The sequence below is a fragment of the Phasianus colchicus genome, chromosome 1 (genome assembly GCF_987193195.1).
Source record: "Phasianus colchicus chromosome 1, bPhaCol1.hap1.1, whole genome shotgun sequence".
Taxonomy (NCBI): domain Eukaryota; kingdom Metazoa; phylum Chordata; class Aves; order Galliformes; family Phasianidae; genus Phasianus; species Phasianus colchicus.
The window spans coordinates 114,747,278-114,891,456 of record NC_143436.1 but is presented as its reverse complement, the minus strand read 5'-3'; the positions used below and the strand labels follow the sequence as shown (position 1 = coordinate 114,891,456).

The 144,179-nt window shown below is 39.7% G+C and overlaps 4 protein-coding genes and 1 long non-coding RNA gene across 8 annotated transcripts in view; 4 read left to right on the top strand and 1 right to left on the bottom strand.

Moving 5' to 3' along the window:
• Positions 1-5,786, top strand: part of XK (X-linked Kx blood group antigen, Kell and VPS13A binding protein) — a 25,631-nt gene extending 19,845 nt beyond the window's left edge. The window contains exon 6 of the transcript XR_016459708.1: positions 1,263-5,786. The gene's annotated coding sequence lies outside the window, so the exon portion shown is untranslated. The remainder of the gene's footprint in view (positions 1-1,262) is intronic.
• Positions 5,787-7,489: 1,703 nt separating this feature from the next.
• CYBB (cytochrome b-245 beta chain) lies at positions 7,490-34,065 on the top strand. Of its 2 annotated transcripts, none has more exons than XM_090123900.1 (13): positions 7,490-9,480; positions 12,591-12,686; positions 13,677-13,787; positions 17,242-17,326; positions 17,827-17,972; positions 18,803-18,993; positions 23,996-24,125; positions 24,716-24,808; positions 25,658-25,911; positions 26,189-26,351; positions 27,141-27,287; positions 28,433-28,557; positions 29,253-34,065. In XM_090123900.1, exons 3-13 carry the CDS (start codon positions 13,728-13,730, stop codon positions 29,377-29,379), a joined length of 1,521 nt encoding a protein of 506 aa, XP_089980026.1. In that variant the 5' UTR covers positions 7,490-9,480; positions 12,591-12,686; positions 13,677-13,727; the 3' UTR covers positions 29,380-34,065. The 2 variants fall into 2 exon arrangements, with proteins under 2 accessions (XP_089980026.1, XP_031450426.1); XM_031594566.2 differs by lacking the exon at positions 7,490-9,480 and adding an exon at positions 9,749-10,338.
• Positions 34,066-39,172: 5,107 nt separating this feature from the next.
• On the top strand, positions 39,173-45,151 carry LOC149919968 (uncharacterized). The gene is made up of 3 exons (XR_016459696.1): positions 39,173-39,383; positions 44,626-44,721; positions 44,918-45,151. It is a non-coding gene; the product is annotated as an uncharacterized LOC149919968 (long non-coding RNA).
• DYNLT3 (dynein light chain Tctex-type 3) lies at positions 41,448-48,350 on the bottom strand. The gene is made up of 5 exons (XM_031594567.2): positions 48,193-48,350; positions 47,645-47,686; positions 45,699-45,822; positions 44,281-44,358; positions 41,448-43,618 (listed from the first exon to the last, which is right to left on the bottom strand). Exons 1-5 carry the CDS (start codon positions 48,325-48,327, stop codon positions 43,542-43,544), a joined length of 456 nt encoding a protein of 151 aa, XP_031450427.2. The 5' UTR covers positions 48,328-48,350; the 3' UTR covers positions 41,448-43,541.
• Positions 48,351-63,015: 14,665 nt separating this feature from the next.
• On the top strand, positions 63,016-140,299 carry SYTL5 (synaptotagmin like 5). Of its 3 annotated transcripts, none has more exons than XM_090123884.1 (18): positions 63,016-63,230; positions 90,305-90,813; positions 98,127-98,342; positions 105,628-105,740; positions 106,830-106,956; positions 108,459-108,584; positions 112,090-112,246; positions 113,920-114,049; positions 115,993-116,099; positions 119,847-119,936; positions 123,355-123,420; positions 124,359-124,537; positions 125,365-125,467; positions 127,539-127,700; positions 130,476-130,584; positions 131,963-132,098; positions 133,918-134,126; positions 134,502-140,299. In XM_090123884.1, the coding sequence occupies exons 2-18, from the start codon at positions 90,695-90,697 to the stop codon at positions 134,642-134,644; spliced, it is 2,292 nt and encodes a 763-aa protein (XP_089980010.1). In that variant the 5' UTR covers positions 63,016-63,230; positions 90,305-90,694; the 3' UTR covers positions 134,645-140,299. The 3 variants fall into 3 exon arrangements, with proteins under 3 accessions (XP_089980010.1, XP_089980003.1, XP_031450428.2); XM_090123877.1 differs by having other exon boundaries at positions 63,016-63,237; XM_031594568.2 differs by lacking the exon at positions 123,355-123,420 and having other exon boundaries at positions 63,016-63,237.
• Positions 140,300-144,179: the final 3,880 nt, after the last annotated feature.

Sequence of the window (144,179 nt, the reverse complement as noted above, 5' to 3'; positions counted from 1 at the left end):
ACGATTTTTTCTAGGAATAACATCAGCGTTGAAATGTTTTGGCTCTGAAGGTGAGATATGGTTTATTGAGCTAGAAACAGCCTGTCTGAAACGTGTCCTGAGCTTTCTCATTCCTTGCTGTTAAAAGTTTCTATTTTGAAGGAGAAAACAACGTGATGGAGTAAATGTTACATATCTTAACTTCTGGAAATTCTTTCGATAGCTCTTCTTCTCATCTGATTAATGTTTCCATTTGCAGCCCATTCCATGCCCACTGCCCTGTGGTGCAGCCCCTCTCCCTCCCCCCCATCTGCCCTCCCCCGACACAGCTCCATGCCGTTCCCTCGGGCCCTGTCGCTGTCACACAGAGCAGAGCTCAGCGCTGCCCCTCCGCTCCCTGTGAGGAGCTGCAGCCGCCATCAGGCCTCCCCTCAGCTCCTCTGCTCTGCGCTGAGCACACCGAGGAGCCTCAGCTGTCCCTCATATATCTTGCCCTCCAGACTTTTCACATCTTTGTAGCCCTTCTTTGGATGCTTAGGTTTTATGTCCTTATTTTGTGGCACCCAAAATCACACACAGTGCTCGAGGTGAGGTTGCACCAGCACAGAGTAGAGTGAGTCAGCCTGAACATTGATTCAAGTTTGGCTTCTAATATGGAGGCTAAATATCAAAACAGCACCTTACAGTCAAGGTACACTACTTTCTGTTTTATGTATGTGTGGATTTCCTGCTCTTGTAAATCTGTGAAGTAGAACTGCTGTGTTCAACATGCATAACAGAAAGCAAGGTGCTTGCAATTGCTTTAGTTTTGCAGTTGATTATCCTCATGACATCAGCTAAATTCTCTAGAATACTTCTTGCTGTTTCTTTTCTTCCTGTCTGTTGCTTCGTGGTGATCACTTCAAATAGAAATGGAGAAACAACACAGTGAAACATCCAGCTGCACTTTTGGTATGGTTGATCTTTATAGCCGAAGTTACACAGCTGTGAAAACAACTGAATGCATGGAATGCATCAATTCTTCATTACTACATTGAAAGTGTTAATAGCAGTGGACAGTACAGAATTCAGAAGCGTACAGACATCATTTTAAAAAATAATACACATAGGAATTTTTCAAAAAGAAGTGTAGCATTAGCTTAGGTACTTTGGTACTTTGGTACAGGGAAGGTAAGGTAACGCAAAGCCCCAATGTAATTAGGTGTTTACTAAGTATATTTGCTTCATTGCCAATGCATTGTTGTGGGCTTTCTTGTTTTTAACTTTTCTTCTTATTTTTAAAGAAAAATAAATATATGGCAAGAAAAAAGAGGATGAAGAAAAGAAAATGACATTGCGAGTCTACAGAAGTATTTGAGGCAACTCAGAGAAACTCAGGTGAGAAAGAGCCTAGAGTTGTCCACCAGCATTCTCGAAGGTGCACAGCAGAAGCTCAAGTAAGGAGTCTGAGTACCACTAAACAGTGTACCTTGCCTCAGAACCTGAGGTCTCTCTAATCTAGACATAGCATTTTCAAGTTATTTGGTTTTAATTTATGTTTTACTATTCTGTTTCACTACCAGCAGTCTTTAATCACACAGTGTTGCAGTACACATATTGGTTTTGATTTTGCATCTCATCATGAAATAAACATTTCTGTGCTAATGGTCAGAACGGATATAATACTGCTGACATAATGCATGCAGTTTGCATGCACCATTTGGCAGAAAATTATTATTTCAGAACAATCTGTGAACCCAACTGAGAAAGAAATATCTCCAAGCTATCACTACTCCCATGAAATCCTGAACAATAGAAATGGGAGAATATCATTAAGCCATCAAATCTTGTATTAAGAGCTAATAAAGAAAAGAGTGAGTAATGTTGCAGAAAACATTCCGTGGTCTAACCTACTCATTTTAATGTCATTTTTAATAATGATTTTTATACAGGCTGGTTTAGCAATAGAGATCAGTATGTTAGTTTAAGGACCAATATATTAGTTTAGCAAAAGGAATCAATGAGTGCTAGTTCTGTCATCTAAAATCCAGGAAGAAAATTCTCTAACTCCAGTGTGGTGTTAGAAAGCAGCATTCTTTTATTCCTCACAATATGTACTAGGCAACTTGACAAATTAAGCAGAATTCTACATTTAAACAGTTAAGACAGTTAAGACATATGTATGCAATGCATTGGCATACATATTCATTCTTTTCCAAGAATTCATTAATTTATATTAATATATATTAATATATGTCCCTTGGGCATTCATAGTTGCGTCTAAGGTGATCCTACAACCACTTACTTTCTCCCCATTTTCCCATAATCAGCTTAATCACAGTGACTTTTGGCTGACCTCTGTCTGTTTTTTCCCAATTTAGAAAATGTCCGTTGCTTGTTAAGCCATAATGAGCAATTTTCTATCTTAGTGCACTCTAATTCAAAACAATATATGTGAAATCCAAGGAGAAAGTCCTTACACCTGGTGGATGCAAAGATAAAAGTAGTTATTGTGACTCCAGTGCTCCTGTGAAGCAGAATCCCTGAGAAAAACAAGTTCACACTCCAAGCAAAGTTAAAAATGGAGAGTTTTAGAACTAGCACTCATTGATTCCTTTTGGTAAACTAAGTGTTGGTCCTTAAACTAATACTCTGATCCCCATTACTAAACTAGCCTGTATCAACCCTGCCTTTTCTTTTGAGGATTATGATGTTTATATTGTAATCCTCACCACCTTTGATCCTTCGCATTTAGGTATACATCCCCTACATTTAATCATAGAACAAGCAAGGATACATATAACTACTATACACATTGTCCCTACAAATAACTTCTTTAACCTATCTAATCTGGGAAGCCAGGAAGTCATTTTGGGTAAAAGGTCTGTTAAGTTCTAGCTTACATCATCCTGGATTACTTAATGCAGTATTTTAGTTTGGTGCCATATTTTATGTATGTCTGTTTCTATTCTACCACTCTGATCCACATAAACACAGCAAATAGTATTTACTACTGCACAAACCCCTCTTTGTGCAGCCAATAACATATCTAAAGCCATTCTGTTTTGTAGTACTACCCTGGCTAGACTTTGAACTTCTTCCTTAAGGGCAATAATAGCATCCAGTGTTTCATTTTAACGAACTGAGATGTTTACTATAGCTTTTTCTAGTTCTGCAATTCCTAGAGAGGGAATTAATCACCTAATGAATGAGTGAAAACTACCAGGCCTTTCTACTAATGGATTGGGCATTTCCCTTTTAACCTTTGAGGTACTCCATGTTAATCGATCTGTTACTGCAACCTTTGGCATTACTATTCCCAGGGTACAGGTTCTGGTCCACTGTGATGGTAACAGTCTCCGCATAACCAGTACCATTCTTTGCCTTTAATAAACATCCAGTATTTATCCCTGTTTCTTTAAAAATACTCATTCATCATCTGTAATACCCACCTTCAGTGCAAATGTTTTCCACTGGAACAATCCCTACTTGACTAGTCCATTTGTCTGTCAAACAAATGGTATTATTCATAGGCTGGGTTATTACATTCTATGTCTGCAATTCTACATACCTATCTGCAAAGTATTCTATGAATCTGGTAACAAATAATGTATGCCAACTTTGTTTTGGAAGTGGTGTTCCCCACATTTGGTACAGGCTTGTCTCATATTTTGTCATTTCCATGCATATCCAACAAGAAGTAGAATTCCAGGCAACGGAACAGCCACCTTTTTAATCAACTTCATATACTTACTTTGATCCTATGTGTCTAATTGATAAGCATAAGTAATTACTGCTAAGATTACCATTATCAATTTAAACAAATGGAGTATATCCCTTAAGCACTGCTAAAAAGCTTAGTACACAATTAATACGAATAATGTAAGGCAAACAATCACTGTTGCACTAAAGATAATTATCTTTGACAACTGCAAGTTCATAATAGGATTTTCTGTTTCCCATCTGTAAGCTGTGTTCATTTCTGTGAAAGTTTCAGTTTCACTGGTGCAGTCTGTTCCACTTGCCACTGTGGGATGGGTGCTTTCTTTGCTCTTCGTCAGTAATATTTGGTATAGTCCTTTCCATTTCTCCTCTAGTGGTTTGAAGCTCCAAGTCCATTGATAGACCCACTCCCCAGGTTGAAATGGATGCATTCTGACTTCCAGAAGTGTTGGCGTTGCCTGAGCCATGAACCTGTGGATAGCAGATAGGATTTTCCCTAAAGAGATGACATTCTCATAGGTTTAGTTCACCCAGTTGATTTATATCACTATTACCCATCAATATATGAAATGGTCTTCCATACATAATTTCATAAGGACTTATTTTCTCTTTAGAACACCACTTCCTACCATGAAGTAAGGTGAGAGGTAAGGCCTCAGGCCATTTCAAGTCTGCTTCTTGACAGATTTTACTGAATTGCATTTTCAAGGTTTGATTCATCCTTTCCACCTTTCCACTGGACTGTGGTCTATATAGTGTATGTAAATCCCATTCCATTCCAATGTTTTTTGCTAAGTTTTGGACAATTTCAGCTACAAAATGCAAACCTTTATTTGACAATATACCTATTTGTACCCCAAATCTAGGTATAATTTCTTTTAGCAAGACTTTTACTGTTTCCCTTGCTTTGTTGGTGTGATAGGGATAAGCCTCTGATCATTCTGAAAAAGTATCAATCAATACCAATAAATACCTGTAGCCAGCTTGCTATGGGAGTTTGGAAAAGACTACCTGCCAATAGTTTCCTGGGCTGTCTCCCCTTCTCATAATTCCAGGGGGTGGTCTTTTTTATTTTTCAAGTATAATTCACATTTCCTCACCATTCTTTTTATAATTACTCCCATTCACATGCTTAAAATTTGAGTCTTTAAGTTATCTGTGATGGCTTCTGTTCCCCACTATGTGATTTGATGATTATTTTCTACTGTTTTCCTCATTACTAGTTGGGAAACCATTACATGGTTTTTGGAATTACCCACCGTCCTTCTATATTTTTCTTAGCTTTTATCTTAAGCTATCTTCAGTCTGGTATTTTGGAGGTTCATTGATCCGTTCTTGCTGTTTCTGGGATACTAATTGGAGGAAAACTCCTTTTTCTGCATTCTTGGCTGCTGTATCTGCATGGTTGTTACCCATACTGATATTATTGTTGTTTGATTGGTGGGCTTTGCAATGCATTCTAGCTACTTCTTGTGGTAATTGCCCCTCTTCTAACAATTCTATTATTGTTTCTCCATATTTCACAGGTGTTCCCTGGGAGTTTAGTAGCCCCTTTGTTTCCAGATAGCACCATGTGCAAGCACAACTCCAAATGCAAATTTTGAGTCCAAATACTGTCTCTTTTCCCTTTTGCTAAATCCAAAGCTCTTAGCAAGATTATGAATTCTGCTTTCTGTGCTTAGGTAGTATGTGCCAGAATTATGGCATTCTTAATGCTATCTTGCATGAAACTGCTACAATCCACAAACACTTCCATATCTGGATTCCGAGGGGACAGTCTTTCAAATCAGTTCTGCTAGAATATACTTGTTCAATAGTGTGAAGACAGTCGTGTTTGATTTCCCTTCCTTCTATTGTGGTGTTTAAAAACAGGACTGGATTCGGTATATTGGTTACTTTTAATTCCATATCCTCTTGCTCCACCAGGTAGTTCATGATCCAGTTTTGCTCCTGGCTTCAGCTGGTTACGGATTTGGATTCTACCATCCAAGAGTTCCTGTTGCCTAGATCCATGGTATCACTGCAGTTTCCACTCCTTCCGGTACTGTCTGGTCGGGAGGGGATGATTTCTATAACATCACTGTTACAGTGATGTATGGCTAGAGCAGTGTTATTCGGTTTTCAGAGGCAATTTAAGTATGACTTAGCATCATATAGTCTTCATGTTCAGCACAGGGATTAGCCATATTTTAGTACTCTATCTAATATATTATTTTATAGTGAAGCCTTATGCAAAAGCTTGTTCCTTGGTGCCACAGTTCATTGTGTCATGTTATCTTTCTTAGACTTGTGCATTTAACATGAAATCATCTCAGTGTTTCTCCTATTGCTGTTAATAAAAACTTAAAGTCGTCAGTACAAACAAGGCTGAGTCAGGAGCCATGTCAGTCAGATGTCATGCTGCAGGCAGGGATCTACTAACTGACCTGGGTTGCCCTGTCACCCCCATGCTAAGAAACAAGAGAGAAAAATCAGCAAAAAAAAAAAAAGAAAAAGAAAAAAACACCTTTCACAGCACTCATTTATATTTTACAATATGAACTGTAGCAGTGTAAAGTAGTATAGACCTGTGTAATTAGGATGTTGGAAGGGGTTACTGGAATACTGCTATGGCTGTGTGATGATGCTGATGCTGTTTCTTCCTCCCCTGTAGCACAGCCATTAGGGCACCCAGACAACCAATGGAAAAAGCTGTATCAGGACATGGTGCAGGTGCACCTTAGATGTGGGGTTACAGAACCTTCTGTGAAGCAATGTCTTTTGTGTGCATGTGCATGCTCCTATGCTGCCTCTGCTCAGGGAGTGCATTTGGCTGTCTCCTGGCTAGCGGGCCACCACTGTATGAGAGTTTCTGGTCCCAACTCACTTTTAACCTGGGGACACTTCCACGAAGCTCCCAAATAACTGCTATGTGTCTCAGCTCTGCTTCACACCCCTGCCCATCTCTCTCCTTCAGCACAGAAGTGGAGATAACTGACTCCCAGAGCTGAAGCTTTTTTGCCTGCTTTTCCCCTCTGAAAAGGGGAAGTGTCTACAGCAAAGAGGCTTTGTAGCAGAGGCAGGTGAAGTGACTTCGGATGCAAACATATTTATAGTTCCAGCACCCCAAATTTTCAGTATGGCTTATCCACGCAGTAAGCTAAGAAGACAGGCTCATTTTCAAAAACTGGGTTTCAAAGTCAAAGATGAGAGGGGTGACAGATGTCTACAAGAGGGAAATTCTGTCACAAGGCAGCCTCTCTCTTTACACCAGAAGACCTGTGATAAGACAAGTCTGCCAGATGTTCAGATCCATCAAGGAGCTCACAGCAGCAAAGGAAAGCAGAGCTGGGACCCTTAGGGAGACAGCAAGGAAGTGGCATTTTCAGTCATATGAGAAAAGAAGCTGCTCCTGGAGCTTGCAGGCCGTGGTGCACCAATATTTTTACCTGTTACACGCCACTGACTTTGGTTCTTGTTTCTAATCTCGTATCTACTAAAATATTTCCCACTGAAAGTATAGGTCCCCGAGTGGTAAATTAACATTTAATACAAAATGCTGGCAGTAGGCTCATTTTCTTACTCAGCTTTTACAGAATATATATATATATATATCGGCTTAATGAGTGAAAAGCTGCCCCAGCACAGACGTCATTACGAGCAGCCCTGATGTCTGTGACACCGCAGACTGGGGAGAAGCAGGAGGGTGGAATTCTGAAGGAGGGTGTTGGCAAGGGGCGGGAAGGGGCTGCTCCACCTCCGGCGGGGCCTGAGGGGCGCGGGCTGCCCGCCGGGTGGCGGTGCCGAGCCGTCGTTGCCCGCTGCCTGAAGGCTCCCGCGGGCCTCCACTTGCTCGGTGTGCCGGTGCTGGGCTGAACGCGCGATAAGAGCGCAGGAAAAAAGTGCCCAGCGGGTCATAAAGCCTGGCATTCTGTTAGATGGCTACAGGCTGGGCTATATCTCCTGCAGACCCGCGCAAAGCTGGGTTATTTTGGCCTCAGGTTTTATGCGTAGGGAGTTATGCTAGCCTCACTTTCTGCTTGCGTCAGCCTTTGCCTGGAAACTACTGCCAGCTTAACGTGATCATGGTTTTAAACTAAAATAAGGGAGATTTAGATTAGATATTAGGAAGGAATTTTTCACTATGTGGGAGGTGAGGAGCTGGCACAGCTGCTCAGAGAAGTTGTGGTGCCCCATTGCTGGAGGTGCTCAAGGCCAGGTTGGATGGGCCCCAGGCCCTGGCCTCAGCATGGGATAATTTATCTTGTAAACAAAATAGGAAAGGCAGGGGTTTCATACTAACTTATTCCCATGAGTGAAGGCAGGTCAGTACAGTGACAGCCTGAGACTGGATGTGAAAGCAGGTCTGGTGTGTACCATAGCAGAGAAAACTCCATAGATGATGCTTTTTGAGAACAGATATAAAGTTAAGGATGAGGCTTTGCCCTCCATGTAAGAAGTCTTAGGAGATTCTTGTCTGCTTTTTCCTCTTTGGTGTAGGATTGAGAGAAAGTCGAGAGACACAGGACGCAAAGGATTCAAAATAAGTATTTCGACCTACAAAATAAAAGAGGCTAGTCAGTGTGTCTCACTGGCTATGTGGGAGAGAGCTCAGCAGCCTTGTCCTAGCATATTGGCAGCAATGCAGGAACTGGGTCTCTTTCATTTTCTTTTCTTTACCTCTCTCTTTGGGAGTCTATGCATGCAGAATTTTACATGGCCCTTTTAGTAGGCAGGTGTGGAGCACTCAGTCCTATGTTATTTAAATTTGTACAGAAATATACAGAGTTCTATTTCACAGATCAACAGAGGAACTAGAACAACTGGCATAAAATTACTGTGAGGAAGTGAAGAATCCTGAGATCTGAGTACTTTTTCAGGGCTGTCACCCAGAGAAAGGGCCACTGTTCACTGAACCATTCACTACAAAGAAGAAAAACAGTGTGCAGTAATCAGCTAGCGTGACAGACGTTTTAGAAACAGAGTAAGAAAAAAGTGTTTCAGTTTTTCATACTTCAGTTTAACACACTCCTACATAATTGTTAATACACAGCTGCCAACATTGCCTTTTCTTGTATATGATGCTGTTGTTTTTTTTTTTTTAACTAGACCAAAGCATGAAACATATACATCTCTGGGATATTACACCAGTGATATTTCACATTTTCAGAATTAAATTGAGGGTGATGTGTGGGTGGTTTTGATACCAGCTCTAGCCACACCTGTTACATACAGAAACCATGCTAAATGTTGTTCTGTTAATTTTCAAATAAATGTCAAACCTTCCAAATACCAGTGTGCTACAGCATCCACCAGCTCTGGAATTATTCAAGACCTCTACGCCTTGAGCTCAGGTGGTGAGATAAGCTATGGGTATTTGATAAATGCTTGGCTGAGAGCAGCTAAAATATATTCTGCTTCATTGCCGCTATCTTGCTGTTAAGAGAGTGTCAAACTTTGACAGTTGTGACTGATCTAAGCCTTGCCCCTTTGGGGTTTATGGCCTTCCATAAGCTTTCTAAGGCAGTGAGTCCATGTTTCGGTGGCTCTTGTGTCTGAGGAACTGCTAGGCAAGTCAAGGCTGTTGAAACTCAGAGCATCCTGGCTTCGCACACTTGCTTGGAAGAAAAGACAGGAAGAGTACTGCTATTTCTGGGTGGAGGGAGCTGGCTAGTCTTCACATCTAGAATGGACATCCACGGATCAGAACAGACACTTTGCCTTCCCTGACCACTTTTCATTTTATGCTCTTTATTGTGGATTTGGGAACTGTGAGACCACAGAGGCAAAACATTCAGAAATCATTGAAGTCCTTCAAAGGTATTGCTTTTTAAAGAAAGAATACTTTTGGAATAAATGTCTGATGGGCTTGTAAGCTACAAAATATACACGGACAGTTTTCCGTATTCTTCTCTACAATCACAGAAGCAAAATCATTATCTTTTTTTCTTTCTTTCTTTCTTTGTTTTTTTTTTTTTTTTTTTTTTTTTTTTTCATAGTGACAGTATTCCCAGGGCTGGAACTGTGTGAAAGTACAAAAAAATGGAAAAAAAAACCCAGACAATCAAATGGCATGTGTCCTCCCTGTTAACCCAAGTGGAGAGGAAATGTTTCAGTTTCCATATGTGTCCCAAAAAAGAAGAGCTTTTGATTATATTTGGAGGCTTCTGTGAACCTTGAATGATCAAAAGATAAATCATTTTAGTGACTGTTTGTTGAAAGGGATCTGGTAATGGCATTTCTGACCTGAGATGATAAAAAAAAGACAAAGCCAGGGATGAGATAATTCTTCTGTGAATTGTGTATTACAATTTTGCATTGAAAGTTATACGGAGTAGCAATACATTTTTCAGTAGAAAGCCTCATCAGTTTGGTATTTATTTTATCCAAACTCTGGATCTTGAGGAAGAGATGGTTTATATCAATCATTTTTATATGTGTGAGTTATAAAAAGTTGGTAGAAACATGTTTGAAATTCAACTATGGGTATGATTCAATGGTTAATTTATTTCCTAAATGAATGAGAAAGGAAACAGGTTGCTGTAAGCTTCTGCTCTCACTTCCTTATGAGAGAAGACATAGACACTGTCCCAGAAAGAACGGGGCTGTTGTGCACTCTCATCTCGGGCAAACATGGGTAACTGGGTAGAGAATGAAGGACTGTCCATCTTTGTCGTTGTAAGTACCATTTTTTATTGTGATTTGTGTACAGTAAAAAGTTCTACAGAGCATTTTAATAAGCAGATCTCTTTGTGTCAGCGAATTATGTGTTTGATTATTCTGAAGCTAGGGCAGCAAGTGCAGTGACGCAGTTCAAGAACATGATTTTTAAGGAGCTCTCCCTGGTACATGCATTGCTGTAGGTTTCATGGTCGTGTGTTAGCTGTTTTCTTGGATAGAAATAAATTTAAGTACCTGCTATTTTTAGATGCAACGATGAATTAAGGAAAAGAAATAACACTGCAGCTCATTGTTAACTATTGAACTTCAAAATAGAAAGCAATCACAACAACAAGGTTTTCTTGCATTTTTGTAAACAGAAGTAGATGCAACTGAGAGCATGTTGGATATGTCTCGAGGATAGAAAACTAGCATTAGAGTCAGATTCCAGAATTTAGAGCAGAAAGTCATGAATTCTTCATTAGGGCAAACTAGCATTTGAATCCATTTTGAATATAGTTTGCATGGAGTGGCTGTCAAAATATGTTAAATTATTCCAAGGAAGATTTAAAAGTACTAAAAATCTCACTCTCGTTTCATCAAGATAAACAGTAAGACAAGGCAGTCCTTATGGGAGAAAACTCAGGCAGAAGTTAGTATTTCAAATTTCTCTTTTTTTCACATCACTGCAATGTCATGCTCAAGTATATACGTATGTTTATATTACAATATAATACATGTAATAGAAAAGTAACATCATTTAAGGGATTTCTGCAAAGTGGGGTTAGTATGTAAGTACTATTCACTAAAATCCTTAGCAAAGCATTCTTCACTATCCACTACAGCATTACTATACAGGGCTGTCCCACGCCTGATAGAAACAGACACGAGTTATGTTGGTTTGCTCCAACAAAGCAGACACCTAGCAGCCTTAATGCCAGCACACACTCCCTCCACTGGCTCTAACTAAAGAGTATGGGTGGCAGCTAAATTTGCCACCCAGCTCCAGTTGGCGGAGGATGTCACAGTGTTTTTCAAAGGGTCCATGTTCTGAATGGGTCAACACCAAGAACTGAAGAGTGAGAGTGTGTGAGAGTCCATCACAGATGGGCATTTTGTGAGGCTACTGTACATGGATGTGGCACACACTCGCTTTAAATGCGTGAGCATTTGATCTTGAGATTAATTTTATAATAAGGATTTGGGGATTCCTTATATACTCCCTTATACTGATGGAAATCCCTTCACTTTCCCAGACTAATTCCATACAGGTAAGATGTCTTCAAATGCCAAACTAATCCCAGGTTTTTACAGTGTCAATTTGGGCCAAAGGACCAGCAAAAATCTGGGTTAAGAGGGTTGAGCTACTGTCAAGTCAGAGTTTCTGGTATCCTTAACTTACAGCCATAGACTGAGTTTTCTCCCAGTTCTTGGAGTTTCTTTTCTCTGTTTTTACATCCTGGTTAATCTATTTGGAATAGAGGTGCATTGATACAGATTGTACCACATAACACAGTATGTGAAATCAGCCAACAGCTGATTTGATGGGCAAGTGGCCAAATTCATTATAATTTCTGCAGCCAGGTGGGCTACCTTCAATAGTTTTGAGAAGGGCTAATAACTCCTCTCTTCCTGAAGAAATCTGCACTGTAGGATACACACTGTGAGAGAGTACTGCAGTATAGCTAAGAAAAAGCCCGATTTTGGATAGTCTAAACTCTACCTAAGTGCCTGCACTGAATATTTCTTGCTGACTGATTTCAGACATTTAGAGCCTCCTACACAATAGAAAACGTTATGGTCTGGCCTCTGGTGTAATTAAGGCAATCTATATTTAGATCTCAAGCTTCTTAGTGCTGTTGCACAGCAATTAAGTGTTCCTCATACAAAGGTTAATACATCTGAGGAAGTGCCATTTTGAAGAGGCCTTAACTTTTAATGATGTTTGGAGATTTAATTAACCTCACAGACTTAACTAGATAAATGTAACATCACAGTCCTTATATAATCATGTCTAAATTCTTAGAACTATACAAAATTTTCAGCTGCCAATATCTATATTTGGGTTTATTGCCATTTCTATACACCTCAAAGCTAATTTCTACCAGAATATATATATATATTCTCCCTGCTGAACCCTTCATACTCAGCACAACTGTCTATACAAATAGAAACACAAAGATCTCATTGGCCATTTTCTGTGCTGTGCAAATTCACGTGAATGATCTTTAACAACAGAGTTCAAAGTTTCCTCTTCATTCTTCTTTCAGCTTGTGTGGCTGGGGTTAAACATCTTCCTCTTTTGGTGGTTCTATCTTGCATATGATCTCCCACAAAATTTCTTCTACACCAGAGTACTCCTTGGCGTAAGTACAAAACATACATTATCTTGGCACAGAGTGCACATGCAGCATTTTTCCTAGTTTTATTTGATTGAAACAGGATTAGTTTGCTGGAGCAACAGGTTCAAGAAGGAGTTAAAAATCAAACGGATAACTGAATGCACATAGTTATCCAGAGCTTCTGAATAGAAAGCTGGTAGCAAAATAGAGAGATCTCATTCTAAAGATGTTTCCAGGTAACAATTGTGCTCATGGTAATTAAAGTGAATATGCATGGTGGCTACTTTATTAAGGAGGAGATGAATAAAGTATTGCTTCTGGAACTATGATGCAATCATTTTCCCTTCCATTTGTTTTTCGAACAGTTTATATGGCTATCAAGGGAACATATTCCTAAAAGATGAGGCAATGAATTTCCCTGGATTCTTTTTACAGAGATGCACACACAAGGGACAGTTTGAAGCTAGAGTCCTAGGCACTAACCTTCTGAAACTGAGATGAGCTTTATGAGCATGACAAAGCTTCTTTGATATTGGTGCTAGCTGCAAGAAAGACTAACCTGCATTTGTGAAGAATTCTGGATCCAGTCCCATTGCTTTTCTGAACACTAAACCACTTCCCTCTTAAGCTGTCCTTCTGTCTACCCTAATTCAGCCAACTGAAATAGCAGCAGGGAAATTTTCTTCAAATGTTGGGAAGGAAAATGCTGCTAGCTTAAACTTGCATCTGCACTTGGCTACTAACTGCCAAATGTGACAGGGAGCTTTTCATACTGCTGTGTTATTTCAAAACTGTAAATAGAAGGTAGCTTATCTGGAAGAATTTTTTCTTTCTGCATTTGTGCCCCTAACTAGGCTGGAGCATGGCTGCTCTGACCTCCAAACATTATTAACTAACTCTAAATCTCATGCTCATGAATTGTTGTGTCATAATCACATATAAAATCTATGCTTATCTGTCTCCTAGATAATGTCTTAGGTAATTAATTTAATAATAGCACCTCTCCAATTTCAGCGTGCCTTGGCTCTGGCAAGAGCTCCTGCAGCATGTCTGAATTTCAACTGCATGCTGATTCTGCTGCCAGTATGTCGAAACTTGCTCTCCTTCCTTAGAGGATCTAGTGCGGTAAGATGAAAAAAGAATTTCAAAATTTATGACAAATAATAACCCAAGTAGCTTTGCAAGTACACCAAGAATCTTCGTCCAAGTTCCCCAAATATACCATAGTTTTGGGATGTTCTTCTTTGAAGAAGTAGATAAGCTCAGGGTTTTGCTCTGAGCAAGACTGAGGTCTATATGCCAGTGGTAAGCCTAGAGCTCTATTGAGATATTTAGCCTTGACTTAGCCTTCCTCTTTTTTTTTGTCTCCTGAACATCATGCTGTCTCAGATGCAGAGGCATATTTGCCTAGTCTATCAATGATACAATACCCATTTATAGTGGGATAAATTAGCCTGTATCTCCTTGCTTGCATATTCAGCTCTTACAGCAAATACATGCTTTCACAGACTTTTAGAAAGGGACTTTTTCAACAAGTTCATAAACTACATTCTTCCTTTTTTGCATTCCATGTCCATCTCAGGATGAGACAGTTCACCAGCCTTTTGACCATTTCTAGCTCCCAACTGCCCAGTACCAAGGAACTAAGAAAAGGACGATTGATTCTAGGTGATATCTGGAGTGGTTTCCTCCAAAGCATTGACTTTGTCACACTGCTGAAATGTAGATTGCTGTCTATTACAACAGAAACAATGCAGGGGAAAAAAAAAAAAAGAAAAAAAAAAAAACCAAAATAATTTTATCCAGGCATCTTAAAAAAAAGTCAGCTACGATGATTAGGCTTCCAAAAGAAACTGTAAGTTGCAAAGACCTTGTTAATACAAAATGGATGTACCTTGTCAGCTAAGGGGACCCTAGCACTTCTTGTATTTTTTTCTATTCATCCTGTTGCCTCATTTCTATCTGCATCACAGTCACTCCATTCCTATCAAAGACCAGTATGCTGCCACACCACACCTCAGTGGAATAATATTTTCCTCAAGCTCATAAACTTTCCTTCCAAATATATGATTACTCCTTTCTTTCTATCATCTTTAGCATATACGCAGTCAACAACACTAGTTCACAGAACATGGTTTTCATCTGTAAATCTATCAGAAATTCTTTCACGCAGACAAGACTGTTTATGAGGGTGGAAAAAGCAGAGCAAAAGAACAAGCAATCGTACAATACGTGCAGTTTCAAGAGTCCTTCATAGCAGAGGAGAGTGGGATATAAAGCCACCAGAAAACAATCAGACACAACCCAGGCTATATACTCATCTAATACATATACTCTGGCAGTCATTGTGGATGAACGTGTGCTGTCTCTGCTCCTAAATTATATTTCCAATGCCATCCAAAGTGCTCTGGCCTTTTTTAGGCATAGCACTAAGAAATATAAACTTGGAAATATCTAGACCAGACTTTCTATCTTGTTCTATACCCCTTCAGATTCTGGGAAGTGGTAAAAGCAGACACGCTGTCTCCATGTGGGTGAAAGAAAAAGAATAGTAAGTAAAAATGTAGGGCTAAAGTTGTTCTTCCTCTGCTTTGAGGAAGATCAAATAGTATATGCCACAATGACAGCTGGCTCCCCAAGCTGCAGAAGTTAATAATGAACATAAATTTAGTAAGATTTTGTGTTGTTAGATGAATACAGCTGGAAAACACTGATGAGATCTTGATCATACTAGGTCTTCATGAGATTTGAAATAGATCTCACAGGCGTCAAGCTGAAAGCAGGTTGGGAAGAGGTCTTCTGAGCTCAAAGCAATGAAAGAACTGAAGACATTTGCAGAGACATTACAGTAATGCTAAAATATGATTCCAAGGGCTGAGAATTTTATTCCAGCTGGGTCTTAATGCTGCTTGTCCCTAACTGCTCATCTCCTCTTCAGTTTACAAGTGAGAATCATGTGGAGAGCTGCATGGTTTTGGTGCCTGCCTGCAGCTCACTGTCTGGCTGTATGAGGAAGCTAAAGGCTTTGAGGGTGTGCGAGGACACGAGGAAGGGACATAAAATAGGACTGTTAGGCAGCTGGACTTTGTTTAACTTCAATTGCTTGTTGCAATAAGGCTATACCTCAGGAAGGAGGTAATTATCTTAAGCAAAACATGCCAAGTCCAATGTGCCAGGGATAGTGCTGGGACTGTGGCAGCCTTGGTGCAGCAGTACAGCTGCTTATGCTTGTTCTGCTTTTCAGTCTAATTAACTATGCTCTGGAAGCAAGACCTGTGAGGATCTCTTAAGAAAATCAGGATTTTTAAATGTCATGTAATATATTGAAAGGGTAGTGGCCTTTCCAACAGCAATGCCATTGAGGTTAGGGAGAGGGGAAATTGTTCAAACCAATTGCTCAATAGCAGTGTGCTGGAAACTCCCGCCCTTTACATCCTGCCACCCAGAAATCATGCACTACAAAGCTATTTATTTATCATTAATAGTTATGTTTTTGCATGCCCCTTTATTCTATATTCATTGCTGTTGTTAATGAGGTTCACCACTGAACCTAACTGCAGCATTTTGCTATTGCTTGGATGCTTAATTCTTCTGGTGTTCTATTATCCCTTCTGTTTCGCTCTGAATGTCTGGGATGAAGTGATCCACCCTGTTAACTGGGAAGATACTTTACCATACCATCTACAAAGTTAATGTTCAGCAAGCACTTGGATGATTATTTTGCTCTCTCAATTGGTTGTGTAAAACACCTATATGACTCTCATGCATACATGTTTTAGCTTGCTTAGTAACTTCTGTTTTTTGTCAGTCAGCAAAAGCAATATAAGGACACAACACAGAATAACTACACTTTCTTCTGTGTGGAGACAGCAAATGCTAGCTTTACAGAACATGAATTTATAGGAAAACTCCTGCTGACTATAATAGAGACTGTAATTTAGATGGGACATCTCAGGCACCTGTCATAATAGTTAATGAAAATATTCTGTTTTCCTAAGAGCCGTTCTTCAGCTTGTATTAGTAGAGACTTTTTTATTCTTGTTTCTCTTTGGGTAATTCCACTGACAAGTCGCAAGTGAGTGTCTGCCAAGTATGCCCAGAGTTCTGGGAAAGGAATCACTTAGAACCATAAGTGACTGGTGTGTTTGGAGTGAAAGCACCCAAACTTGGATGCTTGGAGTGTGAACCGCAGCAGGGTCCTGTTGCTATGTGGCAATACAAGACTCTGTCTAAAACAGTCAACCTCTCCAGGCATGGCAGAGTATGATTATTCCCTCCATTTACAGCATCTAATTTAAATTTAACACAGATAAGATATATATTTTTGTCATACTTTATGTTATTTTGCTTTCTCATTGTCATACACTTTGTTTTGATTAGACATATTAAAATACAACATGTTATTATCATATTTTGAGGTATGGAGTAATATATTTTTGTTTATATTTAGGAATTCTAATTCTTTACCAGCAGCATCACCAATTCTTGTGCTCAGGGCCTCCATTTTTTTCTCTGATTTAAATAAGTGTGTGTAGGAATCACAAGTAGTCTGCAAATATTTTTTTCCTCAAACTCAAAGTGCTGCTCTACTCGTGTAAGACGGCAACTGGACAGGAACCTCACCTTTCACAAAATGGTGGCATGGATGATCGCCCTTCATACTGGTTGGTACTCAAATGTTTCTTTGGTTATTGCTTTCCTGTTCATGTTACGTAAAATCCAAATGAGATCCAAGTTCTTAAGGATACAGGAAGAGAGGTGATTTTATTAACTTAAATGAGTCAGAGTGCATCAAGGCTTGAAACATTTTAAGTATTATTCTGAAACTGATAGCAAAAGACGAATAAGAAAGGATGCTTTTCTCTTTCACTGCTAGTAACATTCATGACAAGGATTAATAAAAGGTATTTGGCAATGGCTTGAGAACCAAATAGTCTGGCTAAAATTTCTCTTTAGGCTTATTTCTTAGCTGGCACATTTGAAACAAATAAAAGAAATTATGAAAGAATTAACACTCATTGGTGATCTGAAATTGTCATGGGAGTGGCAAAGGTTCTAAGCTGCTGTTGAGAAATGCTACAAAACTTACCCAAATGTTACCCCAAAACAGGAAGCATTTACTCTGTACTTATCCCTAATTATTTCTTTTTTTTCTCTTTCCTAGCAATTCACACCATTGCACACTTATTCAATGTAGAGTGGAGCGTGCATGCACGTGTTGAAGAGGAAGGAACATTGGCAGCTATGCTTTCTAGACTTGGTGATAGCCCAAATGAAAGCTATATCAACTTTTACAGAGAAACTGTTCCGGTAAGTGGCATCCAGCTGTGAAGAATCATTATTACATTCATCTAGATGATTACCTAAGAGTATCTCAGAAGGCTGCCTATTGCTGGAGTGCATAATTTGTCTTTGAACCATTCTGCAGGAAAGCCTTTTGTAATTCATTCTCCTGTAGTGATCAATAATAGTGTTGCTGATTTTTGGTAATACCTCAAGCTTTTTTACGTGAGGATTTCAAAGTAGCTTTAAAACATAGTGTAAAAAAAAAATGCCCCGTAAAAGAAATCTTTTAACTAAGGCAGACATTCCCACAGAAAGGTAGACAGAAATTGAGAAAAACATTTGAAATTGGGTTCCCTAAGCTCAGGATTTAAAAAAAAGAAAAGAAAAGAAAAAAGAAAAAAGAAAAAAGAAAAAGAAACCTCTCCATTTCTCAGAAGCCCAGAGAATCTGATTTTCTTGTAAGCTGGGAGATCCACAACTGCCCAGCACCACTAAAAATAAGAGCTTTAATTTAGCTCCCTAAATATGGATGTGGGACTTCAGCTTTAGCAAGAGAGCTATGCAGAAATGTTCATTTTTCCCACACACATATTGCTGAGCAGTAGCAGAATAAGAAATAGTCCTTGGTGTGCAGATAGGTATAAAACCCTTTGTTTCTATTCTTATTTTCTCTAGCAGGAGTAGATCTGCAGTGCAACAAAATTGGAGTGTGTTTTCAAAGCATTGTTGGCAAATTCACAGAGAATAACCTAAAGATTTGCAACTGGGTGCAGGATCTGGCAAGTGAGATAAGACTGATGCCTTAGCTTTGATGCAACCCCTTACTTTGACCAACATGTGCAATTATTTCACAGAATCCTGTGGGGGGCTTGTATGTGGCTTTCACGTACTTGGCTGGTCTCACCGGTGTTATCATCACGCTGGCCCTCATATTAATCATCACATCATCCACCAAAATCATCCGAAGGTCATATTTTGAAGTGTTTTGGTACACTCACCATCTATTTGTCATCTTCTTTATTGGCCTTGTCATCCATGGTGCTGGGTGAGTATTTGCACTTACCATACAATACATGATCACTACTCTGTTCTGGCTTCAAACTTTCTGCTCATAGAAGCATATAGAGACTTAAGTCACTAAGGAGCAGTTACTTCTGAAGGTAATGATGTGCCATTACAGGCTATGAGGCCAACGGGCCCTCAGATACATACAGCAATTATTCACACGCATGAGACTGTATGAGACTCAGGCATGCTTAAGCTCACTGATAATCAATTTCTTATGATATGTAAATTCAAAATATTTTTTTCAAAGTGCCTGTTTCTAATTCTTAATTGATCACTGAAACCTAAAAGGAATTGCATCACACACACGTGTTCTAATGCCTGACCACCCTTTCAGAGAAGTAATTTTTCCTAATATGAAACCTGAACCTCCCCTGATGCAACTTAAGGCAATTACCTTTATTCCTATCTCTGTTAGCTAGAAGAGGCTGCTCCCCACCTTGCCATAACCTCCTTTCAGATAGCTGTAGAGAGCAATAAGGTCTCCCCTAAGCCTCCTCTTCTCCAGACTGAACAATCCCAGTTCTTTTAGCCACTCTTCATAAGACTTATGTTCCAGATGCCTCACCATCTTTGTTGCCCTGCTCCGGACACACTCCAGGGCCTTGATGCCTTTCTTGTAGTGAAGGGCCCAAAACTGAAAACAGTACTCAAGTTGCAGCCTTACCAGAGCTGAGTACAGGGGGATGCTCACTTCCTGGCTCCTGCTGACTGTACTATTTCTGATACAAGCCAGGATGCATTTTGCCTTCTTGGCCACCTGGGCACACCAATGGCTCATGTTCAACTTAATGTTGACCAACACCCCCAGGTCCATTTCTTCCATGTAGTCTTCTAGCCAATCTGCCCCAAACCTGTAATGTTGTCTGAGGTTGTTGTTGTGGCCAAAATGCAGGACCTAGCCCTTGGTCTTGGTGAACTTCATCCATTGGCTTCAGCCCATCTGTCCAGCCTGTCCAGATCCCTCTGAAAGGCCTTCCTACCCTCAGGCAGATCAACAATTCCCTCCACCTTGTTGTCTTCTGCAAACTTAGTGAAGGTGTACCCAATTGCCTCATCAGTAAAGATACTGAAGAAGACAGGGCCCAATACTCACCACTCATGACTGGCCACGAGCTGGATTTGACTCCATTCACCACCACTCTCAGGACCCAGCCACCCAGCTAGTTTTTTACCCAGCAAAGAGTGTAACTGTCCAAGTCACAGGCTGACAGCTTCCCTAGGATGATTCTGTGGGAGACAGAATCCAAGTCTTCAACAGCCTTTCCCTCATCCACCAGAAGGTCATCCAGTCAAAGAAGGTGATCAAGTTGGTCAAGCAGGACCTGCTTTTTGTGGATCCATGCTGACTGGGCCTGATCCCCTGGTTGTCCCGCACTTACTGTGTGATCTCATTCAAGATGATCTGTTCCACCTCCTTTCCTGGCACTGAGGTCAGGCTGACAAGCCTGTAGTTCCCCAGATCCTCCTTATGATCTTTCTTGTAGATGAGAGTCACGTTGGCAAGCCTCTTGTCCTCTGGGACCTCTTTTGTTGACCAGGAGTGCTGATAGATGGTAGAAAGCATCTTGACAATAACCTCCACCAGGTCCCTCAGCACCCTCGAGTAGATTCCATCCAGCCCCATGGATTTGTGGCAGTCTAGGTTGAGTTAAAGGTCTCTAACTGTCTCCACCTGAATTGTGGGGAGTTTATTCTGCTCCCTATCCCAGATTTCCAAGTCTGGAGGTAAAGTACCCCAAGGATCGCTTGTCTGACTGTTAAAGACAGATGTAAAGAAGGCATTGAGAACATCAGCCTTTTCCTTACCCTCAGAGGTCATGTTTCAGTAAAAGATGGATATTCTCTTTAGTTCTCCTCTTTAGTTAATAATATTTGTAAAAAAAGTTCTTTATCCTCTTTTGCTACAGTGGCCATGTTCAGTGCAAGCTGGGCTTCTGTCTTTCTAATTTTTTTTCCTGCATATCCTAGCAAATTCTTTGTACTTTCCCAGAGTTGTTCATCCCTTCTTCCACAGGAGGTAAACTCTTTTTCCTCCTGGGGCCTCCGAGAAAGCTCCCTGGTCATCCACACTGGTCTTCTTTCCTGCTGACTCATCTGACAGCACAGGGGGACAGCCTGCTCCTGTGGCTCTAAGAATTCCTTATTGAGGTGCAACCGGCCTTCCTGGACACCTTTCCCCTTTAGGTCTGAATCCCAAGGGATCCTCCCTGCCAGTCTCCTGAACAATTCAAACCTTCCTGAAAGTCCAAGGTTTTTGCTGGCCCCCCTGCTGACATCACCAAGAATTGAGAATTCTACCTTTTAGTGGTGAATCTGTCCAAGATAGCTCCTGACCTCCACATCTGCCACCAGTCCTTCTCTGTGAACAGCAGGTCTAGCGGGGCTCCTTCCCTGGTAGGCTCTCTTACCAGCTGCATCACAAAGTTGTCTTTCACACACTCCAGAAACCTCCTATACTGCTTTATGCTGTATTATATTTCCAGCATATGTCAAGGAAGTTGAAGTCCCCCATGAGAAGAAGGGTTACTGATTGTGTTACTTCTGCCAGCTGCTCATGGGATGCTTCATCCATCTCTTCATCCCGGTTAGGCTGTCTGTAACATACCCCACCAGGAAGTCAGTTCTGTTGGCCTTCCAAAATGGAACTTCAGTTTCATTTTATAAAACTACAGAACTGATGCATGAAAAGAATGCTTAAGTATCCAAGGCACATTTCATAGTTCATAGATATATTGTGCTATCCATTTAAAATGAAATTCTAGGTGTTAAAATTAGTTGAGGATTCAGAGCATTAGAAAGTCTCTTAAAAATGCCCAATAATAATGACTATTCAACAACACTTCCTCTTAGGCCAGTAGCACCATAAAAAAAAAAAAAAGACAGAAATGAGACTACAGCAGGAAGAACAGAAATAGAAGGCAGATGAGAATCACCACCAGCATGTTTGTCCATTTTGACTTCTGAAACAAGAAGAATGTTAGAGCAAAAATTGAAGGAGAAGAACAAATGGCATTTGTTTCCTCTGAAAATATCATACAACTACTGACAAAACGTCTAAACTTTTCAGTAGTTACTACACAATGCTATTAGAAAGCAAACATTGCTTTTTCTAACAGTCAGTGAGTAGCATATATTTCATAAAAGTGAACTTTTTGTTCCTTCAATGATGACTATACCTTCACCATTTTAATATAGTACTGAAACGTTTAGGCAGCAGTGGGGATCCATGTAATTGTCAGACACTGCTTTGGGAGGAGATGAATACAGAAGTATGATCTGACACTATCAACGTGTTTGAAAGACACATAGATGTCATTTTATCTCAAGAGAGAGAAGGCTGTGTCAAATGTATATAAATACATACGAATATGTAGAAAACTGAAGAACACATAGTTAATGGAATGAAGAGGGCAGATTCTTGTCTGATGCAAGCTGTTATAGTACTTTTTAGATGTTATTTGTTACATATCACAGATAGAAATCCTGACCTTCCCATCAATAGTAAATGTAAAGAGGAAGGAGTACAGAGATTCAGATCACTCTGCTTTGCAAATTAAAGTAAAATTTTTAACAGAAAAAGAAGAAATTAGAAGGCTATATATAGAAGGCTGAAGGCTTAATTGCAATCTTGGAAGATCATCTGCAGTGTGTAGTAAGTGAAAATAAGTCTTTGCCTTTCCTTATGTGGGCTACTGGCTTGTCAGACTTCGAATGGAGTGTAGGGCAGGGTGGAAACCACTAGCCCTTAAGAAAAGGAGTGGCACAAAACAGGCAGAAAATGGGCTCCTCCCATTCCTGTAAATCACTCCAAGGTCAGCTCAGATAAAGCCCTTGTCACTGTTGGGGAAGTGAATTGCAGCTGATGTTGTTCCTGAAAATTGCAACTCATGATGCTCCTGGGACAGTGACATTTCTTCCCTTTATTTTTTAGGCAGGATGTTAGTCAAACCCTTAATGAGGAAGAGGTTCATTAGTAATATCTATAAGCAGTGAAATCTTTTAACTTTCAAGATTGCACACAGGCATTCTAATAATGATACATCTGTCACTTAAACCTAGGCATACATATGACTTAGATACCTAGTTTCTTTGAAATGTTAGAAACGCATTCAAGTTTAAGGAAATTGAGCTTGAAAAGCAGAAAGAGAAGTCATGGGAAGAAAATATCAACAGTTATATTGGCATAAAACCAAACAGTCTGATCAGAATCAGACCATTTCTATGGAAAGTCATTAACCTATTAATACCATCATATGGGGGGCTCTAATGTGACCCTGAGGTTGGTAGAACTTCACACATGTGCAGGAAATAGTGAACACAATCAAAATATACTTTTACTTCTCAAAACTGAATTCTTTTTCCAGCATCAGTTCTGCTGAACTGGAGCAATCAGGCTTCTCTATAGTAAAATAAATGAATGAAACAAAACAAGCAAAGCTCAAATTGGAATGTTGAGTCTAGATTATCATAACATCAGCTTGTTTAGCCAGCATAGCTCCTTTGAGCTAGAGGAACCTGTGTCCATTCACACCTACTAAAGGTCTACTCTACAGTTGTAAAGAGAGAGAAATTACCAAAGGAATAATGTTCTTCGGAAAAGGCTCTCCTCGATTTTTAAGAAAAATAACAGAAATCATTGCTGCAGTGATCAATAGGAAACTGATTATTGAGCCCACTCCATGTTTTGTTTTTCTTATTGAAGGAAAAAGTAGGATTGTTTTGAAAAGAATTGAGTTTTCCTATTGTAATTACACTCTGGAAGTGATAATAAATTTACCTCACAGTTCCTCACTTGATCTCATAGTTGGTATTTCTCCCTACAATGTTTTGGATAGATCAGAGCCATACAGAGGTATCAAAAGGTGCACTAGCACTGCAGGAGTCCATAACCACACAGAAAAAGAATACATAGAATAACAGTAAGCGACAGATATTCCTTAATTCCCATCTTACTCCCTTAGTGTTTTGCATTTTTTCAGGCGCATTGTGCGGGGACAGACAGCTTTGAGTCTGGCTGAACATATTCCAGAGGTATGCTCTAAGAACTTCACTGACTGGGGAAAGAAAGGAGCTTGCCCAGTCCCCCAGTTTGCAGGGAATCCTCCTATGGTAAGAAAAAATCCAGTACAAAAAAATTACTGTTTACTCTTTTTGTTAAATAGTATATAAACTTGCTGTACGAAGTAGTTTTGTTTACATTAAGCAAGATTTCCACATAATGGATTATAACCCAAAGTGGACTACACACAACCCACTTCCAGTGCCTCATAACAACAGCACAACTAACAGGCAAAACAGATGAGTAAATCTGAGGACTGTTTACCAAAGTGTATTTTGTAGTCATAGGGGTTCCAAAAAGTGCTATAATCTACATAATAGTTTCACATTATTAATAGCCTGATGATCATTAACAGAAAATTAATGTCCAGACTTAGGCAGAGACAAAATCATTCATAGGAAATTACCGTGCCACACCTATAGTAACAACTAAAAATGCAAATACAATTCTCATCAAAGAAAGAAATTCCCCTTCTGAACAGAACTCAGTTTGAAGGTGTCATGTATTTTAACTGTTTTTTACTCTGGTTCATAAATAACATGTAACTTGAATTTAATATCTGTTTATAGTGTTTCCAGAATTCAGTGTAATCTCAGTTGCCATCTTTGTAATTTAGCTTCCCATTTTATTCTGTTAACAGACATGGAAATGGGTAGTAGGTCCCATGTTTTTGTACCTCTGTGAGAGGTTGGTGCGGTTTTGGAGATCACAGCAGAAGGTTGTTATCACAAAGGTATGTGTTGCTGCTATGCTTAACTCTGGGCTAAACACTAGCAGTTTTTCTAGATGGTGCAGCAAAGCCAGCGGTTCCTACATGTCAACAGTGTTTTCACAACTAAAGACATCTCAAGAAAGTCATGGTTTCTAACAGGTAAAGAAAGTACTACTCTCTAACATCCAAGTGTAGTTGTTTCTAAGCCTGTCTCCAAAGGAGAGCAGGGAGGAAAAGTTAGCTAAGTACAATACTGAATTGTGGAGAAGAGAAATTAATTTTCTACATATCTGCTACATAGATTTTAGCAATGTAAATATTCCACATTCCCTGGCACAGAATCACAGAATTGTCAAGGTTGCAAGGGACCTCCAGAGATCACGTAGCCCACTTGCCCTGCCAAAGCAGGTTTCCTAAAGTAGGTTGTTCAGGAAAGCATTCAGGTGGTTTTTTGGTATTTCCAGACTCCACAGCCTGTCTGGGCAGTCATGTCACAGGGCACCACCAAAAAGAGCCTAGCCCCATCTTCTTGACACCCACCCTTTAGATATTTATAAGCACTGGTAAGATCCCCTCTCAGTCTCCTCTTCTCCAGCCTGAATAGTCCCCACTCTGATCTGTCCCTTTTGGAGTGACCACAATCATGGTGCAAAAAAGTACCTTAGCCAAAAATTTAGCATCTTCTGCAGTCTTTCACTTGGCTGTCAGGCATTGCTCCTCACTCCCTGTTCTGCTGGGAACATTTCACCTGCTTTTCCTGCTCTTGTAGGAGAGGGCAATGCTAGCAATGAAAAATGTAGATGTAACCAGTGAACAGGGAAGATACCCTTTTACTTCTGCCTTTATTTTCCCTTGTCCCTCTTACTGTAGGTGGTGATTCATCCCTTCAAGACAATTGAGCTCCAGATGATGAAGAAGGGTTTCAAGATGGAGGTCGGGCAATACATTTTTGTCAAATGTCCAGCAGTGTCTAAACTGGAATGGCATCCGTTCACATTAACCTCTGCCCCAGAAGAGGATTACTTCAGCATTCATGTCCGTATTGTTGGGGACTGGACAGAGGGCTTGTTCAATGCCTGTGGATGTGATAAGCAGGAATTCCAGGAAGCATGGAAGTTGCCCAAGTATGTACAGAGTCAAGCATTATAAAGTCAACCAAAATCTAGGGCAGTTGAAATTTTGTTGAACCCAATTGGTGGCATCTGTGATACAATCCTTAACAACTTCTGTCATGGATGTTGGTCTTAGACTGCTTTGTCTAAGTCAGTTCCCTCCTCTACCAATTCCACCTTTCCTTATTCTTTCTGGTGCAACAGGCAAATACCTTACCTTTCTGTTGTTGTTTTAAATGATGCTAATAAATATTCACTATCTATTTCTTGAATGTACTTTTGATTTCAGGATAGCTGTAGATGGCCCCTTTGGAACTGCCAGTGAGGACGTGTTCAGTTATGAAACTGTTATGCTGGTTGGAGCTGGGATAGGAGTAACGCCATTCGCATCGGTGCTCAAGTCTGTCTGGTACAAATACTGCCACGATGCAACCAACCTAAAACTTAAGAAGGTATGTGCCCTCTTTGTCACAGAGATTTCCCAGAACCCATTTAGTTGTTGGAGGACCAACGGTCAAAATCAAAACAATCAATCCCAGAAAAGTGATCATGGAAGCTGGAAGATCAAAACTGCAAAAATAAAAGAGAGAGACAGAAAGAAATACCCTAGGAGCAAAATCCAACACCCAAATCCTTGCTGTAGTTCTGGGGATTTCCACCTGTGTGGGAAGTGCCATTCAAGCCGTGCAAGAAACACAAGACATGCTGTTAATTCACAGGCACTAACTACAGCTCGTGCAAACATTGTATACCTTCCCTAAGAACAGAGAGAGTAACTCTGAGTCAGTGGAAGCACAATGCTAGCATCCTCCTCTTACCTCCCTGGAAAGTCCCTGTGCAGAGGTGTGGGGTCACACTGCAGTTACGTTTGTATTCAGTGGACAGAACTGGTTTTGCTACTTGCTTAAATTTACCTTCCCTGCTAGCAGATGAGAGATGGAGTCTACCAAAGTCATTATTTTATGTCCTAACAAACTTTCACAGGGATAAAACTGGTGAAAGCATCCCCAACTACAAATGTGACCCACCAGCAGAAGAGAGAAAAAAAGATATTTCCTTGTTCTGCTTCACAACCCTCCCACTATCCAAAATCCTGAATAGCTTCAGCACCAGCCTACCCATTTACTGAATTGGTCAGAGCAATATCTTCAAGAACTCTACAGTCCTTCTTTAGTCAGCTAATAGAAACTCAGAAACCTCAGTGCCTATGTCCCCTGACAGTTCTCTCTTCTCTCTTCCAGATCTATTTTTACTGGCTTTGCAGGGACACTCATGCCTTTGAATGGTTTGCTGACCTCTTGCAGTCTCTGGAGACTCAAATGCAGGAGAGGAATAATGCAGAGTTTCTCAGCTATAACATCTACCTTACTGGCTGGGATGAAACTCAGGTAATATCACTGTGGAAAATGTCACCACCTTGTGCTCCGAGGCTGATGTTAGAAAGTGTGTTATGTTTTGATAAATGTTCATATGGTCATTATTCCGGGCTTCCACATGGCTCTCAGGGGTTTTAAGTGCAGATAATTATTACTCACTAGAGCTTACATGAGATTGGCTGCTGATGTGCACTGACTTTCTCCTTTTTTTTCACTCTGGCTGTGCATGCTGGGAAGCAGTATTTCCTTACAGCATCAACCTCAGCTCAACCTGCAAGCGTATCTAAGATAGCCATTACTGCTTACAGAAAAGTTAATGCCATTTTGGGGAAACTAATGCAAAAAATTTGAGTGATGGCAGCTTATTTGTTTCAGAACATTCATGAGTTCTTCATCTGATCCCATGACTATAGGTTGGAGAAGAGTGATGAAGGAACAGCTCTTCCATGACTCAGTAGAGAATGTGATTCAGTAAGGAAAGGTGCTCACTCTGTTACTTTTAGTGGTGCTTTATTTCAGTTATATCTCGCCTTTGAAAAATTCACTGTGTGTCTAAGTGCTGTAGCTCAACTATAGGGATAGAGTAGCAGTAAGGTAGGAAGTTACCTCACACATACAGTGAAAAAAACATGAAGGAAAGAAGAAAAGTCATGCAGTTCTTGCTTTTGGAGAAAGTTCTAAGTTTTTTGGCTTTAGAACTCAGCAAGGGCTCAACTTTAGCCCTAAAACTGTCTTCTATTTCCTCCTGCATCTACTTAGATGATTCTAGGTGAAATTTACATAGAGACAGTAGACAAAACGTCCTCATATGGATCAGACCTTCCAGAGATCAAATTGGCAGAATTGCATTAAGGTCACAGGAGTTGTATTACTGTAAGGAAAGGGAAAGAGTTGTTTTAATTTGCAGCTTTATTTTGCAGTTCTTACAGGACTAAAACAGTTCATTGCAAAAGGAACATAATTGTTATGTGTTCAAAGTGTTCAGTTCTTGAGATAACCCAGACTGGGGGAAAGAGAGAGATGGACACTGCTGGTCAGAACTTTACTTGTGTTAATTTTCCTTTTCAAATACCATAAATTCTACAGGAATGTTCTTGGAATGCAAATAATTTGGTGCATATGTCATGACACTATGCTTTGTCTTTCATTTCTCACAGGCTACTCATTTTGTAATGCATCATGAAGAGGAGAAGGATGTGATTACAGGTCTTAAACAGAAAACATTGTATGGAAGACCTAACTGGGAAAATGAGTTCAAAACCATTGCGAGGCAGCATCCAGGGTAATCTTGTACCAATTGATAGTGTCCATGAATGTCCTCTATTTAACTGCCATAATAATAATTATAATGTTGATAATATTTTAATAACAGTCTCCAAGTATTTTCTGATCTGGTTTCAGCCAATTCAAAAAAAAGATCATCCGTATGTGGTGAGACACTTGATGCAGTGTCTAATTACTAGCAGATGTTTTAGGAAAAATATATCCCATCTTTCAAGTTGAAGTAGATAGGAATGTCACTCAACTTCTAAATACTTCTAAAATAACACCTTGTACCTCAAGAAAAACTAAACCAAAACAAAAAGCAACACCTGAGTACAGATGACCTTTAGCTGAGCATCTGAACTTAGCAGGAAAAAAAAACTGATTTGTTCCTTTTACAACTTTTTGCCATAAACTCTTTGAGGCTTTACTTCACTAATTCCAGTGAAGTCAATACAACTGTCTTCACTGACTTCTGCTGAGCTGAGATTTAACTTGCCACCTGGTTTAGAAGTGGCAGTAAATGTCTCGCAAGTTTGAAGGGCTGATAAGTTTTAAAGGACAAACTTTATAAAGTTTGCTTTATAAAGCTGTTCTGCTTTATTTTCTGTAGCCGAGAAAAAATATTTGCTGCTAGAGAACATAAGATTGATTTACATGAACATCCAGGTACTCTATGTCTAGTTCCTGACCATGTTTCCATTTTCTTAACAGTTCCAGAATAGGTGTTTTTCTCTGTGGACCTGAGGGCCTAGCTGACACGCTCAACAAGCAGAGCATCAGCAACTCAGAAGCTGACCCACGAGGAGTACACTTCATTTTTAACAAGGAAAACTTCTAACTCCCACACACGTGGCGGTCATTCAGTACAGTCTGAACACTGATCTCTTTCTGTTTGGAGTCTGGGAAGGACAGCCCAGCTTCTAATCTCAGCTACACTAACACATATCCTTTGCTTCTTTGGAGTTATTTTGACACTGTGGTAGAGTAAGAATGAAGTGTCACCTTAGGAAAGTTTGCACTGCCCCCTGCATGCTGGCAATTTAGCCGAAACCTCTTTTGTCTTCATGGGGGGATTTCCTCTCAAATAACTGCCTTTATCCTCCTGTTATTCATAATGACTGCTGAAGGTTCTAGACAGCCATATGCATTTGGAATGCAGTTCACATTGATAAAGCTTAATGCTATTAAACAAGAAAGCATTCCGGTGTAATGCTTGCTACTTAGAGACAACTTATGCTGGCTATAGAGAGTACTTCGAAATAGGAATTTAGGAAAGGGTGAAGGGGAAAGATTTCTTCCTAAAACAGGAAATCTGCTTTGAACACAAGCATCTCTGTTTCCAAAGACAGGCATAAACACTCTGTCCAGGAGCCAGTGTGAGTAGCTGAAAAACAACCAGTTCTCTTTAAGAAAGCAGAGTACTGAAATGACCTGGATGTCAGATCACCACTGACACCATGCCACAGCTGCAGTCAAATTTGCAGACAAGTTTGTGCAGCTATCTGGTTGTATGTGGCATATTTTACCACCCCACCTTGCAAGACCTGATGTGTTCTCCTTTTAAACCATTTGTAAACGTTATCCAAGCACTATGTGCTACCTCAGAAGGACAGATTACCATTTTGTTATATATTAATAGGAAACTGCCATATGACACATCTGAAAGGCAGGAAGTCACAGCTGGTAAACGCTAGGACAAATCAACCCTTGGGGAAATTTTCAGTTCTTTCCCTCAAAAGGACCATGTTTAAATCTACATAATTCAGTTTGCAACCCACTTATTAAATGAGAACAGAGCTTAAGTGGAATTAAAGAAACTTCTTTTTTGGAATAAAATGAATTGCTATTGAAATGATAAGGATCTCATCCTGCACAGGGAGCACTGAAATATTTGGCTTTGATTTTAATGGAAATATCATCAGAATTCTTACAACTCCAGATATCTTTCTTTTCGTAGACAGTTCTAATGACACTCCCAGACCTGCTGCATGCATATACCAGGGATTGTTTGTCCCTTCAAACTCAGAAGAAGGAATCCTGTGCTTATTATTAAACACTGCCTTCCTAAAACATACAAAAGAGCAAGCAGATGAAAGCTTCTCAGTTTCCTTCTAAGTTTTGTTTTATTAAATGCTGCAAAAATATAAGACATGCATTATCAGTCATCACTGAATATGAAGTTTATTTTAAATGTATGATACGTAGTGAAATGGCACTGAAATACAAGCATGAGGAAGAAACTAGTTTGAAACCTCCCTATTGTTCAGCAAAGCATGGAATAATGTTGGTACTGTTTTAAATCAATGCTGCTGTCTACCGGAGTGCTTAAAAGGAGTAAAGTCCTCCTTCCAAATGCTTGCCTGATCTATAAAAGTTCCCCACATCTGTGGTATTACTGATGAGCTACAAGAAACCAACCATTTCTTACATGGTGATGGCTGTGACAGCGCTACTGCTTCCCACACAGGACATACAGAGCTCTTCACTGATCCTGAGGAGAGAGGTAGGGGTGCAGCAGGCTACAGCTGAGACTACAGGACAGTCCAGTTTTATGGCCAGGTGACACTGCTTGGAATCTGACCACTGCTGTAGGCTGGGCTTCTTGTTGAAAATTTCCTCCTTCCGGGTGTCTGGGGTTTTCCTATCACAGGGGCAACAGCAGGGGTAGTTTTTGCAATCAATAGATTTCTTTTGTTGTCAAATTTCTGGCTCCAAAGAGCCTGCTCTGGAAACAGAAAATGCTTCTTGCTTTTGGGAAATGTGGTATTCAGAAGTTTGAGCAAAGTTACCTGGTGGATGACCTTGATGCAAGAAGCAGTAGCAAGATTTTCTGAAAGGCAGAGGCATCCCAAGGTTGTTCCTGTGGACAGTTGGGGGAGGCAGTGCAGGGGAGGAAGGATGGCAGCCAGAGGCAGAAGTCAGGACTTGACAGAACTCCCTCTCATTGATGAGGATCTATTGCCACTCCAAAACTCTTCCCACACTTGCTGGGAGCCAAAGTAAATGTGCCATTGGGATTGCTCAGGTAGAGCTCTGACACTGCCCATGCCTGTGGGGGGCTTTGAAAACCCTCAAAATCCTCCTCAATTCCAGTGGGGTCTGAACATTAAGTGTGGCTCCCTCAGTAAGGCTGTCCTATAGTATCCTCCAGTCTTATCTCTGCTTCTTCTGTAGGAATGACTGTAAAAGAAATGAGCACCTCTTATCCCTCCTGACACAACCAGCAGTGACAGTTGTGTAGGACTTGTGATTTGCAGTATTGAACTCAAGCTGCACCTAAGTTTATGAAGATCGAAGCCCAATCTGTCCTTTCATCCAGCTACGAAAATTCCCTACTCAAATGAAAAATGCTCTGCTGATGGCAAGAAGAGCCAGTTGGTGTTAGATTGGAAAAAATAAATGCTTTACCTAATGGAAAGAATTAGCAGTTCAATTCAAACAGATGAAGAGAGAAATTGATCTCACTTGTGACTCCCAGTCAGCGTTTTTTTTTACTTCCCTTCTTATGTAATATTTTGTCTGTCTTCCCAAATGCAGCCATCTGAAAAAAGAATTTGATTAATTAATCAATATCCTTAAATATAGTTAAGGAACCAGATCCTCTGGAGTGCTGGTCAGCTCCCATTTCCCATCTTTATTTTGGAAACTGGAAGGGGTTCTGGAGGAGGCACCTGGACATAGCTGGCTAACGTATGTGAAATCTCAGCATGCACCAAATTTCATCTTCTTCCTTCCTTCCTTCCCTGGTAAATAGTTGCAAAGCTGCCCACATGCAAAGGAAATCCAAGTTTTCATAAATTTTAACCTGTAATAAAGACACTGTTCTGCCTGTTTACCATCACACATCTCCCAGGGGAAACCAGGCTAGTTGTGAAATAGAGCTTCCTCTTTTCTGTCCTGTATGAGTTTCTCTGCTGGGTGGAGACTTTCTGCATTTCAGTCCTCAAGTGATGGGTTAAATCAAATTAGAAACGAAAAAGTTGCCTATCAAACACTTCTGCAGGTTCATTCTCTATCTTGGAATATTCTTAACAAATTCATTTTGACTGTTCTTATTTTTCTATCCTTCAGTGTGGGTTTGTGTTTGTTAATAGCAAATATTAAAATGTTAATGGTTCTAAGAGCTTGCAGCATCAAATGCTCACATCTGACTGAATACAACAGCAACAGTTCCACAGATGCAAGCCAGTGTAATTATTCGTCATGAAGCACACATTTGTTTTGGCATCTGATAGAGACCCTAGCAAGCCACTGGTCTCATTTACATTCACCACACACAAGCCAGATCAGACAAGCAGAAATTAATAGGCAGCAGAGCAGAAATGCATTGTAAGAATTGCAGAAAGCTTACAAATGCCTTCCAGCTGTGCACCAGATCTGCAATTCTGCTAAGTCCATTCCTCCCTTTCCACTGGTGCTCTTTTGCCTAGACACTGCATGGTTCTCTCTCTGCTTGCCCAGCTACTAGGGATTTCTCTCCATTCATTGCTGCTTCACTCACCCTCTTCATCTTGCTCCTCAACTCTGCAAATCTCTGGAGAATCTCCAGTTCCCACAATGCTTCTCATAGTTTTGCAAATGCTTGGGCCCACTGCAAGTGCAGGAAGAGGCACAGGGAGCTTTGCTCCGAGCTCTAAGCAGTGCAGCACATGTCTCACAGGACGTGATTCAGCTGCAGCCTCCCCTGTCACTACAAATGAACCAGGGCTGTAGGCAGCTCTGCTTTGTCCAGACAGACTGTTTTGTTTCCCTCCAGTAATATTTTGTCTCCACATTTAACTACTGTGTTTGGTTTTTTTAATAATCATTATTACTTCAAATTCTACATAGAAGATTTATGAGCTCCTATGTTTTTTAAAAACACGTGGAAGTCATCTGGTACCATTGTGGTTTAACCTGGCTGGAAGCTCAGCATCACACAGCTCACTCTCCCTCAGTGAAATAAGGGAGGGAATTGGAAATTAAGTAAAACCCATTGTTTGAGATAAAGATAGTTTAATGGGACAGAAAAAGAAGAGAAAATAATAATGATAATCAAAAAGAATACACAAATCAATGATACACAGTGCAACTGCTCACCACACACTGACTGATACCCAGCCAGTCCCTGAACAGCCCCCACATCAGCTCCCCCAGTTTTGTAGTTCAGCGTCTGGTACAGGACATCCCTTTGGGCAGCCTGGGTCAGCTGTCCTGGCTGCATTCCCTCCCGGGTCCTTCCATATCCCAGCTCCTTGCTGGCAGGGCAGCATCAGAAGCTGAAACGTCCCTGGCTCTGTGTAAGCATTGCTCAGCAACAACTTATACATCGCTGTGCTATCAACATTCTTTTCATCCCATGTTCAGAACACAGCACTGTACCAGCTGCGAGGAAGAAAGTTGTCCCAGCCAAAACCAGGTCAGGTGTTAAAATCAGAAAATCAGAAAATATCATTGGCCATGTATTTTATGGCCTTCAGAACAAGTAGATTTTGGAGACATCTTTAGTCAAGTAACTCTGAAATAAAAGTGTAGGTTCTTCTTACATTATTGTTGTATTTTTCATATGCCTGTGGGTTTCAGTTGACCATGAAAAAGTCCAGGATTTACACTGTTCACTCATTGTGTGATTGAGAGCAGTGAGAAAACTACAGTAGAATTTTCCTTAGTACCAGCTGGGTCCAGAAATGGCATAAGGAATAACGAGGACAGGGCAATTATCATCGTCTCTTTGCAGTTACCAGACCAAAATGTTGTTGCCAATGCCAGTGATAACAAAAGAGAACTTTGGCAGAGCAGAAGTCTGGTTTCATCTAACAGCCTTTCCACTTCTCTAAACTGAAGAGATTTCTACCTCACAGTCCCAAAGAGACAAAGCATAAGTAAATAGCCTCAGCCTAGGACTGGATAAGCTCCCATGAGCAGCTAGTGAAGACAGTTGCTGCTGTGGTTTTACCACCCTTTTGACCTTTTTCTATACTTCCCTTTCATCTGTGGTAACTGATGCTGGGTCAGATGAGGTTTAACAAAAGCAAGTGTAGAGTCTTGCATCTGGGGAGGAATAATCGCATGCACTGGTACAGGTTGGGGGCTGATCTGCTGGAGAGGAGCTCTACGGAGAGGGACCTGGGTGTCCTTGTGGACAACAAGTTGACCATGAGCCAGCAGTGTGCCCTTGTGGCCAAATGGGCCAATGGCATTCTGGGGTGCATTAAAAAGAGCGTGGCCAGCAGGTAGAGGGAGGTGATCCTCCCCCTCTACTCTGCCCTGGTAAGGCCTCATCTGGAGTACTGTGTCCAGTTCTGGGCTCCCCAGCACAAAAAAGACAGAGACCTCTTGGAAAGAATCCAGTGGAGGGCCACAAAGATGGTGAAGGGCCTGGAGCATCTCTCCTATGAGGAAAGGCTGAGTGAGCTGGGTCTGTTTAGCCTTGAGAAAGAAGACTGAGAGGGGACCTGATCCAGGTCTATAAATATCTGAGGTGTGGGGGGCAGAGTGGCGAGGCCAGACTGTTTTCAGCGGTATGTGGAGACAGGACAAGGGGAAATGGCCAGAAGCTGGAGCATAGGAAGTTCTGCACAAATGTGCGCAAGAACTTCTTTATGGTGAGGGTGACGGAGCACTGGAACAGGCTGCCCAGGGAGGTTGTGGAGTCTCCTTCTCTGGAGATATTCAAGACCCGCCTGGATGCCTACTTGTGCGACCTGGTATAAGGAACCTGCTTTGGCAGGGGGGTTGGATTCAATGATCTCTGGAGGTCCCTTCCAACCCCTATGGTTCTGTGATTCAGTGATTCTGAGATTCTGTGATTCAAGTCTGTTTTCAGGTGGCAAATTCACACAAGCTCTCTGAGATCTGAACTTTTCTCAAATAGCAGCAGGGATATAATCAGAAAAGATTGCCAAACAATAAGGAAACACCTTCTAGAGCAACCTCCCTCAGAAGACAGATAAAGAGCCCTGTAGGTGATCAGCTGCTTCCTCCTGCTCCAAAATAGTGAAAGTTCCTCCCAGCTGTGAAAAGTCCATGAAATACTCTCGCTGTACCAGTGCTGCAAATGGCTGAGTAAACATGTGGATCCTCTTCCATTACTGTTGTCTGTCTCACATGTGCACAAATCAATGCACTCAGCAGCAAAGACTCAATTCTACAAACCAAAATAAATAATAAAAAGGGTGTGTAAAAAACAGCAACACGGGCAGCAACAAAATACTATTTATAGAGTACTAACTAATGCTCACTTACCCAATACTGCTTTGCTTTCAGTTTACAGAAAACCCCTAAAGACCACAGTTTCTGCCACCGGTATTGCTGCAGCTGCGAGTCCTTTCACTGCTATTTCATACCCTGAGATAGGCAGCAAAACCCACATTGTAAATATAGCCAGGGAACCTTGCTTAAGGTTACTCACTGTCGTTAACAAATGTCCCAGTGCCTTTATTTGAATTAATCTGTCCGACGTTCAGCTGGTACCAAACTAGAAGCCATCGTAATGAATGAAGTTACCAGCTGGGGATATCAGTCACATCACTCACTGCCTGAGGCTTTCCAGCAGCCCTACAATATGTGGTGAACATTTCTCCAAGGAACAGCTCTGAACATCAGCTCTGCTCTACAATAACCACACTGATATGAGCATTGGTCAGAGTTTTTCATAAGAAGGCCAATATATTAGTGTATTGACAGGACTTAGCCAGAGCCCTTTTCTGATATGTCACAAGAAGACAATATCCTATTTGATCCCTGTATGTACTTATTCTGTAGGAATCTGTATGCTCTAATCTACTTCAGGGTGATATTGGTGATGGTTAATCAGTGTTACCAATGATGAACTGGAGATACATTCCCTGTAGCAAGTCTGGGGAGAGGATCTTAAGTTTGGAGGAGGCTGGGGCCAGCAGTAATCAAGGGAGACAATGACAGCGTGCATATGAATGTTCACTTGTGAAGCTGGATAGGGAAAACAGCAACACCAAGCTACTAGGCTGAAAAAAAAAAAAAAAAAGCTGCATTTCTCAGAGGGCAATACAGGCACCCTACTATTATGAAAACCCATCAGCTACACATATTTATTTAAGAAACAGAAACTAGCCCCAAACACAGGAAAATTATGAAAATCCTTCTGTTATTTTCAAGTCATTTGCAGATATCAAACTGAAACCCATTCAGGTTGTCACTTCCTCTTCAGAAGTAACAGATGTTATTAGCCAAAGCCCACCTAATTTGTTTCAAGGTGCTGAGCCTTCCCTTCTCCCTCTACCAATGTACAAAAACAGTGTCCATCACCACCTAAAGGGGACAGTTTCTGCACGTTGTAACCACAAAAGAAAGCAAATTCCATGGGCTCAAGCTAACTGCTTTACCTACCGATCGGGTATTTACTCTTGACAAGGAAAGTGTCAGTGCGTAAGACTGCACAGGACTGCCCTTTCTTATCTTGTAAATGCCACACAAGCTGTAAAGCAAACCTCTCACACTGTTTGTCTCTTTCTCCACCCAACTCCAGAATATTTTCATCTTAAAAAAAATATCAATACAATCTCTTGCAAATATAACTACCAGCCCTCCTTCACTTCCATCTCTTACCAAAAAAGGTATTTTATATTATTACTGATGCTTCCAGTTGTCATCTTAAACCTTCTCTGGTCTTATTTTTAACTGGGTGCAACTCTCAAAACACTGTCACTACAGTTTCTAAGTATGCAGATCCTCAGCCCTCTGGCGTTGTTCTTTTTGACCTATCAGTCAGCAACAACATGCCTATCTTTGTCCATATCTTAATTTCCCTTTACCTGGTACCAAGCACACCATATCATCAGGTTAGCTCAGGATCTGTGCTTTCCAGGCAGCTCAAACTCCCTGATACCCATGCCACCTGCCTGCCAGCTCACACGCAGATTGAGTTGCAAACCAGTTGACTTACCAAACCAAGACTTAAAGAGGGATTCACATCACCTCCCTCCATGATTACAGTTGTTCCCTTTTGTTCATACTAGAGAATCTGTTCCTCATACATCTCTTCTAAACACTACTGCAGGTCTTACTTCTAGTCCATTACTGACCTGTTCCTCCTTCCTTAGCCCTTTTTCCTCCATCAGCACAAATACACTCAGCTTACACTGATTTCATGGCTGTTCATAGCCTACCTCCTATCTGCCTTCCAAAGCAAGAGCCAGAAAATCTCTGCTCCACCCACCAGATCATTACATCATTCTCTCATTCCCATGTCTTAAATTGTCAGCAGGCATCCTCTGAAGGTCTGATCACTCTTAAGAGAAGTTCTCTGTAAAACACTACAAAGCTAGCTCATTAACTGCCCTAAATACCAGCTGTTTTCAGCAGTTTTCTGGAGACAGTCCAGCTGCATTTAGGACAGCTAGCCAAAACCAGCAGCCAGTTTCTCAGACAGCTGGACCAATAATTTCACATTTAACACTCTCCTGAGAGCCTGCTTGTCTCTCCTGACTTGGTCCAGAGGCTCTGGACTCTCTTGCCTTACCTGCTGTTGTGATGTGCAAGCCCTCTGTGCATTCCTGGCTCTATCCACATGTTCTCTGCCTTGATCTCGAGACAACTGCTCGACTCAAACATTGACTGTCTATTGGCTTTGCAGTCCAACTGAACAGCATTCAGATAGCGGCCATGCTTTTGTTTTACGTCTGAATAACATGCAGGGGAACACTATTCCCAATTCAGCTGCATATCAGCTGATTGGGAGTTTGCCTGTCATTTACATCTGCCCATGTATGTATGAGCAAAAATAAAACACCTGGAGACCTATATTCTTTCTCAAGTTTTAGTCTCAGTTGTCTCTCACTCTGCTTTCTCTGCTTTTCTCCATTTCAGGTTTGGCTTCTCAGTGAGAAAAAAACATGCACATTTTTACATTGCATAGTCCCCTGCCCAGCTTCAGCAAGTTACGAGCAAGAAGGAGGCTGGTTATATATAACACCAAGTCTATTTTTAATTCCCCAGCATCTGTACAGTATCGATAGATACTGTTGTGATATAATATATGAATGACAGTGATGTTTCTCCTCTCAAGAGGAAGTACATTAATTGTAGAATCACAGAATATCCCGAGTTGGAAGGGACCCAAAAAGATCACTGAGTCCAGTTCTAGGCTCCACACAGGACCACCCAAAATCAAACCCTATGTCTGAGAGCACTGTCCAGATACTCTCTGAACTGCAGCATTGGTGGCCGTGCCCATTACCCTGGCAGCCCGTTCCATGCCCACCACCCTGTGGTGCAGCCCCTTTCCCTCACCCCCATCTGCCCTCCCCTGACACAGCTCCATGCCGTTCCCTCGGGCCCTGTCGCTGTCACACAGAGCAGAGCTCAGCGCTGCCCCTCTGTTTCCCCAACACCAGAATTAGAAGTGTGCCATATATAAGCACGTGTACAGAAAACGTACTTCTGTGTGGCCTGAGAGAGCCTCAAAAAAATGGCTGAAGCCGGGATGTGCGATTTGCAGAGCTCACAGCGACTGCAGCACCAGCTCCTGAGCTCCCCACCAGAAAGCAGAAAGGGCACCGGGGTGATATCTGCAAGCCAGCAGTGAGGGACAGCGCCGCAGAAATGACATTTCGAGTAGAAGGACGTGGTGCCTGGGGACATGATTTAGCAGTGGGCTGTTAGAGTGAGGGTAGTATGGTTAGCCTGAGGTTGGACTTGTTGATCTTGAGTCTTTTCCAAACTGGTCAACCCTACGACTCCATGGCCTCCCAGTACCACAGCAGCGCAGTAGCGACGCCCCACCCGCCTCACCGCCTCCCGCCCCGCAGCGCCGCCCGCCGGCGGCTGGCAATGCCGACCCCTGGCTTCCAGTAGAGGCAAACCGCAACAAACCTTCACGTACAGGTAACGAATGTGTTTAAAAATTGTAGCGTCCCCACAAAACTCGCCTGTCTTTCTCTCAGATGTCCGTGCTATGGTATGGCCCAGTAGGCCTCTACCAGCTTGATTCCAGCTACCAGTGTGTTACTGCAACATTGATCACCCTTTTCCATTGCTTCTTGCTCAGACTGTGGAAGAGGAGTTACACAGAAGCTTGTATTTGTCCCTCTAGTGCCATTTTGTTCCCTTTTAAAAACTCTATATGAAACAAACATGCTGACACGGTATGGTTCCCATCTTTAAAGACAAAGGCTCTACAAACAGGCGAGCTAAAACCTCCAGTTACTCAGCGGTGACTTAGACTCATCAGAGCAGAAAAACATCCCTCAGTGGCATCAGACTGCAGCCTTCCCTCCGGTATGGGAGAAACAGAAACCCCGTCCTCCGCATGGCAAAGCACGCTGCTCCCTCTGCTGGCACAGGCCAATAGGGCAGAGCACCTTCACCGCAGCTACGTTTGTTGCTGCAGTCAAAGAGTATTGCATCCAAGCTCACTCACCTAGGGAAAACTGCCTTTGGCCTGGGAATGCCCTGTGAGACACAGGCAGAGCCTACTGGCTCGGGATATTCTGATTTGGGATTTGGTCTGCTCTGCACTTAGTGACAGCGTGATTAAAAAAATCCCCCTTGGAATTAAATGTAAGCAAACTGACTAGGTCAGCCTGTACAAAAGCCGGCAAGGTGCATCCCCATAATCGGTTAAGAACTGCTCATTACAGGATTTCCTGCACTCCTCTCTGAAGGATCTGCAGTCTGTATTAAAGCAAAGAATCACAGAATCATAGAATGGCCTGGGTTGAAAAGGACCACAGTGATCATCTAGTTTCAACCCCCCTGCTATGTGCAGGGTCGCCAATCACCAGACCAGGCTGCCCAGAGCCACATCCAGCCTGGCCTTGAATGCCTCCAGGGATGGGGCATCAACCTGTTCCAGTGTGTCACCACCCTCTGTGTGAAAAACTTCCTCCTAATATCTAACCTAAACCTCCCCCCCTGTCTCAGTTTAAAGCCATTCCCCCTTGTCCTATCACTACCCATCCTCGTAAGCATTCATACCCCCACCTGTTTATATGCTCCCTTCAAGTATTGGAAGTCCACAGAGAGGCCTCCCTTTTTTCTCTGTATAGCAGCTACAGAACTAATGCATACAGGCTAGTGATAACGTTCTGTCTTTTATGGCATTTAAATTGTCAGCCAAATGTAAAATAAACAGGCTAGCTACAAGCTGGGAATTCAATAGCTTCTACATAGTGCTTTAGATTGCATGAATATAAATTGACCATAGAAGGATTTGTACTAGTTTCCTTGAGCAAGTATAAAGGGAAAAGAGGCATCACACCTTCCCTTTCACACAATTCTGATAAGAAAACTCTTACATGTTTTTTTTTGTAGCAGAGGAATAACAGGTGTCTTTTGTCATGAAGTCATACATGGATCATACAACTCCATGTATCAGGCTATAATTTGATGCACATTCTTTTGTCCCACTAATAAGACCTAAATTGTTAATAACAACTTACTCCCACAACAGTTAAGGAAATTATCATATTAATAGAAAGCACTATCGAAGTGTATTCCCATATTCTGCAGTCCAGAGTTTCATACTTGAAAAAAAACTACTTGGGAAATGAAGCAGTGTTGGTCAGAATTCATTTTGAGAGATGTGTTAAACACAAATAGTTGTCTGTACCCACAAATGGGGGTAGGCAGTTGAAAGATGGAAAATAAGTCATATTTGGTAGGATATGATGAAGAATGCAAATACTTTTCCCAGACTTTTGTAATAATCTTCCTGAAGCAACAAAAACTGTCTACTGCATTGCCATGACAAACAGAACTGAGTTGATAAAATATGTGGGAAACAGTCGACATCTGGGAATTAGCCTTTGATGTGTCTTGTCTCTGATATGCTGGCACAACTTGGAATAAATTTCCCACGTTCTCACTATTGTATACAAGTGAAGGGAAGTAAGAGAAATACTGCTCTCAATCACCGTTTGCATAGATCAAACACACAAGGCAGAGATACAACTAAGGCAAATCTTTAGTTTTTGATTTTGGTAGAAAGAAAAATGAAGCATTCTTACAATGAAGCAGCATTTTCCAGGTTTCTTTTGCAGTGGAACTTTCACCAAGCCTCATTAAACTGATAGTCCTGCTCAGTGCATCTTATTTTCAAGTAAAGCAGAAACACCAAATAAGTTACAAATAGCTGTACGGAATACTTCTGAGCACAGCACCTGAACACCCATTAAATAGGGATAACGGCCACTTCTACTTTTACATCTCACACTACAGCAACCCTACCTTCCAGTTGCTGCTCCACTTACCTTTTTTATTTTGTGCAATTCTGAAAATCAGTGAAACTCTGCATTTTTGTTAGTTTCACAAGTCAGCTCTTAAGTGGCAGCACTGCATTCAGAAAGTGCTGTTCTAACCCATACGAGGTTGAATTGCTATATATCTGAAAGTCAGTACAATATACATATACATCTTCACACTTTACTTGCCTTTAAGGCAAAGGTAACACTACAGTGCTTAATTTTACTTGCACTCAGGTAAAAGCAGAACTCTATTCGTTTGCAAAGCAAGGGCTTTTCAACAGCATTGTGAATTACACGTTCCATTTGTATGTAGTCTCACAGCAGCTATATGAATACACAATTTAAGCAATGACACAATTTTTAGCTTACTCTTTGTACAGGTCACTTGCTATACGACCTAATAGTCAGTTACCAGAAAACCAAACAAAACTGCGTAACAGTGCTTTAATACTCATCTGTTAGAACTGCAGGACAGCCTTACAATAGCTGTTAGGTAGTTACTAGTCTCTTCCAAAGACATGCAGTAATGAAGAAAAAGCTCTATCCTTAAGCAGCATCTGATAAAACAACTTAATGTAGCTGCCACTTAGTGGCAGCAGTCATTCAGGCATTTTTGGTATTGATACATCTTTATCACATATATTGTGCATTAATAAAGAAAAATGTAGGCCCCAATCTAACAAATACTTGTGCAAATGCTTTTCTTCCATGTGGAATAATTCAAGTTAAGACTCATCAGATGAACAAATTTAAGAACTTGCATAAATCTCGATAGGGTGGGAATTCTTAGTGTTTAAAATAGAACTATTTTTTAATAAGATTATGATTAAATTCTAGATTTAGAGAATATAGGAAATACTTTTATATACATTTTGCTTTAAGATAAATGGTTTCAAAGGTAACAAGAGCCTCTAGAAATGTGTGTGCCTTCTCTTTGAACAACAAAGTCCCATTTGGGGAAATGAGGGCTAACTCTTATTGCCCTCGCTCCTGGTTAGTCTTGCTTTGCAGAAGGACTCAATAAAGTGCGTGTCACAGATTATGTAGTCACGGAATAAAATCGAATGCAAGTACCTTCAGAATGCTTTAGGAAGGGCAAATTATGAATTCATTGCTAATGTCTGATCCATTGAATTGACAACAAATATAATATTCTCCATTCTGAAGAAAAATTAGTATTCTTGTTAGGCCTAGGTACATTGCACTTTTGCCCTAGTGAAGTCATCCTCTGCCTCAAGGAAGAAAGCTTGTATGGATCCAATCTCAATGCAGAAGTTCAAACTTGACTGAAGAGTGAAGTTCATGCAATTTCAAAGGCACCAGCATTCAATAAGAAGTCAGCTATATTTAATCAAACATGAAGCACTTGATACTGTTTACAGTATGTGCACTCTGAACTGCATCCATAATTTGTTCCCAAAGGCACGAGAATCCTGAGAGGTCTTGCTTGCCCTTTCACCTTTTTCTTTGATTAGATATGTTCCTCTTGAATATAGTGTCTTTGATATTAGCTTTGATGTAAATTCTATTGATCTTTGTGGCATCTTCTCATTAACATACTTCTGAATATTTAAACTCTGAAAACTCACTTTCTCTCATTCTTTTTTTGCGCAATTTCAAATAATTAATCCATAAGAACTGGCTTAGACTGTACGCCCTCCCTAGAGAACTCCTGTCTGCTATACCACCTCTTAAAGAAAAAAAATATATATATATATAACTAATTGAAATATTTAACCATGTGTTTGGAACATTTTTTTATAGGCTGCGGTGTTGCTTATATTCATCTTCCAGTCAGCTACAGGATAATAGCAACAGCAAACACGTTGACAATGCAGTTCATTGTTCGATTCTCCCATCTCACTGTGCAGGTCCCTAGAAGAGATCATTACAATTTGTTACAAAACATAAAAATGTAATTCCAGCCCCTTTATTACATTCATTTTATCTCAATGTAAACTATGTTCAATTAGGAGCAATAACACAGTTGTGATTTAAGGTAGTTACTATTATTGTCATGCTGGCTCTAGTTAGACTAAATTCCTCAAAACATTTGTACTAATTTGGACATTGTTTACTACCTAAATACAAGGAGGGGAATGCTCTGACAATCTGTTTTTAAAAGCTGGATTATTATACCCTGAACTGTAGAACTTAGATGTTAGAAAGCACATGAAAAGCCTACATATCACCTGACTTGACAGTTAGATAGTTGAAAAACCTGTTGTAGTCATACTGCTCCTATTTTTACCAAACTTTTAATGAAAACAATGTTTTATTGCCTCTTTGATTGATCAATGGTTACCTAAGAGAGTTAATTTTTTTCACATTTGTTCAAATAAGAAGGCATTTCTACATTTGCTAATGCAGACACAGACTGTCAACAAAACATTTTTCCTAGGATTGTGAACAAGGATTTAATTCTGGAACCTACTGCTTCTATAATCACTCTTCCAACACTTCTACCGAACTGTTACAATTGAGCAACAGGTACCATTTCTTTCACTACAACATTTAATCTGAGTGAGGAAGCCTACCATCAGTTGTAGTATCCCAGAAGCACGAGCTTGCTGTGTGGAGACCAGCTCCGCTTCTCTGCATCACTGCACAGGTTACTGAAAGATACAGTCATAAAACAACAGCTTTCATTATTGAAGAGGTGAATCGTTCACATTTTCTGAACTCCAACTCACATTATTTTTTCATATGGCTGTCAGGAGGCATTCAACTAAGTCAACACCTATTCTGACATTCCATCACTCCCAGTATTTTCCTCAAGAACTCGGTATTTGATTCATGATTATCCTTAGTCACGTAAAGACAATGGCTTTAACAAAATGCTTGCTAATAGGATTGTGCTTTCTATCTTTTAAACTGCTTAGATACAGCTTTTGTCAGGTGCACCACAGAACTGGGTTCCAAGTGCTGTCCTCACCCATACAGCAGAAGTCACACTGGACAAGAACTGCTTCCCAAAGGTAGAGTTGGCTGCTCTCTGAAACCACTGTGGCAACAGGGCATTTCTAAACCAACTTGTAACTACTATAAAAATGTTAAGTTTGAATTGAAGACTTTAAAAACAGACCAGGGTGCTAACATTTGCTTTGGTTCTTTAGTGAAGTGCTGATATAATAGCATTTTAAACATCCACTTTTCTCCATTTCTCTTTCATAGATTTTACAGAAAAATAACAGGACATGAAGTAGCTTAGAGGACTGAAAATCTTGTAAAAGTCTGCACTTATAAAAAGCATAATTCTAATAAAATACTTTTATTAAAATAAATTTAAAAAAAAAGTATCTGTGTAGCAGAAATGCTAAGTCATGGCTTGAACCAGAGTCTGAGCACCTGGTGGAAAGGCAGGGCCAACCTAGGAGAGCTCAGGTGCATGCAATGTCCCTGAGTGACTGGAAGGAGTGCAGCCAGGATCCACCCCTTCCCAGACCTCATTTAAAGGTTGGCAGTGGAAAGGAGAGTATCTTGATGGAGAACTCTGCCATCTGAGGCCTCTCAGGGGTAAGCAGCTTCTTTTCTTTGTTTCTGTGTCCATGGCTGCTGTGAGCTTATCCCCACTAAATACAGCCTAGGACTTTGCTACTATGATATCGCTGCTGTGCTTTCCATCAGGTTACAGCTTTACAATCCATTTCCTGAACTGATGCCAGAACATTGATACAATTGTTTTAAGATTGCTTAAGAGTCAGGGAACTCTGTGTAACACAGCATCTTCTGTGCTAACTGTTGACAGCATGCTTGGCCCAAGTAAATCTGCCATAGCTTTACCACAAATACTATCAAACATCTCTGTAACAGAAGAGTTCAAGTATCTGCTCTGTTTTGTTTATGGTTTAACAATTAAACTTTTCTACTGAGCACAGCACTACAATGAAACAAACTTATCAGCAATTACTCACTGTGATTGTAAAAGGGTAGATGTATAGGTACTCCTACTCACCAATGTACTTATATGTTTTTCCCAGTTTTACCAAATGTGTCAGCGACTGTTCCACTATAGCTGCAGTCCACTGGTTGACTTTGTTGTGATTGTAATCTGCTTTGCCTAAAACACTTTCTATGCACTAAAACAGAGCAGGGGGGGGAAAAAGTAATAGTAAATAGAGGAAAATTCAAAATGTAGAGGTTCAAAATGTCTTGTATAATATGAGAACTGTATCTGGGAACTGGCTTTCTTTGAATTACTTCAGCTCAATAGGTATCAGCTGCTGAATGGGAAGTAAAATGAACTTTCTTGGGAAATAACTTTTAGTACATATTTACCCCACTACTACATGGAGAAAAATGAGGCTTTGAGTGAAAATCTGATGTAGGAATTATTATTAGTCATACACTTTAAGTGCCAAGTGAAACCACAGGATATATTTACCAGTGAAAATACTAACACACCCCTTCACCCTCCCCACCTTGTACTCAATGACAGCTTTCTCCAGCTTGGTTTTCATGTGCTGCTGCAGTGGAAACTGTACTACACTGATCTGGACATCCCTTCACAGTTTTTGAGCAACAGTCCAAAATCTTCAGATAGCTGGAGTTACAACAGCAGAACACAAACCCCAGCTTAAACAATGAAGCAGATGTGAAAGCAACAGATGCTTAAGTGTTGCATCCCACAGCACTAAAATTCCTGAAAACTGCATATCCTCCCACAGCTTTAGATTGACTAATCCTTGATTAAACCTAGTGACTGAACAACAGAAAGCCTGCTGTCCAATTGTAATTCTTAAATTGCATTCTCTGCTCCTACTGAAATTCAGCATTGTGTACTCATGAAAACTGTATTATTACAGTGTAAAGAAATGTACATTTGTAATAGGCAAGTAAAACAAAGCTATGTTCTCCTCTGATTCAGTAACGCAGACTTCATGCACGTACCTCCCACTAACCACGAGAGAGATTGGTGTTCCAGATCCTATAAAACCCAATTAGTTCTGATCCCATTGTATAAATCTAGACAATGACTCGATGGAAACAAACGCAAAACAGGACAACAGCACTCAGTGGTGCTATTGGGATTCTGGTCTTTTTCAGAGACATATCCAATACCAGAACTGCTCAGATCTAGTTAAGCTTTAAGTCAGAGGCAGAAAGGCTTGGCTTTGCTCCCAGACTCGGATGTAAAAATAAAGAGAATCTCTGATACTGTATCTGGCCTCTCAAAGCAGGGCCAGTTATGTAAGGGCTGAACTGTCATTCACCTGACAGCTGAGGGCTTGCTGCTGTGACCTGGAGCAGCTCAAGAAGCACTATCCTGTCACAGCAGGGCAGGTAGGGAGGGACCTGCACAGGCCCTCTAGAAATCCCCTTATAAAAACAGTATTTCCCTGTAAAAGCTGACAACATCAATACGCTGTAGTCTCTTTATTAACCATATCATCAGGCATTTTAGACTGGCAGGCTACACATTTTCAGCCTGCTCTTTTTTTGTGCAAAAATTACTATATTTTTGAATGTTGACAGAATAACAAGCTCACATAGCCCAACCTCCAGCCAAAGCTACATTTCTAAGTGTGATCTCAAGGCTGCTCAAGACTTTCTCCAGGCAACCTGCTCCAGTGATTGCCTACTGTCTAGCTGGATAAAGGGGAAAAAAAATAAAACAATGATTTTCCTATGCAACCTGTGACTGTCCTCCCTCAACATTCCAACGTCAAGCAAATTCTATCCCTCCCTCTGTCAGCTTCTCCCCTTCAGACAGCTGAAGACAAGAACTAACTGAAGCTTAAAGTAGTTCCAAATGAAGGTCTGCTTTCATTTGATTTAAATAATAGTTCATATTTTGTATAAGCTCAAATCTCTCAGGGATGGTTAATTAAAAGTCTCTCTTTTCACTATACTGCAAGACAAAGTGTTTCTCTGAAACATGAGCCATGAACTAACACCTACCTCCTTAACTATGTTGTGGGCCTCGTCAGCATTGAAGATCATCTGTAATGAATAAACATCAATTATTTTTTTGGCACACCCAAGAAACTTTCCCTGCGGTTCTAACATACCCTATTTTCTACTCATTCCGACTCCTCGGAATTCAGCCTGGCTTCCAGAGAAAACCCGGCACGTCCACCTGTGCCATCTGCTTCCCTGCACCCATCGGTTCCAAACAGATGGGCAAGGGCACAAATCTCAAGGACGGTGACGTCCCTGCGAGTTTCCAATAGAAACGGGCGGCTACAGATCCGAATACGGAGCCCAAGCGGGAAGAGGCCGCTCGGTTCTTTTCAGTAACGAGCCCCCATCTCCCAGCATAGCACGGCTACGACGGCGGCTGCCGGACGCCGCCAGTGCCCGCTCAGCCCCCAAACGCGTCGCTCCGTTCCGGGACACCGCAGAGCCCCGGCCGCGCCCCCGTTCGCTGCTGGCCCGGCGCCGGGCTCGCGTCCGGACGGGGCCGGCGGATCCCTACAGCGAGGCGGGGCCGGGCGGAGAGCCCCTACCTCGTCGTTGTGGGGGTGAAAGTCCTCCATGGCCACGACGCGGGCGGCGGCGGTTCCGGCAGCGGCGGCTCCTCCGAGTCCTGCGCGGCTCCGCCTCCCCGGGCGGTGCTGTGGGACGGGAGACACCTCCACCATGGGCGGGCGGCTGAAGGCGGGTCGGGCTGCGTGGAGCCGTGCATGGGCGTGCTCGGGGAGACCGGGGGCTGTCCTGCAGGGAAGGATGGCGTTTTCTTCCCTGCTGTTGGGTTAATCCGTGTGAATTGCCTGACGTACAGCTGCTGTTAGATTTTAATCACGGTGACTTGCTTTTAATCCCACCTTATTACAAAGAAATGGCTTGGGTTTTATTTGGTGCGTTGTACGAATAGGTGTAGGTAGGTGTGATTTTCTCGCTCACAGATGTTGCCTGGGAAACAGGAAGGACACCTTCCTGTTGGTATGGAACAGTGCAGAACTTGCACGTGGTTTTTTTTTTTTTTTAATTAATATTTTACCTGGGGAAAAACTCCTATGTTTTTCTTGGTTTGGATTATTGGTGTCTTTTTATAGTATTGCCTCTGTGATACAATTCTCCTGGTCTTTTTAAACCAGAACAATGATGAGAATCATGGAATCATAGAATCACAGAATGGTTTGGGTTGGAAGGGACCTCACAGCCCACCACCCCAACCCCTGCCATGAGCAGGGCTGCCCCCCACCAGCTCAGGCTGCCCAGGGCCCCATCCAACCTGGCCTTGAGCGCCTCCAGGGATGGGGCACCACAGCTTCTCTGGGCAGCTGTGCCAGCGCCTCACTGCCCTCTGAAAAATTTCCCCATAACATCTAATCTAAATCTCCCCTCCTTTAGATTTAATCCGTTCCCCCTTGTCCTATCACTGTCTTCCCGTGTAAGAAACTGACTATGTTAGGTACAAGGCTGCCTCAGATCAGTTTTAGTGGCATATATTTGGATAGACTCATGCTTACCTTGCAGAAGTGTCTGTTGATTGGTGTTAATTGTATGCTGACTGGAAAAACTCTAGAAGAATGAAAGTACAAAGGAAGCAAAGCAAAACGCTTTCATGTCATCTCTGAAAATAGCTTTAATGTGTAATATTTGCAAATGGATGTAGTAGGATGAGGAAAGTGAGCATGAAGACTTAAGTTTCTTTAAAAGCAGATTGTTATGAACAAGCACAAATGGATATAGTCATAGGAAAAACACATTAAAAAAACCCTCAGTATAAAGTATTCTTTGTTCTGACCTGTGCAGTGTATTCCTGGGCTTTCACACTTTGAAGCTATTATAAGTAAAACAAAATATCCTTTCTATGTATTATAGTTCAAAGCTAGGGATAAAATTTCGTGTTCATTTTTAAAGAAATAAAAGCTACTGGAAGCATGCGTTATATCTGCACTGGCAACTGAGACATAAAGCTAACAGTGCTAAAAAGAGCTTAGCCTTGGATCTTGTTCATCTTTTATTCTCTCTATTTTCTGAGATCATGTGTCTTCGCCTCTTCAGGATGCAATTAGCAAATAAAAATAGTTGCTAGATATATATTTTTTCTGTTTAGAAATATTCAAATATATACTTTCTTTGAAATACTAGTAATCATCATCTTAGTGGACTTCATGAAGAAGGGGGTTCCTGAATGACTGGTGTGTGGGTTGGAAGGTGGTGATCCTAATGAAGGGGAAAAATAAAGTGTATCTTTCTCCCCCACTGCCCAATACAGATGGGATAGCAAGAATCTCAGCTCAACACCTTAACAATAACAGAGAACTATTAGGTTCAAGAATGAGAGGTAATGGCCTTGAGGTAGCATCGGGGGAGGTTCAGGTTGGATTTTAGGGAAAATTTCTTTGAAAGAGTGGTGAGGCAGTGGCACAGGCTGCCTAGGGGGGTGGTGGAGTCACCATCCCTGGAGGTGTTCAAAAGCCGTGTGGATGTGACACTTAGAGACATGGGCATTGGCCTGGTGGGTATGGGTTGGGGTTGAACTAGATGGTCTTAGAGGTCTTTTCCAACCTTACTCATACCATAATTCTATAAAATATCAGAATTTGTATTATTCCAGAGATTACAGACAAACACCCAGCATCACCTGTGAACAGCCAACACAGATGTGTCCAGAATCTATGTCAAGCAACCTGATTTTGTTCTTCAGCAGGACCACTGGTTTAATGGATGAATGGGAAATACATAGTAGGCAAGTTATTTTGCAGTAAATGTGTTTTGTTATGCTCTCTTGCATAACTTTAAAGTAAGAATACATAATCTAGGGGAAAAGTAACAAATTGCTCCTAATGAAGAGTTATCAAAGTAAGGGAAATAAACATAAGATGTCCCTTCCCTTTCTCCAACAGCTAATCTGTATTAGTGGTAATAACTAGAACTGTGGAATAAAAACGATGCTTATAAAAGCCTTTCAATGATGGCATGTTGAAAGAAGTTACAGGCATGCTGACTGACAGAATTAAATTATAAATACTGAATAGGTTGCAGAAATTAACAGGAAAAAATTTCATAAAAAATACAAAGTACTGTCTGTAAAAATGACATCAAATGCACAAATACAAAATGGAGGTTAGGCAGTAGTGTTACAGAAAATTACAGAATATCAGCAAATAGGAACCAAAGGATGTTGTTATAAATAATTACACTGAGGAGTAGCATGAAAGGCACAAAAGGCAATTATGTTGTTCTTGGTGTTTGCCAGGCATCAAGTGTAATTCTCTGCCCAGTGTGGTGTCAGGACAGAGAGCAAAATTATATTTCTCCTGGAATCAGTAAGACCTGAAGGAAGCTTAGAAAATGTGATTTGTGGAGGAGCAGCTTTTGTTTTCTATCTGACTCTTCCCCAGCCTCTTCACCCAGTAGGTGTCTCAACGTGCAGCAGTTCACTAAAGGGGATGATTAACAGGTCGATGCATGATAAAAGATAGGAAAAGAAATGATAGGTTTAATTTGAAGTAAAGGAGATATATTTTAAATATTAGTAGAATAAAGAAAAAATCCAAGTGTGAGTAATAAAGCACTGAAACAGACCAGGTGTTTCAGTCATCTTTGCTGGATCAGTAACATCCACCATGCATCCAGCTGGCCTGCATTCTCCTTTAGGGGAGCAGAAGATATTAAATTATCTTTTGAGTTAGTTTTAGACTTACAATAATTTAGCTCCTGAATGGGTATTTTCTTCTTTCCTCCCTCCCTCCCTCCCTCCCTCCCTTTCCCACTTTCTTCCGTCCTTCTGTCCTTCCTTCCTCTTCCTTCCTTCCTTCCTTCTTAACAAACTCACTTTTGACAGAATTTTGATAAGCACCATTATATTTTCCTTTATATATATATATTTTTATTTTTCCTGGGAATTAGTAATGCAACTACTGATTTCACAAGATTTATGATAAATCGGAACAAGGAACCATATGCTTTTCAAGGGGAGTTACCTGACTACTCTGCTTAATTTTTTATTACATTGATGTGAATTGTAAGCTGGAAAATGCAAATGGACTGCAGTATAATCAGCTCTGTACACTGTAATAGGAAATATGAAAAGTGCTGAAAGTAGTGGTGCAGAAATACAACCCTAAATTCAAATGTAATGGAGGCTTTCATCATTCAAATGCAGAACAGCAGCTCTTAGAAGACTGAGAATAAACAGAGCAGCTCAAATCATTCCTTGATTAAAATGCGAATACTTGAAGAGGATTTGGCATACTGGAGAGATAGCACAGGTTGTGAAGATTCACCCCTGCTTGAACAGAGTAAAAATGTGAATTCCAGGTAAAATAGTATGGCTTCTTTCTTGCTTCCTGTGTTTTTGTCCTTCAGCTGTTGCAAACATTTTAATCCTTCATGATCTACCTTAAACCATAAAGTCAAAATCAGTTCAATTCTGGTATTTAATTCTTCTGACTTAGTTCCTAAGTGACATGTGGCCACTTGCTGGAGGAAGAATCAGCGTGTGCTGCTTTTATTCTTGCTCTCTTCCTACGCATCACTACTTATTACTGCCAGGAATGGAGCAGTGGAGTAGATGGATGCCTGGCCTAATCTCTTCAGCAGTTTTTATGTTGGCCAGATCATGGCTGCATGCCTCAGTAGAAACTTAAATGATTTACTTTCCTGATTTTTCTTTTCTTTCTTTTTTTTTTTTTTCTTTTTTTTTTTTTCTGAGAGTTATTCTAACATTAGTTGTTTTAATAGTCACTGCAGTGACTTACTCAAACTCCTCTGAAGAACTAAATGCCCACTCAACAATTGTTTAAAAAATTATCAGAGATATCACTATTTCCATAGCTACAAATGGTCTGTCAAGGCGGTTTCTGTATTTTTTGAATCATCAGAGTGCTGGAAACTCATGTTGTGATCATGATTGAGAACATGAGTGCAGCACAGAGATGTGCATTGTTGCAGCACAGTGGGAAAAGGTGTGGAGATGGCGTTGCAGCGGCTGCAGTGACCTACTGCAAGTCAGCTGGGCTGTGGAGAGTGTAGTGTTTGCTGGCACAGCTGTGCTGCCAGTGCCTGAACTGGAGTGGCTGCATTGCAAGTACTTGCTGGCTTCCATAGAAACTCGCATGATTTCAGATAAGCTTTGAGATAGGACAATGTACATCATCAATTTTAGGGTTAAATTTGATGAGTTGACAGTGTTATATGTGCTCAGTTTTTGTTCTCTGTGGTCAGTATTTAAGACACACATCAAAATAGAATAATTTTCCAGTGCTAGAAGATTTGCACAGCACCCACTGTACAGACTTATCCATTTAAATGAACTAAAACAATAACAGTAGTGTTATAACATCACTATATATGAAGTCTTCATTCTGTTTTGTGGTTAATTTTATCTGGATTTTTAGTCTTTTTTTTTTTTTTCTTTAAGCATAGCTTACATGATGTGTTTGAGATGCGAACGAAGTAGTAATTGATTACTCAAGTTAGCTATCTCTTCTAAGTACACAGAATTTTCAGATCCTACACATTTTTTGAATAGGCAGTTTAAATATACTCAGTAAAAGCAAATGGTCAACCATAGAATAATAGAATCATAGAATGGCTTGGGTTGGAAGGGACCTCAAGGATCATGAAGCTCCAACCTCCCTGCTGCAGGCAGGGGGTGTATCTAATACTAGACAAGGTTGTGCAGGGCCCCATCCAGTTTGGCCTTGAACACCTCGAGGGATGGGGCATCCACAACCCCTCTGGGCTTGAGTGATGTATCTCCAAAGGAACAAACTAAAAGTTCAAACTAAACTAGATGCTTACTTGCATCATGCATTAAGTTGTGCTTTATGAGCTGCTTGTCTTTGAAAGTATAATACTATAAGCTTTTGAAGGAATAAGAATTCCTTTCTTAATGTACTGATATGCAAAATATTCTACTTTTTTAACAAATCATTTGTTAAACTGATTTGTTAAAACTGATGAACAACTACTAGATTTTTAGGAGTTTCAGTTACAAGACTCCATTTTGTTATTTATTTATTTTATATTTTTGTTATTTATTCAGCTCAAGCTTCCAATTTCTTAAAAAGGCTTCTCTCAAACTTATGCTGCAGCTTTTGTAGTTTTGAAGGTCAGAAGCACTTGCACTACACAACACGACTATTCAAACAGAAATTACTGAGCTGAATGGAGAAAGGCACTTGCTTCCTGCCTGAGATTTCAAAGTTTTTCTAGCATGAAGTTGACAGAACAGTGTCATGTCCTGGTGCACGGGCAACTGTACAAACATATTGCATTTGGAGTACATGCTGATCAACATTTTCAGTAGCTGTTTTGTAGGAAAAGCTGACATTTCAGACTGTGCAGTTTGGGCAGAAATTCAGATTTCAAAATGTCATTTCTTGGAATGGGTCACCTGCTCACTAAAAGCAGTATGTTTCTTTTGGTGTTTGTGGCAGAACAAAACAATCTGTGACCAAACCAACTTTCCCTCGGGCCCTGTCGCTGTCACACAGAGCAGAGCTCAGCGCTGCCCCTCCGCTCCCTGTGTGAGGAGCTGCAGCCGCCATCAGGCCTCCCCTCAGCTCCTCTGCTCTGCGCTGAGCACACAGAGAGGGGCTTCAGCCCCTCCTCATATGTCTTGGCCTCAGACCCTTCACCATTCTTGCAGCCCTCCTTCGCATGCTCTCTAACAGCTTTGTGTCCTTACATTGTGGCACCCAAACCTACCTGCACACAGTGCTGGAGGTGGGGCCACACAGCACAGAGCAGAGGGGACAACCCTTCCCCTTGTCCGGTGGCAGTGCTGGCCCTGCTGCTCCCCAGGGTACCGTTGGCCCTTTTGGCAGCCAGGACACACTGCTGGCTCAGATCCAACTTGCCATCAGCCAGAACCCCTAGATCCCTACCTCTGTGGGGCTGTTCTCCAGCCTCTCATTCCCCAGTCTGTATATAGATCCAGGGCTGTCCTGCTCAGATGCAGAGTCTGGCACTCACTCTTGTTACATTTGCTGTGGTTGGTGATTGCCCAGACCCCCAGTTTGTCAAGATCTCTTTGCAAAGCAGAGAGCTGCCCATTTTCTATACAAGAGCTAATTCCAGCCATATGCAACAGTGATCTGTCTCTGGCTAAAGCCAGAGCCCACCAGCCAAGCTTCTTGCACCTCTGTGAAAACATACTAAGAAAAGGTAAAAAATGCTGTATGGCAGCTGTAAGAGAGAGAAAATGGAGAATGTGACACCAAGGTCAGTGCAGAAGGAGGGCAGGAGGTGCTCAAGGCGCAGAGCATAAGTTCTCTGCAGCCCAGGAGAGGCCCATGGAGAGTTCAGTTTAGATTTTATCTTGATCTATTTGTTCAAAATTTATTAGATGTCTTCCTTCTACTCATCAAAATTTGCCACAGATGGCCCATGAGCAGTGTGAGGTCCCTTTACTGAAATTCTCAACGTTTATTTGCTTCTCACAGGTACAAGGGCAACTTTCTAAGCCAGAGAACCAGGCAGCCTTAGTAAAGCTATTAGCATGAAGTCTCATAAATGTAATTGCTTTCTGAGACAGCTGTTCTATTTGTCAGGTCTTCTGGAAAAGGTAATGTGTGATAAACATAATGATTAGTGAACTAATAATTGGGTAAACATAGAAGTCTAATAAGACAGTCTGTTCGTATGTTTCTAACTCTTACTCCTGATAAATCATAGAATAATGTCTTAAAATGCATAGAATGCATTTTTGTTTTTAATGTTATTCGAGCAATCATAATGCTGCTGTAGGATTGTAAATTATGAGGTTTTTTTGTCCAAAAGCTCCTACAACATGCATGTTTGGAGGCTACTAGTTTTATGGTGTATAAATATTTAAATAAAAATAAGAACTGTTTTAAAAAGTAGTTGTTTGAAATCATCTGCTGTGTGAAAATTTCATTGTGTACTATGCATAAAACACTCTCCATCTCAGTCTTTTATAATTTAGAAATGCTGTGGTAGCAGCTGCTAAAAGCAGGCACACTCCTATCCATTACTTGAATGGAAGACTTTAATTGTATGAAAGTTAAATAAAACATGTAGTTCTTTTCCATGACCAGAGCACTTATCTTTTAAGCTATTTTTTCCTCCAGTGTGGTGAAAATATCCATTTTAAGACTGCAGGGATGCGTTCCTGGTATTGGTTGTAAACAGTTGTACCACTAGAAAATGATGAATTAAACACTGTCAAGAATGTTACATGGATACATTTACATTTTACTGATTTTATTCTTTTGTTGTCTGGAAAAGAAAACAACAACAACATCAACAACAACAAAAAACCAACCACCAAACCACATTATTTTTAAGGTGGAGCAAACACCACAAGACCCTCAAAACCACAAGACAGCTGATCTGCTCAGAAGACTCAGTGCCCTTAAGAACCTAAGGAGCGACCAAGCCCCTCTTCCCTCTGTTTTTCCTCCATAGCACAGTCCTGCCTTCCCTGGCACAGGCTCTGCTGCTCCTTTGACTCCATTCTCTGAGGATGTTCCTCACTAAATTGGCAGCAACAACAGCTGGGTAACTTTCTGCTTGTTTTCTAACTGAACTGGCTTGCTTAGAGGTCACGAATCCAAACAAGGGAGAGGGCAAAGCATCACTGAGGAAGAGAGAAAAAAGTCACAAACAGCAACTTTCATCTTTCAGTAGCCAGTTATTGTACTAACAGTACCTTTAAACCAAACATGAACTCTTTCCCCAGGAATGAAGATATATTTATTTTTAAATCACTTTCTATACTGTAACTATCTATACCTGTACTAGAAGCTACTGGTAGGCAGCAAGAAACAATAATGATTCTTGTCTGATCACAGTCCTGGTTCAAAAGTAAGGAACATTTACTCTATCTAAAAGGAATTCTGGCTGAAATAAAGAAGCCGTTGTCCAAAATACTGTCCAACATACTACAGAAGAGCATAGGAAGGAACTCAGTCTTTTGGACTAGAGGGCTTCCCTGAACTTGAAATACAGGAACCAAGAGTGGTCTTCGTGTGGTAAGAGAGGTAGAGCCAAGAGAGATGTGATTGTGCCCTGAGGACTCTAAGCAGCAGAGCTCACTTTGGAAAAAGTGCTTTTCAAAAAGAAAAAAGTGGATCTTTGCATAGAGAAGTACCTACAAACAGTGTTTTCTTTCTATAGAGTTAAAAAAAATACAGTTGGGCTGTGTTTGCAGGTCACGTAAAGCATGTTGAAGAAACACTTCATTCAAGATGACAGATTTCCTCTTATCAGAAGTAACCACATAAGACTACAACTGTGAACAAAAGCTTTGAGCAAAACACAATGCAAATTGGAGAAAGTCAAATTTGTGACTCTCACTGTGACATTGAGCTTTCCAAAGGGTGAGGAATTCTTTTCTAAAGTAAATGAAAGGGTTGGGGTTTTTTTGCTGTGAAGATATAAGATTGCCTTCTAAGGTGTTTTTCCAAACCCTGTTTCAAATGCAGAATGCAGCTTTTCACTTCCCAAGCTATTCTCTTGTCAAGGACAAACTGAACCAAATTACTCGATCTAAAAATGCCCTTTCAGTTTCTGACCAGAATACTTCTGTTCATTGTCTATTGGAACATTAAAGGTGTTTTTTTAAATCGCTTTATCATCTAGAAAATTTCTAAATCTTATCTATTGACAGCTGGATGATCAAAAAGCATTTAGGCTACTTGAGCTATCTTTCTGATAAACTTTGCAAGTTTGGCAAATAACAAGTGGACAGGTTTCATGGAATCACTGACATCTTTCTGTATTTTCTAAGGTCCATTAAAACTATTTGCAACAAAACATTCCAAAACTATAAATAAAAACTGATGGATTTGCTAAGTGATAGAACTGCAGCTAGCTATTTTGACGTAAGGTGGTAAGTAATTCTGAGCATTACCTTGGTTACACTTAGGATGAAATTCTGTGTTGTGCTACCAGTTTGTGTTTCACAAGTTTTTCATATTTTTAAGTTATTTAAAGGGTTCTTTCATTGTTGTCTCAACAAACACTTCTGAACAGTGAAGCACAGGGTGCCTGGTTATTGACTTAATGTTTCTTTATGCAGGATGTTGTTCTATAGCTTTTACTCATTTTGCATTGCTCATGCTTGTGTGAAGAATGCCATAGAAAACATCAAATAAGAGTAAATGGCACACACAGTGCTGGGGGCTCCACAGCCATTCCCAAACACAGCACAGTTAGACACCTGTAACTGTATTCTGTTGTTCTTCTTATTTGTTTGTTTGTTTGTTTGTTTTGAATGTGCTGAAGCAGAAGCAAGCAAATAGTTTCCTCATTTTATGATGTTAGGAGAGAAAGTACAAATGTGTTGGTGCATTCAGTATATCTCTAAATCTGCCTTTAACAACTTCTTTAGAAAGAACAGGGGGCACAGTAATTACCCTGAAAAGCTTTCTCTAAATACCTCTCCTTCTAAATCTTTTCACTGACTGTAACAGAAATGGCCTTGTCTGGGAACAGCTAATAACACCAGTTCACTCTTTTTCACTTCTAAGCCTGTGGTGTGTAATTTTCCTGTTCCTGTAGTAACTAATGTTAAAACAAAACAAAACCCGAATAATTGCCATTTCAAAACATTGCTCTTGGGTGCTTCTGGAATGCCCATCCTCTGCTTTTGACATCACTTGCTTAGTATGGAAAGGAGGAGAAGGAGGGTAGAAATGCTGTGAATAATTGGAATGAAGCTAGAAAAGAAATCTTTTCCTATCAGAGGAAAGTTAATTGGCTTTGTAGTATGAAGTCTCTTCATGTCACAAGAAAAACAGTTGCACAAGTAAACCTAGGACACTGACTTGCAGCCTAATACTGCTGTTATAAAACCAAAACCAAAGTCCTAACACAGGTGAATGGGTCCAAATTGCACAGTTACTTGTCTGAAGTGAATGACAGACATTTATGATGCACACTGAAGAAACCATGGCCTACAGGGTTCTATGGAATTCCATTCAACATTGTTTGTCACACAGTTACCAAACAGGAACTGAGTGATCATCTCAAGTGAAATAGTATGTGTTTTAATAAAATTAATGAAATAAGGCTTAATGACACTGCTCAAATAAATCTCTCTTCTTTCAGTAGGGAATACTGACAAAGCTGATGAATGATTTCAAGAAGCACAGTGGTGCTGTTACTTCAGCAGCTGTTCATATACTTCCTGAAATATTTTGCCTCATTGTTCATTAGTGCATCCTACCTTTTTTTTTTTTTTTTCTCCAAAACATAAAATCTTTTCCCCACCTTATGCTGGCAGCAGAAAGAAGCACATCAGTGTCACAAGGGCCACTGAAAACTGAGCAGGAACCCGTTTTTACAGAAATACCAAGAACTTCTTCATTTAAAATACAGAATACAGAAGAACTCAGACCATTGGAAAAAATAGGTAGAAATAGGACACTTCAATTGAAGTGGCTTCTATACCTTTCTGACCATTGGAAGGCATTGCTGAAATGTCTTTTTTTTTGTTGTTGTGTTTTTTTATGAGGACCTGTACCAAGTGACCTTCAGCAATGACAGTAAAAGTCCTCTCTCTTTGTTAGAGGTGCAATTATACTTCTGGAAAACAGCCCAGGGAATGCTCAGCTAGATGATAAGTACTTGTATAATTCAACTTTCTTGACAAAACTTACTTTCCAATTTTTGTCTTCAAATTCTTCTCTTTACGTGTGTATTATTTAGGAGTGAAATGTATATAGGTTATCCTGGTGCACCCCTTGCTCTTCGTAGCTGTTGGTGTTTCTCAAAAATTCCCTTTTCTATTTCGTGCTACATGATTTCATACTCAAAACTTCCAGATTTAGCAAAACTGCAGCAGAAATGACTTTTCTGATAAGTACTGATAGGCGACTGATAGATTTAAGTGAGAAATAACAGCTTGCAGAGCACTTCATATTGTTAACTGAAGTGCAAGCCAACTAAATTTTCTTCATTAGTGTTATTGAACAGTTAGTAATTTGTGCAATTTCTGTGCATTTGGCAGATGCTGGGGCTGTGTGAAACGGGATATCAATAAATGCCAAAGTCTATTGATGGCTGGTGTGTGGAGTTCACGCTTCCTGACCCAGAGAAGAAAACGTGACAGAAAACCTCTGTCCCAGAGAACAAGGTGGCTACCAAAGCACTGTGGACAAGAGCTGTGAATACCTTGAGTCATTCCTTGCAGAGCTGCAGCCAGGGACCCTTTTGGGGTCATTCTTTATAGTGATGCAAATGTGAGCAGAAGATCGAAGTCACCAATGAAATCATAGCAAGGATACTTCACCTTTCTTCTAAATAGGCCTCTTGGCCCATTTAGAAATCCATTTTATGTAATCGTGATTTATAATTGGTTCATGTGGTCTGTTACAGATCTCAAAGGACGCTTGATAAATCAGAATATGGATTTACATGCACCAGTGCTACCAGAATACTATGGTTGTCCAGCCTCTAGAACAGCTGCTTTTTATTCCAGCAGAAACACAAACATCTGTCAGAAATTCTCTCTGTACTTGGGCATTCTGGTTACTAGTGTTGTATGTGAGCCATCAGGATGCTTCTGGGTTATTTCCCATTCTTTTCATTCACTAACACTCCAGACAGTATTTATAAGGTACAACTAAAAATTCACATGAATCTCAAGCTTGTGTTTTAGTATTTAAAATTAAGAATTACAGAATATAGTTATTTGCGTATCTCTATTGATACTGATGCACACTGTTATGGAGTATTATTCTGACATTAAAGACAAATGATAAATCTGAGCACTTAATATAGAGCAGATCTGTTCAAGAGCTCATATGAACAAGGGAAAGAATGCTATAGTGAGTATAACGTGTTCCAAAATCAAATTAGCTCCCAGAGGAGTTGTAGTTTTCTGCCAGCTCAGTAAACGTTGTACCACCTTCCCAACATATGCATTAATTGGAATAATGTAAGCACTGCTTATGTCCTTCCCTTATAAGCTACTTGAAGGGAGCTTATAAACAAGGGAAATTGCCCAAAAATTATGCTGGGAGTTATTGAAAAACACCTGAAGGATAATGCAATCATTGGTTACAGACAACATTTATTCACGAGGGGAAAGTTCTGCTTAACTAACTTGATTTGCTTTTTATGATGATGTCACTATCTAAATGACCAAGGGAAACCAGTTGATGCTTTTGGATTTCAGTAAAGCCTTTGACAGTGTTTCTCACAGTATTCTTCTGGACAAAATGTCCAGCATGCAGTTACAGAAACATAAGGTGGTGGGTGAGCAATTGGCCATCAGGTCACACCCAAAGGGTTACAGTAAACGGGGTTGCAATCAGGCTGGTCACCGGTCACTAGCGGGGTGCCCCAGGCTCCATTTTAAGACCAGCTCTCCTTAATGTTTTCATAAATAACTTGGATGTAAGACTAGAAGTTGATTCGCATGAGTTTGCTGACTATACTAAATTAGAAGGAGGTGTTGACTCTTTTGAGCGTGGGGAGGCCTTGCAGAGAGATCTAGACAAAGTAGAGGGCTGAGCAATCACCAACTGCATGAGGATTAACAGGAGCAAGCGCCAGATTCTACACCTGGGAAAGGTGGCTATACGTAAAGAATGGGGGATGAGAAGCTAGAGAGCAGCTGAAGGGGATTTGGGGGTCTTGGTCAACAGTACATGGGTCAACACAGTGCCCAGGCAGCCAGGAAGGCCAACTGTATGCTGGGTTGCATCAAGTATGGCATTGCCATCCAGTCAAGGGAAATGATTGTCCCATTCCACACTGTGCAGGTATGCCCTCACCTTGAGTGCTGCGCGCAGTTTGGGGCACCACAATATAAATAGGACATAGAACTATTTGAGAGTGCTCAAAGGAGGGCAACAAAGATGGCACATGGTCTAGAGATGCACTCTATGAGGAGTGGCTGAGGTCCTTTGGTCTGTACAGCCCAGAGCAGAGGAGGTTGAGGGGAGGCCTCATGGACGACTGCTGCTCACAAGGGGAGCAGAGGGGCAGCGCTGAGCTCTGCTCTCTGGTGACAGCAACAGGGTCAGACCCAAGGAAGTGGCATGGAGCTGCATAGGGGGAGGGTTAGGTGGGGGCTAGGGAAAGGTTCTGTACCAGAGGATGGTGGGCATGAAACAGGGAAGCGGTCACAGCACAGAGCCTGTCAGAGTTCAAGAAGCATCTGGACAATGCGTTCAGTCATATGGGCTGATTTTTGGGTGGTCCTGTGTGGAGGCAGGTGTTGAACTCCACGATCCCTATGGGTCCTTCCCAACTTGAGATATTCTCTGACTGTATAATTTTTACACAGACAGATAGCGATAGAATGAAGGAGAATGATTTTAAGCTAAAAGAGGGGAGAGTTAGGTTAGATGTTGGGCAGAAATCCTTTCCCCAGAGGGCGGTGAGGCGCTGGCACAGCTGCCCAGAGAAGCTGTGGTGCCCCATTGCTGGAGGCGCTCAAGGCCAGGTTGGATGGGGCCCTGGGCAGCCTGAGCTGGTGGGGGGCAGCCCTGCCCACGGCTGGGGTTGGGGTGGGTGGGCTGTGAGGTCCCTTCCAACCCAAACCATTCTGTGATTCCATGATTTTCATTTCACACATTGCAATGTTTTCAAAATGATAAAAATTAGATCATTTTTAAAACGAGTTAAAGCTGTGAAAAGGACCTGCTCCTCAGTGTTTCCACATGGCCTTCCTCTGCACACTGCAGAAATTTCAAAGCCCCGTTCTAATATGTTAGGCAATACACGAGTGCTAAATTGGTTTCCTTATCTCCCTCCTCAGATGCCAGCTATGTGAACTCTCCAGAGGCTTGAGGATGCCCACAAGGGTAAATGAATCATTTGCTTCTTCTGGATGAATCCAGATGCTCTTTTGCTTGGTTTCTTTTGAATTTTGGGATGTTTTGTAAGACTTGCAGCTATCTGATAAATCTAAAGACACTTGATCATTGAAATGATGCTCATAAAACTTAAGAACCATTGCATATTGCTGTAGGGAGGGCAGCTAGGATAAATGCATACCATTATGCTCCTCCATTGCTGTTTTACCCTTTGATCTCTTCCCTCAACCACTGCACGGAATGGCTATCCCTACTGTTTCCTAATGGCCAAAAAAACAGATGACCACAAACACAATTCTAAGAAACCAGAGCTGCCCGCTCCGTGCAGCGAAAACACTGCTGAACGTGAGATAGTTACGTGAATGGGGAAGGTGCGCCCTTCCCAAGCCCTGTGGGAAGCGCGGGACCAACTCCCTACGGGCCCGGGGGCAGTGAGGCAGCACAACGGCTCCGGCAACGGGGCGGCCGCGCTTCCTGCCGCTGAGGGGCGCTGCGGGGCGGCTGGGGCTCTGCCGGCGGCAGCTGGGGAGGTGCGGGTGGAGCGCGGCGCGCAGCTGCCGGGCGAGCCCAGGCGGGGAGGGGGTGAGGCGGGCGGGCTGCGGCAGGGCTGCACCTGCCAGAGCCCGGCTGTGCCCTGCGTATGTGCGTGCGTCGGGAGCTGCATCCCGCCGGGGCTGGAGTAGTACTTTGCTTCCCCGCCCCGTAGAGCTGCGGAGTTGACATCAGCAGTCTTTCGCCGTCTCGACTGCAGCGGGGATGCTGATAAATACACGCGCTTCTCCCCTAGCGAGGTACCTGGTGAGTCCTTCTCTTTTTATCGGCAAGCTTTTAGAAACGATGGTTTTTATTATGTTTATTCTGCTTTCCTGGAGAGAGCAGAGGAAGAGAAAACCTGCGGCAGGGGTCCCGGCGGAGAGCTGCGCGGTGCCGGGTTAGACTGCGCTGCTCCGGTCGTAGGCGCCCTTCCATGCCCGGGAGCGTGGGCTGCGCTCGCCCCGCTCCTCTGCACGGACAGACCGAGCGCTGCTGCCGTCGGGAACCTGACCGGAGCTGTGTTTTCTTTCTTTCTTAACGCTTTTTAGTCCACGTTACTATGAAAACTGAAGGTAATAGACTTCGCCTGACAGCGATGCTGCAGGCAGCTCTCGTTCGGCAGAAGTGGCGATAAGAATGGGGCAGTTAGTTGTCCTCTCCGTGGGTGAGTGGCTCCGTGGAGCTCAGGTGGAGAGCAACTCTCTGTCTTGTGCTGCCCGAAGTTTTCTTCTAGCTTTTTGCTTTGCCTGGTGGCACTGAGAGGCATGGATTAGCAATCAGTAGGTCGTGCTGACATTAGGCTTGATGATCTTGAAGGTCTTTTCCAGCTTAAATGATTCTATGAAAAGCAACCTATTTTACTATTAACTGAAATTATCAATAATTCACATATGGTCACCTGGGTTACTCGGTAGTTATTGAGTGCCTCTGCCCAAATTCATATTTCAACATATTGAGTTCAGTGGGCATGGTGGTGTGATGGGCTGATGGCTGGATTAGATGATCTTAGTAGTCTTTCCAACATTAACGATTCAGTGATTCTATAAGGAGAAGTCGTACCACAAGGAAGAGTGAGTTAGAAGATTCTGTTCCCCAGAGCCGTGACTTTGGGAGCTTGGTGGGCTGTCAGCCAGGGGTGAGCTCCTCCTGAGTGTGAGATAATAGAAGAGCAGGGAGTGCGAGAATTACTTGTGAAGTCTATAGGTGGTATTGCTTTGCTGTATGTGCTTCAGGTGAGAGGTTTTTGTGCAAGATGCAGCCCAATCCAGTATATGAAACATCTATAAAGCCCTTGCTTTACAGCCTCTCAGACTATGTGGCCTTGAGTAGATCAAAAAGGATGAAGTAAGTGGTTGGATCAGTGTTTAGGAATGTAAAGATGAGAAATAATGGGCTTTTAAGTCAGGCTAGGAAAGGTTTAACAACATCCAGGGTTGGAAACTTAAAGTTTGACATCTTGAGACTGGAAAGGCATTTTTTTTCAAATAGCAACATTTATTAGACTGCTTCTCCCCCCCCCCCCCCATCATTTGAAAACAAAACTTTTTAGAAAAGCATCAGTAGTTTGAAGATTTTTTTTTTTGACGGTAGGTAGTATGGGGAAATCTTATGGGCTGTGCACAGGTGGGGAGACTAGGACAGGTGATCATAATGAACCCTTATTCATCAAGCATGTGATCAGGAAAGCTGTGTTGTCTCAAATCACATGCTCCATACTGTCTTTCCTTCCCCTTGTTCCTCCAACTTTCTTCGTGTAAAAGGTAACACTAATGGCTAATTTAGCTTTTGGCTCTTTGCAATTCTGAACCAAGTTATCTCCCAAATGCAACTAGATGCAGGGGTCCATGTCTAAGTGATTCTGGTGGATTTCTGGAGGGTGAGTTGCAATGACAGCTGCTCAGAGATCTGAGTAAGTTTTGTGGAATATGCTTTGTAAGGGTTGGAGGTACAGTTATGCTTTCTAGGCAATATCAGTGTACTGTAACACGTTCTGGAATCAATATGTTAATACTCCTAAGCTGCCTTTGGAACTACCTCTGCTCTGAAGAGCTACTTGTCAATGCGTTCTGACTTCATGGTAGTTGAAATCTTAAGGTCTTTCAGGTTGGAGGAATCATAATTCAATTAAAATTCTATGTGAAAAGCCCTTTTTGTGTTGGTGCTGTGTTTCTACAGTGGAAAGACGGAGGGTATGAAGGATCTTATTAAACCCTCTGCAGTGTGAAGTTGCAGTCATCTACTCGTTTGAGTATCTACAAAACATGTTGCTATTACACACACAGTGCTATTTGCTCCAAACCCTCCCTATCAAGGGAAATGTGCATTTCAAATCTGATGATTAACTCTATTAGTAAGACATTCAGCTTTTTAGAGTGGGGAAAAAGAGAACCTGCTAGTTGAGTGAAAGCTGAAGTCATCTGTGGTGTAGGATTGTGCACACTGTTTTCTCAGTTCTTTATTGCTACTTCCTTGTCTACACTTAACTCTGCCTTCTTATCAAACTTTCTTGATAGCGGGGATTTTCATCCCTGTGTGTTGTCCCAGAGCTTGCAAACAGAAGAAGCATAAAGAAGCAGAATAAATAAGAATGGCTGGAAGAGTAAACCTTAAAGAACAGCGTGGCTGAGTCCAAGGCAGGTAATAAAAGGTGTATTCATGGTAGCTGGTACACACACATTCTTTTTAATTTTTAGAGCATTTTTCCTATCCATTTATGTAGAAGAACCACAACCAGATACACACAAATACATACAACGTATGCCAATGAACGTGTGTGTATACATAAGATGTATACCAATGAAGCCTTCTGTTCAGAGCAGCCTTTGGACTTTGCAGTAGGAAAAAGCTGTTTAAGCCTTTATTTTAGGTTGTCCTGGATGTGACCAACTGGCTCAGTTCTGAGTGGGGTTGCTGTGTTTTTTTTTTTTTGTTTCTTCCCATGTGCTGAAGCGTAGCTTCAGAGCAGAACTTAATTGCACAGGAGCTGATTTAGCTTGCTGAATCAGCCTGTGCTGGAGTTTCTTCATAGTTCATTTACTCTAATCTGCGCCTTTTTATTTTCACTGTAACATTTCCCCGGGAAGGCTTTTTGTATCACTTAGGAATGTAAACAGATCTCAGAGATGAAACAAGATTCCACTGTCATTTTTACTATGTTCCACAGAAGTGTGTTAACAGGAATCTCCTTAAATAAGCATTTTCTTTATTAAAGAAACTGCCTTTGCCTCTTCGCTTAAATGCATGTCTGAAATATTTAAATTTTCAAGGGCATCTCTTGTTGTTCTAGTTTCAGTTGCTCCGAGTCTTACTTCCAGATAAATTATAGTTTTGTGTGTGCGTGAGAAATTTCTCTTCACTGCATCTTTTTATTATAAGGAAGACTTTTCGGAGTGTTTGAATTATGCACTGGGTTAAATTGTGATCTGAATACTGCTCAGCTTAGTGTCTCTCCACTGGAACGGATACCCTTCATCTGTACAGCCCCACAAACAGTAGAAGTGGCAATGTATCTGCAGCAGACAGGAAAGCAATCCAAGGTATGAATGTCTCTCTCTTTATTTTTTTTTAATATAATGTGGAGATGGAAATAATATAGGAATTATATGTAGGTTGCTCCAAAAGTAATGCCTTCTACTTATTTCCATGGAAACCACACCATCTACAAAGAATTCAACAACACTATTTGATAGTGGATATTTTCAGCTACAAAAACCTATTTTTCAGCATAGCAGGAAGGTTCAGCCTTTACTGCCATACCAGCAACATCCACCTCTGACATTGCGGGACAACATAATGAAATAGGAGACATTACTTTCAGTTCAGCCTTTGTGCATAGCACCAATGTATTTCCAGGGCTTGAACAGTAAATTGGAGCTTGAGGGGAATCATTTTTTTTGTTCAGCATGTTGCTGTGCTTGTAGAATGTTACCTGAATGCCAGGGAAGCAAACGTCCATGACCATGGGAACATTGTTTCCAAGGATTCTCTTAGCTGACAGACTTCTGGGAGAAAGCACTGTTTGCAAGCAAGTCATTTGTCAGCGATGTTTTTCATTTGCAGTTACAACATGGCAGAGTTGATAGCTTTTTGGGCAATTGAAGACCAGTTTAATCTGAACTTTTTTCCTCATTTCAAGGGGTATTTCAGAACCGCAGAAGAAGTAAATCAGATTTAAGAAGGGCATACTTCATATATCACTTCTGAACTCAGGTTCATTTTTCATTTTCCTGCGTCTTTGCAGGAGGTAGCCAGGACCTAATGGGCTGAGAGGAGAGAAAAATGGAGGAAATGATTTCCTGTTCTCAGAAATATTAAGCCTACTTAAGGTAATGAATATGGGAATGATGCCATGGGTAACAGATGTTTACACATGACACATGCTCACATATATGGCTTCAGAAGGATAAGAGAAGCATAACTCATGCATACTCTCAATTAAATAAATATTTAGTGTAGGAGTTACCTTCTACTCACTGTAGACAATAGTGCAGAAATAGTACCATTGTGGAGTCTGTTAACAGATGCAGAGGAGAATGAGGCTTATACTGAGAAGTTGGAAATCTCATCTTGGGAAAAAAGAATGAAACTGTAGCTGAGGTTACAGTAAAGCTGCTGTTTTAACACTGGTTTTGAAACCCTCCAAAACCAGAAACCCACCAGAAAAAAAGGTGAAAAAATAGGATATGGTTAGGTGGAAAAAAGATTAGCGTGCTGGAAAACAATGACTTATCAGGTGCAGTTGAAAACTAACAAGTGAGAAGGATATCCTTTCTTGGTATTTTTCTCTTTCTACTCAGAGGTGTGTTCGTTCTGTGAAATGCATTTGGTAGCAGAGAAAGGTGAAGTATGAGTAACCTGTGCAAACATAGGTGTCATCTGGCTGGTGCAGCCATAACAAGTGTGCTGGAAGATGAGGGTGGGACAAGCTCAGAATGCAGCGGTGGTGCTTGCATGCTCATAGATCTTGTACTTTCTTTAGCAAACATTTGTCTAGTTTCAGCTGTTCGAAGTGAAGAGCTTGAGTGGATGCCATTTAGATCAACTTAACTGCATATTCTGCAAATACCTGGATGTTGGCCTTGCACCTAAGAAAAAACATGTATCTGAACTTCCTTTTTATCTGAATTTCTTAAGGCAGGAGTTGTTTTGCTTATTCTTGGGATAATCTTTTAGGGCATTGTTCACGCAGTAACATCCATGGCAAGCTACAAGCACTTCCTGATCGAATCTCCTAATGTTGAGACACTGATTTGCCAGGAATTGGCGTTTTACCCCGAAATTGCTTTGGTTCATGACCTCACTGACGTTTAACTTCTATTATGGAAGAAAGCAAAAACATTTTGAAATGATTTGTGGGAAATGAGTTTTGAGAGTTCACCTTCTCAATTAGGAATTTAAATTACTGGTGCAATGGTTCTTATACAAAAAATATCTTAAAATGAAACCTCTCATTTCTGATTAGTTTTGAGCAAGTGTATTTAATATTTGCCACACCCTGTTTCCTGCTATGAAGAGTTTGTGTTTGAAGCAAAAGCAGTTCAGCTTTAGGCTTGGTGGAGTACCTGAACCACTGATGCATGTATAAGTCTTCTCAGTAACTCAGTGAAAATAATTCTGATGATTGCTACGGATGTCTCTGATATTGTCATGTTTTCAGACATGGTGGAGCTGAGTTTTGAGAAAACGATGAGAAATAAATGTTCTAAATGAATTTGTGTTTGTTGCCCACATCCTTCAGTTTCAAGCAAGGAAGTTTAGGTGGGATTGTGCTACTGCTTTCAGTGGTGTTCGTGTGGCTGTGTACTTCTTGTATGTGAGGAAAGCAAACTCCGTTGTGATCTGCCTGCCTGAATTAATTAGTAACCAGTAGTAAAACTGGTAAATCAGTCACAAAATAGTATGTACAGCGCTTTGCAGAACAGACTTAAGTCTTAGGGATATTTAAAAATACTGTCTGTTGGGTGGCCTTATGCTTAGAAGCAAAACATCCAGTTCAAAGAGAGTGGTGTAGAACTGTTTCCAGCTTGCCACCTCCCGAAGATTGTTCTTTCCCTCATCAACTCAGGATTGAAGGACTAGCACCATGCAGGATCACCCAAAAATCAGACTGTGTTTCTGAGAGCATTGTCCAGATTCTCCTTGAACTCTGGCACTCGGGGCCATGCCCACTGCCCTGGGCAGCCTGTTCCATGCTCACTTCCTTCTGGTGCACAACCTTTCTCTGAATCCCACTTGACCCTCCTGTGATGCTACTCCATGCTGTTGGAGCTGCAGCTGCCATGAGGCCTCTCCTCAACTTCTCTGCTCTGGGCTGAGCACACAGAGGGGTCTCAGCTGCTCTTCATGTCTTGCCCTCCAGACCCTTCACCATCTTTGTAGCCCTTCTTTGGATGCTCTCTCTATGCCTTTGTGTCGTGGTGGAATAGTGTCAATTTTATGTGCAGTACATTGCGTTTTTCCTTGATTGTCCTGTGTTCCAACACTTGAAATAAGCATCCTAGTTTGGTGTTCTCGTCCTTTGATTTGGTACAGCTCATCTGGTTTTGCTTGTAAGTAGTCTGCTGCTCATGTATAAATTTGAGCTTGTTTTCAACTGTCTTTTTTTTATGTTTTTGAAACTGACCCTTCTTGGCCCTCCTGTTCTTGTTCATACTGAGGGAATGAGACCAGATTGAAGGGTTTTCTTCCATTGTAGCATATGTGGAAAGGAGGAGCGGAAGGAGGAAAGGAGGAACAGAACAGTGTTTCATCACACTCAGGTAACCATGGATGTGGCTTTTTTTTTTTTTAAACAGGAATCCAAATGAAACAATAGCAGGGATCAGTAAATTAAGGACAGCTGCTTGTCTTGTCACTGTTACCGGTTTTCAATTGGAGATGCTTTTTACTTAAATATGTGCAAGTTAAACCTGATGAAAATTGACAGTGTTTTTGACTTCAGAGGGCTTCTGACTCTCCTTACTTCTCATTACAGCAGATGAGGAGGCTGTGATAGCTAGCAGAGAGTGTGCTTGCAGTAGGCACGAGTGGGATACTTGTGGCTTTCACCTGGGAGAGAGGAGAGCGCAAACATGAAATGGGTGACGACAATGAAATACCCTCAAAAGCTCAACATTGGAGTTTTACTGTAGTCTGTGTAGTATAAAAGCTGGAGATGCGTTGAGGAGGAATGAATATGTATATCTTCATATACACAGAAAACATCTATAGAAAAAAGTTTTGTTAGGTAACTATGCAGATGCATCTTCAGACAGCTTATGCCTGGGGAAAGCAATGAAGTCATACTCAGTTATTAATGCATAAATTATGTGAGAAGGCTGAAAGTTTTCGTTACTGCAGATCTTCTTGATCCTTGCTGTGAATGTGAGATCCCCTATTGTTTCTGCTTTTTTTTGGTGGTTGTTTTGCGAAGTAAATCAAAAGAATTGTGAATCACAGATGATTAAATATGTAAGAAGGCATTCTACTTTCAGTTACGAGTAGATATTTGAATAGCATTTTGGGAAGAAAAGCAGTAAAAATACACATGAGGGCTTAAGTATGTTTAGGTACGGGGGATAAATAATTCTGGCATCCTTTTATACCGTTGTTAAGAATTTTCCTTTATGTAATGCTAATATGCATACCCAAATAGCAGTTTTTAGGGAAAAGATGGTAGCAGAAGCATTATGCAACATGGTTTCTTCTCAGCGGGCAAGGGAGGGAATAAACAGATGGTCAGTGACAATTAATAGTGTGTTTTGTGGTTTAGAAGGAGTTTGATTTGCCTCCCTGTGTGTTTGTCTGGTTTTGAAGCATCTAGTATACGTAAGTGGCTTGTGGTTGGTTTCAAAGCACACAGCACAAAGGCAGGAACACATTCTGTTGAGAGATGATCTGAAAATAGCAATAGAAGATGTATTTGAGGTTAAGGCATTATCCCTGTGGTATGATTATTCTTTGTTTGAAAGTGAGCGTGGATGGCGCAAAGAGAAAATGGGCCTTCTGCACGACTCTCAAAAAGTAAGTTTTTCTCTTTGTAAGAGATGGCATTCAAGCAAATGTTTCTGAACTTGCTGGCTGCCAATTTTTTATTATGAAATTTCTATACCATAAAATAAAAGAGGGGCATGATCAGATTGTTTGCAATGGCTATTAGAAGACTGGAACATTTTCTTTTGTTTGAAGAATCCCACGTGTTGATCCAACTCTATTTACTGCTGCTGCATCTCCCCTTCATACCTGTTTGTGTTTGAGAATGATGATTCATAAACAGCACAGTTTTGTCAGTTTTGTTTTGCCTGCGGGCTTTGTTGCACTACGGTAGTGTGATCTTCAGTAGCAGAGGCTGACTTCTCTAACTGGCTTATTTTGAAACCCTGTCACATAAACATGACTGTAGGATCAGCACAGGGCAGTGTTTAGGAACGGTTGAGTGGTAATGATCATGACAACGTAGTGAAATGCTGTGCTGTGAAATACTTGTTGTTCAGGATTATTTTTCTAGAAATAGAATTCTAACTATTATTCTTTTTGGTGAGCTTAGGCTGTAAAGGTGTCTATTGATTCTGGCAGAGGAAGATTTTGCTTTAATGTGCTATGGGAGCATGCTGATCAATTGCAACTCCGTGGCTACGTAGGACAATTTTTTTTTCTCTAACTATTGTAACAAATAATTTTATTGTATATTGTATGAGAAGTGTTGAGTTTTGAAGGAACTAAGAGTGCAGCTAAACCCAACCAAACAACATAATGACAGTTCCTTTAGCAGAGTCATTACAGTTACACTGCCTGAGGAGCTGTATCCCTGCATCTAGAGCAACTTAAACTGGCTGCTCTCTTCTCATGAAAATTTCTGTATGATGCAGGGCTTGAAAGGCAATGAATGTGGGGAGTTCTTACAGTATCCTTCAGGACACCACTTTAAATGGTTAATTCCCACATATGCATACCCCTGCACATCTGGAAAACTGCTGGTGTCAGAATTGTTCTCTAATTCTTCTAACCAGAACTTAAATTATGTGAAATTGAGATGGGCAGATTTCAATGACAAGCTTGAAAATCAAAGTAGGCCTTAGAAGGTTTGTAGTATTTCTGGATTGGAATAAACCTATACTGAAGCCTGTGAAAATGACTTTGAGTAAGTTTTATTCGAGGCTGAATTTGAACAGAATGATTGTTGCACTGATGATCAAATCCTGAAGAGAGGAATTGCCTCCGACTTAAACAAAATAGGATTATTTTTGGTATCTCTGTTTCATTCTGAGAGTCGCTTTCCCCATTCTTCTATTCCAGTGTAATACTCAGGACAAAATAACTTCTCTACCTATTTCCCTACTCTAAAAGAACACAAGGTGTGAGTGTCTGGAAACATTACAGGAAAATTGTGACTTGAAAATAAATAAAAGATAGTGTTACCCAGTTACAGAAGGAGGGCAATCAGCCAAACTGAAAAGAGCAGAATAGTATTTAAGGCTTACAACCATTAGCCATAATATTTTGCTGTGAGATTTCATGATCCACATTCATTCAGCTTTTTGTGTTCTCTTAAAGCAAAGCATAGCAGTGCTTGTGCTAGGTCAAAAAAAAAAAAAAACAAACAACCACCAAACAAACAATACAACCGAAACCTAAACCTTTGAGGCTGGTGCTTATGTCCCATCATTTGAAAGAATTTAAGAAAAGGAACAAATACAGAGTGTCTTCATTTCCACCACTGACAATTTTTTGTAGCTCTAAGTGAACTACTGCCTCTGTGTTCCCTTAGTGAAGTTTGTATCTGTGCCATCAGTTAATACACCTGATAAAAGTGAAAATTAAAGCAAACTTTCTAAATTTATTGAAGTCTCCTGAATGGTGTTGTCTCTATATTGGTATAGCCCAGGACAAACCACAGTTGAAGGTCTATGTGCCTCTTTTTCAATCTACCCTATTAATTAACTTTTAAACCGTTTATAGTTTTTATTTAGACAAGAATGTCTTCAAGTGAATTACATCTTTTGGTACATTGTGTCCTGTCTTTTTGCTAAGAGAATAGTTTCAGCTGTTCTCCGAAAATTTCACAGAGCTCTATATGAGCAGGCAAATTGATGGATGCATTTTGAAAATACTGTAGTCTTTTATGATATATGTAAATGCACGTAATCTGAGTGTTATGTATTCCCCAGCATTCTAGCAAATTTGACAGTCTGAATCCTACTTACACATTTCTGCAGTGGAATGAAAAATGAGCGATGATTATTAATCTGTCTAGCAATGAAACGGTCATTTAATCCTGCTTTCTTATCTACTTTGCCACGCTGGAGAGTGTCTTCCAATGTCTGAAAGCATTCATTTACTTATGTTCTCTTTGTCTCTGTAGTATGTCCTGAGTAACCTTGTCAGGTAGTTTGTAACAGCAGTAAGGCTTTTCACTCAGTGCACCTAGGGACATGAATTCACTATTAAACTAATTTTACTCCAAACCTGAGGACCTGGAAATACAAGTGTGCCTCTCGTGATTTGCCTTTAATTGGTTGAACTTCCCTATTTGCAAACATATGGAGTGTGTATAGACAATAAAACATTTTTCTATTTAAACAAATTGTATTTCAGTAGCCTGGCTTACTCCCTTCACAAACAAGATGAGAATGTTCCATGGGTGACTCAGCCCCTTAGTGAGTAGCCAGAGACAGCCTCTCATTTCTCTTCCTGTGCTCCCAGAGGGTTGCTTGTCCTGTATTCTGGCCTGGTGAAACAGCTCAGGTTTTGCTCCCCTATAGGCAAGGTGCCCTGGGCCCAGGCTGTCCTCAGGACTCTGCTTTCTCCTGGTGCACAGGCTTGTCTGTTGTGTCATGTCACAGGAGCATGCACCTCTGCCTTGAGCCGTGTCATGGATGCTTCTTGTGAACCTCAGGTCTTTGGGAAGTGTTGAATCTGTTCATGTCAGCAGCTTCTGGGGACTGTGCTTCTGTGGATGGAAGGTGCGATGCTGAGTTGTGGTACAGCAGAGTGGGTTTTATTCTCCTCTGTTATCTCATGTGCCATTGGTTTATGAGTTCACAGATCTGCAGGAAGTACTTGTGCTGCTGTTGTGAAGGATACACAACATTAAGGAAGCCTAAGATGAGGGAATCCAACTTATGAGATTTGACAGGTGTGCTTCACTGCTAGTAAAAAAAACAAAAAAACAAAAAAACAAAAAAAAACCCAAAAACAAAAACCCAAAAACATTGCAGTTGAGGAATAAAGTCATTTGTATAAAGAAGAAATGTAATTCCTTTCTTTGTGGGAGTTCGTGTTATATCTGCATTAAAACTGTATGCAGAAAATGTGATCTTATTTTGCTTTTTTTTTTTTTTTCCAGTGATACTGAGGGAATTTTCAGCAGGCAACCTTGCTTTAGAAAGGTTTCACTCTTTGAAGTGTTATAGACTTGAAGAAACATGATAGAGTGCATTTTGGAACAACTTTTTGCACTGATGCATGGGGAATTTTTAAAAGTGAATTCCTGAAGGTATTCTGTAGTACCTGTAGCTCAGCAGCATGATATTCAAATCTTATTGTAGAATTAAGAAAAGAAAAATTGCATCACCGGCTTTCCACGTGCATGGTGGTACTGCTAAGAGTGTGGGGTTTGATTGTTGTTTTGTTTTTTTCTTTGAATGATTGTGGTGAGCTAGCAGGCAATTGATTAAACATGAGTATATTCGTGCACACGGTTCAGATCAGTGATGTCATAGAGAGACCATCCAGTCATTTTCCGTGGATTAGTGTTTGTTACTGTGAACTTTAAGTGTGTAGGTGTAGCAGTGTATCTGTTCTGGCTGTCATGGACAAAACGTATCGAAATTTGTCAAGTCTTGGTCATGGAATTCAATGATATAATTCATTATTTTCATAGAAGAATACCTTTCAGCCTGCACCACTTCTGTCTTCCATCTGCTGTGTGCTGAAGAAAGTATCTCAGCTCTAACTTAGTTCAAGGAAAGCTTGAAGTTTTTGTTGTTTAATGGAGTGGTGTTTCCTGCATGAGCACCACGTTTCCTTGTGGCAGGAAGCCTGACTGAGGATGTTCTGTGCAAACAGCTCTGCATCCTGTGGTTTCTCTGTGAGTGCCTGAATTCATACTGTGTTTGACCTATGGACTGGCATAACTGCAGTGCAGAGGTACTTGATCAAACAGTAGCTGCTGAACAATACTGAACTCAATTAAAAAGTTCTTCCATCTGCCATTCCATAGGATTCTGAAATGCACAGTATTTCCCCTTTTGAGAAATTGTTTGGTATTTGTATGATTAGTTTCTAGGGGTAAGAGGGAAAGGAAGGGGGAAGGTTTCCAATCTAAGCATTTGCGGAAAGTGACTTAGAATTTCTAAGAACTCTTCATTTAAAAGGGGGAGGAATTGGTCTTTCTAATGGACATCTAAACTACCATCTCTGTAAAATCTTGCAGTTTTCTTAGTAACAGATCAAAGTACTAATGAGAAGGATTTCTTTGGATAATATTCTTAAGCAAGTATTTAACCCCAAAATACCACTCCAGGGAGTGAAGGTTTATAAAGACAATCAGATTAGCCTCAGTTGTTGGGTTTAATCTGGAGATTTTTGGTTACATTTGAAGCAACTGTAAAGAAAAAGGTTCAAAAATCTTTTATCAGGTAAAACTGTTGGTTAATTGGAGGAGTGTATTTGATTCTCTTGATATGTTTTTGATAGCATGAGGTATATTCTTCACCGGGCTGTGCTTTTCGTTCAGTAGATTGTGAAAGCAAAGCTATGTTACTTATGTTGTTAGCCTCCGGTTGTATTTTCTGCTTTCAAACATTGATTTGAAATTGTAAAGTATGTTGTTAGTTGGATTTTACCACTTCATCTTGTATGCTACATGGCCTTAATAAATATTCATGCTAACTTTTATTTTGACTTGTTTTTGGTTTTGCATTTTAGAAAGCTTACAAGGGAGAAAAAAAGCTTTTTCTGTGAAATAGAAAAAGTATTTTGTACTTGAGAGCCTGGCATCTAAAAGTGCTGGGAGTTCCTAACTGTGTTTTAAATCATATGGAATATGGGTGTTCAGTATACTTATAAAATCAGGCTATCTGTGAATGGTGTGCCAGCCGTTTAGATGAATTAAATTACTGAACTGTTTATCTCCCTTCCCATTTCTATCCTGCCTCCTACCCTAATGCTATTTCCTCAGCATTATGCAGATCACTGTTTGTGAGGTACTTGGATATGTACGTGTGTATATTGGGGAAAAACTTGTCATCTATTAATTATGTGTTCAGGAGTTAGAAAATGTACCTCAGAAGGTGTGTGGGCTTTATGGTGAAACTTTGGGCAGCTGCCTTGCTGTTATCTTTTCTGTCTTGATTGGACCATGAGTCCTGTGGGAATTACCATTTGTGGTTGCGTATTTGAAAAACTTTATGATGTTGGCAAGTGAGTAGAATAAAAGTGTATAGTATATATGCTTTTAAGGCGGTGAACAGTTGAAAGTCTGATGTTGTACCAGAGGTAATGCCTAACATTTCATGGCCTAGGGCTTTTTATTTGTTTAAGATTCTAAGAATAGAATTAGTAGGCTATAGATTTTATGCATGTGCAAGTTTGCAGTTGGACTATTACTGATGTTCACAAGTGGTAAAGGCATGAGTTATCATGGAATATTAACTTAAAATGATCAGGGTGTTTGTCAAAAAACTTGCTGTGTTTGTTTGCCTTTACTTACTCTGCTTTCTGGAAAGCTTACTTTAAGGTGCTATGTTTCAAAAGGGAAAGATGTGTTCAAATATGCTGATTTGCCATTGTGTCTAAAAAAATTATTAAGGATGTAAACACAAATCATGTGCATGAATACATTAATAATTTCAATCCTGACAGGTTCTTTCTCGGAGATCTCGGAGAGATCCTCAAAAATGGCTACCAGTAGCCAATTGTTTACAGGTGGAAATGTGGGAAGTATTTGCAGATGAGTCTTTTTTTCACTACTGCTGGGATAGGATCGCTTGATCCAACGGGAATAAAGTGAGTGGAATAAGTCATGGGGAAAAAAATCTGTCCTTCTCTCTTGCTCTGCTGCCTGGTTTTATCTTGCAGGAAGACATTTTTTCCATACTTTTTCGGAAAATAAGCTTGTCTGTGTTAATTCTGAGGATGTTTGCTGGATTGAAGAGCATGAGCTGTGTGCCACAAGTTGATATATTAATAAGTAATAATAAAGTAATGAGACTGACCCCAAATGTCTGTGTGAGACAGAGATTGAAAAGATAAATCTTATTAGCTTTTCAGTAGTCCGAAGAAAAAACTGTCCTTATCACTTCTGTATGCTCCCTGAGGGCACCTATTACACTACAGTTGCTGTACAGGATGTGGAAACAGAGCTGTTATTCTGTGTAAGGAGAAACGCTGAAGTGCCAAACTTGGGTATCCAGCATTTGATTGCTGGAAGAAAAAATGTAACACTACTGACACTGATAAATTATTAACCAGGCTTACATAAATGTATCCTTAACTTCTCAAAGCTGTATTGGCAAATGAGATATTTGGGCAGGTTGTGAGGGGTTGGCTATACTTCAGAAATAGAGGTAGCAGCAGTGGCAAGAGCTGTTAATGTTTGCAGCAACAGCTGCCGTGGCTGTGCCTATCACTGTGGAGAGCATGTGTCCTCCATGTGGGGACATGGAGGCACCATCCTTTCCGTGGTGCGTATTTTGGTTACGTACTCTGTACCAAGGACCATCTCTGAGATGACCCGTCTCTCTCTGAAAGATCATTAATAGATTTTCCTGCTGGAAGTGCTCATCAGTTATGCTTTCCATTTTAAACCCAAACCAGTGATTAGTTTGACCTTCACATAATGATACGTCATTTGACACAATACCAAAATGTAAGGTGCATGTCTTACAAATGCAACCATAAGGCAGAAGGCAGAATGCTTACTATACAAAGTACTGGAGTAAAGCTTGGCCCGAAGAGGCAGAAAACTGCTGTGGAAATATCAAATTATGATTAATATCTTGTGAGAACAGCTTTGTAGAATTGTTCTGAATATTTTCTCTTTTGCCATTTCACTTAAAAGCTAGCATCCCCATAATATGGTGTGTGTGCCCACTGTCTGTACCCAACTACTAAATGGTGGTTCTAGGGCAGGAGAAAACTCTAGAAGCCCACCATCAGGTTTTTGAACTTTTAGTCTGTAGTGCTACTGGAACTACATGGCTAGCTGGAGAAGGAGAGAAATATAAAGCATGATAATAAGTGGAATGTGAAGATAAATGAATAAGGGTCCTTTTTCTTCTGTGTCGGAGCAGAAGCAGCTTCTTTAGGTGTTCTGTGGCTTTCTGTTGTTTGTACAGCACCCACTGGTATTAGATGATGGAGCTGTCTTGATGGGTTATGTTTAGAAGGATTTAGAAGACAGCTTGAAACTATTATTATCTCTTTCTATATAGTTAGAGTAAAGTGTCATAGTATACTTTAGGTTAACCTTTACAACTGAAAAATTTGGATGCTAGCAAAGATGACTTGAGGCCTTGAGTCTTGAACTATTTCTGCAGTGGAAATCTACGTCTTCTGTCATCTCCTATGAAGTCATCTTTAGCAATAGTGAATGCTTCCTTTCACTTCAGAGCACTTCTTGCACAATGATCCACTGAGCCACTTTGTACTTTATTCCTCCAGCCCTGTGTCTGACTGCTGCTTGCAAGGCACTGCTGAAAGCCACACTGCTGAATCTCTACCACTGCTTTTTGTGTGAGAAAGACAGGCAAGCCAGACAGTCTGTTCAGCTCTGGCAACTTCAGCTGCATGCCCTTCTGTCAGGGGAGGTACAGCTGAGGTACAGAATTTGCTGAGGGCAAAGAGATTGGATATGACCAAATAATGATAAAAAAAACAAAAACAACACACATTCTCCATTCATGAAAATGACCAAATAATGATTAAAAAAAAAAATCTCACATTCTCCATTCATTTGATGAGCAGGTTCTTTTGGAGGATTCTCTCACTTTAATTGGTTTCTTACGCAGCGTATGAAAAAGGATGATGATACACTTAAAAATGCAGGCTTCTCATCCAATTCGTTTTGAGGTGGGATAGTGCACTGAGCATTTCATGGCAAAGCTTACGTGACTGGTGAGCTTTGTGTGCTCTCCGTAGGAAAGCATTGTGGTATTGTATACAGTGGAAAAACAAAACAAGGCATCAGTCTAAGCTCACCACCCCCTTTATGATTTAATCAGTATCTTTTGGTAGGTTTCTGGACAAGTGTACTTCTGAACAGCTTAGCCACATCTTATGCTGCTAATGAGTACATTTACTCATACATTCTGTATGTTTGTGTTTGAAGTAGTCATGCTGCATCCTCTTCACAGTCAGTGAAGAAAGATGGATTCTACCAGACAGAGACTCCTCTGACCTTTTAAAAATCTTCTCACAAGGTGAGTCATGTCCTAGAAACGCCTGTTTCTCTCATTTGCTTCTAGAGCAAGACTAGGTCAGAGTAAATAACGGATGAATCTCAAGATGTTTCATGCCTCTACAGAGGTGACTTGTGTAATGTGTGATTATGTTTAGTATCTTTGCTGTGCATGAAAACAAATTTAATCTCATTAAAGCCTGAATCCAGTCACTTTTCTAAAGCACACTGTAATACTCTTTATGTGATGCTCATAGTAATAACTATACCATACTGATGTTGCGGAAAGGGCAGTGGGTGCTTAGCATCTAACAGGCTGAAATAATGGAGGACTGGACCTCTGACCTCCTGCACATGCGTCCTTGCACACATACCATATGCACATTTCCTCAGTCTTATACGCCTTAGTTCCCTTCTCCATTGCCCCATAAGCCAAAGAGGGATTTCCTGTTTGGGTGGATGCTCTTCCAAACACTGGTTCCCTCTACTCTGGCTCTGCAGTTTGGCTGTAGTTTCTCAGCAGTCTCACTGCAGTACTATTGCAAAGCTCAGAGATCATTTCATTTTCTTCATGGGGAAAGCAAAGTCATTGATATAATTTTGTCATATGGACTAAAACCTCAGGTTGATAGTCATGAGTTTATCTGGAAAATAAATATTTTATAAAGCCAAAACTTTTAAGAATGCGCTTTGTAGTATTCTTAATTCAGCCAATTAGTGAAAACACTTGAACTTTTTAAGACTTAAGAACAAGCTTTTACTGAAATTCTTGAAGAATCCTTATCAAATTCTGCAGAGTGTAGCTGCTGGCATTTGCTGTTGATGAGATTTCTCTTATGGGAAAATCTTGGTCAAATATATTAATATTTCAGTAAATTACTTTTTGCAGCTAAAAGAAACGGTTGCAGGCTATTGTTTTACTGTGTATCTTCTGCCAGGTGTTGGCTGAAACCTCCCAGAGATCTGGTAGGGTTGCACATGATAGCTGCTGCCCAGAGCAGCCTCAAGTCCCAGTGGAAAGGGAAGAGGGTGGTTAAGGAGCAGGGAGGGTGGAGATGGGCTATCACTAGATCATGGAGCAGCAGCTGCTGACTGATAGTGGGGAAGTCAGTGCTTTCAGGGATCTTGGGTTCACTCCTGTACAGGCATCATGTTGTGACAGATGCAATCATGTCATGTCATATGTATAATTTAACTTTTCCTAAACTCACTGTATTTGATAAGCGTAGGGATGTACTTGCTGGTGTTGTTCTTGCTGTTCATTTTTAAGAGATTTTTCATATCAAGAGATTTTTTGCTGCCAAAGGTCACACTTGTTTTATTGTGGGGAAAGAATGTTAGAGATTCTGAAGAGTAAGCAGTTGGTACATTTTCTTCTATTTACCTTAGTTAAATGCTGTAAATGTGAGTCTTGGTTAAATTTATAATATATCTAGCTATGAGAAAAACACATGCAAGGTGGTACATGCTAGAACTTCTGCTTTAAAACGGTCTGAATCTGTTTTGTTCTAGACCTCAGTTCACCGTTTACTTTCTGTAATGAAATGGAAAGTAAAAGATGAAAAGAATAACATAGGAGTAAGGTAAAGTTCAGTACTGTATGACTACTGCCTTTATAAACACTGTGAATAAGCAATAAGATTGAGATGAGTCAAGCTGTAGGTCATATTTTTACTGGTAATTTAGTACTGCACAAATGTTTTTGCTTAACAATATATTTTGACTGACTTCATTTCTTTGTTCAGGTCTTTTTTGTCTTGTTTGTTTAATTTTGCAAGCTAACATATTGAGTTTTATTTACATTCCTACGCTGGGAGTTCTTGTGTTTTCTGGTTAAGTGCTCAGCCAGAACAGTGATCTTTATTTACTCAGAGATGAATAAAACAAAAAGAAAAGACTGCTACCTTGTTGTGTCATTTTATTTCTCTTCCTTGATTTGTACTCGTAAGCATGTTAGCTAAAGAAATGCAATATAGAGATGATTATTAGACATTTGTTGAATTTAAAGCTTAATTTAAAGGCAGATATGTCCAACCCATGGGCTGCATGTGGTCTGGTACAGCTTGCACTGTGGCCATTCCCTGCCCTGTGCCAGCATGGCAGCAGCCTGGCCCCTCAGCACCATCAAATATTGGTGCACTACAAAACCCCTTGGGGCTGAAGCAGGACACAGAAAGGGTGCAGCATGGTGCTGACTCAAGTGATGGCAAATCACTTTATGCAGTTGGATATGTCTGCAAACACAGTCCTGTGAACAGCAAAAAATATGCAGCTGTCCTTTCTGTTTTGATACAGGAATTGGAGAACAGGTTTCAAGATCAATGAATAAATCATCCAATTTTTGGTTTATTTGCAACTTCAGTTCCAGTTGACATAAATACTATATTTGCAAATTTTCAAAGGGAATTTATATAGTTGCAATCAAAAGTCTGATCGTGTCTCTTTGCTGGACTTTTATCAGCCCTCTCTTACCAGCGAGAAATACCCCTCGCTTCACAGTCATGGCTCGTTCATCTCCTCACTTCTTGGCAGTGAGCACAACTTGCAAGCAAATATTGTTGTGGATGAAGCACAAAAAGAATAAAATTTCACCATAAATCTATGTCAAATGCCTTGAGAGCTCATTGAGAATTGCAGCCACTGGCGTGGAACTAGACTGATCTGTTAATTTCACAAACACAGTGTCACATATCCCACTAGTTTGTTATATGTTTTAATTAAAAAAAAAAAAGTTATTTACATACATTAAGTGCATTATATGTTTAGCAAGGGCTGCTCTGAAAGTCGTGCCTCCTATTTAATGATGTTGGCCCATGATGTCAGAAGCGGATGTTAGCTGTATAGCAGTAGAGTTTGAACCTTCCTCCCAGTATCCTGTTACATTTTGTTGCCATGTGACAGATGGCAGAAGAGGAGCACTCTGACACAATGGTATCTGACATAGAAGTGCAGATAAAGAAAAGGGCTGCAATTGAATTCCTCCATTCAAAAAAAAAAGAAAAAATGGCACCCACTGACATTCATTAATGCTTGCTGACTGTTGATGGTGACCAACCAGTGGATGTGAGCACAGTGAGGAGGTGGGTGGTGCATTTCAGCAGTGGTGACAGTGATGTGAAAGACAGGCTGTGTTTCAGATGGCCACGCACAGCTGTCACACCACAAAAAGAAAAACATCTCAATCAACTCACTGGTGTGAATTGGTGATTTTGATCAGAGAACTGTGAATGGAGCTGAATATCGGTTTCAGTGTGTTGGAATCAGTGTTGGCAACATTGGAATACTGCAAATTTTATGCCAAGTAGGTCCCTCAAATGCTCATGAAGGAACAGAACTAACACCGTGTGTGGGTTTGTCAAGAAATATTGAACCAATATGAGGCTGAAGGTGATAGTTTCCTGGATCACAGAGTTACGGATGATATGTGGTGTCACTAAATGAGCTCTAGTTAAAAGGTGGTCTGTGGAATGGTAGCGTATGAATTTCCCATCAAAGAAAAGGTTCAGGGCTCAACCATTGGCAGGTAAAGTGATGTGCACCATCTTTTAGTGTAGGAAAGATGCAATACTTCTGGACTTCCTAGAAACTGGACTGCTACATTGTGATGCTGACTGAGCTTTAAGTTTGAACATCCAAAGTCAGGCCAGAGAAGATAACTTTTCTCTTGCAATTTGGTAACACCAGGCAGCAGACCAGTTTGAAAACCATGGAGAACATTGCCAATCTTGGCTGGACAGTCCAACCACCCCTGCCATGTAGTCCAGGTTTGGCACCTCCTGACTTCCATTTGTTCAGGTCAAAGAAAGATGGACTGGGCAACATTTTGTAGGAACGACATTGTCAGTAGCTGTGAAACAGTGGGTCACCTGTGCTGGTGCAGATTTTTCCAAGTGCAGTATTCAGGCTCTTGTGCTTCTTTTGCTCACCACTGGCAAAAAAAGCGTAGCTAATGGTGGTGACTGTGTTGAAAAATAGTGTTTTGTAGCTGCAAATTTGCTCTGTCAAGTAGTGTTATTGTACTCTCTGTTGTAGCTTCTGTGGAAAGAAATAGGAGGCATTACTTTCAGAGTAACTTACCTGTGTATTTACTTTTTTTTTTTTTTTTTTTTTAAGTGCTTTCTCATGTTACTCAGTTATTTATTTATTTTCCAGGGCTGAAAAAATACATATAGATACCTATAGTAGGAACATGGCTTGAAGGAATGACTAGCAGCGCTGAGCCTTAAGTCTTAGCTCTCTCCTTGTACACGTTAGGTTCTGATTTCTTATATGATAAGGTGAAATTCTTCATATGCTTAATGGGCATCAGCATTATCGCTTTAGTGTTTAAACACTCATGGGTTTGGTTTTGAAATTCAGTTACGACAACACTGTAAGCTGAGTATAGCTTTGAGGCATTGACTGTGGTTGTACTAAAAAATGCAGTCTTGTAGTTACAGAATAACTTTGCCAAGTCATGAGAAAGCTGGAATCGTTCCTGACCTAAAAGCTGAGCTACTTCTGAATCCATTGTTTTTGTTTGATAGATGAAAGTAAACACACTTGGGCTATGTGAGTTTCGAAGGCTGACATAGAAGGTCAAATGTTTCAGCCTTCTTCAGCTTACATTCATTGTGATGCACTGATACAAATTTGTGTTGTGGTATTCTGTGCTTTCAGTGTCTTGCCAAACAATGCTGCAGCCACTCGTATGTGCCTTTTTTTTTTATAATGCTGCAATATATGACTTCTCAGATCATACATCTTCCAGTTTTCATAAGTAAAGATCTTTCAACTTTGCTTCTGGCAAAAGAAAAAAGAAAAAGAAAAAAAAAAAAGAAAAAATCAGTTTGCTTGCTACTTGCATTATGATATTGAGTAAAGTTCTCAGTCAGACTATGTGCAGTTAACCAAGATCACACTTGGTTTTCTTTTCTTTCTGCTTAATTTCAGCATCTGCCAAAGATGGAAAAGGTGCTCTTTTTGACCTTGTATATTTATTCACTTTGTGCAACAAATACTTCACGGTGCTTCAATATGTGCTGGCACTTAGCATACCTGGGTGTTTTGTGCTGTGCAAATAGACCATTGAGAAGTGTAGCTGGTTTTTCTTGCTCTTGTATGTTGGAAGTGCTATGCTTGTGTTGAAACAGGAAGAGGGATGGATTGGCCATTATGCTCTGATCGTGGTAAGTTTTACATTTGCTAAGGGTTATTGATGCGATGTTCCTTTTTATGTGCCTTTTTATGCCTTTGTGCTATTTTATTAGACTTGAAGGTGAAATTCTTTCCCATCCTTTTCCCATTATAGATTACTAAACAGTTACGGGCATCAGAAAAAAATAACTGACATTGAATATGTTTAGGAGGCTACCTAGTAATGCCATCATAGTTCTTTATTTTATTTTGGACTCTGTGTAAATGAGCTCAGGCAGAACACAGCATTGGAGTGTTTTAAGCACTATGTACATTTGATTGCCAAAGCCGGGTGCGATAGATCTGGGTTCAGCACATCATGATACAAAGTGCCAGCATTGGATTTGGAGTTGTGGCCTCTTGAAACATGTGTCAGCAGTGCCATTGTGCCTGCTCATGCTGAGCTTTGCTGTTTGCCTTGTGCAGCTTTCGTGTTTATGATTGGTGCCTTTCTTCAGGAACAGTGTAACTCAACTGAGCTGACCCGATGAAGGTCACCTATTGCCCACAACATCCTGCTCCTGTTGGTCAGAATTTCTTTGCCAGTATGGAAATAGTAGCTGTAGATGAAGGCTGCTTCACTTCAGTGATATGGGGTAATGCCGTTCTCCTACTGCTTCCACACATGTGGAAAATGCTCCTCTGCTGCTGAGTCACCAAATGGTTCCAGTACCAGCTTCTGACTGAGTAAACATAATGGTTTGGCCGGGGGAGTAATTTCCTGTATCAAGCCTCTTGCTAATAGTGCTGTTGAAGAGAAGAGGATGATTCCTCTAATCTCGCTATCTTCCACCTCTGCCTCTTTCTCAGGGGCAGGATGCTTCCCCCTGCTTCCGGAGGAGATGGCAGAAATGTGTGAAAAGCATCTCAGAGTGCCCAGGGGGCTGCTGATCTGCTGCATTCGCAGGTTGTGTTGATGATCAGTGTAGCAAATTGCAGGGGATTTGCTGTATTTCCTGTAGTTTTGACTAACATCCCTCACAAAGACTCAGTTTTAAAGGTGACGTGTTTCCAGTTGTCACAGGCATCTGTACTAACAATTAGGAAAATCAAAAGCATATTCTTCCCTGCTGCAATGCTTTGGGTTTGTTTGTTTTTTTTTCCTTCCTGTTTTTAGACAAGCCTCACCTAATTCTTTTGCTTTAGGAGAGTAAGCAAATGCTCTCTGGATAGACTTGGGAGGTGCGTACAGTAGATACATAGTATATAGCAGAATGAACAGCGGTGTCTCAAGAGCCATTCTGCTCATGAGAATCTGTTAATTCTAGTGCATCTTCCCTCACAACAGCTTCAGAGAGGGAGACTCCATTCTAGAAATACCATTTTCACAGGGATAAAAAGTGCAAAAAGTATGTAAGGAGTATTAAACACTATCATAAGTAGTCAGCATGGATTCACCAAAGGGAAATCATGCTTGAGCAACCTGATAGTGTTCTGTGTCATCACTGGCTGGGTAGGTGGGGGGAGAGCAGTGGATGCTGTGTGCCTTGACTTCAGCAAGGCATTTGGCACCATGTCCCACAACATCCTTGTTATGAAACTTAGAAAGTGTGAGGATAGATGAGTGGATGGTGAGGTGGATTGACAACTGGCTGACTGGCAAGGCTCATAGAGTGGTCATCAGTGGTGCAGAGTCTGGTTGGAGGCCTGTAACTAGTGGTGTTCCCCAGAGGTAGGTGCTGGGTCTGATTTTGTTCAACATCTTCATCAGTAACGTGGATGAAGGGATAGACTCTACCCTCAGCAAGTTTGCTCAGGATACAGATCTGGGAGGAGTGGCTGACGTGCTGAAAGTCTGTGCTGCCATTCAGTGTGACCTGGAAAACTGGAGATTTGGGCAAGGAGGAATCAGATGAAGTTTAACAAGAGCAAGTGTAGGGTCTTGCACCTGGGGAGAAATAACTGCATTTAGCAGTACAGGTTAAGGAGTCACCTGCTAGAGGGGAGCTCTGTGGAGAAGGACCTGGGTGTCCTGATGGTTGGCTATGAACCAGAAGTGTGCTCCTGTGGCCAGGAAGGCCAGTGGTATCCTAGAGTGCATTAAAAAGAGCATGGCCAGCAGGTCAAAGGATGTTATCCTCCCTCTCTGCTATGCCCTAGTGAGGCACATCTTGACTACTACCAGTTCTGGATTCCTCGGTTCAAAAAAAGACTAGAATCTCCTAGAAGGAGTCCAGTGGAGGGCCACAAACATGATAAGGGGCCTGGTGCATCTCCTGTATGAGGAAAGGCTGAGTAACCTGGATCTGTTCAACTTGGGGAAGAGAAGACTGAGAGAAGATCTGATAAATGTTTATAAATATTTAAACTGAGGTGGAAGGCAAATGCATGAGGCCAGGCTCTTCTTAGTGGTGCAGGATGTTTTAGGATGAAAACGGTGTCACTTCCTAAACATCCCCAAGGCTACTTACTAAAACAAATGTCAAATGTCTGTTGAAAGGAGCATGTGCTTACATAGACATTGTCACTTTCTAGCAGCTAGCTGGTTTGTCCTGTTTTTAAGCCCTAAAATGGTTCAAATATTCAGCATCTGTCAGCTGGTGCCTTTTATCTGTTATATCTTAAAAATGGGCCTGGTCTCTAATCACATGTTGTCTAAAGCAGGGAATTATTAAGTGCTACTTCATTTGAAACAGCATCTCATTACTATTAGCCAGTTTTTAATAGAGGAAATGTTCCTGCTGTTTTGTTGTTGCTATTCTTTTTGTTTTACAAATATATGCATTATGGAAATGCCTACCTCAAAAGGCATGTGAGATCAAACAGTCTGCTGCTATGAAGTGGGTGATTTTTTGTGTGCATCAGTCCATGATGGAGGGAAGGCAGCGTTCTCGCTGAGTTTCAGCTCAGAATTGGTATAGTCAGGCAGGACTGAAATAGAACAGATTGACAAGGAGAAATTTTCTCTAGTTCTGTTTCACATGGGGTAAACATACCACATACCTAAACTAATCTTCAGACCTAAAAGATGTCCTTGACATAGTAACATTGCGTAAGCTAAGTTTTCCCTCTTGATTAAGCAGAGGTTATGGGTGTAATGACTTTAGAAACAATCTGGTCTGAACAAACATGAGTTTCTCTTGAGATGCTTGCGGAAGCTTCAGTAGTTAGACGGTTAACATTTGGGATAATCCAATTATTTTATCATCCTGTGTTGAGTAGCAGTTTCATAGTGCAGAGGAAAATCTGGAAGGTAAAGTGGATTCTATGCCTTCATGTCAGTCAGCTGGTATGCATGGGTACGCTGGATAGCTGACAGGTAGAAAGCCTGGGTTATTTCAGCATCTGGTATGTTGTTGTAGCCCTGAACACAGCTGTTTGTAATGGTTTCAGACTGGTGGCAGCCGATCTTCACCATGCTACTTTCTTACTCCCCCTATTCAAAACAACTGGAGAAGAAAATATGATGAAAAAGGGCTGAAGGGTTGAGAAAAGGACGAGGAGAACACTCGTCAATTACTGTCACAGGCAAAACAGACTCTGCATAGGGAAATTAATATAATCACCCAAGCGGCATAGAGTAACAGTATGGGGGCTGCAGTCAGTCCATAATGCTTTGTCTCTGCTGCTCCTCTCTGGTTGCACTCTTTTCCTGCTGTATGTGAAGTCCTTCCCATGGGATCCCACGTGGACTTCTCATGTGCAGCTCTCCCAGCACTGCTGCAGCATGGCTCTGTACCACAGGGCACCCTTCAGACACTGCTCCACATGGGTCCCTACCAGCGGCAGCTGCAGCCTAGGCTGCTCCTCCAGGAGCTCTCCATGGGCTGTGCCTCCTTCAGACCTCATCCACTGCTGCCCTTTTTGCTCCTACATGGCTGCACGTGGGGATCCAGTAGTGTCCTCTACATGTTTTTCCTGTTATTTCTCTCAAGTATCGTCCTTATCTCTTCTTGCAGAGGTCACTCTTGCACCTGCCACTACCAAAGCCTTCCCAGTAAGCCCCACACACAGCTATCATATGTCATCTTACTGATTCTAGACTTCATATTTGGGAAAAAATGCCCAGTGCTGATGACAAAATCCCCCAGCATATCCAAGAGTGGGTGTTATGCTTAGCCAAAGGAAATTTTTGAGGCTTTCAGGTATTCTGACAAGAATGCTAGCTTCTTTAGAATTAAATGAAAAAAGCTCAGAATATGTCCGCACATCAAGATTAAGGTGCAGTCATAAAGGTCTGTATAAAAAAATCTTTTGAGTGTTTTTCTCTTCCCTGCTTCCCCAGCACCAGAGTATATCTTACTTGGAACAGTGCTCTTTATCAACCTGCTTGTTGTACCACTGCATTGTTTTTCTGTAAGAACCCCAGTTATCTGCAGTGTATTATCAAGATAGAAATGGTGCTATCAGAGACAATTTTAACACTTTTGTTGTTCTCATTTTCAGTTTGTATTGCACTTTCTTTACCCTTTTGGTTTTCTCTTTTTCAATAAAACTTTTTTTTTTCTTTTTTTTCTTCTTTTTTTTTTTTTTTTTTGACAGAGAAAAACACAGAACCATAGAATAGCTTGGGTTAGAAGGGCCCCCAAGGACCATGAATACCCAAGCCTCCTGCCACAGGCAGAGCTGCCAGCTGCTAGATTCTCAGAGTAATCTCAGCATAATTCTTAGAGTAAGTCTGTCGCCCACCTACCTTGTCACTGAATGGTAAATTTGCAAACGGAAATTCAGAGCACCCTGACCCATCAAGCATCTTGTTTGTTCTGTGGTTGCTGGACTTAGCTCTCCATTTTATGCCAGAGCACTGTGCTTCCAAGCACATCATGATGTTAGGACCTGACTGGGATGGCAGTACTGCTCTGCTGGGGAGTTCGAGGAAGAATTTAGCCATAACAGAAGCAAGATATGATTCACACGTTGGTTGTCTTACTTTGCTTACAAATAACTTGGCCTTAATGAATAGAAATTCCGTTTTCAAGAACCCAAGAATAAGTGTAGTGGTCCAGCAGCTTCTGCTGGTCTTTGTTTGTCTTTCTGTTCAAAAATAAATGCAAAGAAACAAAGTAGAATTTTTCAAGTAGCTTCCTGATGATTTTCTCCTAACAGGGTCAAGTATGGACCAAGGTACCTCTTCTGTTTTTGTTTGTTTGTTTGTTTAAGTTGCTTTTTGCTTAGAATAAACAAAACAAAACAGAGTGAAATTTGTCTTATTTCCAAGTGGATTCACATTAACTAGTCATTCTTCTTTATCACTGTATTTAGTGGGCTCTTCTAAGATGTATCATCTTAAATTAAATCTGTAGTAAGTTAATATACCACTTCTAAAAAGCCCTTGTTTCTCTGAAGTGGCAGTGATTAAGTGTAACAGGTGGCTTGCTGAAGTTCAGATAGAGTACTTGTTGTTGGGTGAGTCTTACCGTTAGTCCTGTCCTTTGAAGTCTTTCCACTTTTTAAATTTTAACTAATTTTCTACTTTCCATTTTCAATTATTTAATTTCAGAAAAATAGATTGATCATCCCACACCTGGTCCTTATTATTATGGAAGTATTACAAAGTGAATACAGTCGTCTAAGCTTATTGCAGTAGGAAGAGAATTGCAGATTGTAATGCACTAGAGAGAGCCCTTGTGGGAATATAATTATTATCCATTAGAGTAAATAAACAACAACATAGAAAACGTGAGTTGCACTTACTCCCTGAGATAACTTGATGGTGTGCAACTAAGTAGGCATTTTTGATTTGGTGGCTTTCAAACCAATACTTGATTAAGTCTTTCTTAAATCAGACCACAACAGTAATCTCAAAATCACTTCCATTTGTTTTTTTTTAACTTTCAGATAGTTTGAAGTAAATACACCCAGCTGTATTCTGTGGCACTGAACTACAGTTATTCCAGGAATGATTCTGATTCTGCAGCTGCTTATGATTGCAGTCTGAAGGCCTGCAGCGTGTCAGAGAGCATCAGCCAGGACACAGGGGCATTCAGTAGCCAGAAAAATGAATGGCTTTTTCGAGGAAGAAACAAAGAGGAAACCTTTGCGTCTCATGTAGTTGGAAGGCAGAGCAATACAACTTTGACACTTGGTTAACTTAAAGGAACATTTTTTGAAATACCTCTTACTGTGAATCTTGTAATTCAGACCCAGAAGTGCCTTTGGACCTGTGCAGATAATTCACTGGAAGAATTGATCAGACAAAGCACTCACTGAAAGTGTCACTGAGGAATCATGGCGAAGCACTTGGAGATCATCAATCTGTCATTTTTGTTGGAACATGAAAAGGAGATGATACTGGGAGTATTGAAGAGAGATGAGTATCTGAAAAAAGTTGAAGATAAAAGGATAAGGTAAGACTTTTATTATTGTAAAGGTATATATATAATTCTGTAATATGGGTATTTATAAGTTCCTCAAAGAAGATTTCCTAAATGCTCTGGAAGAAGGATCAATGTTGTGAGATGGCACAGTTAATTACAGATCAAAATGTGTTTCAAAAAACATATATTTTTGCTAGTGTGGCCCTTTAAGAATAGAAGATTTTGATGCATCCATTGCTTCAAAGCAAAAGAAAGTGAATCTTAAACTTCAGTCTGAGGCCATTTGTTGGTGCAGGGAAGTTCTCTAAAAAGGGCAGTAAATTTGTTCTAGTGATCATTTCATATAAGACTTACCTACAGTGTGTTGCTTATTCATATTTCAAACTGATATCACTTAGAACTGCAGTACTGCTTGGAAAGCTGCCATTTGATCTTCATAATGTTGTAGAAAGCTTAGCATGTAGTGGAAATATAGCATAATGAAATCTGATGCCTTGCTCTATAAGTACAGCCACATTGTCTTGGCTGACTTTAATACTACGTTTAAAATCCTACTATTTACTTTAGTTATTAGATTTACTAATAAAGAATCAAACTGAAGATGTGCCTCAGAACACGCTAATGAGAGAAGTAAAGACTCAGAGTGTTGAATAGAGTTTGTGTATTCTTTTCAGAGGAAAACAGATGAAGTAAAAGTTGAGAGAGAAATGTGTGGAGGCAGTTTGAGATCCAGATGGATGACTTCAGTTACTTCAGCAAAGTACCAGCTCTTAAAGGTTTAAACACTTTTCCAGTGTGTTGCCACTGCTTCCAATTGCTTCTCTGCTGTCCTTCTATCTGATGTTGGATCTGAGAAAGGCTTAGTGTGGACAACACGCAGCACTCAGTGTTGATGAGGCTGCTAAGTGCAATGGATTACAAAGGGAATATTTCCAGCATTTGCTGGTTTCTGTACATGTCCTCCGAGGCCAGCCTGCATTGTTCTTCTCTTTGATTTGCCAGAGTGCATTATAGATGTACGTTCAGCACGTGCTGAGGCTTCTTTTGTATGAAATTATTTTGGGAATCTATGCAGAGTTACCCACTGGTTTTGGAAGGCTTTGTCTCTTGAGATAACCAAGTCCAAGTGCAATGCCCCTTTTCGTTTGCAATCCTTTTAGAAGAGTGAACGTAGCTATTCATCTAAATGGAGCAGGCTAAAGCTGGCATCTCTCTCCTAGAACGAGACTGGAAAGAACAGAGTATCTTTGTGGTGGAGTGGGCGAATTAATTGTTTAACCTTCTTCATCATTCATCAGACGAAGAAGAAAACAGAACACAAGAAAACAGATGGAGCACTGTTTGTTCCAGGCATTGTGTTCTATTTTGTAACAGGATAAGCATTTCAGTGTACTTCAGTTTTTGAAGGTGGTGGTCTTAAAATGTGAGCCGTGCAGTAGTCATCTGTGAAAGGCTTTGGTATTAAGTGCAGGAGTGTAATCAGATCGCCAGCTTACCAAATACTCTAAAAAACTCTTTGCTTCTGCTGTTGTGTCCCAGTTTCATGTTGGATATGACAGCAACACGTAAGTTAAAAGTCTTGTTGGTTTTGTTTTGTTTTGTTTTCTTTCTTTTTTTTTAATGATGTTTTAAAAAATCCCTCTTACCTGTTTTTGTTTTTGTTTTTCTGTGGTACTGAAAGTCACTTTGTCAAATCTACTGAGAACCCAGAGCAGCTCCATAGGATGTGGTTTGATTAAGGGAGAGGTGGTATTAGACTCATCAGTGTTTTGGTACAAATGGAAGGAGCACCTTAGAAACATTGTTAATCTGTAATACGGTGCTAGTTAGGCTAACTCAAGTTGTGATGCTATACATAATTCTGGCACCTATATTAACCAGTTGGCTTGAAATTCAAGGCATTTCTGAAGTATTGTCACTAGACCATACTGTGTCTGACAGTGATGTATGGTCCATAAAAGCCTTTCAAGATACACAGCAATACAAAGCTGGGTGGGTAACTGCTTCCTGGGAAACATCATAGTTTTTTTCTTTCTGAATACAGCTTGGCAGGGATATCTTTAATTATGGCTCATAAGTGTACTTCAGAGGAACATGTGCTGTCTTTGGAATTCCATTTGGTGCAATCTGTTACATATTTTATTGCAGTACCTTCAAAAGAACAAATCCTTTTTTAAATACATTTTTAATTCTGGCAAGATACTTGCTTGAACACTGTACAGAAGAATGTTTATCTGTCTGCTCCACTCTGAATCTCTGTTGGTAATAATGGTGGGTTTTGTTTATTTCTTTGTTTTTTTTTCTGTTTCTATGTCTTCAGAAGCCATAATAACTTGAGAGGGTCTTTGGATTCAATGAGGAAGCAACAGTAGGCATAGAAGGATATCCTAGTAATGAAATTGTTAAGAGTTAGATTCACAGTCACTACTCATGCTTGCATTCTGAAATGCAGGTGGTTGTTCTTGTATTTTTATATCGTGTAAATATTTCACCTACATGTGAGAAACACACAGAAGGCAGCAAAGACTCTTTCTCTGCTCTAGCTTTGATAGTATAAAAAAGCAACACATTTTAATAAATGCTTAGCTTTAGTTATGTTTTTACACCTATGTGTTTTGTATAACTGGAAATTTTGTTTGAATATAAATTTAAATTTGCAGATTAATTGTGAAAATAGCATTTTGTTTCTTAAACATTGTATAAATCAATCAAATAATCATCATTGTTTTCAAATGATAAGATTGTTTGGGTAAAATAATTCAGTGACATAGATCTAAAATAGCTGCATAAAAATAGTGAAATTAATCATACTGAGGGAGCAAATGTTTGGGTTTTTTTTGGTTTTTTTTATATTATACGTTTGAATTACACTTTTTTTTATACATTTGTATAAAAATTGTATACATTTATATACATATATTATACATCTATATATTATACATTTTTATATTATACATTTGAATTGCTAGGAGAAATTTGTATCCAGAATGTGTCAGTCAATACACTCTGAATTGACTGTTCTTAATGGGATATGTATTTCTTTTCAACTCTTTTACTGTTTTTGAAGTTTTGTTCTTCTAAGACTCGTTTTAGGCAGGTTGCTCTGAAAGCAATGCCTCCTATTTCTTTCCATGGAAGCTAAAACAAGTATGAGGAGCACAATAACACTGTTTAATAGAGCACGTTCTCAGCTACAAAACTCTGTTTTTCAACATAATCAGCACCAGGAGCTGTGTGTTTTCACCAACAATGAACATGAGCAAGTATGCTGCACTAGTGAAGATTGCACTAGCAGAGATAGCCCACTGTCACTATTGCCACTGCTGAAATACACCACCCAGCACCTCACTGTGCTCACATCCACTGCTTGGTCGTCATCGGCAGTCAACAAGTGTTGATGAACGTCAGTGAGGGCATTTCTTTTTGCATGAAGGAATTCAATTGCAGCCCTTTTCTTCATCTGCACTTCCATGTCAGACAGAATTGTATCAGAGTGCTCCTCTGCTGTCATCTTTCACACGGCAACAAAAGGGAATGGAATGTTGGTGGGACGGTTCAGCCTCTACTGCTATACCAACGTGTGCTTCTGATGTCGTGGGCCAACGTAATAAAACAGGAGGCATTACTTTTGAGCAGCCTTCATGCAGTAGATCTGTGATGTTACAATTCATGAAATCAAAACTAAATCAGAAGAATCTATGCACAAGCTGTAGTTTATCTGTTTGTTGGTTTGTCTCTATTCCAGCAGCAGCTCTGCTGCCTCCTTCCAGGTCTGGTGTTACAGAGGCACCTGGGTCTGATGGTCACAGCATTTGGAGCTAACTCTCCACCTTGGTATTAACATGCTGTCACAGAGCAAACATGACATGCTTACTTGCTAATTTACACTGCTTTCTTACCTTGAGTGGATTCCTAGACAGCTTTTGTTTACAAAGCTGTGAGCTGCGAGTTGCCAGGCTTTTAGAAGAGAGGACACCAGTGTAATAATTGCTGAACTGAGAAAACAATTAAAGAAAATGCCAATTTCTTACAAGAATAAGGCTTGGTTGGGTAATTACCTTCATTGTTCCCACAGTGTTTAGGTTGCCAAAAGTAGTACAAGTATTGCATGAATTCTTGTCAGGGAAGGTTAGCATCCCTCTCTCTTCAGTTTATTAAAATGGTATCTCTTGAGCAGTCAGAACAGATCCACAGAAGCAATTTAAGGTTTTATCTCCATTATGGTGTAGGAGAATCTGTTAGCATGGATACACCGTGTGGTAACTAAAGGCAAACAGTAGATCAAGTGTTTAAATTTGAGTGACAGTAGATGTGGTTTACCTGGTGATTATATATTTGGACTTGTAAGCACAAAATGACTGCAAATTAGTGTATAGTAGATATAGTGTATGTTTTTTTGCAGCGCTGGCTATGAGTAATATTTTAAGGAAGGAGGATTTGTGTTAAAGGACATTGATCCCTCTGTGGATGGGAAGAAAGGAAATTGGTTGTCTGGCAGCTGCGTCATTTGGAAATTGGGCAGTTCCACATCATATGTTGTTACTCTTTGAACCAAAGACTGTTCAAAATGAAGTAGCTCCTACTGCTAAGGAGGATACTCTAAGGATAAAGCTGCCTGTTCTGTGCCCCATTGTTCCTCAGGAATGAAGGCCTTCCATTTATGAAAGGATTTCTGATGGTACTTTATTCTGATACACTCATACTGTTTCATCAAAGGTTAGTAAGAAACCAACAGATAATTTGAAGTTTTGGATGGTTTTGGTTTTTTAAACCCTGGTAATAGTTGTTTGATGAGAGGATAAAGAACTTGCTCAGAAAAATATTGATCTGTGGAAGCGTGTGAATGTTAGTCTCCAATATGATCTCAGTTGACACATCTCCTTTCCTCCGTTCTGTCCCCCATTCTGCTATTCATCACTGCAATTCTCTTCTCCTTTGCAAATTCCCTCTCTATCTTCCTATTTCCTTTCATTACCACCAATATATCTCCATAGTTAAATATTCATAAGGTAGTTTTATCATTAAAAAAATGTATTCCATAAGCAAAATGTGAAATGCTTATAAAATAGGGGCTTAAGAAGCTAGGTTTTTACAATGAGAGGAAATGCCAATGTAAATTGGTAATAGCTCATCCTTTTGTGAATTGTCAGTAGCAGTTACTGTTACTTTCTAGGTATCATGTCCGACATGAGTGAAGACTTTTTTTTGTTTTCTAGTGAATTTTTTTTACAACTGTTTAAACTCTGGAAGATTTAGAGTGGCAGAATAAAATTAAGGATACTTGAATTCTGTGCTTGGTATCTGTTAAGATGTAAGTGTGCCTGCCTTGCCTTGTAGCACTAAACCTGTATTTATAGCAGTAAAACTATTCAATTTTTATAAACTTGTGGTATGCATGTTCTTTAAGGTAAAGCATGCTAAGGAAAAAAATGGCTCACTTCCTCGTTTCTTTGCAAGGCTATTAGGGTTAGCAAATGTTCCATCTCTGGTGGCTTCATTTATGTAGGAATGAGATGAGTGCCTGTGATTCTTGAAGCCACAAGGCTTATCCGTAGGGGAGGGTGAGACTCCTTCAGGGATATTTTGTGCTTCTTGCAGGTGCTGGGTGATGGTGCCTACAGCTATGACTACTGGCTGTTTCTTGGCTTTACTCTTGTTGAATTGCATTTCTTTCTGCCTGCATGTTTTACCTCACCTTTACAGAGTGCTAGACTTTCATATTTACATGTTTGATGGACCTAATACAGGGTAATTTCTTAGATTTGCTTTAGTCCGTCTTTTTTGTCTGCTTTGGTGCTTAATGTGATATTTTAGGCCCCAGTGCTAGCCGAAGCACTAGTTACAACAAAGCTCCTCTTCAATGCATGTACAGTATTTTGTCAAACAGAAGAGAGATCTTAATATGAATTCACAGTTAGAGGAATGACAAAATATTCCATTATCCTTGCCTTTAACAGTTTTCTTCTTAATATCTTCTGTCAAATGCTATCATAATAGATGACTTAGAAATCTCAGTGTATTACAGGATTCCTTCTCCAGCAGCTTACTAATTTGACTTCCGGACTTTATATTCTCTTTAATATTAATAGGAGATCGATAAAGACAAATCGTTATTTAGTATTCGAGATTAAAATTGTCTAACTGCAGGATTCATTAGATTCCCTTAAAATTAAGGAGAACTCAAATGTTAGAATGGCAAAATTGGATGTTTACAATACAGCCCGTTCCTGTATTGGGGGATAAAGGATGTTGATAAATCAGTTCAGGTGCATGGTGCACTTGTTATCCATTTTCCATACTGTGTAACTGGTACTGCTAGGCTGTGAGTGTTTAGAGGTTGTTACAATGGCTTTCTTTTTCAGATGAGTCACCTACTCCCTCCTAACCTTTTGTTTATTATTGTCTTAAGATACAAATATGTTTGTTACTATCAGATAAGTTCCTTTTTTGCTGATGTAGTAGTAGTTGCACTTTTCAAACTTTTCAATTTTCCTAAGGACTTGTGCACCCATGAAATTGCTGTTTTTAAATTAGGTCTTTAAATGCAATTATTTTTATCCTGTAGAGTCGATGGTGGAGCTGATAGTATGAAAGTTATGTTATTTAAACCAGTATTCTCCTTTAAAGGGGAAAAAAAAAAAAAAAAGATGGTGTTATGCTATGATATCATTTGGTTAGCTATCCAAAACCTCAAACTGTCCGTTAGTTTCTTATTAATCTTTGATGAAATCAACTATATGCACAGTATAAGCGTATCAGAATAAACCACCATGGGAAATCCTTTCGTAAATGGAAGATCTTCATTCCTGAAGAACAAGGGGCACAGAACAGGCAGCTCTGTGGTTAGTTGGTTTTGTTTCTTAAGATTTAAGAATTTTTGAATAGCCATTGCAGAACTGCATTTGTATTCGCAGCAAACTCTACCATGTCACAGTCTCAAATGTTCACTAATTACAGCAAAGACTTTCTTTTCCTAACCTGGAGGCGTGGAAAAATCTCAGTTTTGAGCTGCATTCAACCTGGGCTCAGCATGACTTGAATTATTGATAACGTACAGGCGAAGATAGTTTGACAGTTGTCCAGAACTGTTCAGCTGCATGCAGTCATGTATACTGATCTACCACAAGACTGCATACTTTCCTCTTGACTGCTCATCTGAGAGGTTGGGGGATAGATTTATTCTTCTTTGTCATATATGTGTCAAAAGTACAGTTAATATATGGAGCACATATTTCATGACCTTATTTGTATGTGTGGACATATTGATTGATCTCCAAAAATTTTATCCAAATAACACTCAGAAATCAGTTGTAAATTAAAGGCTTTTATTTTCTTCTTTCTAGGAAGTTGAAAAATGAGCTTCTGGAAGTGAAAAGGAAAGGTGGAAGCCGACACTGCCAACAGGACAACAGCAGGGTCTGCGTTCGCTGTCAGAAAGGACTGGGCTTTATCTTTGACAGAGGAGACCTGTGCCAGACCTGCAAACTTAGAGTCTGCAATAAGTGTCGTGCAGTGGGAACTGATGGGCAGTGGAAGTGCTCAGTGTGCGCCAAGATTGCGTAAGTTGTGTGGCTTTCATAAATACATGTAGAGATTACCTCTCTGTAGGTAATTGTATGCTGGTGTCACTGTTTTATCTCCTCTTAGCACAAGAGCATATGCATAGCAGTTATACAATGGAAGCTTTTCTGGTGTTTTTATTTGCTGCACTGTTTTCCAGTGTTGTATGTTCAAAATCACTTATTTAATATATACTTGGAAGAGCATTTCCCTGGATTAGTATAGTAATATGGAATTTTGTAACTAGTCTTAGTAAGATAACCTTGAAGGAAAGTTACATTGTGCATTACAACTTGGTTAAATACCTTAATATTCTTACACCTCAGCTCCCACATCTGTAAGGAAATTACATATCCAAGGAAAAGACATGATGCAAGGGTAGAAATTGGTGATTTCTTAGGAGGAGTTTTTCATTATTTAATAGGGGGGTGTTGGGCTTGTTCTTCTGTTGTTGTTGTAGGTTTGTTGGTTGGTGTTTTTTTGTTTTTGTTTGGTTTTTACAGATCATGAAATAAGGTTTTTTTCTAAATTGTATCAAAAAGTGAACCCAAAATGGTAGTTATGTCAGACTTTGGCTACCTAGACAATTAATGAAAAACTAATGGAGCGGGGCAGAGAGTTTAAGGTTTGTGTCTCCCAGCTTCAGCTTTAGAAAGCTAATGTCTAAATTTGTAGCCAAATGCTGTAAGCCCTGCATTGGTGCAGATGCATCCAGAGGACATCATTTCACCTCTTCTAAGATGAGTCACGTTCAAGCACTTGATTTTATGAAATGTTAAACTGTTAGAGGCATGGCTGATCTCCTTGTAGTCTACAACCAGTTTCTGGGGTGATCTGAATTCTGTGCCTTTCAGACTTTGTCATTACGAGGTCTAGGCGAGATGAGAGAGGAGAATAGCAAACACCATTCTGCTTTTTAAAAATAAATGAAGGAAGAGCACGGAATTTGTTGGCCCTGTCAGATTACCTTTATTTTCTCTACAAATGATCACAGTACTGTTTGAGAGCTAAGAAGAGCTGACAGGATGATGAGTAAGAGCTGGCTCAAGAACAAATAATGTCATAAACTGTTTAATTTCTTCCTTTGAAGGGGTGGCAGATCTCATGGATAGAAGAGGATGCATAAATGTCTTGTAACTTGACTTCAGTGAACCTTTGATAGATCCTATTGTACTGTTCCCGTGAGTTTATAAAGAAGGGAGACTGTGCTCTGGAATAAATTCTGTCAGTGTAATTGCAGACATGCCTGGAGAACTACAAAGCTCTCTTGTCAGAGTAGTTGCTGGCATTTCATTGTCAAAATAAACAGTGGTTTAGAGCAGAGTATTCCCTGGATTTTTACTGTTCAATGTTTTAGTTTGGGACGTGGTGCAGCAGATGAGTTTGCCAGTTTTACTTGCTGGTGACATGAAACTGAGGGGTGTTGCAGATATGTTGAAGGACAGGCCTGGGGCTCAAAGTGATGCTTATAATTTAGATAAATGGTTTGAAGAGAAAGTAAATAGTAGCTCCCCATACGCAAGTGCAAATACCACTTTGGCAAAAACACAGCTGGAGAAATATAGAGTGAGAAAAAAAGCTTAAGCAGTTGTTCCTTAGGAAAGGATTGGGGTATTGCACTGAATGAAAAGCTGAATGAGTCACGTGTCCACAGCTGCATAAAACTGTTGATTCAATTCCGGCATCGCTCAGAATGTGCAAACAGAATTTTGGCCTACAAAATACATGATATAGTCATTTTTTTGTTATAGAGTACTCTGCTTCATTTTGTATAGAATGCTATATGTTGGTCAGCTGGGGAGGGCTGAGCAGAAAATAGTGATCATGAACCTAAACATCGTGTGTCCAGGGTAATGGAGGGAGACAGAAATGTTTGGCCTACGCAAGAGAGATGTTGAAATAACTGAATTTAGAGTCTACAAAAGGCATCTGCGTTGTGGATGCATACAAGCTGTTCTACATACTGACTTTGGATAGGAAAAGTAATGCGATTCTTGAATTGCAATGAAAGGATTTAGGGTAGGTGGTATGAAAAAACTATTCATATAATTGGGAGAGGCTGCAGAATCTTGGTTTAAAAACAGGCTACATAAACCTGTCTCGGGAATGATGACATCAGTAGTTGGTTTGTTTTGTGGCTGAAAGGTAAATGAGGTCACCTCTCAAAATGTATGTGGTTGTGTTGCATTCTTCATGCCAAGCAATGGTCCTATCAATCATCTTGAATATCAACTCCAGCTGAAGCTTGCATGTAAGTTACTACAAAGCATGGTATAAATTGTTTCAAGCCTTGACAACCCGTATCTTTACTAAATTCAAATCGATCTTAGTTCTTATACATTGTTTTTGTAAGACTATAATGGCAGTTAATGATCTGTAAAACGTTTGCTATTCTGCTAAGAAAACACATTATCTTCTGCATGGATAATGTAGAGGTGATGCAGATGGGTATTTCAGTTAAATCCAATCACTATGCATAATTCTACTTTAAATTCTTTCATTTTTGCTTTCCTCTGTTTTACTTAAATGAGAAAGGCAGGGAAGATGAGGATTATTAGGAAGTTAATAGAAAGAGAGGCTTTGACAAGATTGAAAGGCAGAAGGCAAGGACAAGAAAATGAGAAACCAATGCTAAGAAAGACAGTTATGCTGCATGAATAAGAAACGCAAGATAGGAGGAGAAAAAATTTTTAGTTACATGGCATTGATCTGCATACAGTGTTTGAGTCCATTAAACTGAGTTGTTTTACCATGCTACTAGTGACTTAGCAAAACCTACTAACAATTTTTCCTTTTTCTTTACACTTATCTTCTTTTAGCAACCTTCATGAAAGAGGTTTAAGACAGCACTGGTATAGACACTAGCACCTACTGTAACAGCTGTATGTTGTACACACTGTGAGACTCTTAAAAGGCAGGGATGGATTCTTGGCCTTCATGAACTCTCTTTGGTTTTGTTGTTATACTAATTATTGGTTGCTCTGCCAGAATAGTCCATAAGAATGTCTATTGACTACTGCTTAATGTGATGGTAGTGGCAGTAAACTGCACAGTATACTATATAATAGTAATCTTGCTTATCTGAGGGAACGCATTCAAAAGTAAGTCTTTCTTGAAAAGCCTGCTGCAATACTCGTGGTGTCAGTGAAGAAATCTGTATACTGAGAATCTACTGTGTTTAACAAAAGAGATGTTTAAGTACTGCAAAATGTATTGGATAAATCACTTGAACTACACAAATACTAATACAAAATGGTTGCTCAAACAAAAGACATCTTAGGGCAATGAAAGAAAGTGTTGATAATGTCAGCCAGCTTTGCTCTATTGCTTCTTTTAATGCATTTTGACCCTTTCTTGTTTCTGACCGTGTTGAGTCCAGCCTATCCACTCACTGAACAGGAGTTTGGGATTTCTGTCCTATAGCCTTTGATGAAATAGCATTGATTTAATATTCAGAATGAGTTTGTGTCCAGCTACAGAAATTAAAAAATTAATAAAATCAGGAAAAAAAAGGGCTGATTTGCAGGCATGTTGATAGACTTGAAGATGAGGTTATCTCAAATTATTCCTTTGGTAAAACACAGTATTATTTTCTGAACAAATTAAACACTTGTATGGTAGCATAATGGTAGCTAAAGGTATGAGATTCCAGTTTATTTGATAATAAAATCTATCTCTTTGTTTTCCTGTCTACCAGAGTGTCTTCATGTGGCAGTAAGCAAGTCTGACATAATCTCTTCCATGCCTCCAAATAATCTTTAGTACCTTTTAATTCTATTTCACTAAAGTCAGGTGGTGATGGAGAAGCTCATTACAAATGATTAACTACATTCTAAACCACTTTAAGAGAGAGAGATTTAGTGAATTTGAGGAAAGAAATTTGGATGTAAAAAGTAAGAGACATTTGTTAGGATTTTTAAAAATAACAGACTGAGATTTATATGCAAATTGCCTTCCAGTTTCTAGTTACAGAGGAAGGATATTCCATTTGTATGTCCTTAAGGAGAAAGTAACTTGTTTTTTTTCTGTCATCAGAGTTATTACCAGCTAGAATATAAAGTTGCAAGATAATTATTTAAAGGTCAAAAAGAGCTAGAGCCAAGTCTTCTCCCAGATTTTGTGGTCTGTTGTCACTGAGGATAGAGAATAAGATGGTCTTTATTAATGAGATGAGATGCTGTAGTGTTTAATGAGATAAAACAAACCATTGTGTAGCACTCGGTGAAAGAGGAAGTTTTCTGCTCTATTCCCTGTGTACAAGGAACAGCTGGGTCAAACACAGATGCTAGAAGAGAAACTTTCCATCAAGGTCGTATTTTTCCTGTATCATCTTAAAATGTGATTCATTTGTGTTTTAAATTTGATGTTTAATTTAAAATCATGTTCTTCAAGCAGTCTTATGGTTTTTCATTTTAACGCTGTGTTTTTCATCATGATTATGTCTAGATGTACATGAACAGGGACTTTATTTTTGAATTCTTCAACAAGATAAAATGCCTAGGTGGCCCAGGTTATTATAATTGAATTAAGCGGTAATGGAGACCTATCTTCATCTTTGCAATAATTATATTGTCTCCAAGTGTCATGAAAACTCAGTATTATTGTGACAGTTACTCACATTAGGAGCCTAAGAATAGATACTTCAAATGCTTTAGAATAAAAATGTTCACCAGATTTTCCTCCACCCCAACTGCCATGCAAGTTTGTCTTCTTTTAATAGAATCACAATTTTCTATTTAATAGCCTCACAGCATATCAAAAGTACTCTGGAATTAATTTATGTTGTAGAAAGTATTCTGTGCAATTGAATGCATGCAAAGATGGTTGTGTATGTTTTGGTTATTTATCTATAGGCTACACTTTATCCAGCTTTTGGTCCTGCTGTTTTTTTCCAATTTTGCTTCCCAAAGAGGAAGTGAGATACTTGGTAGCGGTGTTTTTCTGTTGCTGTTTTTTTTTTCTGACAGAAAAAGTAAAAAATTGGTATTTCCATCTTAAATGGAATGTTTCTAATTGCACATTTAACAATGAATGTCTTTTGGAAGACATTCCAAAAATGAGAGTGGAAAATAACAAGTTGAGTTGTTGGTAGGGACAGGCTACAGGTTGTATTGTTAGGAAGTTAAGCAGTGTGTTAATGAAGCTACTGTGTTTATTGGGAGATCAAAGAGACAGAAGCATGAAACCAGGAGTTATACTCTGTCTCACACATGTATGTGATTATCTGGCTCACTAATTAAAGTACATGAGGAGTTCACATAGTACCTACAGTGTTTTGTACTAAATGTAGCTACTTGAACATGATTTTCTTTAAAATTTTCCTAGATATTTTGAGAATAGGGAAATGGAATCAAGCAACAGTTGTTACTGTTAAAATTTATAACTCTAGTTTCCTTCTTTGTAAAGCTACTGGTTTAAACATCTGTCATACATCCAGGAAGGCCAGACTAAACATTTTTTTTGTAAAACACATTTTTTAAGTTTGTATGCTATGTGCTAACTGATGAAGTAAAGAAAAACCTATGCGTACCATGATTCCAGTAGTGATGGAACCTGAATCCATTTTAAAAACAACTGAGAACAAACCTGGGAGCACTGACTTGATGTAATGCTGTGTATGTGATCTTGATCCTCTTCCCACTGGAACAATTATCTAAATGGATATGGTTAATTTATGTTCGGTATCAAAAATAGAAGAAAGATGTGCTATTTTAGTAGGAAAGACAGCCTGCCTTTGTCATAATTGTACATGAATGAAAATAATGTCATTGTAAGATGGTTAGTTTTTGCTCTTCAATTTTTGTTTCAGATTGTCAAGTGCAATTATGATATTCAAACCTCAAGTCAGAAACTTTGGCATATAATCCAAAATCATTTTCATTCATGTAGAACAAGAATTATTTTTGTAGATATTCCTGCAGTGCATGAATGATTAAGGTGGTATGAACACTAGCCTTCCTATGAATTGTTCAGCATACACAAAAAATACATTTGCACGTGTCTCATCCTGTATTAGTGTGCTAAAAAGTCAAAAGTACAGAGCTTTTTCTTTTCCCCCCTTATTTCATTAAAATGTGATATTTTTATAGAATCTGTTGGGTGTGGACATTTTCCCAGCAAAGGCTGGGAAGCCAAGACAAAAGTGATGTTGAATATTAAGGACAAAGGTCTGATGTAAAGGTTGAAGCCTCTATACTTGCTCCAAGTGACTCTCACATTGGCTGACTACAGATGGTTTTCAGGAGCTGGATGTCAGGGGAGGACCTCCTACTTCTACCCACACCATAAATGAAGCCTGTATCCAAGAGGAAAATGATACTTGGGGAGTTTTGTGGTCAATCCTAGGAGTAACTGAGGGAAAAATGAGTGAACCATGTAGATCAAAGTATGATACATCGTTTATATTGTAGTAGAATACACTGGTATAGTTGAGGGTATGACAGTTTTACAGTGTGATACAAAGCACTAAACTTGCTGTAAACCTTGACATAAAAATATAGCATGCACTTCCCTGTGCAGTTAAATGAATTGTGAAAATACATGTTTGGAAAAAAACTGGTTTTCATACCATATAGGTTCTAATACAATGACTCCAATATTCGTATCTAAAAAAAAGAAAAAAAAAAAAAGTAATTTAACATTTCTGAGTGGAAATACAGAGATTTTATTTAACACCTTGCATGGTGACTAACTGTGAATACAAAATATATGATTTTGACATTAGAAGTATGCAACAATGAGGTAAGGCAGTGACCTTCTACTACCTCATTTGTGTGCATGTTTTGGATTTGGAATTTTTCATGCCAGGAAGGCTAAAAGATTTCTTTTCTGGAATAGGTTAGCAAATTTTCTTACTGGACATAAAAATAAGTAGGAGCATGCCTGACGCCAAATCATTTTTGGAGTGATTTTATACATTTATTTATTCATCTACTTAGAATATTTGTGATTAGTAGCTTTTTGCGATCAACTGTACTTGGTAGGGCAACAGAAGTGGTGATACTTTAATATAATGAAACTTGTTCAAAGAAATGTTGGCAGTTAGCATCAAAAACATACCAAAGGAAAACAGCAATGATGATGCAGGATTTCTTTTTGTGAGTATAGGCAGAAGGATTTGAAATCTTTCCAGTTACCCCCAGAAAAAAACCCAGCATTATCCAAAACAATAGCAAAGCCAAAAGTTCTGTCCGAACTCTGAACACACACATGGTTAATTCCTAACAGTCGTGACATGTGGAAAAACTGCATTTAATGGCTTTTTGTCTTTTTCTCCCCATACAGACAACTAAGGATAGTGACAGGAGAATGGTTCTTTGAAGAGAGAGCAAAGCGCTTCAAACAATCAAATCTTGGAACTGATGTTGTCAGACAGTCCATCCTGCGCAAGTCTCCAGGTAGGGGGATTTGTGGCATATGCTTAATATGTTCAAACCATTTTCCCAGGGTGTTTTACTTGTGTTGTATTTCATTCTTCACCATGGAAGATATAAGCGTGATCAGTAATCAGCCATTTTTCATCTTTGTCTCTCTTATTTGTGTTGGTAATATGTAAAATGCATGATCCATGATTTCCATTTTGGAAAGCCAGGTGAGATTGGAGATTGGTTCAGATAGCTCCAATAAGTTGCACCTGTGCGCTTACATAAAGAAAGCATTCTGCTGTCCTGATTGATCAGAGCAAGCATGTACTGTTTGTGAGCTGCTCTACTACCTTGCTGGTACCACTGGATGAAGAAATAGGAGTTCAGCCTGAATCCTTATGCTTCACTCTACTCATAACTATTTCACTCTGATCACAGAAGTTGGTACTTAAGTAATCTCTTTTCAGAGGTGGCATTCATGCCTTTCAGTAGGAATGTGGTACTTACTGGCAGATTGTAGGAGAAGGTCTGGTTTACTGCCGTTGCATGAATCTCTGGTGCAAATGTACTGCTTAGCAAAATGCTGATCTTTCTGCTACCAGCATGCTTCAGAAACTGTTGGAACAATGTGTCTGATGTTTCTGGTGTTTTTTTTTTTTTTGATATTTTCATATTTTGTGACTTTATTTTACTATATATTTATATTTGATAGACACATTTGAAAAAATGAGCCATTTTTTTTGCCATCTGGTCCCAAATGAGCATGCATTTTAATTAAGAAAACATTATTTCATGCAACACAGAAAATGTGCTACACTGCAAAATTATGTTTGAAGTCCTTTGATTATTAACTGTAGTGTCAGTGATAAATTCAGAAGCATAGTTCAACAGTAAAGCTGGTAGGAAGAAACATTTCAAACTACTTGAAATTTATTTTTCCTTTATTAAACAGCAAAACTAAAGAACCCTCCCAGCTGTTTTTATATGATATTTTAGCATGTGGTTTCATTTAATACTGAAAAATTGAAAACCTATTTTTGCAGATTGTTTAATGTTTGCTGCCTTTACATGTTTAAATATTGATTTTTGTTGTTGTTGTTTTTTCGTTCCCCTTCACTGAAGATACAATTTCCAGTAAGGATGAAGAAAGAACATTCAAAGATCAACTCCAAGAGAATGAAGAAAAAGAAATATCAACCTCCTCCCTAACTGGACATAAATCAATCTTTGGCAAACCTAGAAAGATAGGGTAAAGCCTTTTCTTTTTGGAAAGTGAAAATCGCATAACAGCTGCATGTGGTCAAATGGATTGTCTTTTGAGACTCTCCAGCAGTCCACATCAGCCCCAAATTTTCCAGAGTTAGAAAGAGTCTTCAGTTGAAAGTTGCTTCCTATAATTAGACTGCTGTCTCCAAGGAAATGCAGCTGTAATTACCCTTCAGCTATAAACATAGCAGAAAAGAAAAAGCAATTTAACTGCTGGATTATTCCTATTTATATTTGAAATAGCAGAGGGTCTCTAAAAGCAGGTTTGCTGAGAAAGCAAATTCAAGAAAGGCTTGTTTTCTACGTATACTCATTGCTCCCATTTACAAGTCATGTTTCCCTTTGGCTTCTAGCTGTGCAAATTTAGTCTAACAACCAAGCAGTGCTCCTTTGTTTTTTTGTGTGTGTGTGACAGTGAATAAGGAGATACAATGGTGGTCATTTTACAGCCTATGAAGTGTATCACCCCGCTTAGGCCATGACCTTAGAGAAGTGCTCACTCATTCTCAGGGGTCATAGACAGATGCATTGAATATATGGTTGCATGTGTGATGTTCAAACATAACTTGAGAAAGCTTGGTGAATGGGAATGAAATTGGATGAATGTTCGTGTCATGTGTAGAGCAGTGGATCCCAAACATAGGGTGGGTAGATGGCTTTCTACACCTCTTCGACTGTTGAGGAGTAGTGGGTATGGAGTTCCTTCCTGCAGTCAGTCAGGAAATCGATGTGAAGTATTTTTCTCTCTTTAACAATGGTGAAAAGAGTATCAGAACACCTCTGGCTTCTCAGATGAAGGTGAAGAAGGAATCAACTCAAGGAATTTATTGTAGGGAAACCTATACATTGCTCTAAACTATGCTGATTATTAACTGTAGGGAGAGTGCCTTAAAATTTAATTTTTGGATCCTCTTTTACTTAAATCCATTGAATGTTTACTCATGAGAAACAAATTGTTGGGTTTCTTTTTCATTTTCTATTATTTTTTTAGTAGTTTCCAGCATTTTTTAGTTTGTGGCTTGGAATATTTTCCGATGGTGACATTCCCCATAAATTTATTTCTACAAGAAATAGGCCACTTCTCTTAGGAGTAACTCATTACTTCTCCTCTTTCTTCCTTGCTCCTTTTTCCTCACTCACATTCCATGTTTATATGTCTCATGAGTGCGTTTGCTTTAGCAAAGCCATTTTGGGGCCAACTCTTTAAACTTAGCATAATGGGAAACCTTTCTACAGTCTTGCTTGTGAATCAGTGAAGTATACTGTGACTATTCAGTTACACCTATTTTCATTTCCATCTTTTTAAACCACGTATTGCAGGGTGAGGTAGGACAGGAGGATGGTGTTGTGTTTTAAGAAAGTTTGAGGTATTGCTATGTACAGGTATAAAAACTGCAAAGAGATGTTTAAGAGGAAATACGTATGGTGTAATTTCCCACAAGAAAATACATATACTTGGTACAAATTCTTTGCTGTTTTCATCAGGAAGATAATCAGGGCAGCTACCAAAGGAGAAATCACAGTTGCAAAAGATGAAGGTGGAAGGAGCATAGGCTCTGAAGCTGAAAGCCAAAGCCTGCACAGTAGCAAGTCAACACCTTGTTCTGAGAGGTGAGTGGCAGAAATCTGTTGCAGTTTGTCCTGAAGTTGACGTAAAGGTCTGTGCCAGTCCACAGAATTGGTGTGTCTTTGATTGCCCTGAGTGAGCACAATCTGAGAAGGAGAGCTTATATTTTAATAACTAACTAAATAAAAATTGCTCTGTCCATCTCCTTTTTTCTCCCTTATGATTGGGTGGTGATTGCTGTCAGAGAATTGATTTTTCTTTTCTGGCTTTTAATCCAGCAAGCTGTGTTCATGTTGCAGAACTGAGGACCTTTTTCCCAAAGTTTTACTTTTGTGATGACATGTTAATTGATTATAATTTATAACTTTTTCTTTCAAAGGCTCTCTTTTGTCCTTCTCTTTCCATTATTATGTTCCAGTTATTTCTAATAGAGTTCAATTTCTAATTCTTTGGGTCTTAGAAAATCTTTGTTATTGCCTATTCTGATAGCATTATAAAATGTCACATGCAGTATTCCTCTCGTCTCACCTTCAAAATCAAGTAAACAAACAGCTTCTTTATTTTTCTTGTTCACTTGGGTAGTCTATACTGAGTACCCATATGTTTTATGCATTGGAAATTTGATAATTTGGATTTCTGTAGAGGAATGAAAATTCCTGCCTTGTGCAGATATTCAAAAATGTTTGTTGTGGTTCATCCATTGTTACCTTGTAGAGCTGAATAGTGCTTATTAAAAATAACAACAAACTTTCCCAGGCTACCCTCCATCACTGTTTCAAATTAAGGAAATACAATAGCATGTTGTGTCACTGTTGCTGCCCTAGATTTTCTTGCATATTTTTTATTTTTGTAGTTGCCCCATCATTTAGTGGCATTGTCAAAACTGAAAGTACTTCACCTACAAGCAGGGAGATTGAGAAAGAATAAAAATTCTTTCTGAGTATTTTGATTTAAGAGAAGCTGTACTGAGATGGGAAATGGTAAGGCCTGGCCCAGAAGTTCATCTCTTGGACTGGTTTATTTCTACTACTGCAGAAATGTTTACTGTTACTGCAGCTGAGCAAACTGGGTTTGCAGCATCAGGATACTCTTTAGATGAATAGTGTAGGAATTTCAGACTCATTTGTGCAAACACTACCCCCATCTTAATGAGGTCTGATCTACCATGTGCATAAATGCATAGTATAGTCACCTTATAACAACTTTTTCATTGTTGTCTACATAATATATGTGTAAAATGAGTTGGGCCTCTCTCAAAAAGCAGACTGAAATAAGCAGAAAGATCTGGAGACGACCTTCCAGTATTCAAAAGGGGATTACAAACAGGAGGAGAATCAACTTTTTACAAGGGTAGATAGTGGTAGGACAAGAGGGAATGGTTTTAAGCTCAAGGAGGGAAGGTTTAGATTAGATTTCAGAGGGAAGTTCTTTACAGAGAGAGTGGTGAGGTGCTGCCACAGCTGCCCAGAGAGGTTGTGGATGCCCCGTCCCTGGAGGTGTTCAAGGCCAGATTGGATGGGGCCCTGGGAAGCCTGGTCTAGTATTAAATATGGAGGTTGGTGGTCCTGCATACAGCAGGGGGGGGTGGAACTTTTGATGATTCTTGGAGTTTCTTCCAACCCAAGCCATTCTGTGATCTGGTGTGCAAGTGCTTGTTCTGACTAATGACTACAAAATCTCATAACACATTTTGAAATCTTTGTTATCCCAATCCTGTGTGACTTTGGCATGCTTCTGTTGATTTACATTAGTTTACAGAGTGAGGAAAAAGTCTGTAACAAGAGCTTTCATAACACAAAGTTAAAACAATCTATCAAAAGTGGTGTGACATAGAATAAAAATCAAATTTTATTCTTTATTGATATTACTCAGTGCAGTTTGACAACCGACCATAGCAGGCTTAGAAATTAAGTGTGCGTTGTAAACAAGAGCTTTGACAAAATACAGATGACAGCCAGAGGCTTTGATTTTCTGACTTCATGGCGCCAAAGACACTTCTTTATGTGAGCAGATAGGACTAAAATTCAACCAGACCACATTTTTTAGGGTTTGTTGATCACTGATTCATCAGATTAAGAAGTAGTAGTGCAATTATATGAAGTGCACATGGGTGAGAGTGAGTTTATTATGAATAATCTACTTTTGTTGATATAAGAAACAGAATAATAATTGTTTAAAAGGTTACCGTATGACCACTAATAGACAAAATATATGTAACATTAGTAGACAATCCTGTTTTTTTGGAGTTTTCTTCTCTATTCCTTGTTTTTAATAACTCTACAAATGTGGTTTCTGTTCCCTGCTTAGGGTAAACAGGAGCTGAACATTTGTTCTCAGTTCAGCAGTAGTTCTGATACAAATTTTTGTTATTGTAGAGAAGATTTTTATTGCTATTACCCTAATGTGGTATGACAAACTAAAGTGAAGGTGAAATTCAGGTGTGTAGCACAGTGAAGATGCTTGCAGATCTAAAATATTTATTAAGCAAGCTGAAGATATGCTTTAAGTTCCAAAATCATTTTCTCCAGCAAAATTGCACTACCGCTGTCCTTTGGTGCTGTGTTTTCTGCATGAAGAAGTCTGTGGTGCTTGCATCAATTGCTGTTTATCAGTAATTGTTTGAAATAGTAGGACTGTGTGTAGAACTGTTACTGTCTGGCAAGGCTCTGTTATAGTTCCCTAGGTTATGAAGGAAAATGAAAATATCTGAACTGACGGACAGGAAGAGGGAAGAACAGATGAGTCTGGAACTTGGATTTTTGCTCCTAATCAAATTTCAAATGGAAATAGGACTTAGGCTGGAAACATTAAAATAAATTTTAAAATCATTTTCATTCTTTCAAGAGTTAAAAAGTGATAAAAATAAAAAGTACAACAGCTTACCCCTTCCTAGCACTCTAACACATGAACTGATCAATATTTTCTAATAGAAAATGTCTCTCTTGTCTGCTGCAGCATTAGATAGCAATTGGGCATGGTGACCACAGGTTATTTTTTCTCACTTTTCAGTCTGGTTGAAATGATCTGCCAGCTGGGGTCACAAGTCATTGTCATTATATAAATAGGATGGCGCTTTTCTAGCAGGAGAGAGGATAATTGTTTTTCTGGAGGGGAAGGAGAGTGCACAGCTGAGGATTTTAGAGTTCCTGGGGATAGTGCTGGCAGAAGTGGTCAGAACTGTCAGATCCTGGTAATTTTTTTTCAAAATGAGGAGCAGCTCATTCCCTGTGTGGGAAGTCCCACTGGAGGCCTCACACCTTCTGCTGAGATGCCTGTGTACTGTCACGTGAATATGTGGCAACGCAGCAGCTGGAGAAGAGGCACCTGCTCAGGCTATTCACACTTCTGGCAGAGATGCTGAAAACAGGTGTAGGCGTGACATAATTGATTCACCCCAGCTTATGTTTGTCTTTCCAGGTGACCGTTTCCTTGCAGTGGATGACGCGGTTCATCCAGAGCAATGTAATTCTAATAAACTGTTATCAGTGATATTTTATTCTGTGGTTTGCTGGAAGCAGTAACGCTTTTTTACTCTTATCTCCTTCCCAGAGGAAGCACTCTTTCCCTGAACAGCAGCGATACAGAAGCAGCTGCAGGCCGTCTGAGAGGGGCCATGGGCCCTGCAAACAGAAGCAGTACTTCCATAGCTTCCCTCGCGAGGTCACCGGCACTGAGCACATGCAGCATGACTGCAGATTATAGCAGGGTAAGTTCCTTGATGTAGAGCTGACACCAAACAGAGCTGGCGCCGAGCAAGATGGCTTGGCTGGTGTCTGCTCTGTTAGATCAATTTGTAGCTCAGGAAGGACGAGCCCGGTGGAGAAGATTTTGTTTCTTCTATAATTCTGCTGGGACCAGCGAAGGTCTCTACTAGAGCAAGATTTGTCATGCTCTGTCAGTGATGTGGTTTTTGGTTTGGCAGGCATTTTTCTGTCTAAAAGTTGCTGCTGATATCCAGAATTGACTTACAGATAATGACTTACAGATTCTGAAGTGGAAAGCACAAGGGATGAGTGTACATGTTTTTGATATTGTAGGGCCTTGAATAAGTGCTGTGAGCTAAGGTTGTGACTCTCCAGCATGCAGGGCCCAGCACACTCCCCCTGACTTCTGATGGAGAAGATCAGCACTTGCAGAAAATCAAGCAGTACCTATCTTAATTTTTTGGATTTGATTAAATTATGGCATAGCACGCAATGTGTGCTAGATGCTGTCAAAATGAAACATCTGGGACTCCTCTTACTTGCTGTTATTAGGCCTCTAGAGATGTAGACGGCCATGTCTGAGTCAGCATCCTTGGCTGCTTCATAATAAGCAGGATTTGGCTCACCTCAGCAAGAAGCAAACACTGTCTTTATTCCTTTATCAGACGGCTGCTCTTGGCTGTATGCTGGGTGGAACAACCATCCTGCATTCATTTTGGTCATCCCTCCTAAGAAACCATGCTTACTCCAGTAAGTTAGTGAGCATTGTGGTGATGGTTGGCCTACATGATCTTAAAGGTCTTTTCCAACTTCAATGATTCTATCATTCTAAGTTGATCCAAGTTGCCACAACACAAGTTGTATAGAAAGAAAGTCAAATTTATAGTCAGAGATAATTCTTTTTATCGCTGGAAAGAAGTAGATGAGCTTTTGAACTCCGTCTCATTGAGAGAACACATCCATTTTTTCCAGCTTCCAAATACTTTGTCTAATTTATAACCTTTCATAAAAATGAATTAGTATTTGTGAAGGCCAGTTATGAGTGCTGTAAATAGGTTAATACTTGTTTTATTTATATTCTTGCTAGCACACAGGCTGACTTTATTTCAAGTGCATTAGATGTCATTGAAAAAGACAAATCCATTCAATTTGGACACAGTTGATGTTGTTAGCTATTCCTTGCACAGGAAGGCAAAAAAACCATAATAATATCAAGCATACTAGCTTTATTTAAGGAATTATGTTATCATAATTTAATTAGTTCAAATCCATTTACTTCTAACCTGAAGTTAATTTATGTTGGTAAAGTTAAATTATGCTGGTATAAAGCTGATAGTTTTTTTTTGTTTGTTTTGCATAATTTCTGGCCTAAATTAGCATCAAATAGTTTCGTTTTTTTTTTTTACTTTCCTTCCTTCACTCCTGATGTATTACTCTGATTTTTCAGTTGTGAACTCAGACTGTACACACGAATTGCAACTTTTTGCAAATTTTATGCATGATCTTCACTAAGCAGCACTGATTAAGCAGTAAACTAAATATATTCAGTTATAGTCCAGGTGCTAAAGAAGCTTTGGATTTCTGGAAATTAATAGAAATGTTGCTTTTGTAGATCGATGGTAAGTAAGTTCAATTTTTGTATTTCTGGGATGTGCTTTTTTTTTTTAATGAGCAGGACACTGACTCAGAAAATGGCATGATTATTCCAGCAAGTGAAAGTGTACCTGAAGATTTAGTAAAGAAGCACCGTAGGAAAGCATCTGGAACACCTTCCATTGCAGTTTCTAGAGTATCTTTGTCATCAGGCAAGTATTAAGTCTTCTTTTTTTTCTGCTAGCCTGAGTCATTAGAAGATTATGGCTATTCTTGTAGGTTTGCGATTCCTGTTTTTAGTGCACATCAGAAGATCAGATATAAGAGTCAAGTACTTGTTGATGTTCCTTCTACTAATTCATCTTTTTTCTAACTAAATTTATGCCACTTCATAAGTTTCATGTTTGAAAATATGATAATGCTTACTGACAAATGATATACTCTTGGACTTGTTAGAAGATTTTATTCACAGTTTCACATGTTAAATCATTCCCTGTGTGGTCAACCATATAAAATACTATCTGTGAGCTATCTGTATAAAATACTGCAATTACATTTCACACCTTCTTTGCCCAGAAACTGAGATCACACTGAGAAACAATGAGGTGTCAGATAACAAGTCCCTTACAGCTGTCATGTAATTTTGGTTTTATGCATGATGCACTGAACCTCTTGGTTTAGCTGTGATTTACTTCATTTCATTGGAGGCTGCTAGGTAAATGAGACTTGCACAGGAAGATGCTGTCAGACCCTCTTTGCAGTGGTGGGTGGAGATCCTCCTTTCCTACCTGAAATGGGAGGCGGGAGTGTCCTGCACACTTCTGCCTTTTACTCTGCTTCTTACAGGCTAACAGAGTGGCTTCAGATTCACATTTCTCTCTGATGAACAGCGCAGGGCTCGCTCTCTTTTATCTGAATTTAGCCCAAAGCAGAAACCTGGTGACTTGTCCCACTGAGCTAATCAAAGGAGTTACAGTCCTCACCTTAGATTTTTTCCACTTGAAAGCATCAAGGTTTCTTTGAGAATACTGCATTATGCAATTCCTGGCAGAGGCATTCCTGGCTATTACTTTATTTCTGAAACAACTGTTTCTTCTGCTGCTTTACAAATTAAAGGCTTTCTGAGCATTTAAGAGCTGGCCTCATTTTACCAAAGTAGATGCTGAGTAAAATCGCAGGCAGCATGGAAACGTCCCTCAGACTCTTCGTTCTTATTTCTGGGGGATTTCAGAGGCTTCTGGCAGAGCTGCCCAGAGAAGCTGTGGTGCCCCATCCCTGAAAGCACTCAAGGCCAGGTTGGATGGGGCCCTGGGCAGCCTGAGCTGGTAGGGGGCAGCCCTGCCCACATTAGGGATTGGGGTGGTGTGGGCTTTGAGGTCCCTTCCAACCCAAACTGTTCTGTGATTCTATGGCATAAGCTCAAAATCCAGACCTTTCCTGTCATATCAGCTATAAACCAGGAAGAGGATGAACAGCTGAAAACTTTGCAGTTTCTTATCTGCAGGATGTGGAAGTATTCTTTTCCTTCATTTTTTTTCTCAATTTATTGAACAGTAGCACAAAACAGAGGGGAGGACGAAGAAAATATTTATCTAAAATATCTGGCATCTCTTGTGCCTTTAAAGAGGGGAGAGAAATTTGTGGAAATGAAAAAAAATGTAGAGTTCGAGACTCACTTGCTTTGACCCTTTCTGCACAGTGATGGCAGAAATGCTTTCTGTGCCCGGGTCTATCTCTGGCTGCTTAAATCTGAAGAAGGTGCTGAAGGGTGTTTGGTCACGGTATGGTAGGTGATGTGATCGTCTCTACAAATGCTTGGGCTCCAAGTTTTGCAGTATTCCAAGCTAATAGGTCTAACATACAAAATCAAAAGCTCGATCTGTCATATCATCCACAGGAGACAATTACATCAGATAAAAAGTGTGTTAAAAATGTTGGCAGAAGTACAAATAGCGCCATAAAACATGTTTTACTATTTTTCATCTTGATGGTCATTTGTCATAGAGTTTGTGACCGATATGTACAGAAATGCAATTTTAACATTTTTCCTTTAAAAACAGTCTGAGACAGCACTTAGTAAAGAGTAGCAAGGCAAAAGAGGCAGTATTCTGTACACAAAATTTTAATGAACTGCTTTGTTATTTTTGTTTTCTAGACCGTAGCCAATCTGAGATAGATTTGAGTGAATCTTTCTCTGAAGGAAAACAGGAGACCTTGAGCATAAGAAGCAAATCTGTACCTAGCGCCTTAGATGAGGAGCTGGTGAGTTGTAAACATGTGAAAGTTTATCTGGCAGAAATCTTGTTTGTTCAGTCTTAGAAAATCCAGCACTGTATGTATAAGTGATACAAAATGTAATTTGAGGGTATTTAATGAGTTTTTAAACAGCTTCATTTTTCTTTAGTCTGTTGGCTGGGAGTGATTTCAGTGAATAACAGTTTGCTATTAATTTGCTACTTTTTGAGTTTTCAGGTGAATAAAACTGAATTTCAGGCTTTGTATAGATACTCCAAAGTGCTGTTGACTCCTATTTCCTTAATTTTTAATTTTTATGCTGAAAAATACTATACTTTAGCAGCTGTAATCTTTATCTGTTTCTGGCTTTTGCCCTGTTTCTTTGGAAGATGAGGCCCTCCCTATCTTTCTCACCACTTTTGCCAATCTCTTCTTCCTTTTAATCTGTTTCTTACATACATCTACATATCTCTTGCATGTTCTGTAAGGACTGCCTTTCCTGATGTGATAGCCAACTTCTTTCTCACATTATGCACGTATTCGAGACAGACACACAAGTTGCAGATGTGCATCAATGCCATGAAAAGAAAAAAAAAATCCTAGCTTGTTGAGTATGCATAGGAGCAATTTGAACTTTTTTTCATCCAATCATAGTTTATTTTGAAGTTTCCAAATGCAAGTGATTAGCTTGGAAAAAAAAAAGAAAAGAAAAAAAAACGAGAAGAGACATTACCTGCTGCAACAATACTGTTTTGTCTTTTGCCATAATACTTTCCTACCATCTGCTCTTTTTGAGAGGGGCATTGGGCATGGGAGATATGTCCCTTTCTTTTAATGTTTAATAGTTGAGGATTTGTGGAAAACAGTATGTTGGGATTCCCATCTGTTTCTTGTATTGTAACCACCGAGTGAATTTGCCTGCAGCATTGCTCTGTTTGGATGAAACATTTAGGAAATAACAAGCCATTTCTATGCATCAGATTTATGTTGAAATAACCTTCAAAAATTAATGTTTTATTATTTAATTTTAGTAAAGAAAAAGGATGCGTTCTTCGTTTAGAGAACTTGGAAAAGATGGCAGAAGAAAACCATAAAATAAGAGCTTTAAATATTTTATGTTGGTTTCCTGCTCTAGTTGTACAGGGTGTGATAGTTGTCACTTGAGAATTTCTTTAAGGCATGCACCGGAAGTGTCATGTCCAGAGTAGTTATAGGTTATTTGATTTTTGCCTTCCTTGTACACAGAAGGGAGTTTTTGCTTACTCTAAATGAAATGTCAGATTGCATCTCAGCATATTTTTTTAGGTAGTTTGACTCATGGGACTACTTCAGTGTCTTGCCTTAGATTGCATATGAATGCTTTGTTTTGAGATTGTTACACTCCTGCTAGAGTTTAGTTTTGTTTTGATATAAGAGACAAAAATAAGACTATCTGATGAAAATAACAACAGTTCCTTCAGTCTGAGAAGAATTACGACTTCCTTCATCTTGGCTGGCTGGTGGACCTAGCTGAGGTCCTTTGGTCTCTTGTAGGTGATGGGAACTGATGGTAGTGGTGTGAGAGATGCCACACATTAATGAGAAAAACAGATTGCCAGCTGGAAGGGTGGAAAAAGGTATATTAGCTGCTCTGCTCCCAGCTTTATCAATAGCACCACTTACATATAGAGATAGAGACTGAGTGGTGGTGTTCTTCTTACTCTTGGAAGTGGGAAAGGATCAGAAAGCTGCATGCTGTGGTATTTTTCAAGAAGCCAGCTAAATACTTAGTGCTGCACTCAGCTATGTGTGCACCTTATCTTGAGAGGTATGCATTGAATTCCTGACCAAGTAGTGTTCATTACATGCTCAGCTGCTTTATTAGAACGAATTGGATAATGTGCATTTTATAACCCCCACTGGAGACAGCGAGATTAGTGTCCTTCCAGCTCTAACTTTAATAGGCTTATATAAGCTAATAACACTAATCAATTATGTAGCTACTGTTCTGTAACACCTACTGAGAAACATAATCATTGTAGTGGAAAAGGAATTAAGCTCTTATGTTTAATGGTAACCATTTGTTTTAAATTTATATATCCGCTTGCAGACAAAAATTGGTGATCACCTACTTACTGTTAGGACTCAGCGCTCTCAAACAGAGTTTGAATTTTGGGTGGTGCTGTGTGGAGCCAGGAGTTGGCCTTGATGATCCTTATGGGTCTTTCCCAACTCAGGGTATTCTGTGATTCTACAACTCCGTATCACGGAAGTGCTGTCAACAATTGAGTGTCTAAACCTTAAACATCCCATGAAGATGGTACTATCATTTGTCCTGTGCATAATTATTCACCAGTCAAAATTCAGCACTTGATTTTTAACACCACATATGTGTATACAACAGTGTAAAGGAAAGAGTAGGGTTGTATTTCCAGAATTACTTCTCTTTAATGCATTGGCTGAAAGAACACCTTTCCGGTGTCATTTTCATATTTTTGTGTCACTTGAATTCTAAAGTCAGTAAGGAGAGTAGAAGTGATGAGTGCTTGTTTATTTTATTTTTTGAATTAATTAATTTATTTACTTTTGAAGGATTCAACAGTGTTTCTCATGAGAATAGTGTACTGTGTTGTGCCTGGGTCTTTATGGACATTTTCTTTACGGTGTGAAGTATCCATGACGTTTTATTCTGCAGTGGAGCCCGAATAGAAAAGAAAGGAAACACACCATCAGAGGAGGCTCATTGTAAAACCATGAAGCTAAGAGGGTTTTTTTTGCTTCAGTATGTAATTTTTTGTCCCAAATAAAGTGATGGCTTGTCCTCATTTCCCTTTGCTCAACATTAAATGTGCATGATTGTGGTTGGAAAGTAGTAATAGAAAATTTTGGATAGCTTTCAGCTGATTCATTTCAGTAACTGGAGCAAAGGATTAGAGAAGTAACAGCTAGTTTTATGCATACTAATAATGAACACTTTGCAGATCTTTAAATAAACATTGACAGTTCAACTCTCCAGCAGCATTTCTTTTCTGCTCTTCTTCCTAATTAGGATAGAAGTCTGTGTGATCTCTCTTTAGTTTAGAAGATATAGAGAATGGTTGTGCAACAGTGAGGTAGGTCACCATATGAGGCTTGTATAGCTGCAAAGCAGATATGAAGGATTTGTACATTTGGCTTCCATAAAAACAGAATACCTGCCATGAGGCTTAAGGAGATCCTTGAAATTTTCCAGCTACTCTGAATAGAATGGAAGATGACTTTTTTCCCTGTAATTTTTGCTTCGAGTTAAGAATCCTACTAGGCCTATCAGCCAGATACTAAGTTTCTTGTTAGGTTTTACTTTATTGCTGTATTTAAAAAATAATATTCTTCCTGGATATGAGCTAAGGATGTTAGATTTCAGTCTTGCTTATTAGGTTTCATCCATATATATATATGAAGGTGTGCAACTGATGATTTCTTTGCAATTTTTCTAATTATTATTGCAATAATGCATTATTTTAATGCAAGATTTTTTTTATGTGAACAGTTATTGAGGATGCAAAATTATACGTCTACAGAATAAGATAGCGAATGTGTGTGTCATTTCTTCCATTTTTTTAAGCAGTTGAAACCTGAAATCTAATGGCCTCTTTTTTTGCTGTTAGTCAAAATTCCTCTGGAGATTAGAATTCTAAATGCATCCTGTACCATCTTGCCAAAGCAGAAAATATGTGAAACAATGTCAGGGGACAGAGGCTGACCAAATACAGTGGAGAACACAATGACTGAATTGCACGTTTCTTTCTCATTTAGGATTCTCTGGATGAAGAAGAAGATATTGATGACATCGTGGCCTCTCGTTATTCAAGGAAACGTGGACATCTGACAAGTGGATTATCAAGAGTAAGATCTCGAGTAGAAAATTTGTTTTTTTCCTTTCCTATCAGACCATTATTCCTTCAAAATAGACACTGTACTACTTAGAAGCATTACAGTTTATATTTTAGTAGTTTTCCTGGCCATTTCATCCTACAGTCGAGGAACATCCTTTAGCTTTTAGATAGAGTGTTCTCACTATTAAGATTTTTCCACTGTTCAGAGCTGAGACATCTCTGCAGCACCTGTGGGAAGAGACAACCTTTATCCATCAACAGATTTGTCCACACATTCAGGTTGCTGCCAAGCTAATATTTGGAGAAGGCAAGCCATAGATGTTTGCAGCATGTGGCGACTCAGCTTTCCAGAGGAGCATTTAATTTGTTTGAAATAAGTAGAACAAAGCCGTGGTGTGTTCTTCCATCTTATTTTGCTTTCTGAATGCTAAAGTTCTTGGGACACAAATATTCATTCTTCCATTATCTGTGACAGGACTGTTTCACCACCTCAATCTCAAAAAGTATTTCTTTTCACAGTGAGGAAGGAGATATTTGGGGGGTTCTGGTGGGGGCCAGCTTTTCTACCTTGTACAGTAACTGTGGTAATTTTTTTTATGTTAGTCATGCCCACAAACTGTATAACCTAAATCACATGTTTGAGTCTTTTGGTTATCTGTTGCAACTTGCTGTTGGTTTTGAATGGTTGCATTTTCAGGTTGTTACGAATGCTTGGCATGCAACAAAATTAGCGTAACAAGTCTTATGCAGCTCTTTTTACAGTCAGTTATTCACTGTGATAGAGATCAGTTAATAGGAATAGTCTTTAACATGTCTAGTTTATAAATACTAGTAGTATTTATAGTAGTGTGTGTGTATTACTGGTATCTGACACTCAGAATGTGTGCATCTCATCTCTAGTGATGTCTTGGAGCATTATCTAGCCACTGTTCTTTATGCCTTGTGCTGAGAATAGCTCTGGCCAGCACACAGAACAGCAGTAGGCTGCAACAAACAACAGATAGAGCGTGAGAGAGTTGAAGAGAATGGATAGCTGGGGAGTCTAATGCTAAAAGGGAAGAGAAAATATGGTCCATGACACTGATTGGTGAACTGTTCTTTTCAGACTGTATTCCCGTTAGTCTTCCTGCAGTCAGAGCTGTGGGAATGCACGTTTTAGTTCTTGATCCCAAAGAGATGGTGTTGGCTGAACCCAAACTTGGGCTTATCTGAGGACAGCAAAGGGCTGAGAGAAGTGTCCCTGGAGAACATTTTGGTATCTCAGCTCTGCCCATGTCCAGACCTTTTTTTCCCTTTCAATTTGTGTAATTTGCAGAAGCAGCTACAACAGAGATATGTGGCACGTCACACCAATCAGGCCGGAGGAAATGTGGCTTGTTTGATATTGGTCTAATAAAATCCACTTCTCTGAGGCTGACTATGACTCATTGTCTCCAATCCTTGCTGGCCCCAATGATTTTACAGGCAGAATTGTTTTTCTTTCCTCTGAATATTGGTAGGAAGATTGCAAGCACTTAAGTGCTTTCTCAATTCATCCCATTAATTGAGGAACTCTATTTAGCGATCCTTCCCTCTGTGTTCTGTAGGCAGTATTCTGCCTGTACATTGGATTTCATCCAATTCATTTTATGTAGAGTCCATTTTGACCTTTTCCTAAGCAAGAGTGCAGCTCTGCTGCTGCTGGAGGTTTGAGGTAATCTCACATCTCAATGCTCTTATTTCTTTGTACTCACCCTAAAGTGATTGTTAATGTTACTGCATGCAGTGCTAATGGAGAAATTTTGAAAGGCCAGTTACTACTCTCTTGAAGAACGTGTCAGTATTACAGGTTCATTGTGGCTTCTTTATGTTTGTATTATTAGTTATTAACATTCATTCTCTCTTGTATTTTTTTCCTTTTCTCTTCTTGTTATATGCCTTTGAGCCTTCTGCCTCATACAATTTTTTCCCTGTATTTTACTTGTCTGTCAAATGACTACGTACGATTATTATGTCACATCGCAGTAATGTTGTTAGTGAACAATAGGCTTCAAGTGCATTTTTTTTTAAATATGAGAATTAAAAGTATGGCAAGGGTACTCTAACACTAAGCATTTGAAATAAAGGAAATATTTCAGAAGGTAAAAATGCTGTGCATCTACTTATATGATGGGTGAGCAAAAATAGGGATGAAAAATGGCATTAAACAGGAATTGTAGCTTAGCATTATGATGTTTTCTTTCTGTTTTTCCAAAACTAATACATGAACAGTTTATTTAGCTTTCCCTGCATCCTTCACTGATTCCTTTCCTAAGCACATCAATGTGTGGCTGTCAAGACCTATCACGTCATTAAGACTGACTTGTTCCTGTGCCTTCCTGCTCTAGTAAGATAAGATTCAGAACAAGTGTAGTTCATAGTGATGGACTAAAATGAGGCTAAGCAACCTTCATGTGCAGTGCTTGTTTACTACTTATGCAACCGGAAAATGATTAGATTTCCTAGGGACGTTGCGTTTAGCGTGTGTAAAGGCTGTTGTAATTTCCACAGAACAGAATGTGCAGAAAGAAGACAAATGTGTCATATTGCAGTTTCTAAGCAGTTCAGAAATTGCATTTGCATAGATTCTAAGGTCAGAGGTCATTTATGTGTTTAGGATTTCCTGGTTGTTTTTTTCCTTGCTGCCAGTATACTTCAAGATCAACAAAAAGGATATTTGGGTTCAAGAGAACAGATATTCCCTCTGGCCACATTGGTGTAACCTTATTAGATTTTTGAGATGGGTATATGGATGGTTATTTTCTTTTTTGTTTCTTCTCCTGGACTCTGTTCTTTCTTCCTTCCTGTAGCTGCCAGGGAAGGATGTAGTTTCCCATGAATTCATTGTGGGGACTTTCAGGTATTGCTCAAATAAACAGACACTGCAAAGTGTTTTCCCCAGTATTCTGTAACTGTATTTTTCCCCCCAGTGACACGCTTAAACATTTATGCATATTTTTTCCATCTGTACTTACAAACTCCTCAGAGAAACTGCTTTTTTTGTTGTTGTTGTTATTGTTGTTGCTGTTTACAAAGACAGCAGTGCTGCAATACAGGACGGTTTACCTTTTGACTAGCCTAAGTAAAAACTGAGTTCACAGAGGTGCAACTGGGGCACATCCAACTACAGTCTGATACAAATCTAAATTTTTTTCTTTTTGAGACAGCAGATAACTTCATTTCTATTTAATCACCTTGAGCCATGTGTCCTTCAGCACTTGAAGTATTTGGAAAACACTTTGCATGTCTCTGATTTGGCAATATTTTTTCCTTCTTTCTTGCTGTGGCTTTGTGACATGAATTGCATTTACCTGTCTGTGTAGGTAATGCATTATCACTGCATTTATTCTTTCTTACTGCAGCTATCTAATGCTCTTTTCTGTTGACCTTTTGCACTGCTTTCTTTAAAGAACTTCCCAGAAGGCTCTGACAGAAAATGGAACTTCTTAAATGTGCCTGAAACAGACGGTGATACTGTGAGTTCTCTGCAGTCCTCTGTTTAACTTACTTTGAAGATTTCTCTCTTTTTTCCCTCTGAGTTGGAAACTGTATCTGTATGTCTTGCACAGTTTTATGTAGTGGGATTTGTATCGTTATGCAGCTCTTTGAGCGATCTCAAAGAGATCTTCAAAGACTAGAAATCTGTTGAACGTTTTCTTCTGAGAATGTCTTCGCATATTGCTCCAATTTTCTTTTAAACATTTAATTCTTTTCTAAGTGAAATCTTTTGGAGGAGGATTTTCCTGTTGCAATACTCCATAGGACAGCAGCAAAAAAATAGAAAAAATAAATTAAAAAAAAAAAATCAGGGTGTGGTATATTACACAGTGGAAGATTTTGTGGGATTTTTACTAATTTTTTTTTTTTTGCTTTAGGAAAATTGCACTAATGGTGGGTATTGAATTTTGCTAATTCTTTTAGAAATGCAAATGAGAGGTTGGTGTCACTTTAATCAAGTGTGTATTTACACCATTTTCATTAAGGAATCATCTTTAGAGCTCTTTCTAATGGTTCTGTCAGCAGTTATCTCATGGTATTCAACAAGGATTAGCTGGACAGCTGAGCCAAAGAGTTGATTTTTGTCTGCTTGGAGCTTATATGAGCTTACAGTTGATGTAGGTTGACTGCTCTTTAGCTCATGCATGAATTCAGTGGTGAGAATTTACATTTAGTCATGTTTATAAGTAGATTTGAGTCCTGCGTGTAAAAAACATAAACTGTCTAGATAAATAAGCTATTAGTTATAGTTCTTATTCCCTTTACATCAAATATAAGCCAGTGGTATTCTTTTCTTTCTTCCATCTCTTTTCAAAGCAAGTCTTAACAAGTGAGAGTATCTGTGACCCTATGAAAAGCAGATTCTAGACAACGTACTTTTTGTAAGCTTCTAAGTCCTTTTTCTCTTCTCATCCAGACCAGCATTAACAGCATGCTGAGCGTATACAGTGAAACTGGTGACTATAGCAACGTGAAGGTCAGTGGTGAAATCCTTCTGCAAATCAACTACAGCTACAAAACAGGTGCTCTCAACATCCTGGTGAAGAGTTGCAGAAACCTGGCCATTGTGGATGAGAAAAAACAAAGGACTGATCCGTAAGCACACGCAATTTGCTTTTTAGGCCCTGCAAGGGCTGTTCTCCAACACATCACACGCTGTAGTCAGTAATGACATAACCTGCTACAGGCCAGCATTTTGGTGGTGGCTGTTTTTTGGATTCTCTATGGAAAATACATTTTCATTATGTTTCTTAGTGTAGTGTGCAGGTGTTCTGAGGAAACAATGTTACTTAAATTATCAACTTATTTGCTAGTATTCTCTGCAAAAGGGCAAAAGCAGGAATTAATGGGGAGGCTGAATTGATTTCTTACTCCTAGGAGCAAAGCTAAACTATAGAAGAATGTTTTGGAGGGAGTGAGGGAAATAGCTTTGTGGTGTGCGTCAGTAGATTAACTTTGCTAGGACAGTGTTTTCTGGGATTCACATTATAGTTTTCAGTATATTATGTCAGTTCTCATAGATGAGGAATTAATAGTATCATCTCTAATCCTGTTTTATGTCAGATATGTTTTTTTTTCAATCTCAGCTGTTTTTTGGATGTACACTGTGATATATAACTAGTCAAGAGTCATAGTACTGCGCAAGGGAAAATGTTGGGAAAGTTTTCTGTATTTCTGAGAATTATTGAATTGATTTAACCCTTAAGCAGTTGTGTTATTCTGATCCTATAGGACCAGCACTGCTGTGTTTGCAGAGAAAGACCATACCTTACCATGTTTCACATATTGGCTGGTTACATACATACATTGTTTAGACTGCAGAAATTCATTTCCTCATACTTGTTGCTCATGCAGCAGTGGCAGGTCCTTGCTCAGATTTTTTGTTTTTATTCCTCATTAATAACTTACTGCTTGGTCCACAGATACGTCAAGGCATACCTTCTGCCTGATAAGTCCCGCCAAAGTAAACGCAAGACCAAAATTAAGAGTAACAGCACCAATCCAGAATTTAATGAAACGCTGAAGGTGAGAACGCTCTCTCTCCCATAGGCTGTGATGAATGTTCCACTTGTGTTTGTAGGCATTCTCTATAAATGCTCCTGTACAGGAATTAGGATTTGGAAACGATGCTTCAGAAAGAAAATAAAGCAAAACATATAGTAATTGTGCGAGTTGTAATTTCTTACTTTCAGCACTGAGGAGCTGTTTTTGTTTGGTTCTCTTCTTCACAGGTAAGATTTCTGTTAATTTCTGTAGGTCTCTATCAAACTATTGATGTTCCCATTTAACGTGATCTCAGAGTTAAACACTCCTTAGAGGTTTTACAAGCCCTCCATCAACAACTGATGCTGAGACAGAGATAGCTTGAAACTTCCTAACTGATTTCTAGGAGAAGATAACCTCTTTCAGTAAAATGTGATTTTCTGTGGAGATTTTTCTTTATTTTTAAAGCAGAACCGACTTCAGTAGTAAAATGCCAACAACAGCTTCACTGGCTGCATCTCTAAAAAGTTCATTTTATGTTGCAAAAGAGAACAAGAGACTACTTCCTGCAGGACTGGTTGAGCAGAATGCCCATTTTCTTTCCATCCCCACCTCTTACTCATGTCCAGCCTACACAAGCTGGAAAGGTTTTGTGTTCTCCATGAGCTGCCTGGCATCTAGACCACAGACTCTTGGTGATTCTGCTTCCTGTCAACTGACTGGAGTCATCCCAGCCAGCTGTCATAAAGCCAGACACTCTTTTCAGATTCTCCTGAAAGAGTTTTGAGGGAATTTTGGTGATGCTTTAAATAAATTCTTATAAGAGAGGCTAATACGTATTCTCTGGCTTGTACTCTTGGCCTAACCTGGCTACAAAACCATTTTGTAGACTTACCTTGGTCTGTCCAGGCAGCTTGCCAGGGGAGAGTCTCCTATTTAGCTTCATTTTTAAATAGTTTATAGTAAAGTTATTTCTTGCCTGCAGTGGAGAGATTAAAAAATTAAAATTAAAAAAAAAAGAAAAAATGTGTTAGACTCTATTTGGCAGAGCTCATAGTTAGTGCTAAGTGTTTGTTAGTAGGGAGCTCTGCAGGGATAAGACCCAGCAGCTTGCTGAAAATGGAAATTGTGACACAAAGGATTTACTAGAATTGCTGGATGGTAAGCAAGAGCTAGATTTATTTGCTGCAACTGTTACTATCATTAAAAATATGTACGTATGTATGTATCTGTCTTTATCTTTTGTCTTGCATATTTATTCCATTATTGCTGAATATTGCTGTTCTCATAGTTGGCATCTAGGAGTAAGCAGTGTAGACATATGTATACTTTAATAGCCTACTGACATGGCTAGCCAACCCGCTTCACCATTTCAGATTCTGGAGAATATATCTGTGTCCAGACATTGCACCGAGAGCAAACAAAAAGAAGACATCTGGGTTTCCTCAACTAACACTTGAAGAAGGGTGAACATCATGGAATTAATTGGCTTTTTTTTTTTTTTTTATACTAAAAGCGGAGATAGAATTCCAGATGTTTATAGTTTTCTCTATATATTTGAATATGATGTTTCCTCTGAGGATTTTTAATAACTTTCAAAACGAACTGTGTTGCCGAGACTGAGACATTTTGGTGAACACGTTACAGATACAATTTTACTTGTTTTCAGAACAATGATTCCGAAGTTACAAAGATAGAATTGAAGAGAACACTATTTCTAGAATGCAGTGTCCAGCAGCCTTTCCTTAGTGATGAAAGAATCAGTGGGGTTTCTTCTTACAAACTAAACTTTGGTATTGAACTGCTTCCTTTACATAAGCTGTAAGGAATTAACAGGTTGATGGTTTTAAACGTTGTTATTTACTTTACAGCCATAAATACGCAGTAAGTAATACAGAGAAAAGAGTTAGGTTTAACAGCTTCCTGTGAGATTTCTAGCTATTGAAGTCGTCTTTGCAAAGCAAACAAATCTCTCTTTCATGCTTCATTTATTAGCTGCTGCGGGTTTCACAAAACTTAGCTATTACTGTAAAAGGCTCCATGGAAACTATTATTTATGCTTATTTTGAGGGTTTCTTTTTCTGTTTTTTTTTTTGTTGTTGTTTGTTGGTAGTATGTCATCAGTCATACGCAGCTAGAAACCAGGACCCTGCAGCTTTCAGTCTGGCACTATGACAGATTTGGACGCAACAGCTTTCTTGGAGAAGTGGAAATTCCATTTGATTCCTGGAACTTTGAAAATCAGGGCGATGAGTGGTTTGTGCTTCAGCCCAAGGTAAGGGTTTCCAGGGACCAATGAAACCACCGAGAAGCAAATTTAGTGAGGCTTAGTTATTTTTTCTTTGGAACATATTTATAGAACGATGACTTTATGATTGTTTAATATGGAGGTGAAAATCATGCCTTTGTGTTTTATTCAGTCAGAACATAAGATTTTCATTTTCATGAAGACTTCAGGAACAGTATATATTGTTGGCTACTTAAAAAAAAAAAAAAAAAAAAAGAACAAAAGCACCAAGAAACACCTTTTAAATAAACTATATGTTCATTTTGCTGCAAACTGCAGTGGAAAAATGATTGAGGAAAGGATTTAATTGATTTTTCTACCACTATTCCAGTCCAGCCCTCAGCAGTTTAGTAAGGAAAAAGACTTTTTCTGCTTCAGTTCAAAGTTCTTCACTCTTTTCAGGTGTAACAAAATGACTTATAATCTCTCAATCCCCCCATCCAGGAAGGTTTAAGATGAGGCTTCTCAGCAGGTAAATCAGTTAGTTTATGAAATAGGACTTTCACTGTACTTAGCTGCAGACAGGATGACTTTGGTCTTTTGAACACCCCTTTGGCAAGGGCAAAGGTATGTATTTTTGTAAGAGATTCAAATTGTTATTTTAAGGTTGAGGATTAAAGGTTTCTGAGTTGCTTGCTCCTGCAGCAGCCAGAATCCCCAGGAATTGTAGTGGTTTAGATTGCTATTTCAGAAAGTTTCTTTTTCTTGATAAAGGAAAATCTGAGATTGTATTGCAGATAATATAGAGACAGACTTGGATAACTTATTTGTTTCATTCTCATTATACATTAGTGTTATATTTGGGGCTTTAGGAGGGGCTGCTTGACTTATTTCCCACAAATGACAGTATAATCTGATTGCTGTATAATTTCCAGGCATGACCTTTTTTGGGTCTTACATGTAAGCCATCAAATGTATACTTCAGTAAGCAATAACACAGAAGATACATTAAGAATTTGGTCTCTTCTTAACATGTGGACAGCTCACACTTTAGAACCAGCAAGGAAGATCACCTCCAGTTTGCTAGTTTAGCTTTGTTAGTAAGAGTGATCAGCATCTGTTCCTTTATGGCCCAAATGAAACAGAAGATACCAGGAAAAGAAACTGCCTTATGATGGCAAATCTGCTTCAGTCAGCTTAGCATCCAGGCCAGGATTATACCATCCTTCTTACAAGCTTGCATGACCCTCACCCAACTTATATCATATAGTTTGCTCACGTTGGCTCTGCTCTTGTAGTAGAATGAACATCTGCCACATCTCTGGTGTATCCCTTGCTGGTGTTAGATCTAGTTTAGAACCAACTCTTCTGCTACTGTAAGATATGCATCCTCTGTTTGTTTTGCTCAGAGTTTGATTGAAGTTGAGAGGTTTTTTTTTCATGCAGTAATCTCTTTTTCTTCTTATTTCAATGTCTGGGGGCCTTGTTTGGAGATGAAAAAAAGTCTTCAGGAGCTCCTGCTTGGGAAAAATAGTAATGAGATGCTAAGCATTTAAATCTTTCCAACTAGAAGGTCTTGTCTGATTTTTTCTAAACCCATTACAAGGACTTTCATACTTGATTTGTTCTTTTTTTAACCAAAGAAATAAAATGCAAAATTGGACTTGTCTGACTCCTAAGTCGTTATAAATAATGTTTCTGAACTTAAAATACTGTTAAGATTGTTGTTCAGCAAAGATAATATTTCTTCTGAAAGCTAAATTATTGTATTTTAAATTAAAAGAAAAATGCACAGGGTAACACGTAAGTTATGGTAACAGCAAGTTATGTGCTGTTCTGTCATATAAACTGCATGATGGAGAAAGAAATGGCAGTGAGACATTCTGTGGGTTTTATTACAAAGTATTATTTATCTTGTATCATTTAGCAGCTTTAGTGAAAATGCTGGAGACATGAGCACAACATCACCTATTTTCAAGAGGAGCATGATTAAATCAGAAAAAGAAAATAATTCTGTGGTTAAAGAAGGAATCAGAGTCTAGAGCCACGTTGTTTGTAGGGAAGGTTGGCAAACTGTTCCTGATGTGAGAATTTATGCCATCATCTGTCCCCCAGTATAACAGAAAAATAATCCTTGTGGCCTTTATGGGAAACTGATGCAAAACCTATGTAGTTGAGACTTTAAATGAGCTGCCCTACTGACAAAATTTAAATGATGATTTCTTGTTATTAAAATTATACATACATATACAGCATTTACTACAGGTTTTCTTTTTGGACCTTTGTTGTAGCAACTGGCATCAGACACTGGTGCCATCTTGGTACTTTTTTAAAGTATCCTGGATGTGCTCTTCTTAGGCAAGATCAAATGTTTTAAAATAAAAAGGTGCAGGAGATAACCTTAGTTTTCACAGTTTTCTGTTGGAGAGCTGTTGGAGTTCTCTTCCCCTGCAGTGGTTCCCCACACCTCTGTTCCAGCAGTGACTCAAGAGCGACTCTTGTAAAATGCATGAAGTCTATTATGGATTAAAACCTCTTTGGGATAAGTAAGGGCAAGAGAATGTCATCTTAAATTAGCAGATTATGTTTCTATAAATGAATTTGAGTTTTCTCTTTGTTTGTTTCACTCATTCGTGCTAGATATCTCTCTGTCCTGTGTATGTTCACTGTATAGTGTCTACTGCCGTGTGACCTTGATTTGTTTAAGAAGCAGTTCAAACACTATTGATACAACAAAGTTAAAATCAAACAGCAAAAATGAGTGATTAGCTTTAGCTGGATTTATGTTTGGGGGCTATTCATTTATTTATTTTTTGCTTTCAGGTGGAGGTTGCAACAGATGCTGGGCTTCAGTATAAAGGAGAACTGACAGTTGTTTTACGTTACATTCCCCCAGAGATAAACTTGATGCTTCCTCTAGGGCAGTTTCAAGGTAAAACAATCATCAGTGACAGTTTACGATAACATCCCTCAGTATTAAAAATCCTCAGCTAGTATGAAGACATGAAATTAGTGGAAATTTAAATCAGGCTTTAATATATTAGTTGTCTTTATCTGTGTAAATTCTGAACCATAAGTTAAGTTTCCCCTCTGTCCTCTTGTGTTACATTGGACTTAAGGAGAGGGAAGGCAAAGAGGAGCGTGCACAGTAAAGTGTTGATGTGTGGCTGTGTCCTAGTTAGAAAAGGCTAAGACACTCAACAGTATGACCAGGGACAGCTGCATACACACAAATCTTCTGAACCATAGTCCTTGTGTTCTTTGTTCAACAAGTTGTAGAATAGTGCTATAGCAGATCAGAGTAATAGACTTCCCTTAGTTCTTGCTTAATTGGCCACAAACTTGCCTATATCATTTTAAGTTTACTTTTGTTCAGTTTTGCTGCATTACACCAGTAATTCAGTCTTGTAAAATATCATTTTAATGGCTTAGGGTAAACCATTATTCTTATTAGTAATGAGTGAGGGATAATTTTCTGAAGCGACAAAACCCACTAGATTGCACCTGAGAATACATGGTTTTACAGGCTGCAGGTAGTCCAGGAGGAATTCTTTCTTATTGACAGTGTTGCTGTTTAGCATTAGGATTTGATAGACGTACTATTTTTTCTTTTTTTTTTTCTTGACAAATAACATTCCCTCTGTTTGCAGTAATCTAAGGTTTTCTCTCTGAAAGCCAATCGCTGTCCAGAAAGTGTAGATGTACTGTTTGCATTTTTTTTAAATAGTAACAGTTTAACATCATTCCTATTCTTCTTTTCCTTATGTTTCCAGTCATAATCAGTGTAAATGATCCATGCTGATACATACCTTAGAATCCACAGCAGGAGCAAGTAACGTGTGTCCTCATGTAGCTGTTTAAATGCAGTAGTGTGTCAGTGAGCACATGTCCTTCCTCACTGTCTCTGAGGAACCCTGTATCCTTACAATAGGAATGCACACAGTATATTTCTGCATTTTTAAATTTTGGGACAGATTTTTTTTTCTTTGGGATGTTTGGCTTCCGTAAGGTCAGTGGTGGAATTGGATTCTGAAAGGAGGATTGGAATTATGGCACATGCAGGTCCTTCTGTTCAGCATAGTAATCCACAAATAATTACATTCAGGAAGGCTCCCCTCACATACGACACCCTGCCCCTGCCTTTTCAGTTTCTATACCCTTAGAGAATCAAAATCTGCTATAAGAAATCCTTTAAACCCATTGAAGGAAATGAGTAAAAGAATCCAGCCATGAGAATTTAAGTTTCCAAATCAGTTTTGTAGTGTATGGTTTCTGCTGATGACGATATTGCAACTCTTTTGTGTGTGTAGGAAAGAAGAGCTTTAAGAAAGGAAAAAAGGGAGACAATCACCCGCTCTCTGGAGGTATATTAGAAGTCGTCATCAAAGAAGCTAAGAATTTAACAGCAGTGAAATCAGGAGGCACATCAGACACGTTTGTGAAAGGGTCAGTAGCTTTTTCTGCCCTGTTATTTATTGGCTGCATTATATAGTTCTTTAACCTTTTTTTTCCCCCCAGTGTATCTGTGTAAGTGTGTGTGGAAAGTCAGTACTGAAAAGCAGCTGCCACTTTGAAATGGGATGGTGAAGGATGTGTTGGATAAGGACAGAGAGGTCTCAGTTGTCCCAGTGCTTAAATACCAGCCTATCTAGACTCACACAAGAAACAGTATGTAATCTGTGTCACTTACTACATTAAAGCATATTCATTGTCCTCACGTGCGCACTGTTAAAGAACAAAGAATATAGTTTGGTGAAATAAACCACTTCCACTGAGTCAGCAGAGAGAGGTAGGGGAATTTTCATCACTCTTGGAATTAAGAACATGGAAAGTGAGGTTCATACACTGGAGATGATACCTGATCTAACAGTAACCTTTACATTTCCAGCAAATTGAAACACACATTTTTATGAGAGGAGCTGAGAATTTGCTCTATCACATAGCATTATTGTACTCTTTGTCTCTGTTGCAATTTCCATGGAAATAAATAGCAGGCGTTACGTTCAAGATGACCTTTTTATTGAATAAACAGTACTTTTGGTGGACTGTCAGAGTATATAGAAAATGCTACATACAAGGTGTACTTGTAATTGAATAAAATGAGCATAATGTCTCATTATACAGGTCTCGTTATACTGGATTTTCAGTAAACTAAAGAAATAATGGATAGCTTAAAACATTTTTCTTTCCTGGTTTTTGCTCTCAGTGGTAGCTTTCAGAATTGCTAAATTTTAGATGTATAGTTCACTAGTGATTATTTGAGTCTTGTTTCTTCAAGTGTCCATATCAAAAATCCTGCCCTTCATTCGTTGGAAGAGCTGAGAATTTGTCTTGATCTGTCAGTCTGATTTGAACTTTCACTAAGCTCGTATACTTCATATTGAAAAAGTTTTAACTATTCTATATAAGCATTTGTTCTTCCACACTATCTGTTTTCCTTCCAGTAAAAGGTATAGTTCCTTTTACTGAAAAATAGACTGACCCCATTAAGGCTTGTTTCAACATGGAGCCTGCAGCAGATCTCAGGGAGAAAATATTGTCAAAGTTATTTTACATTAGCAGTAGCAATGTGTGGCCAATAATTCTGTGATATATTCTTAGTGGTGTCAGCTCTTGCTGACATAGATCATTCAGTGTGGTGGAACTGGCCTCTGTTTACCTTGCACTATTGACTGGTTGTCTGTCATGTGTCAAGTTGCCATGAACCAGTAGAGGTACTGCAGTAGTCTGATCTGCACTATTTCTTTCACTAAAGGAATTCTTCACTAAAAATAAAATATGAAATAAATTTCAGGTTTCACAGTATTGATGTTTCTTTTCTCAGTAAGGCCACATAGGTATAGGTGATAAACTTCTAGAGTTCCTTCTTTGTCAGTCATTTCTGTTTCATTTGAGAAGACCTTCTTTTCTGCTTTGAGAGGGCTGCTGTGAAGCCATCTCATCCGTCCTCCCATTCTAGCCAACATTTTAATGACTGTATGTGTCACATGGAAATAAAAAATATTTTTATATAGGAAAAAAATGAAAGGCATGGGACAAGGAGACTTGATTTCATTTTCTGATGGTGATAACTAAAATTGTAACTGTAAGAGCAGCAAATGGTGCACAAATGGAACCGACGTACACACTTTGGGTGTATACTTAATTTAATTACAGTGGGAAATGGGTCTCTGACCTTATTCAAGCTGTGTGTGATTGTAATTCTTTATGAGTATTGTGGGACATCCTATCTACATCTTCAGCTTTCCTTTTCTCTGTCTCTCAGGTACCTACTCCCAGATGATAACAAAGCTACAAAACACAAGACTCCCATAATAAAGAAGAATGTGAACCCCCAGTGGAATCATACATTTGCTTTCAGTGGCTTGAATTCACGGGATATACATAATGTCTGCTTAGAATTGACTGTGTGGGACAAGGAGTCACTTTCAAGTAATATTTTTCTGGGAGGAGTTCGTTTGAGTACTGGAAGCGGTAAGGTCCCATCTTATTGATGATTGTTTTCCTTATTCTGCTCTCCTTCTTTACCACCCCAAGTGATTCATATGTACGAGGTATAGAAATGTTATTGAGTGTATGAAAAGTATACAGAAGTTCTGGGAAACTGGAAGGGGAGAGGAGGCAATGTGTCATCCATTTATGATTTAGTTCTTTCCTTCATTGGGTGAGACACAAAAACGTGGAGCCCAGTTGCACTTCAAACTGGTGTTATCCAGAAGCAGCTCCCTACAGAGGCAGTAGTGTAAAGTGCTTGTCATCTTTCTGTAGGCTGTTGGAGTGAATGAACAGTGGTATTAAGTAACTGCTTACTAATAGTGCAAAAATATGTAATGTCTTTGTAATTTCCAGGCATAAGTAATGGCAAGGAGGTTGACTGGATGGACTCACAAGGAGAAGAGCAGCTTCTCTGGCAGAAGATGATTGACAGTCCTGGAACTTCTGTGGAGGGGATATTAATGTTGAGATCCAGCATGGGAAAATGTAGACTCTGAAAGACTCTCTACTACTGAGGGGTAGCACAAGTCCTTATTTCAGTTGTGTGCAGCTCATGTCACTTTGCCCATTTGAAAATGGGTAAGGGTTGTACTCTTTGCCTTGGATATTAAGGCTTTATGTGAAATTTTAATACATTCTGCACTTTCATGCACTCATTTTTAACCCAGACTTCTTGAACAGATTATGTTTTTCCTGCAACCTGTGAGAATGTGACCTCCTACAGAGATTGGACTGGCTTTCTTTGTCCCTTCTGGTGGCTGGTTGTGTACAGCTGATAAACATTGCTGGCAGGGGACATGGAGCAAGCAAATTCTCTGAGTAGCCATTTAGGATGTAAAGTGTGTTTTACATATCTCCTTTTGGGTCAAAGATGGCCTAGAAGACGAGAGCGATTCAGTACATGCAGATTCCGAATGAATCTGTGCTTCGTTATTTGAAAGACTAGAAGCCATAATGTTTGGAAGTCTAACATTTATTTTTTATGTTTGCTCATTGGACTGTGCACTGTGCAGGATGGCAGGCATGGAACCAAGTAGCTCACTAAGGCCAATTCACTGGCCAGCTGCACAATGGAAATAGTCAGCAGATGAAGGAGTCTGAAGTGCCTGTGTTCAGGCGTTCTCTTGGTTATTTAGTGCACTGTATGAGAAGTAGACTTGGCTCAGTGTGATCAAAGAGTCTCTAATGAAAATAAATTATAACAAATCCTAAAGAATTTTCAGAACTGTGTGATATTACCACATTTTTCATTTCAGTTGACAGCTCTATCTAAGATCTTTCAATGTCATTGAACAAAAGGAATTACATGCCTGTCCCACTTGATGAGTCAGTGAGGTGAGACACATTCTGGTTTGTGCCATAGCTAAGACCTTGGCTCAGCAGGGTGTGTAGTAAAGTAACAGGATTAATGCATGTTCCAGGATGCTTTGCACAACTGTGGAATTTTTTCAGAATGGGCTGGGATCCTGTTCAAGTTTGCCCGTGCATGTTATTTATTAAACAGAGCAGGATTTTTCTCCTCAACTGTCCTCCAAACGTTAGCAGTAGATTTAATAAGAGTGGATTTTGACTGATTCAGTCATTAATCTTCCTTACCACAAACGTTTGCCATTTGGTTTCCTAAAGTGATCTTTATAACTGCTTAGGTCTGCCGTGCTTTGGAGACTTGCAGGTTGTAAGTGAAGAGATGCTGTTTTGTATCAGTGTGGGCTACCACAGCATTACAAACAGTAGTAGTAACATAATAAGATAGAATTATAATCTTTTTCAAGGACAGAAAATGTCTGTTTGCAAGATTGGATATTAATATAATTGCATGGCTTGTAATTGCTCAGGGTGTGAAACAGAGGAAGACAAGTAAACTGAATGAGCAACATTTCATTTGGATCTCTCAGAATTGGATCATAGCTTCCTATTTGAACTATTTGTAATCAGTCTCTAAGTACATTTCTTATGTATTTTTCCCCAAATACCTTATTTTGGAAACAGTATCATATTAGCACTAAGGAAACAAATTTGAATATTGGGAAACATAATCCCTACATAAAGTATCTAGGGGAAAAAAAAAGCTTTCAGAAGATGTGTCTTTCCCTGCAGGTCAAAGCACCAGTATTCAAAGATTTCTGTGAAGAAGGCCATAAAATCTAATTGGTGAGAGAGAAGGAAATACTGTTCCTCACAGAGTAAAAGTTGCAGGAAATCTAGATTGAACTGACTAGAAAACTGATAGCTAAGTATAGATTAAAATTTTTTCATCTGTAGCAGTCCTGGTTAGTCACCTAAGTCACCTAAAATTCTGATGTGAATTTAAGCAGTCATTGGAAGTAATACCTTTTCTCAGTTTGAGACCCTCGTTTTCAGAAATTACTGAGTCATCTTTAAAAATGGAGTTTGCATTTAAGAATTCCATGTTGGGAATCAAATGTCAATGTTTTCTTGAAGCTTGTTCAAGAAAACCAGCTTCATTTTCCTTCTTCAGCTGTTCATTTCCTTCTGCAGTCCTGCTCAAACTGGACAATGAAGCAAGCTCAGTGCAGCTTTAATCTGCTTTTCATCTTATGCAGCAGGTGCTGCAAGCTGATAAAGTAGAGCACAAATATCAAGCACGCACATTTTATGATCTTCCTTTTATCATTGTAGTCTTTTTTTCAAAATTAGATTTTTTTGTATCTGCATCCTCAAAGGGAAGTAAAAACTTGCCTTTGGCACCAAAATTGCCTTCTATTTATTGCTCTGCAAGCCAGCTGATGTGGGAGCACAAGTTTGATTTTTCATTTGCTGGAAGTTGGCTTAAGAAGATAAATCTTGTTAAATCTAATGATTCTTCAGGATAAAATTGCAGGTAGGGTTATTGGGGAACAGTGGGCAGACTGATGGGGTTGTTTCTGTTTCATTTTGGTGTTGGAAATAGAAAAATAATGACACAAAAAATATACCAAGATGGACCCCAAAATTGAAACCTTTATCCCTCACCAAATTGAAAACCCTAAAATATTTGGAAACTGAGCTAAATCTTTTACTTAAAATGGAGTATAAGATGGAGTGTAAGCATTTATGTAATTTTGAAGGGTATTTTCTAAGAAGTGCTAGCATTGTATCTAAATCTAGTCTTGCTTTGAATTGAAGTCTGTGTTTTACTACTTCGGCTTCTACCAGCTTCCCTCCCATTTTTAGGACCTGTGTTAGAGTATGAGATAAATAGATTCATCTGGAAAGCATCACCTGTCTCCTATAGCTTTTGGAAGGGACAGAATTTCACTCTGAGCCTCTACCTGAAAACATAGGCCAGGCTAAGAATAGTCTCTAGATGTCAACTGCAGTTCAGTCTATGAAGGGAACAATTTCAAGTGGGAATTTAATTCAGCCAAGGCAGAGAGTGTTGTTGGCCATTGATGGGATTTGGAGTAGTGCAGTGAAATTACCTCCTAGGTTAGCAGTGGTGATTGTGCATTACGGTAGCATACAGGGCATATCATGCTCTGCCTCAAATGAGCTTCAGAAAAATGACAGTCATCAGTATAGACATTGGAGCAATTTGGCTGTTCTGTGATGTTATCGACAGGTTTGTTGAAAGCATTTATTTGTGGAAAATGTCACATTTAATTATCGCTGTTATATCCTCTTTCTCTTCCTTTGCAAAAATGATTTATGGTTTGGAAAAAGCACGAGATGATTAACTGCAGATGTGATTTCTTGTTTCTGAAATATTGGCGCAAATAGCCTATGACTGTGTGTCATCACATATCGTGCTTTACTAGGCTGAGCAGAAATAGATAAAGTTAGAGCCAGCTAAAGCATTCTATATGTATAAATGTTTGTGATATTGAGGTGCATGGGTGGTTTATCTAAGACCAGTTTTTGGGAAAACAGAGTCAGTTTTGACACTGATTCATTAACTCCTATCTTGATTAATCAGACACAGGAGAGCTGATGTTTTAAAAATATTTCTCCATGCAGACTTGAATAACTAAAGATGCTGCAGTGAAGAAGAGATTTCACTACAGTATTTTTTGTAGATATGATTCTACTAGTGGTGTAACAACAAGGCTTTCATCACTGTCTTTCCCCCCTTGATACTTGATTCTGACAACATAATTTGACCCATTAAGGCAAAATAAAAGTACAACTTGGGCTGTAAAACTTCATGTGAAGACAGTAAATACATCCCTAGATAGTGTGGTTATTGCCAGTATCTATCAGGAAGAGCTGATGCTGAGGGCTGTCCAAGCCCTGCCATCAGACTTGATTATCCAGACCTGTTCTCTGGATGTTTCTCTGCTCAACTTATTAGTTACGTGGGGACTTCAGGCTTCTAAAAGTCAGTGATCTTGCTTGCATGTTTAGATGCTAAAACCAGTTCAGATGGCCTCTCTTTCTCCTCCATCTCTGTCACATTACTATCTTCCTGTGCTAATCCAAGTGCCATTGCCTACCTTCAATGCCTTTTAGATAACACATTTTGACATTTCTCTCCCAGCTGGATGCTTGGCAGTTGGTTTACGAGAGAAAGCAATGGGATAGTGAGTATGCTTTGATCAAAATGCATTAGACTGGAAACTTAATGTTCTTTGTCTCCTCCAATAGAGATTTAGCTAGGGTAGCATAAGAGAAATCATAGAATCATGGAGATTGAAAAAGACCTTCAAAGATTGTTCAACTATTAGCCGAATCTGCTGAGTCCTATCACTAAACCAGGTCCCTTTGTGCCACATTCGTGTCTCTTCAGTACCCCCAGAGATGGGAAATAAGCATTTTGAAGTATTGTGGTTGATATTTTCTTTTCCCTCCTGGTTAGGCCCTGTGAGGTACAAGTAGGCAAAGTTGTATTCTGCAAAATGTGAACTAAATTGCAGCAGCAGAGCAGCCATTGAGCATCCACTGATGAGGTCATATGAGGGAAGCATAGAGGCTGGCTTTGTTCTGGCTTCACAAGGGGTATGCACGTTGGCCAACTTCAGGCATGTAAAGCTTGTGATTTGCTCTAGAGTCAATGAAAATAAAGTCTGAGTCTTGTTTCCATGACTGTCAAGTCTGTTGTTTCACACAGGGAAGTAAGGATTATACCTGAATCTTTGCGGGATCTCTTCCCTCCATCCTTCCTTTCAGTTCAGCAGCCTCCACCAGGAAACTGTTCAAGTTTTTGTCAAGTTTGTCCAACTATGACCCCATGTTCCACCTCAGCATTAATCTCTGGTACCCAGAAGGAGGCAGTGTGCAGTAGTTAAGGAATAGTTTACGATGGCTAGGTGAGGTAAAAACTGAAATTGCCCTTTCCTAACATGCAGTATTGATTTTCAACAATGACAGAAATAGCTGTCTCTTGAGAGGTGGTATGTGCACTTTGTAAACTCTTTATTTTTTTTCTTTTGATACAGTTTTTGAAGATGGTTATTATTTATTTTTATGTGTAGAAATATCAATGTTGGAGGAACTTAAGAGAAATGATGGTAAGAACATGTGATTAAATCCAAAATTGGATGCAGAGTTTTATTTGCAGAGATGTTTCTTACCTTAACTCAGTATGAGGCACTGGGAATCATGCTTGTAGAGCCTTACCACTACATCCTGTGAATTTCCTGCCTGGTGATTTCGTGTTTGCAGATGCTGTTTGATAAGTGATAATAAGACAGTATTAATTATACTGTGTATATTGACACTGGAAAGGGAATCTCAACTTGCTTTCATAGGTGTTCCTTAGGTTGCTTTTGAGACTCACCCTTGCTGCATCACGGCCCTTTATGTAGGATCGCTATTTCAGCAATTCTACTCTGTGGCAACAACCTACCTACGGCTTTGCACTACTGCTCTTGAGAGCTGCCTGTGTGTTTTTGAGGGTTGCTTTAATTGCTGGGGTTTGCTTAAGGCCAAATGTAGTCCTTCGATGCAGTGAATTGAGAATGCCACATATCCCTCTTGCCACCTTTGTTCTGATTAAAGATCTGTTGCACGCTGTTGGTTTGGTTATTCTGTTGGATATTAACAGTAGTAGCAGTAAGTGGCATTGCAGTATGTTAAGTTCTGTCCAAATTTAGATGAAGCATTTTCTGCCCAGAACATTTTTGTACTGTGCACTGTATGTTCAGTTTTGTGGACAAAAGTGGCTGGTAATACATTTGCAGCAGTTGTCAAGAGTATTGTTCTGTCTTTTAAAATTAAAATTATGGAACGTTGCCGTGTCCCTGTGTCTTCTAAAATGCATTATAATGAACTATTAAAATGTCTTTTAGAGATATCCAGTTATCTCTGAGGCAAACTCATTATTCACTGCCTATAAATGAAGTAATACTAGAGGTGGGACTGCACTGATAGTCTTTCTCTCTGTTTTTGTCTTCAGTTCTACAGCTTACATATTTTTAATGCTTATTTTTGTTTCATATACATTACACCAATTTTGTATCTAAGAAACTAGGAAATGCACTGTTCTTTTCTCCTCTGCTAGAGGATTATTTTGTCTGTGCCTTGACACTGTGCATTCAGTTCCTTCCCTCTGTCTCCAGATCTCCTCCCTGACCCCTAGTTCAAGGTGCTGCCTAACTGTAAAATCCAGGTATGTTCAAAACACAACTTCTCTGTAATTAATGGTCCGGATTTCTTAAGATAAAAGGCACAAAACCCCTTGGATTATTTTCTCCAACTCATATTTGGAACTGAGTCACGCTCACTTCAACTTAACCACTCAGTGCTGAGGTCTCTTCACCTCCTCTGAGTGTACCAGTTTCCCAGGTTTGTTACCTTATACCCTTTGTTGTCATTAATTATGTTACGCAGTCTGACTCAGGCTCTTAGGTAAGTACTGAGCTGTAACAAAACACCACACTGCAGTCATTCAGCACGGAGCTGCCAGGGTCAGGAGCGCTGTCATCAGAGCTGTGAGGTTTTCCTAGAAGGGATGATCTGAACTTCAAAAAAAAAGGGGATATACAACTTTTGTCTCTCTCTCTGCAGATGGAGGTGATTATGAGGTGTGTGATGGCAGGGAGTGTTCTCATTAAACCTGTAGATTCTTGTGGAGGTTTGGGGGAAACCTGCAGGCCATGCAGAGAATTGTTTGGGGCTCCTGAGAAATCGCAGTGGTCTTGTTGCAAAAGATGTCACATGGTAGAAACGTGAATAATTTTCTGTTCTAAAATGCTTTTTGCTTGTTGAAATCACATTCAAAACAAGATGTTATCTCCAGACTGATGCAGATGCCTCCAGCCCCTGGCTGGGTGCCCACAGTGATCTGTCAGTTCTGGAGCAGGAGAGGAAAGGAGACTGACTCACTGCAGGTTGTGCTCCTTGGTTGTGCTGCCTCTAATCCTCTCCACCCAATTTGTGCTTGTATCAGGATTTGCATTTTGATAGCAGTGGTTGGTAGGATTAGTAGCTATGCCAAAAAGAGCCACGATGAAAGTCAAGTAAGAGTCCAGCCTGCACGATTGTGAGGGAGGTAAGTAAATTCTATCTGAAACATTTTTTAATCATTTTTTTTATTTTTAAAAAGTGGAATGGTGTAGGTACTGCACCTTGCTTACACAACATGATTTTTTTTCTAGAACCGAAGCCTACTGGAGTATATTTGAATATTTAGAATGTGTTTGGACATACAAATGCTGGGCTAAAGCCAGTAATACTAACTCTCTCATTCATTCTTCTCCCAAAAGGCAAATCTGCCTCATTCCTGCAGTCCACACCTGCATGCTGATCTGACTCCTGGTCAGAGATGGCACATGGGGTTTGTCAGTTTCCCATTCCTCCCCACAAAAACGTTTCACAGAAAATGCCAGAAAGCTTGTGTATTTAATAAAGAGCAGCTTTTGCTAATCGCAGGACTTTAGCAGATGTTCTGTGTAGAACTATAACTGGCAATCCAATCACTCATGCACTCCCATCCACTTAATTCAATTTCCTTATTTCCTTTAGAGGACTGGTGATTGCAATCACTTTTCTGATGCAGCAATCATCAAGCTCCACTCTTATTCACCCAGACGTGAAAGATGGCTGCATGTACCGATTCTGCACCTAAAATGGAGCAGCAACAGATCGGAGTTGCAGAAATAGAACAATCAGACCCTTGAATTTATTTATTATTTGTTTGAAAAAAATTATTGGAAATCGTTGATGTGCTTTTTGATTGAGTAAAAGGGCTGGTGAAATGACCTGTTCACCTTTGCATTCATGCTACGCATGCACATGTGCCAAGGCACCAGTGGCCACAGCAGTATGTACATAGATGTCCTCGGGCTGGCTGTTTTGCAGGTGCCACTTAAGGCATGAAGAGATTTGGTGTGCTGTGTCTTAGTTTCTCTAACCACCAGTGTTCTTCAAGCAAGAAAGGAAACAGCTGTATCCATAAGCATGTTGGTTCTTACTCACTTTGCTCCTTTTATAGTTGATCAAGGATGACTTTTTGGTTTGGGTAGGTTTGGAACAGAAATGCTGTTTATTTCTATGATTTCGTCACCCAAACAGTCCTTGCATCTTGGAAACTCTTGGATAGCTCAAAGGAAGGCTTCCTGTTCCTCCGAGTGCCCATCCTCACAAACCTGGCAGCACCCCTTGCATCTGAATCTTCTTTGCGTTTGGCATCATCTCTGAGGTCAGTCTTTGCCTTGGCTGTGCCATGCTTTCATGCTTGCTCTTGGGTGTTTGGTAAGGCTCCTCACCATCTCAGAAACAGCCCACCTTCTCCTTCAGTGCTCTTGCACTTCAGTATTCTGTTAGTTTTTGCTAGCAACTGTCAAAATGAACACTTTGCTTTACAGTTAAACAAGCATTTGTCTGAAACAAAAAGGGCCATGCTTTGAATGAGCAGCACAGACAATGAATGCTGTTCAGTGTCATGGTTTTGTGATTTTTGGTTATCAGTATTCCACATCACAACATCATGTAGGGCACTGGGAGTTTAACTATTATTGCTCAAGTTCTGGGTACCTGCTCGGAAGAGAAGAAGAACTACATTCCCCAGGGGACTTTGTGGTCACAGAGAGGAGATACAACTCCTGGCAAGGTCACCTGATGTGCTCTTCTTTGTCCGCTCTTCTTCGTGGGCTCTCCTCCAGTCTCCCTGCTGCTCACCTGGACTGCGCATCTCACCTCAGCGTTGTGGTGAGGCCTATCCACCTTTCGGACATTCTCTCTCTCATTATATTTGATTGATTAGCTTCAGTTCTAATTATATTGTATTATGGTGTGTTATCTTGCATTCCGATACTATATTTAGTAAATTAGTTTTGTTTCTCCTCAGATCGTTGCTGCTATTTTTAATTAGTTTGGGGTCCCCTGTTTCCCTTTTCCGGAGGCGCAGATTTTGCAAAATCCCTTTGCCTGCTAGTCACGGAACCAGGCCAAACCAGCCCGTAAAACATTGACATTCAATCATGAGGGATTACCCACCTGACACTTTAAGCAAATGTCCGAAGCTGGAACTCACACTTTTCAACACTTTTCCCTCCTTCTGGGTTTGTATTCTTCACACGCAGTGTAGATTCTTTGCAGAGGATGGGCAAGATTGTGGATTTCAAAACAACACTGCAGAACTGTATCTTATTTTTTATTGCCTCCTATCACTTTTCATTAAGCAGTGATTTTTTTTTTGTTGTTACTGTTAAATAATGAGTTGCAAAGAACTATTTTCACACAGCTGGAGATGATGAATCCTTAATGAAGTCTTCCTGTGGGGAATGTTCCACTGCCATCAGACCAGCGGCCCGAGCTATCTCTGGGATGGAAAGGGAAAGGAATCTACTACTCCAACTCACTGGACATGAAACACCAGGTAAAAGCATGTCTTTCTATCGAGCATATAGCCTTCAGTAATTATCACCCATTTTCTATGTTGCTCACTGTTCTGTTATCAAATTCCCCCTGGCAATGACTCCCATACACCTGCCATGAGCTGTTTTCTTCTGGTTCTGCTGAAAGCAGTTACTTGTGTCACCTTTGGCTTATGCTGTGTGTCTGAGATGGACCTTATTATAATGGATTTGACATAAGACACAAGTCTTTTGGAGAGTGGCTGATGAGAGATAATGGCTTCAAGTTGTGCCAGGG

Bases quoted from the DNA above. Each gene is read 5' to 3' on its own strand.
- CYBB (XM_031594566.2), top strand. From the start codon at position 10,294: ATGGGTAACTGGGTAGAGAATGAAGGACTGTCCATCTTTGTCGTT. The intron at 24,809-25,657 runs GTATGTGTTGCT...CTCTTACTGTAG, and splicing joins AGAAGGTTGTTATCACAAAG to GTGGTGATTCATCCCTTCAA. The intron at 27,288-28,432 runs GTAATATCACTG...CATTTCTCACAG, and splicing joins CTGGCTGGGATGAAACTCAG to GCTACTCATTTTGTAATGCA.
- DYNLT3 (XM_031594567.2), bottom strand. From the start codon at position 48,327: ATGGTGGAGGTGTCTCCCGTCCCACAGCACCGCCCGGGGAGGCGGAGC. The intron at 45,823-47,644 runs GTAGGTGTTAGT...GCTCTGTTTTAG, and splicing joins CCCACAACATAGTTAAGGAG to TGCATAGAAAGTGTTTTAGG. The intron at 43,619-44,280 runs GTAGGCTTCCTC...GATCTCTTCTAG, and splicing joins CTGGGATACTACAACTGATG to GGACCTGCACAGTGAGATGG.
- SYTL5 (XM_090123884.1), top strand. From the start codon at position 90,695: ATGGCGAAGCACTTGGAGATCATCAATCTGTCATTTTTGTTGGAACAT. The intron at 98,343-105,627 runs GTAAGTTGTGTG...CTCCCCATACAG, and splicing joins TCAGTGTGCGCCAAGATTGC to ACAACTAAGGATAGTGACAG. The intron at 114,050-115,992 runs GCAAGTATTAAG...TTTGTTTTCTAG, and splicing joins TAGAGTATCTTTGTCATCAG to ACCGTAGCCAATCTGAGATA.